Genomic DNA, 144,179 nt, shown 5'->3' with positions numbered 1-144,179 from the left:
AGGTTACATACACTACAATTCCTCCCCTTTTAGCTTAACAGTGTACACCCCAATTTAAACATTCCATGGATAACATATATACAACTTTCACACAAAACTGTTCAAAGATTCAGTCTCTGAGGAGGCCTCCTGATCCGGGCCGGATAACGCCTTTCAGGGGTCTCTGGTTCTCGTTGCTGGGGTGACTCATCCATTTGATCTCCTATGGATTGAACGTCATCATGTACGTTCGAGTCTGAGGTAGATGCTACAGGCTCAATAACTTCTTCAACTGGTGTCTCTGCCGTAGACATGGGGTCGACCCTTGTTCTCGATTCCACAAGTTGGTCAGCATGACGTTGTATTACGTTCTCTCCAACATCTACCGTGTACATCAAGGGTCCTTGTCGGGCACGAATTGTTCCGGATTGCCATTTATCATTCCTATAGTCCCTGGCCAACACTGGTTGTCCTATTTCGAAACTCCGAGTGGCCTTGTTATTTACGTGCTGGAGTTGCTTGTTTTCGACTTCCCTACGCACATTGGGTTTTAACAAATCCAACCGGGACCGCAACCTCCTGTTATAGAACATTATGGCAGGGCTTTGATTTGTCACTGCATGCGTGGCGTTTCGATATGCCATCAGGAAATTGTCCACCTTGTGTTGTAGTGGAATATGGTCTTCGCTCATGGCCTTTATCGCCTTTTTGAACGTTTGTACAAATCTCTCGGCCAACCCATTTGTAGCCGGATGATATGGGGCAGATGTATAGTGTTTCATCCCATTCTTTTTCATGAATTTCTGGAATTCTTCTGACACGAACTGTGGTCCGTTGTCTGAACATATTTGTTCCGGCAACCCATTCCTTGCAAATATGGTTCTTAGAACTGCGATTGTCTTTTCAGAGGTAGTGGTCGACATTTTAATCACTTCTGGCCATTTAGAATGTGCGTCTACTGCTATCAAAAACATGGAATCCATGAATGGACCTGCAAAGTCGATATGCACACGTTGCCATGGGGTTGAAGGCCATTCCCACGGATGCAGCGGTGCAATTGGAGGTGCGTTTTGAACTTTTTGGCACCCTGAGCAGCTTTTAGTCAGATCCTCTATTTCTTTGTCGATACCTGGCCACCACACATAAGCCCTAGCAAGGCTTTTCATCTTGAATCCCCCCAGATGACCTTCATGCAATTCCTTCAGAACTCTCTCCCTTAATTTAGGAGGAATAATCACCCTTGTTCCATACATCAATGTTCCTTGACAGACGGACAGCTGTTCTCGTCTGGCTGAGAATGCTGGTAACAGTGGGTCGCCATGTGCTGGCCATCCCTTCACTGTCAAATCGTAGACCCGAGACAGTGTCGGGTCGTATCGGGTCTCTCTCTCAATACCCGCATTGGTGACTGGTAAGCATTCGATGATGGTCGAGTGAAATATCTCGACAGGGTCAACTGCCGGTGCCTCTTCCGCTGTAGGTAGTGGCAGGTGCGACAGCCCATCAGCATTACCATGTTGCTTTGTACCTTTGAATTCGATATCATATTGATGTGCCCCTAGGAAAAGGGACCATCTCTGAAGTCTCTGCGCCATCATAACCGGAACACCCTTCTTAGGGTTAAAAATGGAAACCAACGGCTGGTGATCTGTCAGCAGCGTAAACTTTTGGCCTTGCAGGTAATGGTTAAATTTCTTAACTCCCCACACGAGGCTGAGAGCCTCCCTATCTATCTGAGCATAGTTGCGCTCTGCGGAGGTCAATGATCTGGATGCGAACGCGACTGGCCTTTTCAAGCCATTTGGAAACTTATGTGAGAGCACTGCCCCGATACCATATGGAGAAGCATCACAAGCTAAGCGAATAGGCAGCGTTGGGTTAAAGTGAGCCAACACTTCCTTAGAGGTGATCAGTGCCTTGCTTTTTTGAAAAGCCCGCTTACAATCATCGCTCCACTTCCATGGTATTCCCATTTGCAAAAGAGTGTTCAGCGGGTGTAACACCGTGGATAAATTTGGAAGAAACTTGTGGTAATAGTTAACCAACCCAAGGAACGACCTCAACTGGGATACATTTTCCGGAGCGGGAGCTTTCACAACAGCTTCGATCTTGTCAGGTGACTTATGGAGCCCCTCCTGGTCAATGACGTGGCCGCAGTACGAGATTCGCTTTTGAAAGAACTCACATTTCTGGCGATTAACTCTGAGCCCATATTCTTTCAATCTGGTGAGCACCTGCTCCAAATTCACGAGGTGATCCTTATCATCATCTCCTGTAATCAGAATGTCGTCCAGGTAGCATTGTGTGCCTGGAATTCCCTGCAATACCTGCTCCATGGCCCTTTGCCAAATCGCTGGAGCCGCTGCCACTCCAAAAACCAGTCTATTATACCGATATAAGCCCTTATGTGTGTTGATCGTGAGATACTGGCGTGACGCTTCATCAACTTCCATCTGTAGGTACGCCTGCGCCAGGTCTATCTTGGTGAAGTGTTTCCCGCCAGACAGCGAAGCGAAGATATCTTCAATCCGCGGAAGCGGATATTGCACCGTGTGAAGAACCGGATTAACAGTGATCTTGAAATCGCCACAGATGCGAACCTTCCCAGGTTCCCCCGGCTTGTTGCTCAACGAACGCTTCATGACAGGAACAATGTGTATGGCCCATTCACTCCAGTCCACCTTTGACAGTACTCCTGAACATTCTAGCCCTTCCAGCTCTGCTTCCACAGCAGGTCGTATCGCATAAGGTACCGGTCTGGCTTTGAAAAATTTTGGGTTTGCATGTTCTTCAACCTTGATGTTTGCCGTAATTCCTTTCAGTGTTCCCAGTCCCTGTTGGAACACCTCCTTAGCATCGTCCAATATTTTGGACAGTCGTTTAGGTTTGACGTCGTCCTCTTTACAGGAATCTACAGTCCACATTTATTCTCCGGATCCATTCCTGTCCCAGTAGTGGTGGACCTCCATCAGGTAACACGTACAAGTCCATTTCCTGACTTTCTTTACCATTGTAGACCACATTTACTTTTATCTTTCCGATGGGGTATACTATTTGCCCCGTGTATGTTTTCAATACAATCTCCGTATCCCTCAGGGGAATGTGCAAGAATAACCTTTTGTAATCTTGCTTATTCATGACCGTCAATGCCGATCCAGTGTCCAATTCCATCTTCACTTGGACTTCTGCTATCCGAAGCATGACCCAGATAGTTTGGTGGTCTGCTGTGTTACCCACATTATGTATTTTTAGACAACCCAGTTCCTTACTGCTGGAGTCTGAATCCATCTTCTGTTCATCCGAACTGTTCTCTGTCACCTTGTGTACTTTTTTGTACTTCTCCTGCGGCGACTTTTTGCTGCTGGTCTTCTTTCCTGACCGGCATACTCTCGCTATGTGACCAAGTTTGCCACATTGCCTGCATTCTTTATCTTTGAACCAGCACTGGTTCTGGTCATGCGTTGTCCTTCCACAACGATAGCACTTTACTGCGCCCAATGCCATTTCATTGGTGCTGAATTCCAATGGCCTTTGCTGTATCTCTGCAGTGCCTCGTGCTGCTGCCTCGTGCGATGCTGCAATGCTGAAAGCTTTGTCCAGCGTAAGATCCTTTTCCTCTAGCAGTCGCTTCTGGGTTCCTTCCCTTAGGAGCCCACACACAAACTTATCTCTCAGTGCGTCTGCTAGTCCTGTACCGAACTGACAGTACTTTGATAACTTGCGCAGTTCGATTAAGAATTCAGCGTTGCTTTCCTCTTTAAGTTGAATTCATTGTAGAATTTAAATCGTTCCGCTATCAGCAGCGGCGTGGGGTTTAAATGCTCTTGCAGGATAGTAACAATATCCGCGAAACTCTTTCCTACTGGTTTATCTGGTGTTACAAGGTTCCTTAATAACCTGTACGTCTTCGCACCCATCGAGTTTAATAGGGTTAGTGCTTTCTTATTCTCCGGTACCTCATTCGTTGTACAGTAAACTTCGACGCGTTCCACATAAGTGGCCCAATCTTCCACATCGCTATCAAAAGCAGTGATGTTACCCATTTTTGGCATCCTTGTTGAGTTTCCTTTCCTTCGGATATGATTATTATTTTATTTTGTTTTTTTCAAAAAGGCGGCTTCCTGCGCTTGGCGGCTTTTCCCGCGCTTGTCTTCTTCCCCCGCCGACTCAAAATGGCGATTACCGCGCTGTTGCCATTCTTGCCTCCCAGCAGTCCTTTATTTTCCCCTACGCTGCTGCTCTTGTTCCCCGCCGCTCCCGCCGTCCTTGTGGACATAAACGCTTTTCTGGCTGCTGCGCGTCTCTGCCCCAATTGCAGTCTGGCCCCTGACACCGGCTGCGGTCATGTTCTCCGCCCTTTTCGTCGTTTCCCTCCCCTTCTCTTACTGACAACTCGGCTGACTTCCCCCCCGTGCCGCTCGATCGGCTTACCCGCCACTGTCGTCGCAGGGATGTTCACTGATGTTTGACTTTGTGGCCAGAAACCAACCCGGGTTCCCGATTGCCTCCCGTGCTATGCAGTGCCCAGCAGGATGTTGAGGGTGGATGTCCTTGATCGACGCCCGTTTCAGAGGCGAAGCTTCCTTTGATGCAACTGCCGCTAGGTAAGATCAGACTCGTCGCTACTGTTGAGTCTGTGTTTCCAAATGTAGTTATGCTGAATAACTGGACACAGACTACAGAAATAATTAAACAGGTCTTTAGTAATTGAGGGTCAGGGCTGAACTGGAATACACTTTGCTCCACAGGGTTTATATACCGGTGTGGTCACCACCGGTACTACAATGTACAGGAGCCATCAAAAAGTAGTCCATCACCTTAAGGTATCCTCTTAAGGTGGTACAGGTTACATACACTACACTTTCCAAGCTGAAAAGCCCTAGTCTTTCTTCATAACTCAGACTGCTGACACCAGTGATAAGCTTCACGCCTCTTTAAAATCTGAGACACTTATTCCATATCTTTCAGTGAATAGTGCAATGTGATCACTATAAACCTGTATTTGTGTCGGGTTTATTGAGGGACATTGCATGAATAGCCAACTGGCGCTTTCTCAACAAAATGGCTACCAACTGGCAATTAAAGCTTCCAATCGGCAACCGCATCTCTGCAGTCTGAACTGAATTTATAGCCAGATTCCAGAGGTCCCAGAGGTGGTCGTCGTCTTCTTTCGTATGGTAGTAGCAAAGCAAATCAAATGTCAATATCTAAGTCGGACATCCAGGCCAAAGCTTCCGGTGTAACAGCATGGATATCTTGTAGGCTGCCTGTGAATTTCCTCGAGTGCAATGCTCAATGATGTGCTCCAGAGTCTGATCAGGAGCTCCACAGTCGCATGATGGGGATGCTTTAATCTTCCATCTATGGAGAGGGTGGCAGCATCTACCATGACCGGTTCTGAGGCAGTTGATGGTTGTCCACTGTTTGCGAGGAAGGTTTGATCCTTCAGGCTGTACTGTGGGGTCCTCTCTGAGGAATCCATCCCGTATATCGCAGTTCTTCCAAGTATTTCCCAGAGTTGAAAATACAATGTGACAGTCCACTGTGCCATTCCAATCCCAGGCTGGGTTTTCCTTAACCCAACCGTTCATAGACTTTGGTGACTTTTTTTTAATAAGGATGTTATGGGAGATGGTCCTGTTCCTGAGCCTGGGCACATTGGATCACCTGGGCACAGTGCGGACAGGAAAATCAGGCGGGGTGCCTTGCGGACTTACGATGCACCCCATCTGATTTTCGTACATGTGTTGTACCCAGATGATCCACTAAAAACGGAGCAGGCACAGGAAAATCTGCCTCACTGAATCCAAAACTTGGCTGATGCAATGTGAGATCCTCAGTTGGTTTCAGTTTTACTGTCCTGTGCCTAATTTTTAACTGTCAGCTACTTTCAGTAAATTATCGTAAAAGAAAAATAGAAATATGACTGTCCCCAAGGGTTCGTGGCTGCGGTCTCCAGCCGTTGGTGTTACCTCCTGCCCGCTGGGGCCAGCGTCCATTTGGCCGGCTGTCAGGTGGGAGACTGAGTTACAAGATGTTCCTGCTGTTAAGATCAACAGGACCCCCCATGTCTTGCCAGGCTCTTCGCACATTTTTGGCCTCACCCGCACTCTCCCACCTCCCCACAAATATTGGGGCTAAAGAGTGGGGTACATGGTTGGCACTCTGATTGATGGGATGTGACAAGTGGTGTTCCCAGGGATCTGTTTTGAGGCCTCAACATTTCACTACATTTATTAATACCTTGGATGAAGGAATAGAGAGTTGTCTATCCAACTTTGCAGATGACAGCAAATTAGGAGGGCCAGTAAGTAGTTCAGATGGAAACAGGAAGTTGCAGAGAAATTTTATAAAATATTTGTTCCTGGGATGTGGGCGTCGCTGGCAAGCCCAGCATTTATTGCCCATCCCTAACTGCCCTTGAGAAGGTGGTGGTGAGCCGCCTTCTTGAACCGCTGCAGTCCGTGTGATGAAGGTACTCCCACAGTGCTGTTAGGGAGGGAGTTCCAGGATTTTGACCCAGCGATGATGAAGGAACGGCGATATACTTCCAAGTCAGGATGGTGTGTGACTTGGAGGGGAACTTGGAGGTGGTGGTGTTCCCATGCGCCTGCTGCCCTTGTCCTTCTAGGTGGTAGAGGTCGCGGGTTTGGGAGGTGCTGCCGAAGAAGCCTTGGTGAGTTGCTGCAGTGTATCTTGTAGATGGGACACACTGCAGCCACGGTACGCTGGTGGTGGAGGGAGTGAATGTTTAAGGTGGTGGATGGGGTGCCAAAGAGATTAAGTGAGTGGGGAAAACTATGGCAGATGGAATTTAATGTGGGCAACTGTGAGATCATCCATTTTGAGCCTAAGAAAGGGAAATCAGAGCAGTTTCTAAATGGTGAAAAACTGGGAACTGTAGGGAAGCAAAGAAATTTGAGAGTCCACGTACACAAATTATTTTAAGCTAGTACACGGGTCCAAAAAGCAATCCAAAAGTCTAATGGAATGTTGGCCTTTATCACACGGGGGCTGGAATACAAAGGGGAGGAAGTGAGGCTTCAGTTGTACAAAGCCTTGGTCAAACCCCAACTGGACACTGCGTTCAATTTTGGGCACTGCGCCTCAGGAAGGATGTATTGGTCTTGGAGGGGGTGCTGCGTAGACTCACCATAATGATACCGGGTCTTAGAGGGTTAACTTATGAGGACAGGTTGCATAAACTTGAGGAGGGAGAGAGAGGGGGGAGAGAGAGGGAGGAGAGAGAGAGGGAATCGGAGGGGACAAGAGAGAGAGAGGGAATTGGCAGGGTTGAGAGAGAGGGCATTGGAGGGGGAGAGAATGGGAGTAGGGTGGGAGAGAGAGGAGGAGGATAGAGAGAGGGGAGAGGGTGAGAGGGAATTGGAGGGAGGAGAGAGACCGAATTGGAGGGAGAGAGGGGGAATTGGAGGGGGGAGAGGGGGAATTGGAGGGGGAGAGAGAGGGAATCTGAGGGGGAGAGAGGGAATCAGAGGGCGAGAGAGAGAGAGGGGGAACTGGAGGGGGAGAGAGGGAATTGGAGGGGGGAGAGTGAGAAGGAATTGGAGGGGGAGAGAGAGTGAATCTGAGTGGGAGAGAGGGAATTGGAGGGGGAGAGTGAGAGAGGGAATCGGAGGAAGGGAGAGAGGGAATTGGAGGGGGAGAGAGGAGGGAGTGGGGGGAGAGAAAGAGGAGTGAGAGAGGGAATCGGAGGAAGGAGAGAGGAGGGAATTGGAGGGCGAGAGAGGGAATTGGAGGGAGAGAGAGGTGCTCAATTATTTGCATTTTTTCCAAGGTTGGGAGGAATTGCTGAATTTTGTAGAAGTCTCCAATTATGGGCAACACTGGATAAAATTCACCTGGTCACCTGACCATGTGGAGCTCCAGGAATTCCACGGCCAAATTCCAGCCTGTGGAGGAATGTGTGATTGTTCTCCACTGAAAGCTGAGAATGAAGGGAACAGCGTAACCTTTCCTGAGTGGGCCAGTGAGATATTGCAACATCTCCCTACCTGTGGACCAAATCGGCTCCCAACATTTTCAGTAACTCTGGTGCTTTTTTTATTAATAAACACAAAGTTTCCGCTTGCTGTCCCTCCCAAGGTGGGTCTTGTCCACAAGAGGTGAGGAGTCCGGAACCTGTAGGTTGGGGAAATTGTGGGACTGTTTTGTTGGGGCTTCACTTTAACACCAGTATTATACGCACAACACTCCCAACTGTGAATTCTAAGCGTTTGATTAAAAACGCAGAAAGCGGTGACGGAACGGAGTTGTTGGGAATTTGAGACTCGCTGGTCAGGCTCTGTGGGAGCGACTCTGCTGCTGGGATTCGAGAATACCGCAATCACTGGATCGACAATATTCAAATTTGAGCCTTTTACAAATTGGGCAATAATGTTTTTCAAATTATATGTAACAGGATCATGTGTGTGGAGCACTACACCCAGATATCCCCAGAATGCTTGTCTGTACAATCAGATGGAGATATCCTGTGATGAAGGTGCTGGCAGGAGGTGTCGTTTCACCAGCTGTGGGGTTTTTGTGAATCCCCCCACTCCATGTACACTGGTCCAATCTCACGCCGTGGATTGGCAGAAAATCCTGACAATTGTTTTGTAAATGGGATTCTCTAACTGGTGAGTCAGATGCCCAATAACACACCTTCATTTTTTAATTTCAAATTTTGAAGCAAAGATCCAGTTTGCATGGGATTCTCAGCCTATATATTGTGGACTGTGAATGTGCTGTAACAATATCAAGCTCATCATTCACAATTTAAAAAACTCATCTAGCACTTTCAGGATTAAGTGAGAATCGAGAGAGCAGAACGATTGAGCTCGTGATCAGGGGAAAAAGTTAACACTAGCAATTTTTTTTAATAGCGTTGGTCTATTTTCCCCCAGGCTAATGTTTTTTGAATGATTTGAGACTGGCTTTAAATGAATCGGGGGAAGGGGATATTGCAGCTTCTGTGTGCGTGTGTTGGGTAAACAGGAGCTCATCACCCGCCCTGCTCTTTAGCCCCAATCTCCTGCTTATTCCAAGATTATAACATTGTTTGAGGAGCTGTAACCAGCTCCAGCTGTTGTACCGCACGGAACTGAGCACCACAGCTGGAGGTTTGAAGAGAGCCGAGTGGAGACCTGTGACTTGGTAAAGGGACCGAGAACTGGTTTCAACTTAAGGCGCTGGGCACTTAAACACCATCGCTGGTGAATCATTTCTTCACCACAGGAGAAAAAAACTAATGAGATCATGTCAGCCTGGCCACTGTGAATGGAGCCCGATTTCATTTGTGTTGCTTTGTGGGGAAGGGATGAAATAAAGCGAACACTTTTAGGTATACATTTTTGATTCAAAGAATCCCAGTGTTGCAGTGTAACTCTCGCACTTCCTTAATGTGATTCCCCCCTGATCCCATGCTGGCTCGATGTTTTATTCCGAAGGCCATTGCACATAGAATCATGCAGCACATTCGGCCCATTGTGCCTGGGCCGGCTCTCTGAAAGAGATCTCCAGTTAGTCCCACTCCCCTGGTCTTTCCCCAAAACCCTGCACATTTGTTTCATTTTTAAAGTATTTATTCAATTCCCTTTTGAAAGTTACTATTGAATCTGCTTCCGTTACTGTAGTGTATGTACCCGTCTACCTTTAAGAGAACTATTGTATGTAACCGTCCACCTTTAAGAGAACTACTTTAGGTGTTGCACTACTTTGTTGGCTTCTGTATACTGTAATACCGACGGTGACCACACCGGTATATAAGTGCTGTGTCAGGATTTATTGGGCAGATTCGCCCTGACCTTCGACTAGTAAAGTCCTGTTTTAAGTTACTCTGGTAGTCTGTGTATTAATTAACTAAACAACCCACAGACTTTACAGTGGCGACGAGTCCGATCGTACCCTGCGGCAACAATACTTCCGAAGCAGTTAACGAGCGTCGAGAAGAGGCAACCGCCCTCGTCATTCTGCTGGGAGAAAACTCGAGTCTGCAGAGCTGGAAAGGAGGAAGAAATCAGAGACAAAGACTTCCATCAGCAACAGGCACTGACTGTCCCTTCTGCCATGGTGAGGAGTGAGCCGATCAGCACGAGAAGCAAGCCGGCCATGGTGACTGTGAGTAAGGGAAAAGTAAAAAGAATAACCGGAGGATAAGGGCGGTGCACTCGACCACGGTCGAGGGGGAAAGGAGCCGGACAGAAGTCGGGCCCAGAGGCGCTGAGACTGGGGCAGCGTGGAGCAAGGAAGCCGCGGTACAGACAGGCTGGGGACGCAACGGCATCGTGAGACAGCTAGACCGCGACCGGCGGAAAAGGCCGGGCAGCGACCGAAGCCACGAAGCGCTGCGACCGGGAGCGTAGGCGCGGGAAGATATAAAAACTCAGCCGCAGCCAGGGAGGGAAGCACCGGACTGCGAGAGGGCTGGGAGGCGCGATTGGGAGCCGAGCGAGCAGGAGAGGCAGAGCCGACCAAGGGAGACTGAGTGAGAGCCAGTCCAGCGGCTGAAACTGTTCGCCGTCAACGGGGTGTACCCAGCGCCGGTAGAGCCGAGCGAGCGGGAGAGAGACAGAGCCCGAGCAAGGGGAACTGAGCGAGAGCCAGCCCAGCGGCTGAAACTGTTCGCCGTCAACGGGGTGTACCCAGCGCCGGTTGCCCTGCCGAGAAAAGGGAAAGCACTGAAGCCGACGCGCAGGCTGTGAACCTGAAAGCCAGCGGCCGTCGCCCGTGGGGAAAGTGTACCCCTCCCGCCAGGGGAAGAAACGCGGGAAGCCGCCATTAGGCGGAGAAGAAGACAGAAGCGGGGAACCGCCATTGAAGTGGGTGGGGAGAGAAGATAAGCGCGGGAAACCGCCATTTTCGCGGGAACCGCCATCTTGAAGGAAAAAAAAAAGAAAATTTAAAGAAATAATCCGTGGTGTTATCAGGAAGAGAGGAAGATGCCTAAGCGTGGTAACATCAACAATTTTAATTCCGAGGTAGAAGACTGGGCCACGTATGTGGAACGCATTGAGATCTATGGTGAGGCCAATAAAATAGAAGAAGATGACAAAGCTATAACCTTGCTAAACTCGATGGGCGCGAAGACATACGGGCTCTTGAAGCATCTACTAGCACCAGCTAAACTGGCGGATCAGACTTTCGATGATATTGTTGCTGTCCTGAAGGATCATTTTAACCCCGCACAACTGATGTTAGTGGAACGATCCAAATTTTACGCGAGAACGCAACGGAAAGAGGAAAGCAACGCGGAGTACCTGATTGAACTGCGTAGGCTAGCGAAACACTGTCAGTTTAGGGAAAATCTGGCAGAGGCACTCAGAGACAAATTCATGTGTGGAATGTCGAAGGAAGAAACACAAAAACGACTGCTCGAAGAGAACGATCTTACACTTGATAAGGCTGTCCTTATTGCTGCATCGAACGAAGCCGCAGCGAAAGGAACAGTGGAAATGCAGCTAAAGGCAGCGGCACTCAGTGTGCAGCAAATTACTTCGGGTACAACGAAATGCTATCGTTGTGGGAAGACAACACATGACCAGAACCAATGCTGGTTTAAAAACCAGGAATGTAGGAAATGTGGCAAGCTCGGTCACATAGCTAAGGTATGCCGGTCAGGAAAGAAGACCAACAATAATGAGTCACCACAAAAGAGGTACAGGAAGGTACATGAGGTGATTAGGAAGAGTCCAGATGAACAGAATTCGGACTCAGACTCCAACAGCAAGGCACTGGGTAGTCTGAGGAGTCATAATGTGAGTAAAGAAGCTGACCGACAAGCTATCTGGATCACACTACAGATTGCAAAAGTCCAAGTGAAAATGGAAGTGGACACCGGATCGGCATTGACGGTCATGAATAAGCATGATTATAAAAAGTTATTCAAGCATATTCCCCTACGGGATACGGAACTAGTATTGCAGACATACACGGGGCACAAAGTATACCCCATCGGAAAGATAGAAGTCAAGGTGAGATACAAGGACAAAGATCACCAAAGGATGGACCTGTATGTGTTGCCTGAGGGAGGTCCACCACTTCTGGGACGGGAGTGGATCAGGAAAATAAAGATAGACTGGCATTCACTAAACACCATGACGGTAGATTCCGGAAAGGAAGATGTCAAACCTGAACGGTTGTCCAGAATATTGGACGAAGCTAAAGAGGTATTCCAGCAAGGACTGGGAACACTGCAAGGAATTAAAGCAAAGGTTAAGATTGCAGAACATGCAAGCCCAAAATTTTTCAAAGCCAGATCGGTACCTTACGCGATACGACCTGCTGTGGAGGCAGAACTGGAAGAACTCATTGCCACAGAGGGCAGTGTACGCCAGCTCATTAAATATATTTAAGAGGGAATTAGATATATTTCTACGGGCAAAAGGGGTTAAGGGTTACGGAGAGAAGGCGGGGACGGGATACTGAATTAAAGGATCAGCCATGATCTCATCGAATGGCGGAGCAGGCACGAAGGGCCGAATGGCCTACTCCTGCTCCTATCTTCTATGTATCTATGTAACTTGAATGATCAGGGGTACTGTCAAAAGTGGACTGGAGTGAGTGGGCCACGCCCATTGTTCCCATCATGAAGTCTTCACCAAGTAACAAGCCAGGGGGACCGGGGAAGGTCCGCATCTGCGGAGACTTCAAGATCACAGTGAATCCGATGCTTCACACGGTACAATACCCGCTTCCGCGGATTGAAGACATCTTTGCTTCGTTGGCTGGAGGGAAACACTTCACCAAGATAGACCTGGCACAGGCATACTTACAAATGGAAGTCGAGGAAGAGTCGCGTCAGTACCTCACCATCAACACACACAGAGGCTTGTATCGTTATAATAGACTGGTTTTTGGGGTAGCTTTGGCTCCAGCAATTTGGCAGAGGGCCATGGAGCAGGTATTACAAGGAATTCCAAGCACGCAGTGTTACTTAGACGATATCCTGATTACGGGACAAGACGAGGAAGAACACCTCACAAATTTGAAACTGGTGCTCACTAGGTTGAAGGAATATGGCCTTCGAGTTAATCGCAAGAAATGTGAGTTCTTCCAAAAACGGATCTCGTACTGCGGTCATGTCATTGACCGAGAGGGGCTGCACAAGTCACCTGACAAGATAGAAGCTGTCGTGAAGGCCCCCGCTCCGGAAAATGTATCACAGTTAAGATCATTCTTGGGGTTGATTAATTATTATCACAAGTTTCTGCCGAATCTATCCACGGTGCTGCATCCGCTGAATGCTCTGTTGCGGAAAGAAGTACCATGGAAGTGGAGTGAGGAATGTAAAAAGGCCTTTCGCAGAAGCAAGGCGTTGATTACCTCTGAAGAAGTGTTGGCTCATTTCAACCCAACGTTACCTCTTCGTCTAGCTTGTGATGCTTCCCCCTATGGAATTGGAGCAGTACTTTCACACAAGTTACCAAATGGCTCGGAAAGGCCAGTGGCATTCGCGTCCCGATCATTGACCTCCGCGGAGCGAAATTATGCTCAAATAGATAGGGAGGCCCTCAGCCTTGTGTGGGGCGTAAAGAAATTCAATCATTACCTGCAGGGCAAGAAGTTCACATTACTGACAGACCACCAGCCGTTGGTGTCCATATTCAACCCTAACAAGGCCGTTTCCACCATGACAGCGCAAAGGTTACAGAGGTGGTCCGTGTTACTTGGGGCACACCAATATGACATCGAATACAAAAGGTCCAAACAGCATGGAAATGCTGATGGGTTATCGCGCTTGCCATTGCCGATAGTAGAAGAAGCGACTACAGTGGACCCGGTAGAGATGTTCCACTCATCCATAGTGGAATGTCTACCAGTAACAAATTCGATGATCGAAAACGAAACAAGAAATGACCCGACTCTCTCACGAGTCTATGATTTAATGGTGGAGGGATGGCCAGCACAGGGCGAACCAACGCTGCCAGCATTTTCGCAGAGAAAAGAACAGCTGTCAGTGTGTCGAGGAACCCTGATGTGTGGATCTAGAGTGGTGATTCCACCCAAACTTCAACAGAAGGTGTTAAAGGAGCTGCACGAGGGACATCTGGGTGGAGTGAAAATGAAGAACCTAGCAAGAGCGTTTGTGGTGGCCAGGCATTGATGGGGACATTGAAGAAATCACTAAGAGCTGTCTAGGATGCCAGAAGGTCCAAAACGCGCCACCACAGGCTCCTCTGCATCCATGGGAGTGGCCCTCATCTCCTTGGCAAAGGGTACACATCAACTTTGCTGGTCCATTTATGGACTCAATGTTTCTAATAGCGGTGGATGCACACTCCAAGTGGCCGGAGGTAATAAAGATGCCCACCACCACCACGGAAAAAACCATCACAGTGTTAAGGACCATGTTTGCTAGGAATGGGCTGCCGGAACAGATCTCTTCTGATAATGGACCGCAATTTGTGTCCGAAGAATTCAAGAAATTCTTAGAGCAATGGGGTTAAGCACTACACGTCAGCCCCATACCATCCCGCCTCCAATGGATTGGCTGAAAGGTTTGTCCAGACCTTCAAGAAGGCCATAAAGGCCATGGGTAATGAAGCCATTAACTTACAACATAAGGTGGATAGCTTCTTGTTGGCGTACAGGAATGCAACACATGCGGTCACAAATCAAACTCCCGCCATGATGTTTTTTAATAGACGACTAAGATGCCGGCTGGATTTGCTTAAGCCAAACGTCAGAAGGGACGTAGAGAACCGGCAATTCCAGGGCATGAATGAAAGGCCAACTAGATCTTTTCAGATAGGTCAACAAGTTTTGGCCCGGGACTACCGTACCGAGAAATGGCAGCCTGGAACTATTGGAAAAAGGCTAGGGCCGTTGATGTATACGGTGGACATTGGGGACAGTATAATAAGGCGCCATGTTGACCAGATCATAGGGTCAGCCACAAATGGCCAACCTACTCCACCACCTTACACGGTTAATGTTGAGACAGAGATACCCAGAACACCTACCTCCGATCTGGTAATACTGGAATCAGATGAACCTGACACTGTCCTTCAAGCCGAATCGACCTTGCCAGAAGCACCTACTACCCCGTCGGGAGTTACGACACCACCGAGGCGTTATCCGGACAGAGTCCGGAAACCTCCAGAGAGACTGAACCTGTGAACTGTCTTGCATAAAGTTGTATATATGTTATAATGTATGTTTAATGGGGAATCAGTGTTGTAAGCTAAAAAGGGAGGATTGTAGTGTATGTACCCGTCTACCTTTAAGAGAACTATTGTATGTAACCGTCCACCTTTAAGAGAACTACTTTAGGTGTTGCACTACTTTGTTGGCTTCTGTATACTGTAATACCGACGGTGACCACACCGGTATATAAGTGCTGTGTCAGGATTTATTGGGCAGATTCGCCCTGACCTTCGAATAGTAAAGTCCTGTTTTAAGTTACTCTGGTAGTCTGTGTATTAATTAACTAAACAACCCACAGACTTTACAGTTACCTTTTCAGGCAGTGCATTCTAGATCTTAACAACCCGCAGCGTAAAAAATAATTCTTCTCATTGTCCCCCTGGCTTTTCAACCAATTATTTTGAATCAGTGTCCTCTGGTTACCAACTCTCCTGCCGGGGGAAACAGTTTCTTCCTGTCTACTCGAGGAAAACCCTCCATAACTTTGAACACCTTTATTAAATTTCCCCTTAACATTCTCTGCTCCAAGGAGAACAATACCAGCTTATCTTCTATGTTTCTATATTATCTTCTATGTTTCTATATTTCTTAAGGCTAAAGGGATCAAGGGATGTGGGGAGAAGGCAGGGACAGGCTACTGAATATGGATGATCATCCATGATCACATTGAATGACGGAGCAGGCTCGAGGGGCTGAATGGCCTACTCCTGCTCCTATCTTCTATGTTTCTAGTCACTCCAGATAACTGAAATCCCTCATCCCTGGCACCATTCTGATAAAGCTCCTCTTGTTGATCACTCTGTGTGTGAAGATGATCTGACATCAGTCCTACGTTTGCCTTTAACTAGTCTGAACCTGCGTCCTGTTTCTACTCTTGCATTTTTAATTTAAAGCGATTTTTCAGATTTACCTTTTTTATGTTGTTAACTTTCTTTTATCGCTCTATAACATCACCTCTTAGACACCTCCTTTCCAAGCTGAAAAGCCCCAGTCTTTCTTCATAACTCAGACTGCTGACACCAGTGATAAGCTTCACGCCTCTTTAAAATCTGAGACACTTATTCCATATCTTTCAGTGAATAGTGCAATGTGATCACTATAAACCTGTGTTTGTGTCGGGTTTATTGAGGGACATTGCATGAATAGCCAACTGGCGCTTTCTCAACAAAATGGCTACCAACTGGCAATTAAAGCTTCCAATCGGCAACCGCATCTCTGCAGCCTGAGCTGAATTTATAGCCAGATTCCAGAGGTCCCAGAGGTGGTCGTCGTCTTCTTTCATATGGTAGTAGTGATATACCTATCAATTCAGTTCATGAAAAGCGACGAGTTAAGTTAGTAACTATAGGTTTTTATTGGCTAAATAACAGAGCCCACCCTCGTGGGTGATCGGATCCAACAAGGAGGAATACCAGCCAGTCGACCACCTTTATACCTGGGCAAGCAGGCGGAGCCATGGGCGGAGTCAGCTGTGGTCAGCCCAGGTATAACAGCGTGACAAGAGGTGACCTTGTGTAGTGATACAACAGTGTAAACAGTGATAACCATAGTGTAACGATAGTGAACGATAAAAGTGGTTTACCACAAGTAGCAAAGCAAATCAAATGTCAATATCTAAGTCGGACATCCAGGCCAAAGCTTCCAGTGTAACAGCATGGATATCTTGTAGGCTGCCTGCGAATTTCCTCGAGGGCAATGCTCAATGATGTGCTCCAGAGTCGCATGATGGGGATGCTTTAATCTTCCATCTATGGAGAAGGTGGCAGCATCTAGCATGACCGGTTCTGAGGCAGTTGATGGTTGTCCACTGTTTGCGAGGAAGGTTTGATCCTTCAGGCAGTACTGTGGGGTCCTCTATAAGGAACCCATCCCATATGTCGCAGTTCTTCCAAGTATTTACCAGAGTTGAAAATACAATGTGACAGTCCACTGTGCCATTCCAATCCCAGCATGGGTTTTCCTTAACCCAACCGTTCATAGACTTTGGTGACTTTTTTTTAATAAGGATGTTATGGGAGATGGTCCTGTTCCTGAGCCTGGGCACATTGGATCACCTGGGCACAGTGCGGACAGGAAAATCAGGCGGGGCGCCTTGCGGACTTACGATGCACCCCATCTGATTTTCGTACATGTGTTGTACCCAGATGATCCACTAAAAACGGAGCAGGCACAGGAAAATCTGCCTCATTGAATCCAAAACTTGGCTGATGCAATGTGAGATCCTCAGTTGGTTTCACTTTTACTGTCCTGTGCCTAATTTTTAACTGTCAGCTACTTTCAGTAAATTATTGTAAAAGAAATATAGAAATATGACTGTCCCCAAGGGTTCGTGGCTGCGGTCTCCAGTTGCTGGTGTTACCTCCTGCCCGCTGGGGCCAGCGTCCATTTGGCCGGCTGTCGGGTGTGAGACTGAGTTACAAGATGTTCCTGCTGTTAAGATCAACAGGACCCCCGTGTCTTGCCGGGCTCTTCGCACATTTTTGGCCTCACCCGCACTCTCCCACCTCCCCACAAATATTGGGGCTAAAGAGTGGGGATACATGGTTGGCACTCTGATTGATGGGATGTGACAAGTGGTGTTCCCAGGGATCTGTTTTGAGGCCTCAACATTTCACTACATTTATTAATGCCTTGGATGAAGGAATAGAGAGTTGTCTATCCAACTTTGCAGATGACAGTAAATTAGGAGGGCCAGTAAGTAGTTCAGATGGAAACAGGAAGTTGCAGAGAATTTTTTTTAAATATTTGTTCCTGGGATGTGGATGTCGCTGGCAAAGCCAGCATTTATTGCCCATCCCTAACTGCTCTTGAGAAGGTGGTGGTGAGCCGCCTTTTTGAACCGCTGCAGTCCGTGTGGTGAGGGCACTCCCACAGTGCTGTTAGGGAGGGAGTTCCAGGATTTTGACCCAGCGATGATGAAGGAACGGCAATATACTTCCAAGTCAGGATGGTGTGTGACTTGGAGGGGAACTTGGAGGTGGTGGTGTTCCCATGCACCTGCTGCCCTTGTCCTTCTAGGTGGTAGAGGTCGCGGGCTTGGGAGGTGCTGCCGAAGAAGCCTTGGTGAGTTGGTGCAGTGTATCTTGTAGATGGGACACACTGCAGCCACGGTACGCCGATGGTGGAGGGAGTGAATGTTTAAGGTGGTGGATGGGGTGCCAAAGAGATTAAGTGAGTGGGGAAAACTATGGCAGATGGAATTTAATGTGGGCAACTGTGGGATCATCCATTTTGAGCCGAAGAAAGGGAAAGCAGAGCAGTTTCTAAATGGTGAAAAACTGGGAACTGTAGGGAAGCAAAGAAATTTGAGAGTCCACGTACACAAATTATTTAAAGCTAGTACACGGGTACAAAAAAGCAATCCAAAAGTCTAATGGAATGTTGGCCTTTATCACACGGGGGCTGGAATACAAAGGGGTGGAAGTGAGGCTTCAGTTGTACAAAGCCTTGGTCAAACCCCAACTGGACACTGCGTTCAATTTTGGGCACTGCGGCTCAGGAAGGATGTATTGGTCTTGGAGGGGGTGCTGCGTAGACTCACCATAATGATACCGGGTCTTAGAGGGTTAACTTATGAGGACAGGTTGCATAAACTTGAGGAGGGAGAGAGAGGGGGGTGAGAGAGGGAGGAGAGAGAGAGGGAATCAGAGGGGGAGTAGAGAGGGAATCAGAGGGGGAGTAGAGAGGGAATCGGAGGGGACAAGAGAGAGAGAGGGAATTGGAGGGGACAAGAGGGAGAGAGGGAATTGGCAGGGTTGCGAGAGAGGGAATTGGAGGGGGAGAGAATGGGAGTAGGGTGGGAGAGAGAGATGAGGAGGATAGAGAGAGGGTGAGAGGGAATCGGAGGGAGGAGAGAGGGGGAATTGGAGGGGGGAGAGAGGGGGAATTGGAGGGGGGAGAGAGGGGGAATTGGAGCAGGGAGAGAGGGAATTGGAGGGGGAGAGAGGGAATTGGAGGGGGGAGGGAGAGAGGGAATTGGAGGGGGAGGGAGAGAGGGAATTGGAGGGGGGAGGAGAGAGGGAATTGGAGGGGGAGGGAGAGAGGGAATTGGAGGGGGGAGGAGAGAGGGAATTGGAGGGGGAGGGAGAGAGGGAATTGGAGGGGGGAGGAGAGAGGGAATTGGAGGGGGGAGGAGAGAGGGAATTGGAGGAAGGGAGAGGGGGAATTGGAGGAAGGGAGAGAGGAGGGAGAGAGAGGTGCTCAATTATTTGCATTTTTTCCAAGGTTGGGAGGAGTTGCTGAATTTTGTAGAAGTCTCCAATTATGGGCAACATTGGATAAAATTCACCTGGTCACCTGACCATGTGGAGCTCCAGGAATTCCACGGCCAAATTCCAGCCTGTGGAGGAATGTGTGATTGTTCTCCACTGAAAGCTGAGAATGAAGGGAACAGCGTAACCTTTCCTGAGTGGGCCAGTGAGATATTGCAACATCTCCCTACCTGTGGACCAAATCGGCTCCGAACATTTTCAGGAACTCTGGTGCTTTTTTTAATTAATAAACACAAAGTTTCCGCTTGCTGTCCCTCCCAAGGTGGGTCTTGTCCACAAGAGGTGGGGAGTCCGGAACCTGTAGGTTGGGGAAGTTGTGGGACTGTTTTGTTGGGGCTTCACTTTAACACCAGTATTATACGCTCAACACTCCCAACTGTGAATTCTGAGCGTTTGATTAAAAACGCAGAAAGCGGTGACGGAGCGGAGTTGTTGGGAATTTGAGACTCGCTGGTCAGGCTCTGTGGGAGCGACTCTGCTGCTGGGATTCGAGAATACCGCAATCACTGGATCGACGATATTCAAATTTGAGCCTTTTACAAATTGGGCAATAATGTTTTTCAAATTATATGTAACAGGATCATGTGTGTGGAGCACTACACCCAGATATCCCCAGAATGCTTGTCTGTACAATCAGATGGAGATATCCTGTGATGAAGGTGCTGGCAGGAGGTGTCCTTTCACCAGCTGTGGGGTTTTTGGGATTCCCCCCACTCCATGTACACTGGTCCAATCTCACGCCGTGGATTGGCAGAAAATCCTGACAATTGTTTTGTAAATGGAATTCTCTAACTGGTGAGTCAGATGCCCAATAACACATCTTCATTTTTTAATTTGAAATTTTGAAGCAAAGATCCAGTTTGCATGGGATTCTCAGCCTATATATTGTGGACTGTGAATGTGCTGCAACAATATCAAGCTCATCATTCACAATTTAAAAAACTCATCTAGCACTTTCAGGATTAAGTGAGAATCGAGAGAGCAGAAGGATTGAGCTCGTGATCAGGGGAAAAACCTAACACTAGCAATATTTTTTAATAACGTTGGTCTATTTTCCCCCAGGCTAATGTTTTTTTGAATGATTTAAGACTGGCTTTAAATGAATCGGGGGAAGGGGATATTGCAGCTTCTGTGTGCGTGTGTTGGGTACACAGGAGCTCATCACCCGCCCTGCTCTTTAGCCCCAATCTCCTGCTTATTCCAAGATTATAACATTGTCTGAGGAGCTGCAACCAGCTCCAGCTGTTGTACCGCACGGAACTGAGCACCACAGCTGGAGGTTTGAAGAGAGCCGAGCGGAGACCTGTGACTTGGTAAAGGGACCGAGAACTGGTTTCAACTTAAGGCGCCGGGCACTTAAACACCATCGCTGGTGAATCATTTCTTCAACACAGTAGAAAAAAACGAATTAGCTCATTTCAGCCTGGCCACTGTAAATGGAGCCCGATTTCATTTGTGTTGCTTTGTGGGGAAGGGATGAAATAAAGCGAACACTTTTAGGTACACATTTTTGATTCAAAGAATCCCAGTGTTGCAGTGTAACTCTCGCACTTCCTTAATGTGATTCCCCCCTGATCCCATGCTGGCTCGATGTTTCATTCCGAAGGCCATTCCACATAGAATCATGCAGCACATTCGGCCCATCGTGCCTGGGCCGGCTCTCTGAAAGAGATCTCCAGTTAGTCCCACTCCCCTGGTCTTTCCCCAACGCCCTGCACATTTGTTACCTTTTAAAGTATTTATTCAGTTCCCTTTTGAAAGTTACTATTGAATCTGCTTCCGTTACCTTTTCAGGCAGTGCATTCCAGATCTTAACAACCCGCAGCGTAAAAAATAATTCTCCTCACTGTCACCCTGGCTTTTCAACCAATTATTTTGAATCTGTGTCCTCTGGTTGCCAACCCTCCTGCCGGGGGAAACAGTTTCTTCCTGTCTACTCTAGGAAAACCCTCCATAACTTTGAACACCTTTATTAAATCTCCCCTTAACATTCTCTGCTCTAAGGAGAACAATACCAGCTTATCTTCTATGTTTCTATATTTCGTAAGGATCAAGGGATCAAGGGATGTGGGGAGAAGACAGGGACAGGGTACTGAATTTGGATGATCAGCCATGATCACATTGAATGGTGGAGCAGGCTCGAGGGGCCGAATGGCCTACTCCTGCTCCTATCTTCTATGTTTCTTCTATGTTTCTAGTCACTCCAGGTAACTGAAGTCCCTCATCCCTGGCACCATTCTGATAAAGCTCCTCTTGTTGATCACTCTGTGTGTGAAGATGATCTGACATCAGTCCTACATTTGCCTTTAACTAGTCTGAACCTGTGTCCTGTCGTCCTACTATTGCTTTTTAAATTTAAAGCGATTTTTCAGATTTACCTTTTTTATATTGTTAACTATCTTTTATCGCTCTATAACATCACCTCTTAGACACCTCCTTTCCAAACTGAAAGTCTTTCTTCATAACTCAGACTGCTGACACCAGTGATAAGCTTCACGCCTCTTTAAAATCTGAGACACTTATTCCATATCTTTCAGTGAATAGTGCAATGTGATCACTATAAACCTGTGTTTGTGTCGGGTTTATTGAGGGACATTGCATGAATAGCCAACTGGCGCTTTCTCAACAAAATGGCTACCAATTGGCAATTAAAGCTTCCAATCGGCAACCGCATCTCTGCAGCCTGAGCTGAATTTATAGCCAGATTCCAGAGGTCCCAGAGGTGGTGGTCGTCTTCTTTCGTATGGTACACCTCCCTGCAAATATTGGGGCTAAAGAGTGGGGATACAGGGTTGGCTCTCTGATTGATGGGATGTGACAAGTGGTGTTCCCAGGGATCTGTTTTGAGGCTTCAACATTTCACTAAATGTATTAATGCCTTGGATGAAGGAATAGAGAGTTGTCTATCCAACTTTGCAGATGACAGTAACTTAGAAGGGCCAGTAAGTAGGTCAGATGGAAACAGGAAGTTGCAGAGAAATTTTTTAAAATATTTGTTCCTGGGACGTGGGCGTTGCTGGCAAGGCCAGCATTTATTGCCCATCCCTAACTGCCCTTGAGAAGGTGGTGGTGAGCTACCTTCTTGAACCACTGCAGTCCGTGTGTTGAAGGTACTCCGAGTTCCAGGATTTTGACCCAACGATGATGAAGGAACAGCGATATATTTCCAAGTCAGGATAGTGAGTGACTTGGAGGGGAACTTGGAGGTGGTGGTGTTCCCATGCACCTGATGCCCTTGTCCTTCTAGGTGGAAGAGGTCGCGGGTTTGGGAGGTGCTGCCGAAGAAGCCTTGGTGAGTTGCTGCAGTGCATCTTATAGATGGTACACACTGCATCCACGGTACGTCGGTGGTGGAGGGAGTGAATGTTTAAGGTGGTGGATGGGGTGCCAAAGAGATTAAGTGAGTGGGGAAAACTATGGCAGATGGAATTTAATGTGGGCAACTGTGAGATCATCCATTTTGAGCCTAAGAAAGGTAAATCAGAGCAGTTTCTAAATGGTGAGAAACTGGGAACTGTAGGGAAGCAAAGAAATTTGAGAGTCCAAATGCACAAATTATTTAAAGCTAGTACACAGGTACAAAAAAGCAATCCAAAAGTCTAATGGAATGTTGGCCTTTATCACACGGGGGCTGGAATACAAAGGGGAGGAAGTGAGGCTTCAGTTGTACAAAGCCTTGGTCAAACCCCAACTGGACACTGCGTTCAATTTTGGGCACTACGGCTCAGGAAGGATGTATTGGTCTTGGAGGGGGTGCTGCGTAGACTCACCATAATGATACCGGGTCTTAGAGGGTTAACTTATGAGGACAGGTTGTATAAACTTCACTTGTATTGCCTTGAATATAGAAGATTGAGGGGGTGATCTGATCAAGGTGTTTAGAATGTTCAAAGGATTTGACAGGGTAGATACAGAGAAACTATTTCCTCTGGTGGGGAAATCAAGAACGAGGGGACATAATCTTAAAATTAGAGCTAGGCTGTTCAGGAGGGAAATCAGGAAGGGCATTTTCCACACAAAGCTTTGTAGAAATCTGGAATTCTCTCCCCCTAAAGGCTGCAGATACTGGGACAATGAAAAAATTCAACTGGATTAGTCAGCCATGCTGGTTCTACCTGATCAGCTCGAATGCTCAGTCACTCTATCACTAATGACAGATGCTAGTAGCATTCCTGCAACTGATGGTAACCTGACAGGCCTGTATTTACCTGGTTTCTCTCTCCCACCCTCCTTAAATAACGGAGTGACATTAGAAATTTTCCAGTCAAACAGCACAATTCCTGAATCAAGAGAGCTTTGAAATTTTATAACTAACGCCTCTGCCACGTCCTCACCTACTTTTAATACGCTGGGGTGGAAACCATCAGTCCTGCAGATTTTTGGGGGTGGAAATTGGATAATGGAGATCCGAGTGCCTCATTCACATTGTATCCTGAATCAGGTACACTGAGTTTCTTCCCGATTCTCTGACCTGCACAGCTCTTGAACAAAATGAGCCCAATTATGCCCATTCAGGTAAACCATGAACTTTCAAGACTGAGAAAGATAGATTTTTGTTGGGTAAGGGTATCAAGAGGTATGGAGCTAGGGCGGGTAAATGGAGTTGAGCTGTAAGTCAACCCTGATCTAATTGAATGGCGAGCAGGCTTGAGGGGCTGAATGGCCGACTCCTGTTCCTATGAAAAATGAACTCAGTGCCGGGAATAGATCCTCAAAAAAATTAAACCAAATGTCTCTGCAATCCCCTGAACCACAGCAAAAACACACACAATTTGTTTTATAGATTTTACTTTTTTAATAAAGAGATAAGTGAAAACAGAGAAAGAGAAAGAAAAGAATAAAACTTATATAACAGCTTTTACAATCTCATGATGTGGAGATGCCGGTGTTGGACTGGGGTGGACAAATGTAAGAAGTCACACAACACCAGGTTATAGTCCAACAGCTTTATTTGAAATCACAAGCTTTCGGAGCGTTGCTCCTTGTCAGGTGAAGTGGAGAGAAGCATACACCTCATTGTTCTTTGATGTAATATTTTCCTGACTGACCTGTTTGGACACCATTCACACCTTTGATTGCTGTGATTATCTCTCTGCCGAGGTGTGATAAAGGGCAGTTAGAAAGATTACCTGTAATCATCTGGCAGTGTTCTCTGACTATATATGCTGTGCCTGTATGCTTCTCTTCACTTCACCTGATGAAGGAGCAGCGCTCCGAAAGCTTGTGATTTCAAATAAAGCTGTTGGACTATAACCTGGTGTTGTGTGACTTCTTACATTTGTTCACAATCTCAGGATGTGCCAAAGAAATTCCCCTTACAATATCCCACCTGTTCTTCTGTATCATTGTCCAGAGCAGCTGAACGTAGGCAGATCACATTAGAAAGTGTTGACTCTGAGGGGTAGCTACCTCTTGATATGATTTCCAAAATCCCACACCACTGACGGAGTTTCACGCCCAGCAAGCAGCTTATCCAAAAATCCCAATAGATAACTAGCTGACTTCAAGGCAGAAAGCAGAGAGTAGGGATAGAGGGCAGCTATTCACAGGGGCAGAAGGTGGGGAGTGGTGTTCCACAAGGATCAGTGCTGGGACCACTGTTGTTCACAATTTATATTAATGATTTAGACTCTGGAATCAAAAACACAAATTCTAAATTTGCGGATGACACCAAATTGTGGGGGGATAGTCAATACTGAGGAGGATGGCAACAAATTACAAGGAGGACATTAAGAAACTTGAAGAATGGGCATATAATTAGCAAATGAATTTCAACACTCATAAATATGAGGTATTACATTTTAGTAAGAAACATAGGGACATATTACTTGGAAAATACAAATCTAAGGTGGGGTAGAGGAGCAAAGGGATCTCGGGGTACAAATATACAAATCATGAAAGTATCAACACAGTTTAATAAGGCCGTAAAAAACGCAAACCAAACACTAGGGTTTATTTCTGGAGGGATAGAATTGAAAAGTAGAGAAGTTATGCTAAACTTGTATCGAACCGGAGGGGGGCACGGTGGCACAGTGGTTAGCACTGTTGCCTCACAGCGCCAGGGACCCGGGTTCGAATCCGGCCTCGGGCGACTGTCTGTGTGGAGTTTGCACATTCTCCCTGTGTCTGCGTGGGTTTCCTCCGGGTGCTCCGGTTTCCTCCCACAGTCCAAAGATGTGCAGGTTAGGTTGATTTGGCTATGATAAAGTGATCCTTAGTGTTAGGGGATTAAATACGGGGGGTTACGGGGATAGGGTGGGATATGTGTCGGTGCAGGCTCGATGGGCCGAAATGGCCTCTATCTGCACTGTAGATTCTGTGATTCTGTGATTCTGTGACTGCGTACATTTCTGGTCGCCATATTATAAAAAGGATATAGAGGCACTGGAGAGGGTGCAGAGAAGATTTACAAGGATGATACCAGAAATGCGAGGGTATACATATCAGGAAAGGATGAACAGGCTGGGTCTTTATTCTCTTGAAAAAAGAAGGCTGAGGTGTGACCTAATAGAGGTCTTTAAAATGATGAAAGGTTTTGATAGAGTGGATACAGAGAGAATGGCCCAGAAATTCGGGTCTCCATGGGTGAGTACGCGCTGGGTACTCACCCGTAGGCCCAACGGAAGTGCCGGTTTCGTGCATGCACTGCGCATGTGCGGGAAACCGGAACTTCCGTTCCCTTAAAGGAAAGGGTTCAGGGGTCGAACGCGTGCGCCGGAGAGGCAGCGCGTGCGCATGGTACTTGCATTTTTTTTGCAGCTTTCTCCAGGAGGGTAAGTCTCCAGGAGTTACACATGTAAAAAGCAGGCACAAGGCCTGCTTTTAACAAGGTAAGTGGTGAATTAATTAAAATTAAAACATTTTTTCCACAGGTTTATTATTTTTAAATACTTTAAAGAAAGGTAAGTTTATTTTTAGCCCCATTAGAAAATGTAATTAATTTTTTCAAAAATTTAAATTATTGTTTAAAAGTTATTTTATGTAATTTATAGTTATATTAAAAATGTGATTTAAAAAAAAATTTATTTGAAGTTTTAATGATGTTTTGGGGCTTATAGTATTTGTAGTTTTGACAGCTCTTCCTGTCAATTTTATGAATGGGCATTTCCCTGCTACCATTGGCGCTCCATGGCCCACGTGATCCCAGGGGACGCATCGAACTAACTGCGTCCCTGGGATATGCAAGCACTGCGCGCTGGCAGTTGGAGGAGGCCCAGGATCGGAATCCCACGCGGGCCCACAGCTCAACGGCCGGCGCGCTAGGTAAGTGCAGGTCAGGGGCTTGCACCCGCGGGAAGCCTCCGACCCGAATTTCTGGGCCAATGTTTCCACTTGTGGGGAAGAGCATAACTAGAGGCCATCAGTATAGGATAGTCACCAATAGGGAATTCAGGAGTAACTTCTTTACCCAGAGAGTGGTGAGAATGTGGAACTCGCTACCACAGGGAGTGGTTGAGGCGAATAGTATAGATGCATTTAAGGGGAGGCTGGACAAGCATATGAGGGAGAAGGGAACAGAGGGTTATGCTGATAGATTTAGATGAGGAAAGACAGGAGGAGGCTCGAGTTTGCACATTCTCCCCGTGTTTGCGTGGGTTTTCTCCGGGTGCTCCGGTTTCCTCCCACAGTCCAAAGATGTGCGGGTTAGGTTGATTGGCTATGATAAATTGACCCTTAGTGTTAGGGGGATTAAATACGTGGGGTTACAGGGATAGGGTGGGATATGTGTTGGTGTAGGGGTTACGGGGATCGGGTGGGATATGTGTCGGTGCAGGCTCGATGGGCCGAAATGGCCTCTATCTGCACTGTGGGGTTTCTGTGATTCTGTGAGTGGAGCATAAATGCCAGCATAGACTGGTTGGGCCGAATGGCCTGTTTCTGTGCCGTATATTCGATGGCAGCACGGTGGCATAGTGGTTAGCACTGTTGCCTCACAGCGCCAGAGACCTGGGTTCGAATCCGGCCTCGGGCGACTGTCTGTGTGGAGTTTGCACATTCTCCCCGTGTTTGCGTGGGTTTTCTCCGGGTGCTCCGGTTTCCTCCCACAGTCCAAAGATGTGCGGGTTAGGTTGATTGGCTATGATAAATTGACCCTTAGTGTTAGGGGGATTAAATACGTGGGGTTACAGGGATAGGGTGGGATATGTGTTGGTGTAGGGGTTACGGGGATCGGGTGGGATATGTGTCGGTGCAGGCTCGATGGGCCGAAATGGCCTCTATCTGCACTGTGGGGTTTCTGTGATTCTGTGATTTCTGTGATAATCCTGAGAACCATTGGCTGTTTTTCCCGGGGTCTTTTCAGGCGGGATTGCTCCAACAGGAGGCAATCTTCTGAGTTTATAGTGCAACTACAGGGTAGGTTGCTTGTGTTTACTTGTGCAGTTGAAAAAAGTGCTTTGTATTTTGTGCGCTGTAGTGCACTTGTGCAATCTAAATAAGAACCCCATTTGAAAAAGTATTTCGTAGTGCAAAATAGAGTGTGAGTTAGTGTGCATGTGAATGCTGTGTGTATAAAAACTTGTGAGTGTGTGGGAATAATTTTAATCTAACTCGCTGGGCAGGAAACCCATGGGATAGGGTGGAACGCCCGTCCAATTGTCTGAATTATTCTTTATAGTGTTGTGCAAGACTGCGAGCATCGCATCATTTGAAATGAATGTAAAAGTCAACACATTTCATCGTTCATCAAAAGACAAATGATACAGAAGACAGCATACTTGGAATCAATGGTATTTACAGGGAAGAGCTTTACTTCTAAGGGAATCCTAAGTCCATGAGCTGCATAGATTCTGGTGTTGGCCAGAGGTAGATTCAATTCTTGCTGATCCAGATGTTTGGAGATCAGATCAGTTGTTCTATGTAGTCATTTTCACACCTATCATACTTTTCAAAGCTGATCTCTGGTGACATTTCACAGAGCATAGTGTCTGGAAAGTATGGCGGTCAGTAGCGTTAGGACATGAAGCCATGATCGATCTCAAAGAGGGCCATGGATTGTTCCTGAAAGACAGGGTGGATTGGAATTATTAGACATCATGCCTGGGAAATTCCTCGGAGCTGCTCCCAGTCTGCCTTTCTAACTTGGTCGGATATTCTGCGCAAACCCAGTTTACTCACTTAATCTAATCCTTTAATCAGTTAACTTGCTTATCCTAACTCGCACCAAGTCCCGTTCACCCATCACCCCTGTGCTCACTGACCTCCATTGGCTCCCGGTCCAGCACTGCCTCCAATTTAAAATTCTCATCCTCTGAGGCGAGGCCATGGAGGGATTTGAACATGAGGATGACAATTGCAAAGGGATATAGACAGGTTAATTGAGTGAGCAATAAGGTATAATGTGGGGAAATGTGAGGTTATTCACTTTGGTAGGAAGAATAGGAAAACAGAATATTTTTTAAATGGTGAGAAACTTTCAAATGTTGGTGTTCAGAGAGATTTAGGTGTCCTCATACAGGAAACTCAGAGTTAGCATGAGGTACAGCAAGCAATTAGGAAGGCAAATGACATGTTGGCCTTTATTGCTAGAGGGTTGGAGTATAAGAGTAAGGAAGTCTTGCTACAATTGTACAGGGCCTTGGTGAGACCACACCTGGAGTACTGTGCACAGTTTTGGTCTCCTTATCTAAGGAAGGATATACTTGCCTTGGAGGCGGTGCAGCGAAGGTTCACTAGATTGATTCCTGGGATGAGAGGGTTGAGAAGAGATTGAGTAGATTGGGCCTATACTCTCTGGAGTTTAGAAGAATGGGAGATGATCTCATTGAAACATATAAGACTCTGAGGGGGATTGACAGGGTAGATGCTGAGAGGTTGTTTCCCCTGGCTGGAGTGTCTAGAACTAGGGGGCATAGACTCAGCATAAAGGGTTGGCCATTTAGGACTGAGATGAGGAGGAATTTTTTCACTCGGGTTGTAAATCTTTGGAATTCTCTGCCCCAAAGGGCTGTAGATGTTCAGTCGTTGAGTATATTCAAGGCTGAGATGGATAGATTTTTGGACTCTAGAGGAATCAAGAGATATAGAGATTGGGCGGGAAAGTGGAGTTGAGGTCAAAGATCAGCCATGATCTGATTGAATGGCAGAGCAGGCTCGAGGGGCTGTATGGCCTACTCCTGCTCCTAATTCTTATGTTCTTGTGTTCTTATGTTCCCTATCTCTGTAACATCCTCCAGCCCTCTGTGATCTCTGCGTTCCTCCAATTCTAGCCTATTGTGCATCCCTGACTTGCTTTACGACACCATTGGCGGCTGTGCCTTCAGCTGCCTGGGCCCTAAGCTCTGGAATTCCCTTCCTAAACCTCTCCACCACTCTCTCCTCAAAACCTACCTCTTTGGTCACCTGTCTTAATGTCTCCTTCTTTAGCTCAGTATCAATTTTTGTCTGATTAAACTCCTATGAAGGGCCTTGAGATATTTTACTACGTTAAAGGCGCTTGTAGAATTGCAAATTGTTGTTAAAAAGGGTTTCTGACACACTTCCGGTGAAGTTAGGGTGACGGAGCGGGAGTAGCTCCGAGGAATTTCCATGGTTCTGATTTTGAAAGCGATGTCGTTAATAATTAGTAACTCACCAAACGCGACGGTTGCGTTGCTCCAAATAATTCAGAGACCTTGGAAGGAAAACAGCAGATATTAGGAACACGTCCTAAAACATACACATCTATATATATAAAGCGGCTCTTCTGTCTGTCTGTCCGCCTGGTCTCTATACGTTTGGAAGTTACAGAGCGTACCGACGCGCGCGTCGCCTCAAAAGAAAGCTTGCGATTCCGGACCGGTCATAGGCGTATTTACGTTTCGGCCGGACAAAAATCCCGCCCGCGGTATCCCAAAAACCTTCAGCGTTCCGCTCATTAGCATCTCATTAGCGACCGTGTGACGTCGAGGTCTTCCTACAGTTGAGTGTCGAGTGACTCGACGATTGACCAATCCTACACTTCGGTGACCTGACCGGTCGACCAATCGGTGCGTGTGTGGGCGGGCCTTATCCTTCTGAACCGAGGTGAGTGGCCGCCATCTTGATTTTCCACGATTTTTTCCCCCACACTTTCTGTGTGTTAGGGAACTAAGGTAAATATTTCAATTATGTGTTAGGCAATTAATTAACAATTTATTTGAGTTTTATATTGTGTTTAGCAACCCCCCCCCCTCCTCCTCCTCACCCTCGCGCAGGGGGGACTCGGGGCCTGAAGCTGAAAAAATTTCTCTCTCTCTTTCTTCCCTCTCTCTCTCTCCTTCTCCTCTTCCCTCTCTCTCCTTCTCCTCTTCCCTCTCTCTCCTTCTCCTCTTCCCTCTCTGTCTCTCTCTACTTCCCCCTCTCAGGTGTCGCGGACGGAGCGCGGGTGCGCCGCCCGAAGTTTCCCGCTCGCTAACGGCCTTGCCGGCTCCCGCGGGCCGCTCGCACTGACCGCGCATGCGCCGCCCGCCCGCACGCAGCGGCCGTCCATCAGCCGCACGATACGCGGGGGACCTCAGCAACGGCACCGGACCTCAGGCGCTAGGCAGGGGGAGGGGCCGGAGAGAGGGACAGAGGGGAGCGGGGGAGGGAGAGAGGGGAGGGGAGGGAGAGAGGGGAGGGGAGGGATAGGATAGGGAGAGGACATGACAGGGAGAGGGGGGACACACAGGGGCAGGGAGACCAAACGCCCCAAAATTGCCCTCGCGCCCCAAAATTGCCCTCGCAACGCGGGGCTCCCCAGCTAGTACAATATAAATGAGGAACTGGGTTTTCAGAAGCATAAGCAAAGGTCAACCGATAGATAAAGGACCAAGAATTCATGTTGATTTTAGGCTTGACAATGATGTCAGTGTTGAGTATTGGAACAACTTCCTTTTTGTCAAACACAAGTTCTGCCAGATTAGTTTGTGAAGTTGCTCCTACTTTGACTCAACAATATGCCACAGCTCAAATGTCAGAAGATCACCCACTCTACATATTACTTAGGCCCTGATCTTTACGGGGAGGCGCGGAGGGAGCGGAGGCGCGTGTTTGAGTGGGGGGGGGGGGAACCCGGAATTAGAAACATAGAAGATAGGAGCAGGAGTAGGCAATTCGGCCCCTCGAGCCTGCTCTGCTATTCAATGAGATCATGGCTGATCATCCAAACTCAGTACCCTGTCCCTGCCTTCTCCCCATATCCCTTGATCCCTTTAGCCTTAATATATCTAACTCCTTCTTGAATATATTTAATGAATTGGCCTCAACTGCCTTCTGTGGTAGAGAATTCCACAGGTTCACCACTCTCTGGGTGAAGAAATTCCTCCTCATCTCTGTCCTAAATGGCTTACCCCTTATCCTTAGACTGTGACCCCTGGTTGTGGACTCCCCCAGAATTGCCAGGAACACGGAGGTCCTGCCATTATCAGTGCATGTTGGAAAACCCTGGGTGGCGTGTCTGTAATCTTCCAGTTTTGCTCCAATGGTAGCCAAGGTCGCTCGCTACCAGCACATGCTCCCAAAATTTAGAGCCTAACTATCCAAGGAAGCTGATTGTAAGAGCACAATTTCACCCCTCCCTCACTAGTTTTCCTCTGCCCATTTTTCTCACCTCCCCTTAAGACATTGACTCCTTGCGGGGGTATGGTTCCACGGCCACCAAGTGGTCTGTGGTACCTCACCCAAGTGGCCATTCTTCATAAGGTGTTTGGCCATGGCTCATTGGTCACACTCTTGTCTCTGAGTCAGAAGTTTGTTGTTTCAAGTCCCACTCCAGAGACGTGAACAAAAAGATCAAGGCTGACCCTTCAGTGCCGTACTGAGGGAGAGCTGCACTGTCAGGTGGACCTAAAAGGTCCCACGGCTCCATTTCGAAGAAAATCAGGGGAGTTTTTCCCCGGTGTCCTGGCCAATATTTATCCCTCAACTGACATCCCTAAAGCAGATTAACTGGTCATTGTCACGTTGATGTTCTTGGGTTCCTGGTATTTGCAAATTGGCTGCCTCATTTTCTAAGTTGCAACAGTGACTACATTTCAAAAGTACTTAATTGGCAGTAAAGCGCCTTGGGATGAGTTTGGGGAAAGGTGCGATATAAATGCAAGTCTGTCTTTTCTTGGCATGCAACGAGTTAAGAAGGAAGGCTTAAAAAATTGGGGCTTTTTTTCACTGGAATAAAGAAGGCTGAGCGGATTGCCAAGATTTCTGAAAGTTTTTCAGAGGCCAGGTGGTGAACGACGGTTACTGCTGGCCCGTTAATCAGTAACAAGGAGGTACAGACTCAGGACTATCTCTGCAACAGGGAAAGGGCAATTAGAAGAACTTTTTTCACACACAGATGTATTAGAATTTGGATGATTTACCACAAGTGGCTATTGAGGCAGAGACTTTTGGATCTATTAAAGCGGAATTGGATAAGTATTTTCAAATGAATAATATGAATAGTGACAGGGAAAGGGCAGGGGAATGGGATTAAATTAACTAGCTTCATAATATTGAACTTCGGGTCTCCACGGGTGAGTACGCACGGGGTACTCACCCGTAGGCCCAATGGAAGTGCCGGTTTCCTGCATGCACTGCGCATGCGCGGGAAACCGGCACTTCCGTTCCCCTGAAAGCAGGGGTTAAGAGGTCGAACGCGTGCGCGGGGGAGGCTGCGCTTGCGCATCGAACTTACGTTTTTTTTTACAGCTATTCCTGGGAGGGTAAGTCTGCAGGAGTTAGACATTTAAAAAGTAGGCGTAAGGCCTGCTTTTTACAAGGTAAGTGGTGAATTAATTAAAATTAAAACATTTTTTCCACAGGTTTATTATTTTTAAATACTTTAAAGAAAGGTAAGTTTATTTTTAGCCCCGTTAGAAAATAAAATTATTTTCTTTCAAAAATGTAAATTATTGTTTAAAATAGTTATTTCATGTAATTTATAGTTTATTTAAAAAATGTGATTTAAAAAAAAAATTATTTGAAGATTTAGTGATGTTTTGGGGCCCGTAGTATTTCTAAGTTTTTACAGCTCTTCCTGTCAAACTTATGAATGGGCATTTCCCTGCTCCGATTGGCTCTCCACGGCCCACGTGATTCCAGAGGACGCTTCGAACTAACTGCGCCCCTGGGATATGCAAGCACTGTGCGCTGGCAGTTGGAGCAGGCCCAGGATTGCAATTCCACATGGGCCCACAGCACAACGGCCGGCGCGCAAGGTAAGTGCAGGTCGGGGGCTTACACCCACGGGAAGCCCCCGACCCGAATTTCTCAGCCAATACTTTGTTATCTAGGGACCGAGCCATGTTCTAGCACCTTGTGGTAGTGTGTTCAAGCAACTCCCAGCAGTGCCTTGCCCAAGGCCATCCTGAATCCTTTCATCATCTTATAAACCTCATTAGATCACTCAATCTTCTATACTCGAGGGAATAGAAGCCTAGTCTCGTCTGCAACCTGACCTCATAATTTAAATCTTTTAGCTCCAGTTTTATTTCCTGGCCTCCTCTCCCTTGACTGCTGCAGCACTGAGATCACGACCTCAACAGCCCAGGGGACTAATGCTGCCGCCTCTGGTGTGGTGCCTTTTATTGGTGCCCAGCATTCTGCTTCCCCTTTACTGTGACTCTAAAATATGTTATTTTCCTAAATTCACAGACGGCTGTGTTTTTCTCTACCAATTTTTGCTCTTACCCCTCCCGTCCTGAAGGTACCAGCGCACGTTAATGTACAGGTCCATAGAGGGGGACAGCAGCCCTCTGCTATCTCAAAGTGATCACTATTCAGTGAGCACTGTAAGTTAGAGACAGTGGGAAGGGGGAAGAAAACTGCTTAGTAACGACTTCATTATCTTTCCCACATCATGCTCTGACACTTATGTCTTGCAACTTCTCTTGGCAATTAGTTATTCAATTTATAATGTGTGGGCAATATACTTTGCACTTTTTTGAAGTGTAGTCACGGTTGTGATATAGGAAACATGGCAGCCAATTTGCACACAGCAAGGTGGCACAGACAGCAAAGTGATAGTGACCAGACCTTCGGTTTTTAGGTGTTGGTTGAGGGATAAATATTGGCCCGGACATCATTGAGATCTCCCCTGCTCTTCTTCAAAATAGTGCCATGGGATCTCTTATGTCCGCCTGAGAGAGCAGATGGGGCCCGTGTCTCATCCAAATTGACAGCACCTCCAAAATTGCAGCACTCCCTCAGTAATGTAGATAATATATAATGGGCCAGAACTTCAGGTCCCCACGGGTGAGTACGCGCTGGGTACTCACGCGTAGGCCCAACGAAAGTGCCGGTTTCGTGCATGCACTGCGCATGCGCGGGAAACTGGAACTTCCGTTCCCTTAAAGGAAGGGGTTCACAGGTCGAACGCGTGCGCCGGAGAGGCAGCGTGTACGCCTGGAATTTCCGTTTTTTTTGCAGGTTTCTCTGGGAGGGTAAGTCTCCAGTCGCAAGGCCTGCTTTTAACAAGGTAAGTGGTGAATTAAGTTAAATTAAAACATTTTTTCCACAGGTTTATTATTTTTAAATACTTTAAAGAAAGGTAAGTTTATTTTTAGCCCCATTAGAAACTGTAATTAATTTTTTCAAAAATTTAAATTATTGTTTAAAATAGTTATTTTATGTAATTTATAGTTATTTTAAAAATGTGATGTTTTTAAAAAATTTATTTGAAGTTTTAGTGATGTTTTGGGGCTGAATTGTATTCATAGATTTGACAGCTCTTCCTGTCAAATCTATGAGTACAGATTCCCTGCTACCATTGACTCTCCGTGGCCCATGTGATCCCAGGGGACGCTTCGAACTAACTGCGTCCCTGGGATATGCAAGCACTGTGCACCAGCAGCTGGAGGAGGCCCAGGATCGGAATCCCACGCGGGTCCACAGCACAATGGCCGGCGCGCAAGGTAAGTGTAGGTCGGAGGCCTGCACCCACGGGAAGCCTCCGACCCAAATTTCTGGGCCAACATTTTTTATTCATTCACGAGATGTGGGCATCTCTGGCAAGGCCAGCATTGATTTCCCACCCCTAACTGCCCTTGTGAAGGTGGTAGTGAGCCACCACCTTGAACCACTGCAGTCCGTAGCAGTTTTATTTAACTGCTGAGCCATTTCAGAGGGTAGTTAAGAGTCAACCACATTGCTATGGGTGTGGAGTCACATATAGGCCTGGACAAGGTAAGGACATTAGTGAACCAGTTTCTCTGGGTTTTTAACAACAATCCGGCAGCTTCATGGTCCCCATTACTGATATTAGCTTTTTATTCCAGATTTATTTAATTGAATTTAAATTCCCCAACTGCCGTGGTGGGATTTGAACTCATATCTCCGGATTATTAGTCCAGGCCTCTGTATTAGTAGTCCAGGATTTTCCAGGGGGTCAGCGGTGGTGGGTCAGGTGGGAAAGTGTTTTTGTTCCCCTGCGGGTCGGGACCCCGCTGTGAACCCGCCGCCACACGCCTTTACCAAATGTCGGGTCTGTCAGCGCTGAGCAGACCCGACACGCAGCGACGGGTTCACAGTGGGGGACCCAATTCAGGTAATTTGTGGCTTGTTGAGAGCTATTTAAGAATGAATTTCAGCTCATCTTCTGCATTTGACAGCTCGCCCTCGGGGTCCACGCTGGTCACGCACCATGTCGGTCAAGCTGAGGCGGGAGTTCAGTGACCGTTGAATCAGCTGTTCAGTTGACAGCTTCAAATGTACAGTAAAAGCTCCCACCTTACAGAGATATCTTCCCTCAGCCACAAACTCTTCCTCACTGCATTTCCACAACAGATTCACCATGCTGCAAGTCTTTACAAAAGTCTCCATCCAGTCTGACCTCATTATCTCTCTCACCATTGACAGATCACTTCTGTCATCTCTACTTCACCTGCCATCTATTCCATCAACTTGGGTGCCCTTTATACTCTCTCACCTTGGTCCTCAGAATCCCACCATGATCAGCAGCACCAGGCACACCAACAGCACCAGCAACAACACCAACCTTCTCCACAATCACCTGATGCTGCACAGGACAGAGGGCATCAACACCCGAGCACATTGCTGCCCGGGAGGCCAGGGATGGCCTCACCATGGTCAGATTTACTTCACTTGATGCCACATGCTGCACCAGGTTGGCACCACCCCACACCAACACCATAAAGCATCCCTACAATGTCCAAGCCATTCCTTTCACACTCATCACCATTGCAGGGGGTACCGTTATGTCTCACCATTCACTGCAAGTCACTAAGCCACTTCCAAAGTTGCACACGAATCTGTCCAAGAACGCAAAGTGTTGAAAATAAAGGTTTCAATGTTTGACACCACATTAACCGAAACTTTACATGAACATTGCATAAAACACCCAAGTGCCTACCCTTGTGTGTTGTTAGTTGGTATGATTGCAGTAGGTTCGCAAGCGTCCCTGGGATCACGTGGGCCAGGCCAGCCAATCGGAGAAGGGAATCCCCCTTCATACTTTTGACAGATAGACCTGTCAAATATATGAATGGAGATCACCCCAAAAACACACTAAAACATTAAATAAATGTTTTAAAAACCTTCACATTTTTCAAATGAGTTAAAATTACATTAAATTAAATATTTTAAACAAAAATTTAATTTTTTGAAAAAAATAATTAAAGGTTTTTACGGGGCTAAAAATAAACTTACCTTTTTAAAAAGTATTTTAAAATTATAAATGAGTGAAAAGAAATTTTAAAAACTTTTTTCAACTCTTATGCTGTTAAAAGCAGGCCTTACACTTTTACCAGGCGTAAGATTTCTAAGGGTTTTCTGCGGGCGGAGGTTCTGCTGAAAGTGGAACTCCCCCCCGCCCCCCCCACAGAGGCCCTTCTCCAGGGCAGGTGGAGGATCTGTCAGGAGCATTCTTGACAGATCGGAAATGCCGGTTTTCAGCGCATGCGTTTGGCCTGCCTGAAACCGGCATTTCCGATGTCCCTACGGGTGTGCGCACAGCTCCCACCCGTAGGCATCGGTAAAATACGGGCCGATGTGAGAGAATGTTGCATAGATTTTGTGCAACTGTGAAGGCTAATGTTTGCTTCAGTTATATTCAGTAATATTTTACAGTCATTTGGAAAGGCATCTGAAGAAAGCAGAATGACGGCATAATTTACTGGGTTTTTGCTGTTCTGTATTGCTTTCGTTTTAAGATATTGCTGAATTAAATTAGAGTTATTGAGGTTAGTTCACCTATTAAATTGTGAAAACCAGACTTTTATTGTGGCCATGGAGGGAGTGAAGCAAAGATTCACCAGGCTGATACCTGGGATGGCAGGAATGACGTATGAGGAGAGATTGGGTCGATTGGGCTTATACTCGCTGGAGTTTAGAAGAATGAGAGGGGATCTCATTGAAACTTATAAAATTTTAACAGGACTAGACAGACTAGATGCAGGAAGGATGTTCCCGATGGCTGGGGAGTCCAGAACCAGGGGTCACAGTCTAAGGATAAGGGTTAAGCCATTTAGGACAGAGATGAGGAGGAATTTCTTCACCCAGAGAGTGGTGAACCTGTGGAATTCTCTACCACAGAAGGCAGTGGAGGCCAATACATTAAATATATTCAAGAGGGAGTTAGATATATTTCTTAAGGCTAAAGGGATCAAGGGATATGGGGAGAAGGCAGGGACCGGGTGCTGAATTTGGATGATCAGCCATGATCTCATTGAATGGCGGAGCAGGCTCGAGGGGCCGAATGGCCTACTCCTGCTCCTATCTTCTATGTTTCTATGATTCTATGGTGAAATTCTGGTTATTGTAAATTATTTGAACAATCCCTAGTTATGACATGAGATTATCACATAAAAAAGTGAATGTTAAGTGTAACTGATGTGACTGGAGTTCTGCTAAGTTTCAGATCTAAGAAGACTAATTCCAAAAGTACATGTTGGTTGTACTAGAAAGCGATGGGTGCTCGTAAACTGACAGCACCCGTTGATCTTGTGCGTCATTGTGGTTGGAAGAAATAAATTACTGAAGAAAAACCCCGTAATTAAAGGACATCATGCCATCTCTACAGCATCAGTCTGGTGTCATTTTGTGGTTGGACTGTACTAACTACCTAAGAGTTAATAAAATGAGGGGTTTTGGGCACCTCTTAAATAAATGATCAATGATTTTACAAAATTTGGGGTTTAATCTGAATTGTAGGTACAAGGCCAGAAGAACCTACTCTTTTTTTAAAATGAGATGAACAAACTTAAATACTGTCTTCCCTGACAGGAATGTGTTTAGGATTAACAGTGATGTCACTAATTATTTCTGCTTGTTTTGACAGATTTTCAGTCCCTAAGGATGCAAAACAATTGGTAAAAATGTTGTGCCTTCACAGCTCAAGTTTGGAAATTGGAAGTCAGAGGACTGGTAATTGTAAGCACTTCAGTCGCTGCTGTAAAACCAACAAGCCTGGGCATCATTTGTTTCTGAAATTGAAATTGATCAGATACATTGATATGAGTTACTGTGCAAGCACTCGAGAATGGAAAATTTACTTGAAGTTAACGGGATCATCAATTTAAAAAGAAACACATAAGGATGCAGTCCAGGTAGTTCCTGCCCAATATCAAGGAAGAAAGTTTTTTTTGGGGAAATAAAATTGAACATTGGCAAGTCCTGTCATTCCAGCAATACCATTTCAAGTTTGAGCTCATTCCTGGGAGACTGTTGTGTTCCAAGTACCCAAAATCACACATCTTGCAGACGGGACTGCTCTCTAGAATTGGGATATTATTGAAAAGATAAAATGGACTCGGGCAGAATATAGCGGCATATTTTGAAAATAACGAGGTCCAAGAAGAGTTTAAATAAGATAAACAAAAATGTGTTGATAAATTAGACCAAGTTGGGAATTTTTAATCTGTGTTTTAAGGGGTGATGATAATATTGTATTGGATAGTAAAGTTCCTCCAGGGCTCACGAATGAGATGAAATGGTAATATAATGAGATGCGTAAAATTGGATGAGAGGAAGTGATTGGGCATATAAGATAGAAACAGGAAATTTACACCACCAAATTGGGTCGAAGGTCATTGGCCTTGGTGATTATGGGTGAATTTCTGGAACCCAAACCAAAGGGGTTAGAGAAAGATGTGTGAGTGCACCCATGAGTAACATAAATCACCCGGGCATGATTCACCAAAAGATATCAATCTGGTATCAATGTAGAATCTGGTGTAAGCCAGGAAAGTGTAGTTAAGAATATTTCATTGATAGCTTTCACTTGGGGATGTTTGTGTCTTTGCCTATACTGAACAGTGGGAAAAAAAATGCATTTGACAGACCGGCCACTACCCGAGACATCGGACCATGCAGGGGGGAAATAAGCAAAGACTGCCCCCCCGAGCCTTTGATAAGATAGCCCGAAAGAACAGGAATGGCTTGTATCTGATATCACGTGTGCGCAAATGTGGCAGGTTGTGTGTGAGGCACCTAGCATGTGGAATACATGATGAAGATGCACTGAAGAACAGGTCTCAGACATGCTCAGTCATGCTAACAACACCACTACAAGAAATGGTTAATGTGGCTCAGGAAAGTGAGAAAATCTTTTAATGAAGGTACTGACAAATGCTCCATAGAGAAGCCGACTTTTTAATGAAACAATCAGGATAGGGATAAACACAGTGGGTGCCCCGTTAACGCCCTAAGAGGGCACTAACGGGGCGCAAAGCAACTAGCTCCCGGGCCTGGCGCCGCCTACGCCTCCTGCGAAATTCAGCAGGAGGTTAGCGGCAGCGCTCATCGTTAGCACCCCATGGAGCTGCACCGCCGGCGATGATGTCATCGCCATGCACAGTGTCCCACTCACACCCCAGCCGTGATCTTCAGGAGCGCCCCCTCACTTACCGCCGGACGCTATGTCCAACGGGATCAGGGGGGCCTACCTGCGGCTGAGGAGGCGCTATTTAAAGGCAAGGTGCGGGGCGGCCATTTTTGTTGCTGGCTGCCTGCCAGCACCTGCCTCCGCTCCCGTACCTGGTCCCCATACCCGCCCCCCGTGGAGTGCCGGCTGCGCTCCATGAGCCCGGCACTTCTCGAGTGCTGGGCTCTTTTGCCGACACTCCCGATCCCCGGGGGCCCAGCTGGGCTTCGGGTCACGCTGCGCAAGGCCCCTCCCCTTTAAGAAGGGAAGGAAAGCCTGCAATACCACGGCGTGACGTGCCGCGATATTACCTCGCAGTGCTCCAGGAGGGTAGTGGGGTGCTTCCAGTAGCATCCCGCTACCCTCTTGGGGCGCTACCACTCAATTTCCGTCATGGGGGCATTGCTTTTTCTGGGGCGCTAGCACCCCGGCGAAGTCGCTACTCAATTTTTAGCCCAGTGTAACTACCAGAGGGATGGAAATTCAATTAGAGTAAGATGTAACATTGGAAATTACAATTCAGGGTGAACCCCCAAAATTTATATTAAAATTATCCACGACATGTATAAGAGTAAATTAAAACTGGAGGATATTTTAAGTCCAGAAGATGACACTTTGATATATGGGAGTACTTGGGGAGAAATAGGCATTAAGGCTTTGGATGTCATTCAATGTGTCATCAACAACAACTTGCATTTATATAGCGCCTTTAACGTAGCAAAATGTCCCAGGGCGCGTCACAGGAGCGTTATCAGAAAAAAAAAATTATAATATTTTTGATAGCATGTTATGTAAAACAAATAGGGAGAGCTTTGTGTGACAGACTAGATCGAGATAGATACATGATGCTGATGAAGTGTTTCGTGGCAGTCTTATATATACAGACTGTCGGGGGTGGGGATTGTCGGAAACTGTCCCCTCAAGTTTGAGAACTGTATTGTGTGAATCCCCCGGTAATTCATATTATCGTAAGCGTAATCTTAACTATACCTGTAATTATTATTAATAATATTTATCATTATATGCTTAATTCTTATGAAAACCAATAAACCCTTTGGAATCTTGTGGAATAACTTACAAATTTATAAGGACTGAGATGAGGAGAAATTTCTTCACTCAGAGGGTGGTGAACCTGTGGAATTCTCTACCACAGAAGGCTGTGGAGGCCAAGTCACTGAATATATTTAAGAAGGAGGTAGATAGATTTCTAGACACAAACGGCATCAAGGGGCATGGGGAGAGAGCGGGAATATGGTATTGAGGTAGAGGATCAGCCATGATCATATTGAATGGCGGAGCAGGCTCGAAGGGCCGAATGGCCGACTCCTGCTCCTATTTTTCTGTGTTTCTATAAGTAGAAACAATTACAACAGTGACTACACTTCAAAAATATTTCATTGGCTATAAAGCGCTTTAGGATGCCTTGAGCTCATGAGAGGCGCTTTATAAAGGCAAGTCTTATTATTTGCAGTCCAGGCAGAGACCCCAGATGTTTTGTTGCCACCCAAGTGCTTTGGCAAAGGACATTTTAGAAAGACTGGACAAGATTATGGAAGGAGAGGGAGAGTGGCTTCTCGTCGTGCATCGTTTGGGAAGCAACTATATAGGAAAGGAAAGGCCCAAAGTCCAGCAAGAGGAGTTCAGGAACAGATTGAGGAGAAAGACTTCAAGGGTGCCAATCTCTGGATTGCTCCCCAAGCCACGCACTAGAGCATGGGAGGATCGGGAAGATTAGAGAACTCAATGCTTCACGATAGGGGTGGTGTCAGGAAGGGGGTTTCCGATTTATGGGCCATTGTTACCAGTTCTGGGAAAGACAGAAACTGAACCACAACTGTGTGCTTCATCTGAACAGGAAAGGAGCTAATGTACTCGCAAAAATGATAAATAGGGAAGTGAAGAGTCATTTAAACTAGGGGAAAATAAAAGCAATCATCATAGTGGTTAGCACTGTTGCATCACAGCGCCAGGAACCCGGGTTCGAATCCGGCCTCGGGCGACTGTCTGTGTGGAGTTTGCACATTCTCCCCGTGTTTGCGTGGGCTTCCTCCGGGTGCTCCGGTTTCCTCCCACAGTCCAAAGATGTGCGGGTTAGTTTGATTGGCCATGATAAATTGACCCTTAGTGTTAGGGGGATTAAATACGTGGGGTTACGGGGATAGGGTGGGATATGTGTTGGTGTAGGGGTTACGGGGATCGGGTGGGATATGTGTCGGTGCAGGCTCGATGGGCCGAAATGGCCTCTATCTGCACTGTGGGGTTTCTGTGATTTCTGTGAATGCAAGTACAGAAAGCAGAAATAGATGAGATTGATGTACAAAACAAAAAGAATTGAACAAAAGAGATATGTAAGACAATTCGAATTTGACAAACCAAAAATGGTTGCAATGTAATCCTTTTACTGTATTCAACCAAGTCTTAAAAACATAGAAAAATAGGAGCAGGAATAGGCCATTCAGCCCTTCGAGCCTGCTCCGCCATTCAATATGATCATGGCTGATCCTCTAACTCAATACCATATTCCCGCTCACTCCCCATACCCCTTGATTCCTTTTGTGTCTAGAAATCTATCTATCTCCTTCTTAAATATATTCAGTGACTTGGCCTCCACAGCCTTCTGTGGTAGAGAATTCCACTGGTTCACCACCCTCTGAGAATAAATTTTCCTCATCTCAGTCCTAAAAGTCCTACCCCGTATCCTGAGACTGTGACCCCTCGTTCTAGACCCCCCAGCCAGGGGAAACATCCTCCCTGCATCCAGTCTGTCTAGCCCTGTCAGAATTTTATATGTTTCAATGCGATCCCCTCTCATTCTTCTAAACTCTAGTGAATACAGGCCTAGTCGACCCAATCTCTCCTCATACGACAGCCCTGCCATCCCAGGAATCAGTCTGGTGAACCTTCGCTGCCTTCCCTCTATGGCAAGTATATCCTTTCTTAGGTAAGGAGACCAAAACTGCACACAGTACTCCAGGTGTGGTCTCAACAAGGCCCTGTATAACTGTAGTAAGACATCTTTGCTCCTGTACTCAAATCCTCTTGTAATGAAGGCCAACATACCATTTGCCTTCCTAAATGCTGCTACACCTGCATGTTTGCTTTCAGTGACTGGTGTACAAGGACACCCAGGTCCCTTTGTACATCAACATTTCCCAATCTATCACCATTTAAATAATACTCTGCCTTTCTGTTTTTCCTCCGAAATAGATAACTTCACATTTATCCAAGTCTTTGACACACGCAATGTCTTTGAGCAGTAGACATACAGAGAAATAAACGCAATTACCCTGTTTTTCCCTGGGTAGAAACATAGCCTTCGTCGATCCTTTTAATCTTGACTCTACAAAATGCTAAGGAAAACTCAAGGGCCTAGAAATTCACTTGCGCCCCGTTTGGCTCGCCAGGGTGCCGGAAGTACCGCCTCGGAAGGAGTCGCGAATGCCCGCCAGAAATTCAGTTTCAGCGCCCCAGACGGAAGCGCAGCGCTACTTGAGGCGCCCCGCATCCCTCTTGGGGCACTGCAACTGAAAATCGCAGCGCAACGTGCCACAGCGCCACACTCTGCGGCACGGCTTGCTGCGGTACTGCAGGCCTTCCTCCCCTTCTTAAAGGGGAGGGGCCTGCTGCAGCGCGATCGCGAGTGCCGGCAAAAGAGCCCGGCACCGAGGAGAAGTGCCGGACTCTTGGGACACAGCCAGCACAACGCTGGGGGGGGGGGGGCTCAGGAGGCCGGGGACGGCGGCGCGGGGAGGTGCTGGCAGGCTGCCAGCAAAAAAAATGGCCGCCCCGCACCTCCGCGCCTCTACCGCCGCAGGTAGGCCCCCCTGAACCGGTCACAAATTGTGACCGGCGTTAAAGCAGGGGGCGCTACCAAATTTCGTGATCGGGGCGCTGCGCACACCGATGATGTCATCGGTGGCGGCACAGCGCTAACGGCTAGTGCCGCCATTAGCGTCCCGCTAAATTTAGCGGGAGGCGTGGCCAGTGGTGCAAAACCCACTAAGTGCCCTCTTTGGGTGCTAACGGGTGGCGCAGCCCACTGAATTTCTAGGCCAAGATCTTTATGGTTTACTTCTCTCACACACTGTTCTAGATGATTTCTTATGGCATGACAAATTTTAATGTGAACAAGACCCTCAGAAATGAGCTAGTTCCTTCCAAACATCAGGGGGACAGAAATTCTGTATTGGCCCGTTTGGGGCACGATTATCGGCCGGGCGCAAAGTTTAGCGCCTGGCGCTAATTATTGCCTCCAACTGCAAACTTGGCTTCTATCGCCCCTGGAGGTGATTGGAACACTAAATCAGGCACTACACACCTGTCTTAAGGCGCTAACGCCGAGGAGCGAGGCGCTAACTCAGAGCATGTGATGTCAGTCAGCAATGGCACACAGACACACTGGCGCCGGCCAGTTCTTAAAGGGGAGGGTCGATCTTGCTCTCCATCCACACCCTGCTCATTACAGCCTTGAATCTCAGCCTGGAGAGACCTGTACATCAAATCTGTTGGAAAGAACAATGGAGAGGCCCAGGGAAAGAGCTCAGAGTGCAGCCCCCATAGTCTCTTCTAAATCGATGCAAGGAAGATCAAATAAAAAAGAACCTGCAAAGTGCTGCTCAGTGCCCAAAACTCCTCAACACAGCTTTGAATCTCTCCTGCAGTCTCTCGCACTCACTCAGAATGCATGGTGAAAATATTTTGCAGACAAAAAAAGACCAGAAGCGATCGCCTTTAAATAGCGCTCCCCCAGTCCCTTCCTGACTGCAAAACGCTCCCCTCAACCTGTCATTGCTAGCGGCAGGCGGTAAGGCAGGGGGCGCCACTCAATATCCGGTCTGGGGCGCTACCGGGGCGTTGCACATTCGACTGATGTCACGATCTGCAGGCGCGGGGGATCGTGGCGGTAGTGTTTAGCGCTGCCGCAAAATGTCAAGTCAATTTGGTGAGCGGCGCAAACATCGCCGCGCCCGGGCGCTAGTTGCTTTGCGCCACATTAGCGCCCTCTTAAGGCGCTAACGGGAGGCGCAAACCAACCGAATTTTTCCCCCAGGTACCATCCTGGTCTATGGCCATTTCCTATCTGAAAACTCTCTTGGCTATCTCGTTTCACAATGCAGCTACAAAAATAAGTCAACAGGCATGAATCACACATGCTGTAGCTCAGCAGAAGCTAAACAGCAGAGTCAGCTAAATTGTACTCTGCCACATTAATCCCTAAAGCATCTAGGAATGAACAACTTTAACGCTTCCATTCTTTCTAGCTACAGTACAAATCCACAAGCCATTTATAAGTAAAAAGAAAACAGAAACCTTAATCATTTGAGATTAAACCAAATCCTAATCCTGCTAATGTATACACAATTAGGGTATCTTACAGATCGCATGCAGAACAAACAAAGAGAGCAGAGGAGGAAAATCAAATTGATCAGTTGTAAGTAGGGACAAGTCTGAAATAAAGGAATAAGGTGTTAGCTTGAAACGAAATCCAAGAGAAAGAGGGGTAGTGTCAAATATGAGGATAAAAAAGATATTTGCCCGTATTTCCCGATCCCTACGGGTGTGTACGGGCTGTGTACACACCTGTAGGGACATCGGAAATGCTGGTTTCAGGCATGCCAAGAATGCTCCTGACAGATCGGACGCATGCCCTGGAGAAGGGCCTCTGCGGGGGGGAGAGTTCTGCTTTCTGCACAACCTCCGCCCGCTGAAAACCCTTAGAAATCTTACGCCTGGTAAAAGCAGCGTAAGGCCTGCTTTTACCAGTATAAGAGTTGAAAAAAAATATTTTTTTCTCTCATTTATAATTTTAAAATACTTTATTTTTAGCCCCGTAAAAAACTTTAATTATTTTTTTCAAAAAATTAAATATTTGTTTAAAATATTTAATTTATTGTAATTTTAACTTTTTTTAAAACGAGATGGTTTTTAAAAATGTATTTAATGTTTTACTGTGTTTTTGGGATCTCCATTTATATATCTGACAGGTCTATCTGTCAAAAGTATAAAGGGAGATTCCCTTCTCCTGGCCTGGTCCACGTGATCCCAGGGACTCTTGCGAACCGCCTGCGCCTCTGGGATACGTGCGCCTTGCGCATTTCGACTATGGAGAGGCCCAGGAGCAGAAATGTCCGGACCTCGGGAGCCCTCAGGTAAGGGTGTAGATTTTTCGATAGGAGGCCTCCGCACGCAGGAAGCCTCCTATCGGAAATTACGGGCCAAAGTGTATGTATTGCAATGTTCAGAGTGTGGGGAAATAAACTGGCAAATTAGAAGCAATCACTTTGCTGAAGTGTCTCTCTAGATTTTATGACAAGTAGGTCTTCAACCCACAACCTTCTGGCTCACAGGCTAGAGTGTTCCCTCTGAGTCACAGCTGACACTCGCATTAGCCACTGGAACTGGTGTGCACAATGCAGCTAGTTACTACTTTTAGACTCCCCTGTGACAGGTAAACAGTTATCTCGCTCTGGATGTTCAGTTAGCCCACTTTGCCCGACAGTGCCTTTTGTAAATGGGTCGGAGCGCCGTTCCCCACCAGTTACCTCATGGCACTTTGGAGAAGTCTCACAAAGTGACCAGAAGTGAAGTCCTCGTCCTGATCAATGTGACGGCACAGTTGGACCAGCCTGAAAGAAACAGAAAAAATACACATTATACTCATAACCACGGGCATGAGCTGTGTGTGAGGGAATATATGTAGAAAATAATTAAGTGGGAACAATTGAGGATCGCGGCAACACACTAAAGAATCTATTTAAAGAATCGAGTTATTCAACATTGCAGACTTACAATCGGTGTGGACCTTAACTTAGAAACATCATTTGGTACATTGAGAAAAGAGGAGCCTAGGTGAAGAGCCAAGGCCCAAGAGCAGGGTTGAAGAATGCAGGAGAGGATTTGAGCTAATTTAACAAGTAATCATTAAGTGATACCAAGCTTGGCTTTAAAATACTGTGGACTGTAGGAGGAAGGGCGGGGAGGAATTCTACAGTGTTGTGGATAGATGCAGAGGACATGGGTTACAAGTGACAGACTACATCAGATCACCAATGAAACTAGGGCGCTTCCTCTGCCACTGTCTCATTGGTTGTTATATTTACACAAAATAAGTTTTAACTTTAATTGAATTATGTAGAATTTACAGGCTATTTCGCCCAATTGGTCTATGCCGGTTGTTTATGCCCCACACAAGCCTATTCCCACCCTACTTCATCTAACTTCATTAGCATATCCTTCTATTCCTTTCTTCCTCATCTACTTATCTAGCTGCCCCTTAAATGCAACTATGCTACTCACCTCAACTACTCCCTGTTCCACATTCTAAATACTCTCTGAAAAGAAAGAAAGACTTGCATTTCTATAGCGCCTTTCAGGACCTCAGCGCTTTACAGCCAATGAAGCACTTTTGAAGTGTAGTCACTGTTGTACTGTATGTAAAGAAGTTTCTCCTGAATTCTTTATTGGATTTATTACTGACTATCTTATATTTATGACCTCGAGTTTTGGTCTCCCCCACAAGTGGAAACAGCCTCTCTACGTCTACTCTATCAAACCCCTTCATAACTTTAAAGACTTCTATCTGGTCACCCATCAGCCTTCTCTTCTCACAAGAAAGGAACCCCAGCCTGTTCAGTCTTTCCTGATACAGGTAGACTATCCTTTATCCGAAAACCTCGGGACCAGCCGTGTTTCGGTTTTCGGAAAATTTCGGAAGGTATTTTATAAGACTGGGAAATTTGTCGGGGGTGGGTCGGCGGGGGTCAGGGTCGGCGGGGGGGTCCGCGCAGGGGTCGGCGGGGGTCCGCGGGGGGGTTGGCGGGAGTCGGCGGGGGTCCGCGGGGGGGGTCGGCGGGAGTCGGGGTCTGCGGGGGGGTCGGCGGGGGTCCGCGGGGGGGGTCGGCGTCGGCGGGGGTCCGCGGGGGGTCGTCGGCGGGGGTCGGGGTCGTGCGCACGACTTACGCTGACCCTCTGCTCAGCGTAAGTCGTGCGCCACTCTGGTCATGTCGTGCGCACGACTTACGCTGAACGAAAAAACCTTCGGTTTTTAGAGGGTTTCGGTTTTCGGAAGTTCGGATAAAAGGTAGTCTACCTGTAGTTATAACCTTTCAGTTCTGGTATCATCCTTGTAAATCTTTTTTGCACCTTCCCCAGTTCCTATACATTTTGTAATCTGGAGACCAGAGCTGCTCACAGTGTGGTTCCGTACAAGTTTAACATAACTTCTCTGCTTTTCAATTCTATCCCTATAGAAATGAACCCCAGTGCTTTGTTTGCATTTGTTATGGCCTCATAGACCTTGCTACTTTTAATGGCCCAGAAATTCGGGTCTCCACGGGTGAGTACGCACGGGGTACTCACCCGTAGGCCCAATGGAAGTGCCGGTTTCCTGCATGCACTGCGCGTGCGCGGGAAACCGGCACTTCCGTTCCCCTGAACAAAGAGGTTCAGAAGTCGAACGCGTGCGCAGGAGAGGCTGCGCGTGTGCATCGAACTTCGTTTTTTTTACTGGTTTTCCCGGGAGGGTAAGTCTCCAGAAGTTAGACATATAAAAAGCAGGCATAGGGCCTGCTTCTAACAAGGTAAGTGGTGAATTAATTAAAATTAAAACATTTTTTCCACAGGTTTATTATTTTTAAATACTTTAAAGCAAGGTAAGTTTATTTTTAGCCCCGTTAGAAAATAAAATTATTTTTTTCAAAAATTTAAATTATTGTTTAAAATAGTTATTTCATGTAATTTATAGTTTATTTAAAAAATGTGATTTAAAAAAATTTTTATTTGAAGATTTAGTGCTGTTTTGGGGCCGTACTATTTATAACTTTTGACAGGTCTTCCTGTCAATCTTATGAATGGAGCATTCCCTGCTCCAATTGGCTCTCCATGGCCCACATGATCCCAGGGGACGCATCGAACTAACTGCGCCCCTGGGATACGCAAGCACTGCGCTCCGGCAGCTGGACCAGGCCCCGGATCGGAATTCCACGGGGGCCCACAGCACAACGACCGGCGCGCAAGGTAAGTGCAGGTCGGGGGCTTGCACCCGCGGGAAGCCCCCGACCCGAATTTCTGGGCCAATGATTTGTGAATCTGTGCCCCTAGATCCCTCTGCTACTCTACCCCTTTCAGTCTCTTATTTTCCAAGGAGTATGTGGCCTTCTTATTCCTCCAAGCAAAATGCACTACCTCACACTTATCTATATTGAAATTAATTTGCCAATTACACACCCATTCTGCAAGTTTATTAACATCTTTTATTCTGTTGCAGTCTTCCTCAATGTTAACACTCAATCTGGTGTCAGAGCATTCCCATTTCAGTGGTAAGCTGTTTCAGTAAAGCAGTCTTGGAATCCGTGTATGCATTGGGTAAAAAGGCTTAAACTCCTTTCACTCTCAGTTTACATAAAGTTTCTTAAATTGTTTTAATTTCCTCCTCTGCTCTTCAAGTCTTAGACAAAGTTATCTCTTGGCTGAAGTGGATGGGGAGAGAGAGGGACTGCAAGAAAGAACATAAGAACATGAGAAATAGGAGCAGGAATAGGCCACTTGGCCCCTTGCGCCTGCTCCGCCATTCAATAACATCATGGCTGATCTTGGGCTCAAAGCCACTTCCCTGCCGATAACCCCATAACCCTTCACTCCCTTATCTTGCAAAAATCTGTCTATCTCCTCCTTAAATGTATTTAATGACCCAGCCTCCACGGCTCTCTGGGGCAGAGAATTCCACAGATTTACGACCCTCTGAGAGAAGAAATTCCTCCTCATCTCAGTTCTAAAAGGGCGACCATTTATTCTGAAACTATGCCCCCGAGTTCTAGATTTCCCCACGAGGGGAAACATCCTCTCTGCATCTACCTTGTCGAGCCCCCTCAGTATCTTATATGTTTCAATAAGATCCCCTCTCATTCTTCTAAATTCCAATGAATATAAGCCCAACCTGCTCAACCTTTCTTAATAAGTCAACCCCCTCTTCTCAGGAATCAACCGTGTGAATTGTCTCTGAACTGCCTCCAATGCAAGTATATCCCTCCTTAAATAAGGAGACCAAAACCAGTCTTCAACCAGTTTAGAGGTTTGAGCCTGGCTGTACTCCAAATCTGTTGGGAGTTGCAAAAGTCCTGCCTGTCTTCTGAACTTGGCCCATTACTGAATGATAGTCTGGGATAAAATACCATGCCCTGGCAGCCTTGTTATGGGAAGGCCACAAAGTTCATCTGACACGGAGGTGAGGCGAGGACGCAAAGTGATTGAACTGACAACAAAAATTAATTATTCATATGGCCTAGTTAACCACTGACTAATCTCAAGAAGTGAACACTGAAAATGTAAAATGATATTAAAAAAATTCCAATATAGTGATTACCTTTTGAGCTATTAAAATGTCATCATCATATTACAGTAAGAGAGAAACTCACAAACCAGCCTCACATACCTTTACTGGAATGAGTCAGAAGGGAGTACAAATGCACAGCAGGTTTTTTTTTTGCATGAGTACATAGTCAACCGAATGTGACAAATATGAGAAACATACCTAATGGATTGAATCAGCAGAAACGTGCTGCTCTCGATGTGATTATCATCGGCGTCCCCCAACTCCTTATCCTGGTGGTTGGGTATCCTATTTAAAAACAGATGGAAGTTAAACATTTTAGTTGAGTCTTTGCCCACTGTGAATGGTCAGCTTTTCAGAACAGAGAGTAAGGAGGGTGAGGTCGGGTACAGACTGAAGAACCTGTCTCCCCGTGGCCACCCCCTGCCCCCTCAATATAACTGACCCCTGACCTCAGCTGTGCTGTTGTAAGATGCCAGTGAGCTGAAGCCACCACCTCCAAATACAGCTCAAAAGGCGGGTGGGGAGGCTGAGGGCAAGATTGTCCCTATCCTAAATTTTCTTCTCTCCTTTGCTCAAGACTCTGATTCTGGAATATTTTTGTACAGGTGCTGGCTGCACTCAAATATCTTGCCCAAGTGGTCATTCTTCAGGCATGAGGCTGGACATTGAGTGTAAGCAAGCTGTCTGCCGTGAGTGCCGCAACCAGGTACAGTCATGTTCTCATCCAGCGTCCATAAGCATGCACTTTCCAGCAAGGGCCACTTGTTATGAAGAGAGCGAGGAGGGAGGTGTGTTGCAATTTTTTTGCACAGAGGGTTGCTGGATCCACAGGCAGTTTTTCAGTCGGCAACCATTGCATCTTTTAACATAGAAACATAGAAGATAGGAGCAGGAGTAGGCCATTCGGCCCCTCGAGCCTGCTCCGCCATTCAATGAGATCATGGCTGATCATCCAAACTCAGTACCCTGTCCCTGCCTTCTCCCCATATCCCTTGATCCCTTTAGCCTTAAGGGAAAACTGGATACAGTGAATATCTGAAGCAAAGTAAGATACAGGGCCTTAAGAAGAGAGTGGGACGATGGGTTTAAATTGGTCGAGCAAAATGCCGGCACAGAGACAATGGGCCAAATGGCCTCCTTCTGTGCTGTACACCTTTAATGTTCGATAGACAATGTTTAGGAAGAGAACCTGAGCTTATTTTTCCCTTTCCAAGTCTCCAAACACTGAAGCCAAATGTGATGTTGTGGCAGAGCCACTAAAGGACTCAGATCGTTTGTATATAATTTCCTTTAACAGCATGTTATCTACAGCCCGAGTCTGTATCTTTATTTATACTGTTTACTTGTACAGAGCGTGATTACTTTAACAGCGCGGGTAAACGCGATGACGTCACGCCGTTCATCACGTGATCCCCCACTGGTGGGAAGAACGTGATGACGTCATGATGTCAACCACGGGATCGCCCGGGCAGTCCTCGTGGAGCCTCCAAACTGAATAGACCTACACTCGATGTTCTCCTGCAGTTACTTGTTTAAACCTGTTAGTTTCCATTAAACTTCGTTTTGTTTAATCGCCTGAGTGGACCTCAGTCTTTGGATAGGAACTAGACATTCCTACAATGTATCTACTACACCCTTTGCCAAGACTATCTAACTGGACACAGACCAGGGGTTGAATCTGGGATCTTGCGGGCTGGATGTCATACTGTGCAACTCAATTACTCACTAAGCTATCGGTGAAGCAGCGGGGGAGGGAGAACTGTTGCCAGGCAGTTGTCTGCTTTCTCAAGAGCACTTCAGATTGACTCAGTCAAAGAGGCCTATGAATAGATTATCCCACCTACCCTCTCCACTGTAATTGATATGTTGCTTTGAGAAGGAGAGATTTTATTAAGAGGATCACAGTAGTAAATTATTAAAGAAAGACTTGCATTTTGATAGCGCCTTTCACAACCTCAGGACATCCCAAAGCACTTTACAGCCAATTAAGTATTTTTGACATGTAGTCACTGGTGTAATGTAGGAAACACAGCAGCCAATTTGCACACAGCAAGATCCCACAAACAGCAAAGAGATAAATGACCAGATAATTTGTTTTAGGTATTGGTTGAGGGATAAATATTGACCAGGACTCCAGCGGAAACTCCTCTGCCACAGTTTAACGCACCATCCGAAAGACAGCACCTCCAACAGTGCAGCACTCCCTCAGTACTGCCCCTCCGACAGTGCAGCATTCCCGCAGTACTGCCCCTCCGACAGTGCAGCATTCCCTCAGTACTGCCCCTCCGACGGTGCAGCATTCCCTCAGTACTGCCCCTCCGACGGTGCAGCATTCCCTCAGTACTGCCCCTCCGACGGTGCAGCATTCCCGCAGTACTGCCCCTCCGACGGTGCAGCATTCCCGCAGTACTGCACTGAAGTGCCAACCTGGATTATGCGCTTAAGTCTCTGGAGTGGGATTCAAACCCACAACTTTTTGACTCAGAGGCAGGAGTGTTACCCACTGAGCTAAAGCTGACACTCTATTAGCCCTTCACACCCTATATTACACCAGTGAGACTAAAGTGAGGAGGTTGGTGTGGGATCTGGTAGGTGAGTTAAACCTACTTCATATACAGTTCTTTACTCCAAGCCTATTTGAAACATTGGAGGAATCATATCTGTGTCGGAATGACCCTGTTGGAATGAGACAGGGGCTTTCCAGTAGTGACTCATCTTTTTGACGTCAGGCACATCATTACATGTGCATGTGGGGTCCACAGTGCAGCAATGTTAAGAAGCATTACCTTCAGGAAGAAATGTTTGGTAAATCCTTTGCTGACTGGGGAGGGAGAAGAGTCCTTCACCATTTGTAATGGAGAGTGATGTCAATGCAACTGGGCACAACTTATGTCGCGCTAGATGTTTGTAAAGACATTGGGGTTGAATTTCCACGGGGGTTCTCTCGATCGACTGCCGTAACTTTAGTGGAAGATTCGCGGAACCCCGGGGCCAGTGGACATTTCTCTGGGGTTCCATACATCTTCCGCCAGATTTCCAACAGACGATCGGAAGAACCCACGCAAATATTCAACGGCATTCTCTTGAAGACAGGGCCCCTTTATCCCTTAAGAAGCTTCCTTTGGCCCATCGAGTATTATGTACATTTTGTGTGAGGACCAGGTATTAGAATAGGTTCCTTTTACTGGAATACACAGTTAATGAGTGACTAATCCAGCTATGCTGAAGGCAGTTTGTATCTGTCACCTTTACACATTGGCCTGATTTTTTGAGTTCAGTATGTGCTGCCTCGGCGAAGCTTCACCCACCAACACGCTTAAAGAAAAATTGTAGGCGCGCTGCGTGCAACTCCGCAGATTACGCAGCCGGTGAGCAAGGCTATCTGCTGGCAGCCACTGCTTCACAAATCAACCCAACCGTTGTGTACACACAAGTCAATAGACAGTGTTGAGCAGCACAGTGTATTGTGAATTCTCAGGTTGTAGACATTGCTTTCATTTGTACACAGCCATTACATCTTCTCCCACCCCCATACTGCAGTACTCTTCCCGAACACCCAAGGCTGTTCCAGCACACCGTACCATGCTCCCCAAAGAGTGAGCTCCTAACCCCAACAACACAGCAGTCATCAAGACAGACTCAGCGATATATTTCCAAGTCAGGCTGGTGTGTGGCTTGGAGGGGAACATGCAGATGGTGGCATTTCCTTGCACCTGCTGCCCTTGTCCTTCTAGGTGGTAGAGATCACGGGTTTGGGAGGTGCTGTCGAAGAAGCCTTGGTGAGTTGCTGCAGTGCATCTTGTAGATGGTACACACTGCAGTCACAGTACGCCGGTGGTGGAGGGAGTGAATGTTTAAGATGGTGGATGGGGTGCCAATCAAGTGGGCTGCTTTGTCCTGGATGGTGTCGAGCTTCTTGAGTGTTGTTGAAGCTGCACTCATCCAGGCAAGTGGAGAGTATTCCATCACACTCCTGACTTGTGCCTTGTAGATGGTGGAGGGGATTTGGGGAGTCAGGAGGTGAGACACTCGCTGCAGAATACCTAGCCTTTGACCTGCTCATAGCCACATTATTTATAACCCCCAGGATGTTGATGGTGAGGGATTTGGCAATGGTAATGACATTGAATGTCAAGGGGAGGTGATTAAGCTCTCTCTTGTTGGAGATGGTCATTGCCTGGCACTTGTAGCACGAATGTTACTTGCCACCTATCAGTCCAAGCCTGAATGTTGTCCAGGTCTTGCTGCATGCGGGCACGGACTGCTTCATTATCTGAGGAGTTGCGAATGGAACTGAACACTGCGCAATCATCAGCAAAGATCCCCACTTCTGACCTTATGATGGAGGGAAGTTCATTGATGAAGCAGCTGAAGATGGTTGACACTGCCCTGAGGAACTCCTGCAGCAATTCCCTGGGGCTGTGATGATTGGCCTGCAACACCCACAACCATCTTCCTTTGTGCTAGGTATGATTCCAGCCAGTGGAGAGTTTCCCCCTTGATTCCCATTGACTTCAATGTGACTATGGCTCCTTGATGCCACACTCAATTAAATGCTGCCTTGATGTTCAGTGCAGTTACTCTCACCTCACCTCTGGATTTCAGCTCTTTTGTCCATGTTTGGACCAAGTGCTCTAATGAGATCTGGAACTGTCTCTTGCATACATCTGATTGAAATCCGCTCTTGGGAGGGGTAACTCGCATGACTGCACAGGGGGGCACAGCGAAGTGTAGAAATACGGTTGTCATAGGGATTCAATATTTAGGGGGATAGACTGATGTTTCTGCAACCGCTGGTGTGAATCTCGCATCGGGTGTTGCTTCCCTGGTGCCAGGGTAAAGGCTATCAGTTGGGGGGGGCAGAAAATTGTGCTGGGGGAAGGGGAACAGCCAGGAGTCGTGGCCCATGTTGGGAGGTTAACTAGTGCTGTGGGGAGGGTTTAAACCAATTTGGCAGGAGGAGGGGAACCAGACTGAAGCATCAGAGAGGAGAACCAAAGTGCACAATCCTCTGCTTCAAACTGCAAAAGATTGCAGTCCTGCTCTTTAGTGGTTTTATTTTCCACACTTGGAACCTCCCATGGCTCAAGGGTCAGTAACTCAAAGGGATCATCATAATCCATAGCACATTGCAGTTCCACTCCAACATCTCATGCCGGCCCATCATCCCCCAACTGCAGCACACCGAACAAAGGGGGATTTTCTGTGCACACTGTGTAGAAAATTGATAAATTCAGTCCTTATGGATGTGGTTACAACTTCACGACATGTGCCCTAACTGGAAATCTTGGCTCCAGTTTCTACAGGGCGGGATGTTTGCAATGGCTGTGTTAAAGAAAGAAGGAAGAAAGAACTTGTATTTATACAGCGCCTTTCACGACTTCAAGATGTCCCAAAGCGCTTTACAGCCAATGAAGTACATTTGAAGTGTAGTCACTGTTGTAATGTAGGAAATGCAGCAGCCAATTTGTGCACAGCAAACTCCCACAAACAGCAAAGTGATAATCGCCAGATAATCTGTTATTGATGTTGGTTGACGTATAAATATTGGCCAGGACACCGGAAATGATTCACCATCTCTGCTTCAAAATAGTGCCGTGGGATCTTGTATGTCCACCTGAGAGAGTGGACGGGGCCTCTTTTTAACATCTCATCCATAAGACGGCACCTCAGACAGTGCAGCACTCTACCCAGTACTGCACTGAGGTGTCAGCCTGGATTACGTGCTCAAATCTCTGGAGTGAGATTTAAACCCACAGGGGGTGAAATTGGGTGCCTTTGTGCCTCCCGTTAGCACCCCCAGGGGGCGCTAACGGGGTGCAAATGGCTTTGCGACCGGGCACGGCGCTGATATCGACTCCCGCCATATTCGGCTGGAGTTTTGCAGCTGTGCTACGGCATTGCGCCCCGATCTCCTTCACCGGGAGATCGTGATGTCATCACCATGTGCATCGCCCCGGACCCAAAATTGTCTTCCGCCCCCTGCAGCAGCGCCAGGCGAAAACACCGACAGCTGCAGGAGACGGGCATCGGGGGGCCAGCCGCTTTGGGGGCGATGATTAAAGGCGAGGTGGCCGAGGTTTTTTCGCGAGTTTCTGCCTGCGATCGATCAGCCCGGCACTCTGCTTGAGTGATGGGCTGATCGCGCAGGATCGCGGCTGCCTTGGTGGTCCAGGTAGGTACTTTTTAAATTGCAGAGCCTGCAGCGATGGCCCTTCCCTTTAAGGGAGGGAAGGAGCCTTTGAACGTGGCAGCGCTGCACGGCTCAGTGTGCAGCACTGCTGAAGTCTCCGCCCTGCTCTCCGACGTTAACGCCCTAAGAAGGGCTTCACTTCCCTCTTGGGGTGCTAAAACTCAATTTCGCGGTCGAGCGCTGGCTGCTAAAGTTTGCGCCCAGATGATGTTAGCGCCTCAAAATGGTCGATACCAAATTTTGCCCCCACAAGCTTCTGATTCAGAGACAAGAGTACTACCGCTGATCCAAGGCTAATGTCTGTGGTCTGTGTGTCCAGATACAGGGAATTGAGGATACCATCATCCACGATTCAAGCAGAGTGATTGGAAAGCAGCCAGGGATAGTTTTAATCACCACCAGATTATCATACTTACTCACGAGCAACACGGAGGCAGTTGACAAATAGTTGAATGTTTCTTTGGATACTAGGCACTGTCGGATCCCTGCAGTTAATAAGAAGATTAATTTAAGAAAGAACAGCAAAACATACTTTAAACATAACATGGTTAAAAATCATTAAAATCTTTGATGTCCAGCTCATTTTGGTACAAACTGTGTAAATTTATTTTACAGATGCCAGAACTGACTGGAATTCGAGCTTCACTGAAGCAGCCATTTTGTTTAGGCCTCAGCTCATGTCCTGCAATACCAGGACAGACTCTAATATTACAGTAATAAAAATACTCATATCAGCAATAGCTTTATTCCGGTTTACTATTAACCTTATACAAGCAGAATAAACTAAAAAAAAAACAATTCAAATAATTCAAACACCTTACTGCCCCCTCTGGCTTCAGTTACCCATCTTCTTTCCTCTAGTTTGATTATTTTAAGTTTATTTTTCTTCGATTTGAACTCTTCCCCATTACAACATTTTGATACCTTTCCCCTAGTCTTTTAACATTTGAATTTGAATGATATGGGCCCTGTCTCCAGGATGTTTGGACCCCCAGAATCATCAGAAAATTCTTAGATGAAGTGCTTAAGTCATATAAGAACAGGGGAAGGTATTAAACAGTATTAACAATAATATCTACGGATCTATCTTAATTATCTTTCATATATCTATCAATTGATCTATCATCTATTACTCTTTCTATTATCTACCCATCAATTATCAATCTATCTAGCTATTGATCTAGCTGTGATCTATCATCTATCTATTACAATATATATATAAAATATCATCGAATCATAGAATCTTACCACACAGAAGGAGGCCATTCGGCCCGTCGTGCCTGTGCCGGCTCTTTGAAAGAGCTGTCAAGTTTAGTCTCACACCCCCGCTCTTTCCCCATAACCCTACAAATTAATCCATGTACAGTTGCCTTTTGAAAGTTCCTATGGAATCTGATTCCACCACCCTTTCAGGCAGCGTGTTCCAGATCATAACAACCCTCTGTGTGAAAGAGGGTCTACAGTTTCCCCTCTAGTTCTTTTGCCAATTATTTTAAATCTATGACCTCTGGTTACTACCCACTTGCCAGAGGAAACAGTTTCTCCCCATCTACTCTATCAAAACCCCTCATAATTTTGAACACCTCTATGAGGTCTCCCCTTAACCTTCTCTGCTCTAAGGAGAACAATCCCAGCTTCTCCAGTCTCTCCACATAACCGAAGTCCCTCATCCCTGGCACCATTCTAGTAAATCTCCTCTGCACCCTCTCCAAGGCCTTGACATCCTTCCCAAAATGCAGTGCCCAGAATTGTACACAATACTCCAGCTGAGGCCTAACCTGTGATTTGTAAAGGTTTCTTCCTTTTTAGTATTCAATGCTCCTATTTACAAAGCCAAGTATCCCATTTCTTAACCACCTTAACAACTTGCTCTGCCAGCTTCAAAGATTTGCTAATATGCACCCCAAGTCCCTCTCCTCTTGCATCCCCTCAAATTAGTACCATTTAGTTTTACTGCCTCTCCATGTTGTTCCTCCCAATGTGCATCACTTCACACTTATCTGCATTAAACTGCATCTGTCGTGTGTCTGCCCATTTCACCAGCCTGTCTGTCTATGTCCTCCTGAAGTCTGCTACTATCCTGTTCACTATGTTGCCAAGTTTTGTATCACTTGCAAACATCGAAATTGTACTTCCTATACCCAAGTCCATGTCAACAAGAAAAGCAGTGGTCCTAACACCGACCCCTGGGGGACCCCACTGCATACTTCTCTCCAGTCAAAAATAAATCCATTTACCACTATTCTCTGCCTTTTATCCTTAACCAATTACATCCCCAAGTTACCACTATCTCTTTAATACCATGTGCTTCTATTTTCTGAATAAGTCTGTTATGTGGTACTTTATCAAATGCCTTTTGAAGGTCTATATATACAACATGTACTGCACTACCTTCATCAGCCCTCTCTGTTGCTTCATCAAAGAACTCAATCAGGTTAATCAGACATGATTTGCCTTGGACTACAAGAGTAAGGAAGTCTTACTATTGTACGGGGCTTTGGTGAGACCACACCTGGAGTACTCTGCACGGTTCTGGTCTCCTTATCTAAGGAAGGACATACAAGCCTTAGAGGTGGTGCAATGAAGGTTCACTAGATGGATCCCTGGGATGAGAGGGCTGTCCTATGAGGAGAGAGTGAGTAGATTGGGCCTATACACTCTGGAGTTTAGAAGAATGAGAGGTGATCGCATTGAAACATACAGGATTCTGAGGGGGATTTACAGGGTAGATGCTGAGAGGTTGTTTCCCCTGGCTGGAGTGTCTAGAACTAGGGGGCATAGTCTCAAGATAAGGGGTCGGCCATTTAAGACTGAGATGAGGAAGAATTTCTTCACTCAGGGGGTTGTGAATCTTTGGAATTCTGTACCCCAGAGGGCTGTGGATGCTGAGTCGTTGAGTATATTCAAGGCTGAGATACATAGATTTTTGGACGCTAGGGAATCAAGGGATATGGGGATCGGGCAGGAAAGCGTAGTTGAGGTCGAAGATTAGCTATGATCTTATTGAATGGCGGAGCAGGCTCGAGGGGGCGTATGGCCTACTTCTGCTTCTAATTCTTATGTTCTTATCTTAACAAATCCATGCTGGCTGTCCCTTATTAACCCATGCTTCTCCAAGTGAGAATTAATTTATCTACCCATCACGATCTATCTATCTATAAAAAAATTGTGATTATTTTCATTTTCTAATGAACATTTGTTAGTTATAAAAATATTGGAGACGGAATAAAAAGGCTGATCGTCCAGTATCTTCCACTCGAGCAACTAGGAGCCTGTTTGCTGTCCAATTGGTGTGGGAAGGTGTTGTGCGGAGAGGATGGGCGAGTCGGGCGACCAATGGCGCGAGCGTGGGGGCGGGACGGTTGGAGGCAGGAGGTCATGTGATGAAACCTCCAGTAATACATCCAACCAGAGGTGGCGACCCTAGGTGAAGATAGATTGCTCTTGGCTATAGTGACAAATTAAAAGGCCTTTACTTACTGGGTGGAATTGCCAGTTGCACTGGGATTTAGCAAACAACCTTGTTCTTGCACGGGATTCCTGTGAAACAGATAAAATCAAATTGTAGTAAAAGAGGGTCACAAACCAGGAACTAGGCCGAGGCCTACTCTGCAAATATTGACGGTAACATCCGGAAATACCAACCAACTGAGCTTGACCCACCTCTTCACACCCTCTCCACAAAATAAGAGAGATTTTGTTAGTGAGGAAGCAAGTTTGATCAATCTCAAACTAAAAAAGGATTTGTTCGCCTTTTTGTCAGGCTTCTTTTATTCATTCATGGGATATGGGCGTCGCTGGAGAAGGTGGTGAGCCGCCTTCTTGAACCGCTGCAGTCCGTGAGGTGAAGGTACTCCCACAGTGCTGTTAGGGAGGGAGTTCCAGGATTTTGACCCAGCGACGATGAAGGAACAGCGATATACTTCCAAGTCAGGATGGTGTGTGACTTGGAGGGGAACTTTCAGGTGGTGGTGTTCCCATGCGCCTGCTGCCCTTGTCCTTCTAAGTGGTAGAGGTCGCGGGTTTGGGAAGTGCTGCCGAAGAAGCCTTGGCGAGTTGGTGCAGTGCATCTTGTAGATGGTACACACTGCAGCCACAGTACACCGATGGTGGAGGGAGTGAACGTTTAATGTACGCATTCAATTGTGGGAACAGCGCAATGGTAGTTTTAATCAGAACAAGAAGCTTTTAAAGGGGCCCTTTTGTCACTTGGTATCTATATGTTCCCTCCTCTACAGGTGCTGTTTGTGGGAGCTTGCTGTGCGCAAATTGGCTGCCGCGTTTCCTACATTACACCAGTGACTACACTCCAAAAGGTGCTTCGCTGGCTTTAAAGCGCTTTGGGACGTCCAGAGGTCGTGAAAGGCGCTATAGAAATGTAAGTCTTTCTTTCTGACAACGCAGTAAATACTGCTTTTGACATCAGTTCCGTCTCTCAGATGGTGTTGATCTAATTTCATTTACCAATACTTCATAAAAAATTGAAAAGCGCAGTGTTCAATCTAAACCTCTGCATTTTTCTTGAAATCTTATTGATTCAATAATAACAGTGGCAAGGTACCTTTCACAAGAATCCTCTTCAAAGCCCTTACCCTAGGAGGAGAGAGGAAAATTATTACCAAATAACTTTTATCATTTCCCTAACCGCTTTTGGAGAGCTGATTGCTGACAAGTTGCCATGGCAGTACACAAATGGAAAGTAGCTTTACTTCTTCCATGTGATTTCCTGGACTGGTTTCGGGCGCCTGAGGGGGTCCCCTTATTGGTCCTGAGGAGGGAATATTAACCCCGAAAAATGGGTGGGTTGGGTTGGCGTGGAAGTTAAAGTGTTAAAAATCTGAATCCCGACCCCAACCCGCCCACTTCTGGTTTCAACAGAGGCGGGTCACTCATTTAAATATTATAATGAGATTGGTGTGCCTCAGATTTAACCGGGTGGGGGTGGGCGGGGGGGAGGCGGGGGGAGGAAGTGTCTCGTCATAAAGCCCCAGCCATCATGAGTGTGGTACATTACACCAGTGACTCCACTTCAAAAGTACTTCATTGGCTGTAAAGCGCTTTGAGATGTCCGGTGGTCATGAAAGGCGCTATAGAAATGCAAGTCTTTCTTTCTTTTTACAGGCTTGCTGGAGCAGCTGGTCAATTCCTGCTCAACAAATTTGTAAGTTCGTAAGCTCGGCCGTAAGTATTCTTGTATTCGCGAGCAAAACCCAAACACCAAAAAGTGGGCAAATTCTCTCTTAAACCAGGTAAGCAGCCAGTCCTCCGGGGCCTTTTCCATCTCCCGAGGCATGTTCAAAACACAGAGGGTGCGTCAAATTTATTCCAAAATAATTCTGTAATATGTTTCGGTTTAAAGGACTCTAATTCAATATTGTAACAGATCATTAAACTCCAGCAAGTCTGAGCCTGGTGACAGGCTGCACACTGACAGCATGGAACCTGTTGCAATGTGAAATTTCAGGATGGATCAGATGTAGAGAGATTGCTGGAATATGGGAATGTTAATGCTGGTAAGACAAGGGGTAGCATCATAGTAATGGATGTATCTGGTATTCCCGAATCTATATATATATAAATAAGTATGTCTCTCTGTCTGTCTCTCTGTCTCTCTGTCTGTTTCTCTGTCCGGCTATACAATCAAAAGTTATAGAGCATACCTACACATATGTTATATCAAAAGAAAGCTTATCATTAGGGGACTCTCGTAGGTGTATTTACTTTTTCGTCACACAAAAATTGTTAGGACAGTATACAAAATTTTTAGGACAGTATACAAAAAAGGTTCAAAAATCCTACCTGTCATTAGCGTTGACTGACGTGCTGCTTGACCAATCCTACAGTTCACTCACCTGATGGTTGACCAATCAGTGCGTCACGGGCGGGTCCTAATCCTCCAGTCTCCCTAAACTTCGCCGCCATTTTTTCCATCCCCACAGTGACAGCAGCACCAAAAGAAACCCCCACATTGCGGCTCCCGATCCTGCTCCCACCCCGCCGGAGCGGCAGGTAAGTTGGGTTCACTCGGGCCGTGCCTCCCAACCGCTCGGCCCAACACACACAGCGGTCGGGGGAGCGGCAGCGGCCGGCCGTCAGCCGCGCGATCCGCGGGGGAGCTCAGCTCGGGTCCATCTCGGCCCGACAGCCCAGCCGTGCCTCAACCGCTAGGCCCCGCATGGCTGCTATCACAACGGCACCGGGCCTCAGGCGCTAGGCAGGGAGAGGGGAGGGAGGGGGAGGGGAGGGAGGGAGAGGACAGCACAGGGAGACGAGGAGAGGGAGAGAGAGGGGGGACAGACAGGGGCAGGGAGACCGCGTGGCCCAAAATTGCCCTGGCAACGCCGGGCACCCCTGCTAGTACTTTATATACTTGCAGATTTTAGACTATTGGCGATGGAAAAGGTTCAGAGCAGGGTCACAAGATTAATTCCCCAGTCTAAAACAGTTAGGCTCAAAGAGAAGGACTTAGGGGTGATTTGATTGAGATTTATAAGCTGATGAAGGGATTCGATTGTGTTTGAGTCAACTGAATAGGTTAGGGAGGACCAGCGGTCACAATCTCAAGTTATATCAGGCCAGATCTCAGTTAGATGTCTGGAGCTGGTTCTTTCCCCAGAGAATACTGGACCCCTGGAACAGGCTGCCGGCTTGTACAGCGAACGCTGATTCACTGAATTCCTTCAAGCGAGAGCTGGACCTGTTTCTGGCTGGGGCGGAGATCGCCTCATACAGAAGGTAGATACTGTATGATATTAATCAGGGCCACAGGGATCTCCTAGACTAGTGTTGATTGCCTAAGGGGCCTGGGTTTTGACCTGGTCTCTCACCTCACAGAGGAGATTACATGTGTCCGGGTGGGGAGTGCCTGTTTCACGATGCACAAGGCATCACGTTTGTATAGGACAGGTTGGATGGGCCAATGGGTCTTTTCCTGTCTTGTCATTTTTCATTTGTTTGTAAAAATAAGAGTGGTTTGGATTCCCACAATGTTTAAAACTCATTAAAGTGAGTTTGCTTCAAACAATTCTAACTTGCACAAACACACTTTCTTTGCTCATATTTCTCATTTCCTGAAGGCTCCTACTAGGAACATTTCTGCAGGCGGTGGGCACACTCTAGCATCTTGGCCAAGTGGAACTGTTCATGTGCGAACCTTGACTGTGAGCATTCCTGGTCATAGCCGGGTTAAAGTGCAAGGCAGCAGAACAAAGAGTGGCATTGCATCGTGAGTGATGGAGGGACAAGATGAAGGGGGCGACTACCCTGCTCAGAGTGCCCCCTTGGTGACTGGAGATATGGTGGCATTGGGAGAAGCCTAAAATGCAGAACATCTGCAACTTAAGCTGAGAAATTGTGGGTTTATTTCATTCATTTTCAGGACTGGCACGGCCGGCATTTATTTCCCATCCCTAATTGCCCAGGTTTGGTACAATTGAGTGGTTTGCTGGGCCACCTCAGAGGGCAATTAAGAGCCAACCACGTTGGTGTGGGACTGGAGTCACATATAGGCCAGACCGGGCAAGGAGAGGACGACAGGGTTCCTTCCCTAAAGCGCATTTGTGAGCCAGTTGGGTTTTTACGGCAATCCAACAGTTTCACAGTCACTTTTATTGACACCAGCTTTTTATCTCCAGATTGTTTAGTTTTATGCATCTGGACAACTTGTCCAGTGACACAACCACTGCAGTAGCGTACCGTGGGTAAGGGAGAGTGATAACAAGTGCCAAAGAAATAGTAAAAACAGGAACAGCCCAGCGAGGAGAAGTATGAATAATTTAAAACAAGTGAAAGGTACTTAAAAAAAAATGCACTACCAATAAAATGATCTAACAATCCTTTGCCTGGGGAAAAGAAAGCCGGTATATCATTTTCCTTATGATGACACACTTAAGTTACACAATGACATTTTGCAACACAAATTTGTCTGAACCGGATGAGTAAGGGTTTGTAGAACACATTTTCATGAAGATATCTGTGAGTGAGATGATGGTCTTACCACGTCGGCTATTGGCCTTTCCATCTTGGTTCACTTTCTGATAGCCTACAAAAGAGAAACACACCAAGTCATTCAACCAGGGCTTAAAATTAAGCACACCAGGCAACAGGAGTAATAGAGGAGGGACGACAGGCTTAATGAACAACAAACCTGTGCACTCTGTACCGTATACACATTGATGGCTAAGGGACAGGCTTTGGAAATAACCACCATGATAAATAAGCCTCCTGCAGAGAGCAAGCGGCAGAGTCGCTAGGCGGTGCTGGAACGCAGTATCTGTGTTTGGGCCTAGGGCTGGCTTTGGGCCTGATATTGGAGATACCCACCCAGTAAGTCACATGTCCCACATACACAACTGCACCCATTTTGTGATCAAGTTGACTGGTTTTGCGCAGATGCTCGTTTATTTCGTAATGCCTGGACTCCACACGCAAGCTCTTGCCCCATCAGGGTTTGGATAAGGCAACAAGGCCTAGAAATTCGGTGGGCTGCGCCACCAGTTAGTGCCTAAAGAGGGCACTCAGTGGCTTTAGCGCCACTGGCGACGCCTCCCGCAAAATTTAGCGGGGCGCTAATGGCGGCGTTAGCCTGTAGCGCTGTGCCGCCACCGATGACGTCATCGGTGTGCGCAACACCCCGCTACCGCCCCGAACGCAATATTGGGTCGCGCCCCCCCCGTAGCGCCGGTCGCAAATCGCGACCGGTTCAGGGGGGCCTACCTGTGGCGGTAGTGGCGCAAATTAAAGGGGTGGTACGGGGCGGCCATTTTTTACGGTGGCCGCCTGCCAGCACCTCCTCGCGCCGCCCCCTCCTGATCACCCCCCTGGGCAGTGCCGATTGTGTCCCGAGAGCCCGGCCCCTCTCCTCGGAGCCGGGCTCTTTTGCCGGCACTCGTGATCAGAGATCGCGCTGGTGCAGGCCCCTCCCCTTTAAGAAGGGGAGGAAGGCCTGCAGTACCGCAGCGCGCCGTGCTGCGGCACGTTGCGCTGCGATATTCAGTTTCAGCGCCCCAAGAGGGACGCAGGGTGCCTCGAGCAGCACCCTGCTTCCGTTTGGGACGCTCAAACTGAATATCCCGCTGGCGCTCCCGGCTCCTTCCGGGGCGGGACTTTCGGCGCCCAGGCGAGCTTGGCGCCCCATTTTTAGGCCCAAGTGTCAACCCTAAATTGGGTCGACCACCCTCTGACCTGTCAGAAATGGGCTTCTCTGTTGGTCAATCTAAGCCCATTTCACGCAGGGCACTGTGAGAGTGGGGCAACAGGCTGGAATCTAATCAAGTGGTTCGGTAGATGTAATAAAGCTTAAGAGATTTTGAATTAGACGGTGCACTGAAATTACTGTGCGGTATCTGTTATTTGTTAGACTTGCTGTTGAGTGTCAGCTGTGGCACAGTGGGAGCACGCTCACCTCGGAGTCAGAATGTCGTGGATTTGAGCCACACTCCAGAGATTTGAGCACATAATCAAGACTAACACTCCAGTGCAGTACTGAGGGAGTGCTGCACTGTTGGAGGTGCCGTCTTTCGAATGAGACATTAAACCGAGTCCCCGGCAGCTATGTTCGGTGGACGTTAAATGTCCCATAGCACTATTTTGAAGAAGAGCAGGGGAGTTTGGAACATAGGAACAGGAACAGAGAATTAGATCATGGCTGGTCTGTATCTTAACTCCATCTACCCGCTTTGGTTCCGTAACCCTTAATACCCTTGTCTAACAAAAATCCATCAATCTCAGTTTTGAAATTTTCAAATGACCCCCAGCCTCACATTTTTGAGGGAGAGAGTTGTAGATTTCCACTACCCATTATGTGAAGAAATACTTACTGACATCACCCCTGAACGGCCTATCTCTAATTTTAAGGTTATGCCCCCTTGTTCTGGACTCCCCACCAGAGGAAATAGTTTCTCCGTATCTACCCTATCAATTCCTTTAATCTTCTTTAACACCTCAATTCATCTTCTATAATCGAGGGAATACAAGCCTAGTCTGTGCAATCTGTCCTCATAATTTAACTCTCTTAGCCCCGGTATCATTCTGGTGAACCTGCGCTGCTCCCCCTCCACGGCCAACACACCCCTCCTAAGGTGCGGGGCCCAGAACTGAGCGCAGTGTCCAGATGGGGCCTGACCAGAGACAGAGCTTTACACAACTTCTGCTCACCCCTTGCCCCTCCCCTATCCAGTGATCACACTCTCATTTTTGTTAACTGTCTCTTATGTGGAACTTTATCGAATTCCTTCTGGAAGTCCATATAAATAACATCCATAGACCCGGCCTTATTCTACCACGTTAGCCACCTCCTCAAAAAGTTCAACTAGGTTCGTTAGACATGACTCCAAGCTGGCTCTCTCTGATCAGTTAATGTTTGTTCAAATGCTCAGTCACTCTGTCCCTAATAACTACCCCACAACAGGCGTTAGACTAAGAGGCCTATCATTTCCTAGTTTATCTCTCCTACCCATCTTAAATAATGGAGTGACATTGGCAATTTTCCAATCCAAGGGGCCAATCAAGCGAGTTTTGGAAGGTCATGACTAAAGCATCTATAATTTCCTCACCGACTTATTTTACAACCCTGGGTTGGAAACCATCAGGTCCTGGAGATTTTTCTATCATTAGTCTCAGTATTTTTTCACTGTTATCATTTCTTTACTTAAATTAAATCTAATAAGTTCCTCCCCTCGATTTATTTTTTAGTTTTCCTCGTATCTCTGGTACTTTATCCTCATCCTCTACTGTGAAGATCAATACAAAGTAAGTATTTAGCAGCTCTTTCATTTCCTGATTTTCAATTACAATATCACCTGCGTCTGCCTTTAAGGGGCCCACATTACTCTTAGCCACCCTCTTTCTCTTAATGTACCTGTAAAAACCTTTTGTTTTGTCCCTTGCAAGTTTTTTCTCAAATTCCCTTTTTGCAGCTTTTACCACTTTCTCTGTATCCCTTCGCTGTTCTTTATATCTCTCCAAGTCCGTGGGATCCCTGCTGTTGTTTGCCTTCGTATAAGCCCTTTCTTTCAGTTTTGCACTATATCTCACTTCTCTTGTTGACCCAGGTTGATTGATTACACAAGTAGAGCTCTTTATGTACAGGTCTTGTTTTCTCTCAAATACTTGCTTGAACCCGTCCCACTGTTCATCTGTAGTTTTATCCATTAATAGTTCTGCCCAGTCTACTGTGGCCAATTTCATGCCTCATCCCTCCAAAGTCCGCCTTACCTAAACTTAAAACCTTAGTTTGTGACTCTCTCTTCTCCCTCTCAAACCTAATATCGAATTCTATCCTCTTATGGTCACTGTTAGCTCAGTGTTCCCTCACCGTTCGATTGTTGGCTAATTCAATAATAATATAATAATAATAATAATAATAATCAACTTTATTGTCATTGTTAGTGCACAAGTGCAGTACAACGAAATGTAGGCTTGCGGCTCCCGAGAGTGTACATTTAGATTAAGACATTTAAACATTCAACATACATTTGGCTTGTAATACATTAACATAAACATAACCATAATAAAGTGCATTGGCAGATGTGCAGGCTTTAGAGTTTATTTGTGGAGTTCAGTAGGATGACAGCCCTGGGAAAGAAGCTGTTCCTAAATCTGGTCGTATGGGTGCGAATGCATCTGTAGCGTCTCCCAGATGGCAGGAGGGCGAACAGACTGTGGCTGGAGTGGGTAGGGTCTTTGATGATGGTCAGTGACCTCCGTAAACAGCGTTTCTGGTATATGTGCTCTATGGTCGGTAGCCGGGTGCCGGTAATGTGTTGGGCAGTTTTGACTACCCGCTGCAGGGCTTTCCGGTCATAGTAGCTACAGCTGCCATACCATACTGTGATACAGTTCGTCAGGATGCTCTCTATTGAGGCCCATTACTCATTACTAAATCTAAAACCGCCTGTTCTCTTGTTGGTTGAAGAACATAGGGGGGAAAATTGGGTGGCGCTAATTTCAGAGCCCCGAAAAAGTTAGCGCCCCTCTGCCGGAAATTCAGTAGTAGCACCCCAAGCAGGAGGCGGGGCGTTACTGGAAGTGCCCCACCTCCTTCTTGGGGTGCTACAACTATATATCGCGGTGCGACGTGCAACAGCGCCACGCGTGTCTGCACGTAGCGCCGCGTCACTGCAGGCCTCCCTCCCCTGATTAAAGGGGAGGGGCCCAGCACTGCACGCACCGAGGCCCTGATGGACCACCAGGCAGCGGGGTGCCGTGAAAACAGCCCGGCACTCAAGAGAAGCGCCGGGCTGAGCGATCGCGGCCGGCACCCCGAAGAAAAGGGAAAGGGGGCAGGTGCTGGCAGTCAACCAAAATAAAAATGGCCGCCCGGCACCTGCCTTTTAAGTGGCGCCGCCGCCACTGCAAAAACGCCCCATGACCCTGTCGCACATATCGTCTGGCAATAGGTCAGGGGGCGCAAGGGAAGTTTGCAGTGGGGGCGTGAGCAGGGCACTGTGCACGTCGATGATGTCATCGCTGGCGGTACAGCGCTGCGAGGTGCTACCGGCTACCGCCACCACTAACTTCCCGCCAAAATTCGCGGGAGGCGTTGGTGGTGCCGCTCCCAGGCGCTAGGAGATTTGCGCGCCCGTTACCCCCCCCCCCCGGGGCGCTAACGAGAGGCGCAAATCAACCCAATTTTCCCCTCATATTGTTTCCGAAAACTGTCCCGAAGACACTCAAGAAATTGCCTGCCTTTGGGTGTTTGGCTTCGCCCAGTCTGTGTGAAAATTAACGTCAAACAATCTTTTCATCTTTATGTTTATGCATTCCGTTACCTCTTCACTGCTATTAGGTGGTCTGTAGACAACTCCCACCAGAGTCTTACATTCGTTTCTGCTCCTCGGTCCCACCCTTACTGTTGTGTATGTCCCTTTAAGGGAATAACTGGTCTCAGACTGCAGTACCGGCAGTGACCATCCCTGTATAAAAGGCCCTAGCAGGCTTCTGTAGTTTCAGTTTCCAGATTGTCTCCATTCAGTAAAGACTTGTTAAACCAACTCCTGCAGTCCGTGTCTCCATTAACACACGGATTTAATACTTACTGATATCCCCTCTTTCTAATGCTGTAATACTGTCAATATTGCTGCTCCTCTTCCTGTTCCAATTTCCCTGTCCTTTCTAAAGACCTTATAACCTGGAATATTTATCTGAAGTAACAACAGAAAAAGCTGGAAAAACTCAGCAGGCCAGGCAACATCCGTGGAGAGAGAAACAGAGTTAACGTTTCAGGTCGAAACCCTTCGTCAGAACTGAGAAAAAAGCAGGAAATGAAACAGATTAAAAAGCAAGTTGGGGGCTGGGAAATGGGGGAGGGGATGAAAGAACAAAAGGGAAGGTTTGTGAGAAGTAAAGAGACATTAAGAGATATTCAAGGTGAGACGAGATGGTAATAGGACAGATTAAGAAACAAAAGACGGCTCGAGATGAAGTGTGAAATGCGCTGGCAGAGTGAGAGACAGCTGCCATGTGGGAGAGAAAAAAAAAGAAAAGGCACAAACCAAAAGTGTGGATAAAAAATATATAAATATGATAGGGGCCGAGGTTATGATCTGAAATTGTTGAACTCGATATTGAGTCCGGAAGACTGTAAAGTGCCTAATCGGAAGATGAGGTGCTGTTCCTCGAGCTTACGCTGAGCTTCAGTGGAACAATGCAAGAGGCCGAGGACGGTGAGGTCTGAGTGGGAGTGGAGCGGTGAATTAAAATGACAGGCGACCGGAAGCTCGGGGTCACCCTTACGGACTGAACGGAGGTGTTGCGCAAAGCGGTCACCCAATCTGCGTTTGGTCTCCCCAATGTAGAGGAGACCACAGCGTGAGCAGTGAGCAGAATATTTATCTCCCTGTTTGTAGCCAGGTCTCAGTGATGGCCACTACATTATAACCTTTAAGGTGGATTAGCGCTTCGAATGCACTTGTTTTATTCTTTATGCTATGTGCATTTGTGTACTGAACTCTTATTTAGACAACAGACCCCACCCTGATGCTGTTTCTCTCACTCTTTATAAACATCACACTTCTTTTTTTCATCACTTCTGTTGTATTTTTGTTATTATTTCCTTATATTATTATTTTTTTCTGAACCTAAAGTATTTATATTATCTTAAACACGAATTATTTGATCTGGATTTTGCTCTCATCTTTCGTTCTTTGTTCTGAGCTGAGCGCGATTGTTAGTTGCCAACTCATGACAGATGATACTTGGCTAGCTTTAAAATAATTTGAAAGGCTCACAGAATGTTGGGCTTGATCTCAAGAGGGCTGGAGTACAAAGGGGTGGAAGTTATGTTACAGCTGTTCAGAGCTCTGGTTAGACCCCATCTGAAGTAAAAAGAAAGACTTGCATTTCTATAGCGCCTTTCATGACCACCAGACATCTCAAAGCATTTTACAGCCAATGAGGTATAGTCACTGTTGTAATGTGGCAGCCAATTTGCGCACAGCAAGCTCCCACAAACAGCAATGTGACAATGACCAGATAATCTGTTTTTGTTATGTGGATTGAGGGATAGATATTGGCCAGGACACCGGGGATAACTCCCCTGCTCGTCTTCGAAATAGTGCCATGGGATCTTTTATGTCCACCTGAGAGAACAGACGGGGCCGCAGTTTAATATCTCATCCGAAAAACAGCACCTCCGACAGTGCAGCACTCCCTTAGAGTGTCAGCCTAACTTTATGTGCTCAAGGCCCTGGAGTGGGACTTGAACCCACAACCTTCTGATTCAGAGGTGAGTGTGCTGCCCACTGAGCCACTGCTGGGCTGAGCATTGCGTTCAGTTCTGGCCACCACACTGGAAGGATATGTTGGCCTTGGTGGGGGTGCAGCGTAGATTCACCAGAATGTTAACGGGGCTAAAAAGGTTAAATCATGAGGACAGGTTGCATACACTAGGCTTGTATTTCCTAGAATATAGAAAATTAATCTAATTGAGGTGTTTAAGATGATTAAAGGATTGGATAGGGTAGATAGAGAGAAACTATTTCCTCTGGTGGGAGAGCCCAGAACAACTTTAAAATTAGAGTCAGGCCCTTTAGGGGTGAGGTCAGGAAGGGTAGTGGAAATCTGCAACTTTCTTTCTCAAAAATCTGTTGAGGCTGGGTTGGCGGGGGATGGGGGCGGAGGGGGTCAATTGAAAATTTCAAAACTGAGATTGGTAGATTTTTGTTAGGCAGGGGTATTCAGGGTTACGGAACCAAAGTGGGTAGATGGAGTTAAGGTACAGATTATTCATGATCTAATTGAATGGCAGAACAGGCTCGAGGGGCTGACTGGCCTCCTCCTGTTCCTATGTTCCTCTGTAACTAGCTGTAGTTACCTGTAAGGGCAGTCAGTAAATGCATTGGGTGTCTCATAAACATTGACTGGGATCTGAGGCCTGGAAATTCCCGACTCCCCAATGTAGTGGAGTAGGTTCAGTGGAGTGGGACTAATGCGCGCTGTAATCAGAGGAGTCTGACCACGTCAGAACTCTCAGGGTCAGCTAATTTAAATTATTCTGAGGGCACACGGACAAAAGTCCTGGCAGTAGGGGGCCAGGTACACTGTGGAGGGGGTGGGGGGGTGGACAATTGAGGAAGGGGATGGAGCAGGGGCATAACTCCCGTATTTAAAGGGCTGCATGATACCGGGGCTAAAAGGGTTAAATTATGCACAAAGCTGTGCCTGTAGTCTTAAACAAGCTGCACAGTTAGGAAATGGAAAGCTTTGTGGTTGATAATATGGGGGTTTGATATTTGCGGCACGCATTGCTACATCGATGCAATCCTAGAGAATCAGGCAATTCTGGGAAATGATATGGTCGATATATAAATAATCTGAACCTCTCAATTGGATTCCAGCCTGTAACTCTCTCCTGGATATCCGTCCTACATCATATATAAACCATGCAAATGCCTTGTTTAGGCTGCAGACTCACAGATATCCATTATTATTCAGTAAATAAATTAGCTGAACCTCTCAATTCGATTACAATGACAATTTAAAACATTTCTTATTTTCCCTGCTCGCTAAAAATAGAAGTAAAAGAAATAGGTCAAGGTTTGCCGGATTTGGTAAGAGTTGCTTTGATGAGGTTGATCTAATTTTGGTCTCGCTTACCAATACCTGCAGCTATTTCCCCACCAACGTATAGTTTCTCTTCAAAGTTACCGTTGTTCTCGGTGAACCATGTTACGTAAAATGCGGGAAACTCCTTCCCAAAATGTTATATGTTGTATCATAAAATACTGACCACATCTGATGAAACTGTGGCGACCTTGAGGACAGGGCACAAGACGTTTCGTAAAGTCCAGCTCTGGGCTCCTTACAAAAAATTTTTTTGCAGTGTGTTGACGCCTTACCTCCGAATGAAACACTTCTGATTAAGGTGTTTGAGTCACACTTTTTTTTGTGTGTCACGAGAATTGAGTCATGCTTTTGGGTGGCCAACTATAATGCAAACATAACTTTAATTTGGCCGACACAATCTGATCAGCATCTTAAGTACTCAGTGGAGTATTCTTCCACAGGTTTGAAAATAAAAAGCAGGTCAGCAATTAAATAATAGTTTAGATTCATCTTTCGATCACTCAAGGTGTATTATAGCCCATCAAGGGTGATAATTTCCCAAGGGTACAAGGTACAAGGGCAGCACGGTGGCACAGTGGTTAGCACTGTTGCCTCACAGCGCCAGGGACCTGGGTTCGAATCCGGCCTCGGGTGACTGTCTGTGTGGAGTTTGCACATTCTCCCCGTGTTTGCGTGGGTTTTCTCCGGGTGCTCCGGTTTCCTCCCACAGTCCAAAGATGTGCGGGTTAGGTTGATTGGCTATGATAAATTGACCCTTAGTGTTAGTGGGGTTACGGGGATAGGGTGGGACATGTGTTGGTGTAGGGGTTGCGGGGAATTGGGTGGGATATGTGTCGGTGCAGGCTCGATGGGCCGAAATGGCCTCTATCTGCACTGTGGGGATTCTGTGATTTGCCTATTTTGAAGGCGGCATGTAGAGCGGGAAGGCATTGAAACAGTTGGTGGTGTGATTCAACCCTCTGCTGTTTCGCAACAGGTTAAGGCTGAGTAATCTCTTGACTATGAGCAGCCTGTTCTCCTTGGCTACAATCAATTTGATTATTTTAAAAATCATTTTTGGAGTAAGTACTACAAGAACATATTACACGTTAGACTTGCAAAAGTTACAGGGGATTTCCAGGCATCCTTTTGCCAGCTATTTTAAAGTTCCCTTGTAGTCACACTTAGGGAATGGGTGTTCAAATCCAGGTCAAAGCAGTCTGCTTGATCAGCAGCCCATCCACCACCTTAAACATCCATTCCCTCCACCACTGTTGCACCGTGGCTGCAGTGTGTACTATCTACAGGATTCACTGCAGCAACTCACTAAGGCTTCTTCAGCAGCACCTCCTAAACCCCCGATCACCACCAATTAGAAGGACAGGGCCAGCAGGCGCACGGGAACACCATCACCTTCCAAGTTCCCCTCCAAGTCACACACCATCCTGACTTGGAAATATATCGCCGATCCGTCATCATCGCTGGGTTAAAATCCTGGAACTCCGTCCCTCACAGCGCTGTGGGAGTACCTTCACCACACAGACTGCAGCAGTTCATGTCATGACTGCACCCTAGGCTCTGAAAATATTCAGTGGCCATTGTATATTGTGGATCTGTGGCTCTTAGAAAGTAGGATGATGTGCTTGGTAAGGAGAGAAGGGTTGTGTGTTGCAATAGTGAATGTATTACAGCTGTAATACATTTTAGTTAGCTTTAGGAATAAAGGAAATATTGGTTAAAAATTAAGATATAAATGTAAAGTAGATTAAATACTGGAGAGAAATGATATGGAAATTGAAATTACACAGAATTACGTAAGATATATGGCACAGAAACAGGCCATTCGGCCCAACCAGTCCATGCCAGTGTTTATGCTCCACTCGAGCCGCCTCCCGTCTTTCCTCATCTAACTCTATCACCATAACCCTCTATTCCCTTCTCCCTCATATGCTTGTCCAGCCTCCCCTTAAATGCATCCATACTATTCACTTCAACCACTCCCTGTGGCAGCAAGTTCCACATTCTCCCACTCTCTGGGTAAAGAAGTTTCTTTTGAATTCCCTATTGGATTTCTTGGTGACTATCTTATATTGATGGCCTCTAGTTATGCTCTTCCCCACAAGTGGAAACATTCTCTCTCTATCCACTCTATCAAAACATTTCATAATTTTAAGACCTCTATTAGGTCACCCCTCAGCCTTCTTTTTTCAAGAGAAAAGAGACCCAGCCTGTTCATCCTTTCCTGATATGTATACTCTCGCATTTCTGGTATCATCCTTGTAAATCTTCTCTGCACCCTCTCCGTTGCCTCTATATCCTTTTTATAATATGGCGACCAGAACTGTATGCAGTTCTCCAACTCCAACTCGCTACCACAGGGCGCAGTTGAGGTGAATGGCATAGATGCATTTAAGGGACAGCTAGATAAGCACATGAGGGAGAAAGGAATAGAAGGATATGCTGATGGGGTGAGATGAAAAAAAAAGACTTACATTTCTATAGCGCCTTTCACGACCACCGGACGTCTCAAAGCGCTTTACAGCCAATGAAGTACTTTTGGAGTGTAGTCACTGTTGTAATCTAAAGTCAGGTGGGAGTAAGCGCATGTGGAGCATAAACACCAGCATGGGCCTGTTGGGCCGAATGGCCTGTTTCTGTGCTGTAGACTCGATGTCATTCAATGTAAAATGCATGTGGTTCTCGAGGAACGCAATTGTTGTGACCAGAGGCCCAGGTGTGTCCCAAGTGAGACAGACACCCTTGTGCTCCCTAAAAGCTGCACTGCCTAAAAACACCACCTGCCATAAATCTATCAATCGGGTAAAGAGTCAAAGGGTAACACTTTTGAGGCGAGGTTTAATTTACTGTAAATAGTCTGTGAAATCCACATTTAATATGAAACATGGGATTGCAAAAAGGATTTTCAGGTTGTTACAGGTTAACTGGAAAATGTGAGTAAGCTTTTGACAGACGTATCAAACTCACTGATCTCATTTAACGTGCTTAACCGCAGGTGAAAAATGTGAACCATTCAATGAGCAATTAGAATATGTTATACTTAAGGTTAACCAATCCATTGTACAAACATTAGCGTTGGCTCTGTGCTCCCGCTCCGTGCTCACACTCTGGCCTCTACAATCCAAAGGTTGTGGGTTCAAGCGCCACTTTGGCGACTTGAGGACATGATGCAGGTTAACATTGCAGAGAAGCACTGAGGGAGTGCTGCACTGTCAGAGGTGCCGTCTTTTGAATGCAACATTAAACTTGAGGCCCTGTCTGCGCTCTCAGATGGATGTAAAAGATCCCGTGGCACTCCTTGAAGAGGTGCAGGGGAGTTTTCCCCGGTGTCCTGGCCAATATTTATCTCTGAACCACAGATTACCTGGTCATGTATCTCATCGCTGTTTGTGGGACCTTGCTGTGCACAAATTAGCTTCTGTGCTTCCTACATTGACTACAGTGACTACACTTCAAAAATGCTGGGGGCCATTGTGAAAAGCACAATATAAATTCAATTTCTTGTCTTAACTAAATAACCTGATAATGAATTATAAGAATTTTTAAATAGTAAGCAGGATTCCAGCAGTAGAAAGTCTGTTTATTTACAGAAGTTCTGTAACATGAAATTTTGGCACCTACACACTAAACCATTATGACTGCACATTCTGTGACCCCTGATGGAGCCTGTTGTGTATGTACCTTTAAGAGAAGAACTGATTCTATACTGCAGTACCGGCAGTGACCACCCCTGTATATAAAGCCATAGCAGGCTTCTGTACATCAGTCTTACATTACCCTCTGTTCAGTAAATACCTGTTATTATTGTTCTCCTGCAGTCCGTGTATTATTTATACTCGGACACTACATTGGCGACGAACAGGTTCGAACTCGCCTGCAGTACTGCATCACCTCACGCGGATCTTTCCCTGAGAAGAAGCTTCACAGAATCACAGAAACCCCACAGTGCAGATAGAGGCCATTTCGGCCCATCGAGCCTGCACCGACACATATCCCACCCGATCCCCGTAACCCCTACACCAACACATATCCCACCCTATCCCCGTAACCCCACGTATTTAATCCCCCTAACACTAAGGGTCAATTTATCATAGCCAATCAACCTAACCCGCACATCTTTGGACTGTGGGAGGAAACCGGAGCACCCGGAGGAAACCCACGCAAACACGGGGAGAATGTGCAAACTCCACACAGACAGTCACCCGAGGCCGGATTCGAACCCGGGTCCCTGGCGCTGTGAGGCAACAGTGCTAACCACTATGCCACCAAGCTTCTTGGAGGTCGAAGTCAGAACAACGGGCGTCGACCGCGGGCAACCGCCCAAGGATCCATCGGAGTTCGGAGAGTTGCAGGAGAGGCTGTGGAGAGCTGGGCTTGGCTCCCCAGTCAAGGTGTTCCAGCAAATCGTGCTGGTAGCAGGTAGTGCGTTGACCCTTCCGGACTGCGGTGGGCTCGAGCTCGATCGAGCGGCTCTGCAAAGGGGCCGTGCAGCGTCGTCGGGAGGAAAAGAGAGAGACAGAGGGTGGAGCGCACAGGGCGCGGTCGGTGCTCAAGAACCGGGCAGCGTGGCGAAAATAAAACAAGGGGAACGAAAAGTGAGACGCGCCGAAGCCGCGGGTCGCCGCCATTATCCTGCAGAACGCTAGGAGCAGCATGGCAGCAAGGGGAAGAAGGAAAAGCGCGGGAGGCACCATTTTATTCCATTGGGGAAGAAGAAAAAGCGCGGGAGGTGCCATTTTAAATCACCCAAGATGCCGAAAAGTGGCAGTATCACTGCTTTCGACAACGAGGTAGAAGACTGGACCACGTATGTGGAAAGAATTGAAGTGTACTGCAAGGCAAATGAGGTGGCCGATGGAAAGAAGGCGTCGGTATTATTAAATTTGATGGGCGCGAGAACGTACGGCCTATTGCGGAATTTAATTACCCCAGCTAAACCAATGGAGAAAAGTTTTGAGGAGATTGTTAATATCTTACAGGAACACCTAAACCCTACACCGCTGCTGATAACAGAAAGATTCAAGTTCCATAAAAGAAGCCAGCACAAAGATGAGAGCAATGCTGACTATCTTACGGAACTATGCAAGTTATCGAAGCACTGCCAGTTCAGAGTAGGACTGGCAGACACCTTACGGGATAAGTTTGTCTGTGTGCTCCAGAGTGAAGGAACCCAGAAATGACTACTTTCGGAAAAGGACCTGACGCTAGAACAGGCTTTCAGCGTGGCAGTATCCTACGAAGCAGCAGCACGGGGAGCTGCGGAAATACAACAGAAACCACAGGAATACAGCACTAACGAAATGGCGTATGGAGCAGAAAAGTGCTATCGCTGCGGCAGAACAACACATGACCAGAAGGACTGCTGGTTTAAGGACAAAGTATGCAGGCAATGTGGGAAAATGGGACACATAGCAAGAGTCTGCAGGTCGGGAAAGAAAACCAACACTACAAGAACTACTAAGGAAAAGTACAAGAAAGTAAAGAAATTGACAGACAGTAGTTCGGAAGATCAGGAGAGTGATAAGGACTCCGGGAGCAGGAGACTAAGTTGTCTAAATTTACACAATGTGATCGCAAAGGAGGATCACCGAACCATTTGGGTCACCCTCATGATAGCAGGGTCCCCAGTAAAGATGGAATTGGACACAGGATCAGCCCTAACTGTCATGAATCGACGAGACTATGAGTGGCTATTCTCACACATACCCTTGAAGGACACGTCCATTGTATTGAAGACATACACGGGGCAAAAAGTCTACCCCAGAGGAAAAATAAGGGTGCCAGTTGAATACAACGGCAAGGAAACACAGAAACTGTATCTATATATACTACCAGATGGAGGACCACCATTATTGGGATGTAAATGGATCCGAAAAATACAATTGGATTGGCATTCCATTCAGGCGCTAACTGTGACTGATAAAAAGGATGATGACGTCACACCTGGACGACTGTCAAAGATTCTAACTGACGCGAAAGAGGTGTTCCAACAAGGACTTGGGACTCTAAAAGGAGTAACGGCAACGATAGAGCAGACCTGGAGAGTCTGGAGCGTTCGGGTGTGCTGTCCAAGGTGGACTGGAGCGAGTGGGCCACACCCATCATTCCTGTAATGAAGAAATCATTGAGCAGCACGCCTGGGGAATCGAAGAAGGTTCGCATCTGTGGGGACTTCAAGGTAACTGTGAACCCAGTCCTGCACACAGTACAATATCCACTTCCATGGATAGAAGATATTTTTGCCTCACTATCTGGAGGGAAACGCTTTACAAAGATTGATCTGGCCCAAGCGTATCTACAAATGGAGGTGGAAGAAGCATCTAGGAAATACCTCACGATAAACACTCACAAAGGCCTTTACCAGTACAATTGACTGGTATTCGGGGTAGCATCAGCCCCGGCTATTTGGCAGAGGGCGATGGAACAAGTCCTGCAAGGGATCCCGGGGACCCAGTGTTATTTGGACGACATCCTGGTTACGGGCGAAAATGACAGTGAACACCTTGCCAACCTGGAGCAGGTGCTCACGAGATTACAGGAATATGGGCTACGAGCCAACCGCCCCAAATGCGAGTTCTTCAGGAGACAAATCTCGTATTGTGGCCACATGATTGATGAGGGAGGGTTGCATAAGTCGCCGGACAAGATTGAGGCTGTAGTCAAGGCTCCAGCACCGGAAAATGTGTCGCAACTGAGGTCGTTCCTCGGGTTGGTGAACTACTACCATAAGTTCTTGCCGAATTTATCTACAATTCTGCACCCACTGAACGCCCTACTGCAAACTGGAGTAACATGGAAATGGAGTGATGAGTGTAAGCATGCCTTTCAGAAATGTAAATGCCTAATCACTTCAAAAGAAGTATTGGCCCACTACAATCCAACACTACCGATTCGGTTAGCATGTGATGCGTCTCCCTATGGCATCGGAGCGGTGCTGTCACACAAATTCCTTGACGGTTCAGAGAGGCCAATAGCCTTTGCGTCGCGCTCGTTAACCTCAGCCGAGCGTAACTACGCCCAGATTGACAGGGAGACCCTCAGCCTGGAGTGGGGGGTGAAGAAGTTCAATCACTATCTGCACGGGCAGAAATTCACCCTACTGACTGATCATCAGCCCCGGTCTCCATTTTTAACCCAAAGAAGGGCGTTCCGGTGATGACGGCGCAACGGCTGCAAAGATGGTCACTTTTTCTAGGGGCACATCAGTACGACATAGAGTACAAGGGTACGAAACAGCATGGAAATGCTGATGGGCTGTCGCGCCTACCGTTGCCTACGGTAGAGGAAGCACCTGCAGTGGACCCTGTTGAGATATTCCATGCGACCATAATCGAATGTCTACCTGTTACAAACTCAAGTATAGAGAAGGAAACCCGAAATGACCCGACACTCTCTCGGGTCTATGATTTGACGGTGAAGGGATGGCCAGCACATGGCGACTCACTGTTGCCAGCATTCTCGCCAAGGAGAGAACAGCTGTCAGTGTGCCGGGGGACCTTGATGTGTGGATCCCGAGTGGTAATTCCACCCAAGTTGAGAGATAGAGTGCTCAATGAGCTTCATGAGGGTCATCTGGGAGGGGTAAAAATGAAGAGCCTAGCCAGGGCGTTTGTGTGGTGGCCGGGAATCGATAAAGAAATCGAGGATATGACCAAGAGATGCACAGGATGCCAGAAGGTCCAAAACGCTCCACCACAGGCCCCGCTACATCCATGGGAGTGGCCCTCATCTCCATGGCAACGGGTACACATTGATTTTGCTGGTCCATTTATGGACTCAATGTTCCTAATCGCTGTGGACGCCCATTCGAAATGGCCAGAGGTCATCAAAATGTCCTCCACTACCACGGAGAAAACTATTGCAGTCCTACGGACCATCTTCGCCAGGAATGGCTTGCCAGAACAGATTTACTCCGACAATGGGCCACAGTTTGTGTCCGAGGATTTCCGGAGGTTTCTGAGGAATAATGGGGTGAAACATTACACATCTACCCCATATCATCCAGCCACAATTGGATTGGCTGAGAGGTTAGTTCAGACCTTTAAAAAGGCCATAAAGGCAATGTATAATGACGACATACCACTACAACACAAGATGGATAATTTCTTGTTTGCTTACCGGAATGCGACACATGCAGTCACCAACCAAGCTCCAGCCGTAATGTTCTTCAACCAAAGGCTAAGATGTCACCTGGATTTGCTCAAACCAAACATAAGACGAGATGTTGAGGATAAGCAATTCCAGCACATAAATGAGAAGCCAACCAGGAGCTTCAAGATAGGGCAACCAGTCTTGGCCCGCGACTACCGAACAGAAAAATGGCAGCCAGGAACGATATGCACACAGCAGGGACCACTAATGTACACAGTTGACGTTGGAGAGAGCATCGTGAGACGCCATGCTGACCAGATTCTAGAGTCACAGGAACAAGCCAAACCCATACCACGAGCAGGTGCACCTGGTAATCAACCCGAAGTACAGATTGCGTCTACCTCAGAAGCAGTGGTATTGGAAGCTGACGAACCAACCAATGACAATGAGCCAGAATCAACTCCGCCGCAAGAACAGGATACTCGAGAAAGGCGCTATCCAGTCAGGATCAGGAAGCCTCCTCAAAGACTGAACTTATAAATGATTATTTCAGTTGATGTATATAGTACAGAGAAAATTGTAATTGTAATTAGTTATTATTTAGTTGTTAAATGAATGTTATGTACTGTTTATCTAAAAGGGGAGGAATTGTTGTGTATGTACCTTTAAGAGAAGAACTGATTCTATACTGCAGTACTGGCAGTGACCACCCCTGTATATAAAGCCATAGCAGGCTTCTGTACGTCAGTCTTACGTTACCCTCTGTTCAGTAAATACCTGTTATTATTGTTCTCCTGCAGTCCGTGTATTATTTATACTCGGACACTACAGAGCCCATTAGTCAGAACAATACTGTACAGTATATGAGCAACTTGAAAATTGTCGTGCGGTGAGTGCGGCGTGCTTGACAGGAACAGGTGACTTTGGACCTCTAGTTTCCAAAGCTCGCCACCACTGCGAGTTTCCCTCGCCTCATGTCTAGTTGTAGACTAATTGCTCGAGATTGATTGCTATAATTAGTCGACAACTCCATTATCGTCGTAGCATGCGGCTGCCAGGATGGAAGAAGGTGAATTAGATGGACCTTGCTCTTTTTTCATCCAGCACTTCTTACGTACCTAACAAAGGCATTCAACCAGCAGGAAGAAAAGAGAGAGAGAGATAGATTGAATGATCAAGGGAGAGATGGAGAGAGAGAGAGAGAGAGAAACTGATAGAGAGACAGAGACAAAGAACAAGAGACAGAGAGAGACAGTGACAGAGACAATGCAAAAGAAGAGCACTGGAGACAGAGATGAGTGAAACAAGTGCACCAGATAGAGAGTAAATGAGATTACAGTCATTTAAAAAATATATATAATTAAAATACTTTGTTAAGTCTAACAATAAAATCTACACAATTTACCGAAACCTTTTCAGGATGCTGAACAGATCTTAATAAATAAAGTCACATGGAAACATAGTACAGGCTGTGCGGGAGAAAGTGACAGAGAGAATGAGAGACAGGGAGAGAGAGCTACAAACCTTTTGCGAGCACTGTATTCTCACTGGAGGCCTCAAACTTGCATTTAACTTTGATGTGCAGAAGACATTTAAGCCGGGCGCTCATGTGTAGAACAGCTTTATGGGGCAACCTTGGAGCAACATGGGAGTTTAATTTGACCAATACCATCCTCTCAGAGGGGACCACCCTCAAAAGGAAATGGGGTGACAGCACTGTAGTGACTTTTCTCCAACCCACTCAATGCAGTTCCTCTCTGGAAGTGCAGGAGCACTGAGTTTACCGAATTTCGTATGAGCTGTGGCTCAGTGGGCAGCACACTCGCTTCTGAATCAGAAGGTTGTGCGTTCAAGTCCCCTTCCAGGGACTTGAGCACATAAACCCGGGCTGACACTCCCAGTGCAGTGCTGAGGGAGTGCTGCACTGTCAGAGGTGCCGTCTTTCGGATTAAACGTTAAACCGAGGCCCCATCTGCTCTCTCAAGAGGACGTAAAAGATCACATGGCACTATTTCGAAGAAGAGCAGGGAAAATAGATTAAAGGGTAAGACGATACATGATCAGTGCTGTACATTTAAGGAGTTATTTTACAACTTCCAAAAAATATATATTCCACCGAGAAGAAAAGGGTGTAAAAGAAAAGACAGCCATCCGTGGCTAAGTAAAGAAATTAAGGATAGTATTCGACTAAAAACAAGGGCATATAAGGTAGCCAAATCTAGTGGGAGGATAGAGGATTGGGAAAACTTTAAAAGACAGCAAAAAATAACTAAAAGATTGATTAAGAAAGGGAAGATAGATTATGAAAGTAAATTAGCAAAAAATATAAAAACAGATAGTAAGAGTTTTTATAGTTATATAAAAAGAAAAAGGGTGGCTAAAGTAAATGTTGGTCCCTTAGAGGATGAGACCGGGAAATTAATGGTGGGAAATATGGAGATGGCAAAAACACTGAATGAATATTTTGTATCAGTCTTTACAGTAGAAGACACTAAGAATATCCCAACACTGGACAAACAGGGGGCTATGGGGGGGGAGGAGCTAAACACGATCAAAATCACTAAGGAAGTGGTACTCGGTAAAATAATGGGACTCAAGGCGGATAAATCACCTGGACCTGATGGCTTACATCCTAGGGTCTAGAGGGAAGTGGCGGTAGGGATTGTGGATGCATTGGTAATCATTTTCCAAAACTCCCTGGACTCAGCAAAGGTCCCGGCAGACTGGAAAACTGCTAATGTAACACCCTTATTTAAAAAGGGCAGTAGACAGAAGGCTGGAAACTATAGACTGGTTAGCCTAACATCTGTGGTAGGTAAAATTTTGGAGTCCATTATTAAGGAGACAGTAACAGGACATTTGGATAATCATAATTTAATAGGACAAAGTCAGCATGGTTTTATGAAGGGGAAGTCATGTTTGACAAATTTGCTGGAGTTCTTTGAGGAAGTAACATATAGGGTGGATAAAGGGGAACCAGTGGACGTAGTGTATTTAGACTTCCAAAAGGCATTTGACAAGGTGCCACACAAAAGATTATTGCGTAAGATAAAAAATCACGGGATTGGGGGTAATATTCTGGCATGGATAGAGGATTGGCTATCTAACAGAAGGCAGAGAGTTGGGATAAATGGTTCATTCTCAGACTGGCAATCAGTAACTAGTGGTGTTCCGCAGGGGTCAGTGCTGGGTCCCCAACTCTTTACAATCTATATTAATGATTTGGAGGAGGGGACCGAGTGTAACATATCAAAGTTTGCAGATGATACTAAGATGGGAGGGAAAGTAGTGAGCGAGGAGGACATAAAAAACCTGCAAGGGGACATAGACAGGCTAAGTAAGTGGGCAGAGATTTGGCAGATGGAATACAATACTGGAAAGTGTGAGGTTATGCACTTTGGCAGGAAAAATCGTAGAGCAAGTTATCTTAATGGCAAGAAACTGGAAAGTACTGAAGTACAAAGGGATCTGGGGGTCCTGGTGCACGAAACTCAACAGGTTAGTATGCAGGTGCAGCAAGTGATTAAGAAGGCCAATGGAATGTTGGCTTTCATTGCTGGGGGATAGAATATAAAAATAGGGAGGCATTGCTTCAGTTGTACAAGGTATTGGTGAGACCGCACCTGGAATACTGCATACAGTTTTGGTGTCCATACTTAAGAAAAGACATACTTGCTCTCGAGTCAGTACAAAGAAGGTTCACTCGGTTAATCCCGGGGATGAGGGGATGGACATATGAGGAGAGGTTGAGTAGATTGGGACTCTACCCATTGGAGTTCAGAAGAATGAGAGGCGATCTTATTGAAACATATAAGATTGTGAAGGGGTTGGATCGGGTGGATGCGGGGAGGATGTTCCCGATGATGGGTGAAACTAGAACTAGGGGGCATAGTCTTAGAATAAGGGGCTGCTCTTTCAAAACTGAGATGAGGAGGAACTACTTCACTCAGAGGGTGGTAGGTCCATGGAATATGCTGCCCCAAAAAGCTGTAGAAGCTACATCATTACATAAATTTAAAACAGAAATAGACAGTTTCCTAGAAGTAAAGGGAATTAAGGGTTACGGGGAGCAGGCAGGAATTTGGACATGAGTCTAGGTTCGGATCGGACATGGCCCTGTGGGTAGCGGAGTGGGCCCAGGGGCCGTGTAGCCTGATCCTGCTCCTATTTCGTGTGTCTAATTCTGTTAGATTCAGGAGATGGTTCTGTGATAGTAGATTGGCGGTTAGGATCAGACCAACCATGATCTTATTGAATGGCGGAGCAGGCTCGAGGGGCCGATTGGCCTACTCCTGCTCCTATTTCTTATGTTCTTATGTTATCCCTGGTGTCCTGGCCAATATTTATCCCTCAACCAACATAACAAAAACAGGTTATCTGGTCATTATCACATTGCTGTTTGTGGGAGCTTGCTGTGTGCAAATTGGTTGCCGTGTTTCCCACATTACAACAGCGACTACACTTCAAAAGTACTTCATTGGCTGTAAAGCACTTTGAGACATCCGGTGGTCATGAAAGGCGCTATATAAATGCAAGTTTTTCTTTCTTTAAATCCCACGCTGATTTTTGCCAATTACAAATGGACACCAGATGAAAAACGTTACTCATCTGTGTTGTTTGTAGTTAGGAGCAACTTTAACGGGTTTCCCTTTAATTCACCAGGAGCTGTAAGCAGATAGTTTTTACAGAGTTGATTGAAGGAGTAATCTGCCTCTGTGGTAGGTGTAATAATTAGGGTGGGAACACTTGAGCTTTGAATGGGTTTCCTAATCTGTAAATTGTGATGAGCCTGTGCTATTTCATAGAATGGCTGTTGTGACGTTAGCCACGCTGGTGCCACCTTGTGTCGCTGTAAATGTTTACATTAAAAGGCCCCCTCCCCCACCTTCTTTCTTTGCAAACATCGCTCGTGAGCCCAAAGGCATTTCCTGTCAGTGCTGCTCTCTTTCTAGGGATGATTTTCGAGGGGAGAGTGTCGGGAAGCAGGAGAAAGCTAACGGGAACTGTCTCCCCGGAAATTGAGAATTTTTTTTCCTTAAAAGCAAGAATACAGCAACGTCTATATATTGCACCTGGAACAATCTAAGGCACTGAGTTATGCTCCAGTTAGTTAAATAATTCACAGATTCAATCTGGTCACACCTCAGCTAGTGAAGGCCACGTGCCACACATTGGAATAAGCATCAACATCTCTGAAAGTAGCACGAAGAAGCCCCATCCCAGGCACTAATGTATCTGCAAAGATATTTTCCATCAGTTACCAGTTATGGAGCCCTCTGCTTATCTAAAGGGAGCCCTTGGAATGGTTCCTGAAGCATCCCTTTGGATAAAGGAGGGCTCCTCATTAACCACATTTCCCCATACCTGCTACACAGGAGATTGGGATTTGTGTGTCTAACTCACTGTTCATATGTTACAAAGGGAAGAGAAATTAGCTCAAGGCATTGCGAGAATAGAGTGAAGCCATGAAGTAATGCACAATCATTTTGTCTACAGATGGTGTAAGCCCCTGGGACTGGCAACAGTTTGGGTCGGGAGAGAGAGGTTCACTCTCTTGCCGATTGCAATGTGCCCGAGGCTGTGAACTGCTTTCAACAAAAGCTGCACACCCAATTCCTCCAAAACCTCCCTTATCATGCACCATCAAAAACAACCTCCAACTTCAAACAAGTAACGCAACTTTCTGAAATTCCCTTGAGCTGGCAAGACAGCAGCTGATGTTCCTGACATCTTGCAACCTATGTTACTGTATAGAAAGATATAAAATGCCTTGTGTTGCCAGAATGAGCTGGATGAGCTGGAGAGGCCAATTTGTATCTTGGTACTGGGTGGAAGATTAGGTCAATGCTGGCGACTTATCCACAAATACCCACTTCAACTTTTTAAAATCGGTGTTCCTTCTTTTGTATGACCGAGGTGCATGCCCACGCATTTGCAAAACCACAGTAAAAAAAATACTTACAGTGAAGACAAGTCCTGCACCTTCCACAGACGCAAGTCAAGAGAACCTGCCAAAGCACAGGCTGTTAAGCAGAAGTTCCTCATGGGCGGATCCGCTCAAGATGTCACTCATCTCAGACGTCCACTTAACTCCACTGTTCTATTCACCTGACTGTCTGGAGGGGGTGGCAATGCAAATAACGGCATGAGTGATAACCAAGAGGGGTTTCCCCGCATTACCTCAGCCATCCAGCTGATGTTTGCTCAGGTCCTTCCTCTCGGGGATCAAACAAGTCTGACCAAGCTCAGCAGCACCGTCCTACCCCTTCCTTTTTATTGGCAGGGGATGAAGCGCGTGGAACGCAACGCCTCGTGCTGCAGACCAACCCTCGCTGGGGGAGGGGTTGCTGCCTTTGGCCTCAGAAGAAGATCATCCAGGATGCCCGTAGCTGACCAGGATACGTTGCTGGAAAGTGAGGGCGCATCGAACTTGAGGAGAGGGGTGGGCTTGTCCCTGATGTTTTGCATGATAAAATAGCCTGCTGGCACTTATTACCTACACTCACGTGCAAAGAATGGCCATTTGGGCAAGGTACCAGAGGACTGCCTGTGGCAGTGTACCCCTGTAACTGGGGTGGGGGATAAGGAAAGCTCCCGTTCACCAGCTTTGAGCGGCACAAAAACTAACAGTATTTTTTCAATGCATATTTATCACTCTACTACGTCCATGAACTTTGTATTGATTATTGGTGGTAGTGTTGCGGAGACTGGTGCTGGGGTGTGTTGTTCTGATCTGATTGTACTGTGGAAGGGGTCCTGGTCTGTGGTAGTACACTGAAGGTCAGGGTTTGGGAGCACTGGGAATGGGGATAATGGGATGTGGGATCAGAGAAAACGAAATAAAGAACAAACTTGCATTTATATAAGACCTTTTTTTTAATTCATTGATGGGATGTGGGCGTCGCTGGCTAGGCCTGCATTTAGTGCCCATCCCTAATTGCCCTTGAGAAGATGGTGGTGAGCCGCCGCCTTGAACCGCTGCAGTCCATATGGTGTAGGTACACCCACACAATGCTGTTAGGAAGGGAGTTCCAGGATTTTGGCCCAGCGATAGTGAAGGAACGGCGATACAGGTCCAAGTCAGGATGGTGTGTGGCTTGGAGGGGAACTTGTAGGTGGTGATGTTCCCATGCGTCTGCTGCCCTTGTCCTTCTAAGTGGTAGAGGTCGCGGGTTTGGAAGGTGCTGTTGAAGGAGCTTTGGCGAGTTGCTGCAGTGCATCTTGTAGATGGTACACACTGCAGCCACAGTGCGCCGGTGGTGGAGGCAGTGAATGTTGAAGGTGGTGGATGGAGTGCCAATCAAGTGGGCTGCTTTATCCTGAATGGTGTCGAGCTTCTTGAGTGTTGTTGGAGCTGCACTCATCCAGGCAAGTGGAGAGTATTCCATCACACTCCTGACTTGTGCCTTGTAGATGGTGGAAAGGCTTTGGGGAGTCAGGAGGTGAGACACTCGCCGCAGAATTCCCAGCCTCTGGCCTGCTCTTGTAGCCACAGTATTTATATGGCTGGTCCAGTTCAGTTTCTGATCAATGGTAACCCCCAGGATGTTGATAGTGGGGGATTCAGCGATGGTAATGCCATTGAATGTCAAGGGGAGATGGTCAGAGTCTCGCTTGTTGGAGATGGTCATTGCCTGGCACTTGTGTGGTGCAAATGTTACTTGCCACTTGTCAGCCCAAGTCTGAATGTTGTCCAGGTCTTGCTGCATATGGACACGGACTGCGTCAGTATCTGACGAGTCTCGAATGGTGCTGAACAGTGTGCAATCATCAGCGAACATCCCCACTTCTGACCTTATGATGGAGGGAAGGTCATTGATGAAACAGCTGAAGATGGTTGGGCCTAGGACACTGCCCTGAGGAACTCCTGCAGTGATGTCACGTGATTGAGATGAATGACCTCCAACAACCACAGCCAACTTCCTTTGTGCTAGGTATGATTCCAACCAATTGAGTTTTCCCCTTGATTCCCATTGACTTCAGTCCCAAAGCACTTCACAGCCAATGAAGTACTTTTGAAGCATGGTCCCTGCTGTACCGTAGGGAAATGCAGCAGCCAGTTTGCGCACAGCAAGCTCCCCCAAACAGCAGTGAGATGATGACCAGATAATCTGTTGTAATGATGTCGGTTGTGGATCCTTCCTGTGCAAGAAATTGGCTGTATAACGGGCGGCCGATCCGATATTGCCCGTTTTACAACCCCCTCCAAGAGTTGAAATTACCCCCCTCCCTCTTTCTAAAGCTTACCCCCTCTTTCTAAAGCTTAGGAGGCCTTCAATCTCCCCCAATTGAAATTATCCCAGTGAAAGCCAGGGATTGGTTCTCCTGGATCACGGTGACCCTTGGACCTGTGCTCCCGCTCGAGCGCAGGATTGCTGAGTTAACCCCTTAATGTTTGATAATATCAAATTTAAGAAAGGGTCACTACCGTGTTAAAAGTAAAATTATTTACCTAGTTTTGAACAGGAAAAATTCAAGAGGCAGAGTTTCCACTTTGGGCGCAATAGGCAAAACCGGCACATCTTGCGCACAAAACGTTTGCTCATTTGCATATCGGCAAATGCAAAATCTGCCATGAACCAATCAGGCAGCGTTTTAAAATGTAATTGCTGTTATTTTTTTTAAATTTTGCTTTAAAAAATATTCCTTGATATAGTTAAGAGCGGTAACTTGATGCAGGTTGATTGATACAGTTGGAAATGGGTTTATCACAAAAAATAAGCCTTATTAATCAGAGTGTCTCGTCCACCACCTGTAAGTAACCCAATGTTAAATTACGGGAAATTACTTTTAAAAAAATGCAGAACCATTTCCTAGTTATATTGGGGTACAGCAGTCAGTTTCTTAGTAAATTAAAGAAAAAAATTATATTCAAAAGCTTTTAAAACATTCCTATTGGCATCCTTGCGCCCAAAAGAAACAGTTTGATTTTTCGAGCCTCCTCGTAGGCCGGCAAGTGAGCGCAATTAGCGGAAACTCCCAATGGTCAGTAATTCACCCTGGGGGCGTGGCCAGTTTTTGTGGGCGGGGCCAGCTTCTAGCTTGATGTTTTTTAAACCAGCGCAAAGGATCGCGGAAACTTGAGTTGCGCCGAACGAAATTTATGCTTAAAATTCCGCCATCTTTCGCGCTGGTTACGCTGATTTTGGCCGAATTGCGTTGCGCAAACCAACGCTACCGAGCGGAAACTCCGGGCCGTAATATTAAATACAAGCGTGAAACATGTAATCAATGATAACTAAACAGTGGTCGTAAAATCATTTCATTATTTAACTTCACACGATAGTACAGATTCGAGGTAAATAGTAATTTAGTAACTTAACTATTTGACTGAGAATGTAGTAAAAATGACTTGCATAATATTTTGGAATTGTGCATCAGCAAGTATCAGAGAAGTCTACGAGCATTCAGATAGTAAAACCCTCTGTATTTATCTGCTTTTTGGGGAATTTAAATTGAGTTAATTAAATAAAAATCTGGACTACAAATTTAGCATCAGTAATGGTAACCATGAAACTACCTAATGTCACTAATGTCCAGACCCACAGCAATGTGGTTGACTCTTAACTGCCCTAGCAAGCCAACCAGTCCACTCAGTTCTACCAAACAGAAAACAATATAGGCCCAGGAATTCGGGTCCCGATGCGTGAGTACACACGGGGTACTCACCCGTAGGCCCAATGGAAGTGCCGGTTTCGTACATGCACTGCGCACGCGCGGGAAACCGGAACTTCCGTTCCCCTGAAAGAAGGGGTTGACAGGTGGAACGCGTGCGCCGGAGAGGCAGCGCGTGCGCATCGAACTTGCGTTTTTTTTCCAGGTTTCTCCGGGGGGGTAAGTCTCCAGCAGTTACACTTTAAAAAAGCAGGCACAAGGCCTGCTTTTAACAAGGTAAGTGGTGAATTGATTAAAATTAAAACATTTTTCCACAGGTTTATTATTTTTAAATACTTTAAAGAAAGGTAAGTTTATTTTTAACCCCGTTAGAAAATGTAATTCATTTTTTTTTTAATTTAAATTATTGTTTAAAATAGTTATTTCATGTAATTTATAGTTATTTTAAAAATGTGATTTTTTTAAAAGATGTATTTGAAGTTTTAGTGATTTTTGGGGCTTATAGTATTTATAGGTTTGACAGCTCTTCCTGTCAAACTTATGAATGAAGCATTCCCTGCTACCATTGGCTCCCCATGGCCCACGTGATCCCAGGGGACGCATCGAACTAACTGCGCCCCTGGGATACGCAAGCACTGCGCGCCGGCAGTTGGAGGAGGCCCAGGATTGGAATCCCACGCTGGCCCACAGCTCAACGGCCGGCGCGGTAGGTAAGTGCAGGTCGGGGGCTTGCACCCGCGGGAAGCCCCCGATCCGAATTTCTGGGCCATAAAGCATAAAACTGGCCATAGGGACTGCAGTGGTTCAAGAGGGCAGCTCACCTTCTCGAGGACAATTAGGGATGGGCAATAAATGCTGGCCTTGCCAGCGACGCCCACATCCCAGGAACGAATAAAAAACAAAACATCACTTAGTTTTGGCATCCGTCTTGTGAATATTGTTTGTATTTTGTTTGCCCACAGAGCAGAAAATATATAAATGTGTGACTGCTTCCACATGGTCGCAGACACAAAGTTTTGAATAAATAATGCAGACAGAAAGAATTTACATTTCACCTCAGGGAGTCCCAATTTACAGCCAATACTCTATTGTAATGTAGGATATGTAGTTGCTAATTTGGGCGTAGCACACAGCGTGCCTCAATCACAGATCCATTCATTCCCGTATTACAGCAGTTCATCTGGAAGTGGGACCTTTCCACCCAGAAAAGGGACATTCTGCAGTTACTATAAATAGATACACAAAGCTACAGTTTTGCAGCAACTAGAGAAGTCTGCAAGCAATTAGGAAGTAAAACCCTCTGTATGTATCTGTTTTTTTGGTGAACCAATAGATGTTTCTCAAAAGAGCTTTACACTGTGTGGTTACTTTCCGCCTTCGGACCCTGCAGGGATACCCGTACATCAAGGATCCTCCCAGATGGTGTGCGCTGGCGACATACTTCTTCCGCCAGCTGCACAGCCTCAATTCTGACACGCAGCTCTTGTTTGTAAAACCATGGGGTACCTGTGCCTCCTTGCGGGAGCTGCCTGTCTTCTACTAGGAACTGCTCAGGATCATGGTCATGGAACATGGTCGTCTGCAGACGGAGTTCTCCCCCGCCAGGAATGGCGGCTGTCCTGCGGGAGCCGCTGCTCAGGAATCCGCACCTCCACGAATGCGGGTTCATGTGGCTGGCGGAGGACAGAGCTGTGCCTGGCAAGGTGACCAGAGTCATCGACCTACTCGATGGCAGAGGAACGGGTTGGATGGCGCCGGTAGAGCTGGTGCAGCGCCTGTCCTGGGCCAACGCCCGGCTTGCGGCCAAAGCCATTGAGTCACTGAAAGTGGCACTGGGACCTAACTCCACTAGGTGTATCGAGGAGGCTCAAGCTCGTGGGGTGATCCCGTCTGAACTGAGCCCCGTTCAGACGGAATTCCTCATCGGCGCCCAGCCCCGAAACCCCTCTCGGGAGCCGGAGCCTCACAACTTGAGCCATCTCCAGGAAATCCCTTCCGTGCTTTTTCATTCTGCACGGAGGGGTTTCCTGTACGGGCTGCTCCTGCACACTCTCCACTTTGTCATCCTCGTCTGCCGTCCGGACACATCTTGCCGTCCGGCGGAGGCGGGGGTCCCCAATGGAGGGCTCTCTACGCGGGAGTCTCTCTATTGGGGACTTGGCCTAGAGGCTGTTGCACGGAGCAGTCCCGTACAATAAGGTTTTAAGTAGGTTCACGGACTCCCAGGCCGCCTGCCTTTTCTGCGGCCTGGAGGAGTCCGTGTTCCGCGTTTATATTGGGTTGAGAGGTTGCAGCCCCTCTTCCACTATTTGAAGGGGCTGCTCCTCGATTTTTGGCTGCACTTCAGTCCCACGCTCCTGATCTGTGATCGCCCGGTGTGGAGGGGAGCAGGCAGATCGGAGGACCTCCTCGTGGGACTGCTCCTGGGCCTGGCCAAGGTGGCCATCAACGGGTCCGGGCAGCGGGCGGCCGAGGGGATCGTTCAGCCCGACTGCCTGCCTCTCTTCCGTGGCCACGTTCATGCCCGGGTGGCCCTGGAGATGGAGCAGGCGGTGTCCGCCGGCACGCTCGAGGCCTTCCGCGACTGGTGGGCACTGCAGGGACTGGAGTGCATCATCACCCCCGGCAACCAAATTTCAATTTAAGTTGTGGTGTGGAGATGCCGGAGTTGGACTGGGGTGGACAAATGTAAGAAGTCACACAACACCAGGTTATAGTCCAACAGCTTTATTTGAAATCACAAGCTTTCGGAGCGCTGCTCCTTCGTCAGGTGAAGTGGAGAAATGCATAAAGACACAGCTTATATAGTCAGAGAATCATGTCAGATGTTTACAGGTAATCTTTCTAACTGCCATTTATCACACCTCGGCAGAGAGATAATCACAGCAATCAAAGGTGTGAATGGTGTCCAAACAGGTCAGTCAGGAAAACATTACATCAAAGAACAATGAGGTGGGGTCACAAGGGGTCAAATATTGCAGATGCTGGGGTCTGTATGAAAAACAAAAAAACAGACGAAAAACATTTTTTTTGCTGGAAATCACAGCAGGTCTGGCCGCATCTGTGTAGAGAGAACAGGCCAATGTCGACTCGAGTCTGGATGACCCTGCGTCAGGTGGGGTTACATGTAGCGTGACATGAACCCAAGATCTCGGTTGAGGCCGTCCTCATGGGTGCGGAACTTGGCTATCAGTTTCTGCTCGACGATTTTGCGTTGTCGTGTGTCTCGAAGGCCGCCTTGGAGAATGCTTACCCGAAGATCGGAGGCTGAATGTCCTTGACTGCTGAAGTGTTCCCCGACTGGGAGGGAACACTCCTGCCTGGTGATTGTTGCGCGGTGTCCGTTCATCCATTGTCGCAGTGTCTGCATGGTCTCGCCGATGTACCATGCTCCAAGAAGATCGCGCATATCGACACAGACATCAAGTTTCTACAGAGATGCAAGAAAGCAGACAAGATCCCGAAAGGACTACAGATCACGAACCCACTCAAGTCGACCTACAACACAGACTACGCTGAGAGACTCTGCCGTCGTACCTCTCGCACACTCCTCAACCATCTCGTACACCAGCTCTACAGCAGACGCCGCAACCTCGAAACCGAGATGGAGTCCATGTTCTCAGCCTGTGCTCAGGACACAGCAGACCAGCTACGAGACACCGCCAAACAAACAAGGCAACGGAACTACGCTACCTACATGCACACCAAGAACAGGAAGCTTGAGAAACTCGGCATCACCAGCAGCAGCAACCAAGCCTCCCCCGGTACCACGGTTGAAACCACAGGGAAATCCATCGTCAACCTGTCTGACCACACCCTTCAACCAGACGAAATTGAAGTTCTCAGCCGAGGGCTCAATTTCTGCCCCACTACCAAAATGGACCCCATCGGTCTCGCGGCAGACACAGAAGAATTCATCAGGAGAATGAGGCTCCGGGAATTCTTCCACAAATCCCAAGATGTCAGCAGTGAACCCAATGAGACAATCAATGATCCGGAACAGCAGACAGAGGGATCCGCAGTGCAGCAACCGAAGAAGAAAGAGTCAAATTGGACCCCTCCGGAGGGTCGCTGCCCTAAGCTTGACATGTATGCTCAAGCTGTCAGGAGATGCATCAACGCCAGATTCATCAGCCGCACTCACAAGACAGTCCAGAATGTCACCCGAGAACAACGCAATGCCATCCACGCTCTCAAGACCAACCGCAACATCGTCATCAAACCAGCAGACAAAGGAGGCACCATTGTCATACAGAACAGAACGGACTATTGCAAAGAAGTATACCGACAACTGGACAACCAGGAACACTACAGACAGTTACCCGCAGATCCGGCCAAAGAACACACCCGCCAACTCAACAGACTGATCAAGACCTTCGATCCAGACCTTCAAAGCATCCTACATGCTCTCATCCCACGTACTCCCCGCGTGGGAGACTTCTACATCCTCCCAAAGATACACAAAGCCAACACACCCGGACGTCCTATCGCATCAGGCAACGGAACCCTGTGTGAGAACCTCTCTGGATATGTCAAGGGCATCCTGAAACCCATCGTACAGGGAACCCTCAGCTTCTGTCGCGACACTACAGACTTCTTACAGAAACTCAGCACCCACGGACCAGTTGAACCAGGAACACTCCTCGCCACGATGGACGTCTCGGCACTCTACACCAGTATCCCCCACGATGACGGCATCGCTGCGACAGCCTCAGTATTCAACACCAACAACAGCCAATCTCCAGATGCCATCCTACAACTCATCCGCTTTATCCTTGACCACAATGTCTTCACCTTCGACAACCAGTTCTTTACCCAAACACACGGAACAGCCATGGGGACCAAATTCACACCCCAATATGCAAACATCTTCATGCACAAGTTCGAGCAAGACTTCTTTGCTGCACAGGATCTCCAACCAACGCTATACACCAGATACATCGACGACATTTTCTTCCTATGGACCCACGGCAAAGAATCACTGAAAAGACTACACGATAACATCAACAAGTTCCATCCCACCATTAAACTCACCATGGACTACTTCTCAGAATCGGTTTCATTCCTGGACACACGAATCTCCATCAAAGACGGACACCTCAGCACTTCACTCTACCGCAAGCCCACGGACAACCTCACGATGCTTCACTTCTCCAGCTTCCACTCCAACCACGTTAAAGAAGCCATCCCCTATGGACAAGCCCTGCGAATACACAGGATCTGCTCAGACGAGGAGGAACGCGATGGACACCTACAGACACTGAAAGACGCCCTTGTAAGAACGGGATATGACGCTCGACTCGTCGATCGACAGTTCCGACGGGCCACAGCGAAAAATCGCATAGACCTCCTCAGTAGACAAACACGGGACACAACCAACAGAGTACCCTTCGTCATCCAGTACTTCCCCGGAGCAGAGAAACTACGCCATGTTCTTCGCAGCCTTCAACATGTCATTGATGATGACGAACACCTCGCTAAGGCCATCCCCATGCCTCCACTACTCGCTTTCAAACAGCCGCCTAACCTCAAACAGACCATCGTTCGCAGCAAATTACCCAGCTTTCAGGAGAACAGCGACCACGACACCACACAACCCTGCCACAGCAACCTCTGCAAGACATGCCAGATCATCAACACAGATGCCATCATCACACGTGAGGACACCACCCACCAGGTACATGGTACATACTCATGTGACTCGGCCAACGTTGTCTACCTCATACGTTGCAGGAAAGGATGCCCCGGAGCATGGTACATCGGCGAGACCATGCAGACACTGCGACAACGGATGAACGGACACCGCGCAACAATCACCAGGCAGGAGTGTTCCCTCCCAGTCGGGGAACACTTCAGCAGTCAAGGACATTCAGCCTCCGATCTTCGGGTAAGCATTCTCCAAGGCGGCCTTCGAGACACACGACAACGCAAAATCGTCGAGCAGAAACTGATAGCCAAGTTCCGCACCCATGAGGACGGCCTCAACCGAGATCTTGGGTTCATGTCACACTACATGTAACCCCACCTGACGCAGGGTCATCCAGACTCGAGTCGACATTGGCCTGTTCTCTCTACACAGATGCAGCCGGACCTGCTGTGATTTCCAGCAAAAAAAATGTTTTTTGTCTGTTTTTTTGTTTTTCATACAGACCCCAGCATCTGCAATATTTGACCCCTTGTGACCCCACCTCATTGTTCTTTGATGTAATGTTTTCCTGACTGACCTGTTTGGACACCATTCACACCTTTGATTGCTGTGATTATCTCTCTGCCGAGGTGTGATAAATGGCAGTTGGAAACATTACCTGTAAACATCTGACATGATTCTCCAACTATATAAGCTGTGTCTTTATGCATTTCTCCACTTCACCTGACGAAGGAGCAGCGCTCCGAAAGCTTGTGATTTCAAATAAAGCTGTTGGACTATAACCTGGTGTTGTGTGACTTCTTACAATTTAAGTTGTTAAGTTTCCTTTAATTTTTTTTGTTAAGTTAGTTTTATTTGTTTTTGTTTTCACCAAAAGAGTACACTGTGGTTAAAACAAAGGCCACAGAATCACAAGGTAATGTCAAATGAGGACGGCTATTGTGCCCATTTTAACTCATCCATCCAGATCGCCCCTAAATAAACTCCCCGCCTTGCATCGTCCAATTGATTCTTAAATGATTCCAGGGTCTTTCCTCCACTACCCTACCTGGGAGCCCTAGTGCGCGGAGATGTGAGTCCTGGTCTTTGAACACTGGGTTGACATCCAGCGGGATACACCGCCTTCAGTGTGCCAGTGCAGCCTTCGGTCGCCTGAGGAAGAGAGTGTTTGAAGACCAGGACCTCAAACCCGGCACTAAGCTCATGGTCTACAGAGCAGCAGTGATACCCACCCTGCTGTATGCCTCAGAGACATGGACCATGTACAGCAGGCACCTCAAAGCACTGGAGAGGTACCACCAATGCTGCATCTGCAAGATCCTGCAAATCCATTGGCAGGATAGGCGCACCAACGTCAGTGTTCTTGCTCAGGCCAACAGCCCCAGCATCGAAGCTCTGACCACGTTCAATCAGCTCCGATGGACGGGTCACATTGTCCGCATGCCTGATACGTGACTCCCAAAACAAACGCTCTACTCGGAGCTCTGGCACGGCAAGAGAGCCCCAGGTGGGCAGAGGAAATGCTTCAAGGACACCCTCAAAGTCTCCTTGAAAAAGTGTAACATCCCCACCGACACCTGGGAATCCCTGGCCCAAGGCCGCACAAAGTGAAGGAGAAGCATCTGGGAAGGTGCCGAACACCTCGAGTCTCTTCGCCGGGAACAAGCAGAAGCCAAGCGCAAGGAGCGCACGTCAACCCAAGCACCCCACCCACCCGCCCCTTCAACCACCGTCTGCCCCACCTGTGACAGAGACTGTAGGTCCTGCATTGGACTCATCAGTCACCTGCGAACTCATTTTTAATGTGGAAGCAAGTCATCCTCGGTTCCGAGGGACTGCCTAAGAGAAGAGAGAGAGAGAGAGTGTCCGATAGTCGGTCTCTGTGGTGGGGAGTTGTGAGTCAGGCCAACGACCTGGCCATGTAAAAAGAGTGCTCGTTGCGGAAACAACTCTGAGCACGACCTGCTGGATGTAAGAGGCAGGGGAAGGAACAGGTTGCCTCATGTGCCACTAGACATGGAAGAGAAAGAAGGAGACTATCTGGGAGCCCAGTCTATGTGGGGGGAAAAACTTCCTGATATCAATTCTAAATGTGTTATTTAGTAGTTTAAACCTAATTTTGCAATTTAATTTAAAGTAATTTTCTGGATTTATGTGTTCCATGCTACAGGAAACTTTCGTTTAACCGGAGGTTAAATGTCCGGAAAGCTCTATCTACCGGCAAAATTCAGGAGCCGTTTCCTATAAGTTTTTTTTACTTCTCGTTGCTTTTTTTTTCCAGTCAGGCTCTGCAAGGTCTAGCTGAAGCTGTTGCTTAGCTACAGAGACGCTTTTAAGCTGTGGCCGACTGTTTTGAAGCTGTTGCTAAGCAACAGGGTTTGTTGATTCACACGGAGCTCAAAAGCTCTGTATGTTTTAACATTAGCGCTGGTTTCTACGGCAGTTTTGATGGTACGGCACCAGCTCGGTCCCGTCAGTGCCGGATACCAGAAATGTTCCTGTATTTACTATCTTGTATACCTCTATGAGGTTACCTCTCAGATGCCCTGCCCAATTACATATTTTGCCATTCTGTAATTTCAGAGCCTCCACTTCCAGCTCCACTGCTGCTCGTAGTTTGGTGTCATCTGCAATGGGCTTCAGTGTCCAAGGCGTTCATGTGGTTTAGAAACAGTCGTGGTTCCAACATTATTCCCTGAGTGCTAACGACCAGGGTGCCTCAGTCCTTGTTTCTAATAATTCTGCGGTGATTTTGTTCACGTGAGTCATCATAGGCCGCGTTAATTATACAGTCACATGGAGCAGCAGCCCCAGGGACGTACAGAGAGTTTACACCACAGAAACAGGTCATTTGACCCAACAGGTCTATGCTGGAGTTTGTGCTCGACACAATCCTGCTCCCACCTTACTTCAGCATAACCTTCTATTCCTTTCTCCCTCAACCACTCCCTGTGGTAGCAAGTTCCACATTCTCGCCACTCTCTGGGTAAAGACATTTCTCCTGAATTCATTACTGGATTTATTAGTGACTATCTTATATTTATGGCCCCTAGTTTTGATCTCCCCAACAAGTGGAAACATCTTCTCTATGTCTACCCTCTCAGAATAGTGCCGTGGGATCTTTAACATCCACCTGAGAGGCCAGAGAGGGTCTCAGTTTCACAATTCATCCGAAAGACAGCACTTGCAACAGTGCAGCATTCCCACAGTACTGCATTGGGAGTGACAGTCTGCATTTTGTGCTTATATTTCTGGAGTGCGACTGTGAACCCACAACTTTCCAACTGAGAGTGTTACCACAGAGCCAAGACTGAAAGTTGGTGCGAATAGAGCAATTGGGCCTCAGTTTACCGTCTCATCCGAAAGATGAAAATGCAAATTATTTTCCGTCCTCTGGCCCACTCTGCAGTGATCGAGCCATCTGTAGTGGTAAATCTAATTCTTGTTAATAGAAACAGGTTGCAACTTGTTTTTCTGTACAGAAATGAAAGTAAATGGTTGTTAAAGTTGCAAGCTGGCCTGTGTCTGAATTTTACCGCGATTGGTTCAGGGCTGACAATGCAATGTCACTGTGACAGCTCGGAGGAGAACTTAGCAGTGAACGTTTATGTGGTAGGTAATTAACAAGTGGGTGCGAACTGTAGTGTATGTAACCGTTCCACCTTTAAGAGAACTATTTTAAGAGTTGCACTACTTTATCTTGGCTGCTGTATACTGTAATACCGGTGGTGACCACACCAGTATATAAGTGCTGTGTAAGGATTTATTGGGCAGTTCCGCCCTGACCTTCGACTAGTAAAGACCTGTTAAAGTTTACTCTTGTGGTCTGTGTAGTAATTCTCATTATAACACACAGACTTAACAGTGGCGACGAGTACGATCTTACCCTGCGGCAGAGATACATCCAAGGCAGTTTAACGGGCGTCGAGAAGAGGCATCCGCCCTGAGAGAAGACTCGAGTCTGCAGAGCGAAGGAAGAATTCTGACACGAAGCCTTCCATCAGCAACAGGCAGTGATCATCCCTTCTATCACGGTGGTGGGTAAGCCAATCAGCGACGAGCAGCAAGTCAGCCACGTTGGCTGTGAAATAGGGGAGGGAAGAACGGAGGAGATAAGGGCGGAGAACTCGACCACGGCCGGGGGGAAAAGAGCCGGACAGAAGTCGGGGCCAGAGGCGCTGAGACTGGGGCAGCGTAAGGCACGGAAGCCGCGGTGAATACAAACGCAGCCGGTGTGAGAGACCGGGCTGCAAGCGGGCTGGGAGACGCAACAGCGTCGAGAGAGAGCTCGACCGCGACCGGTGAAAAAGGCCGGGCAGCTACCGAGGCCGCGAGGCGCAGCGACCGGGTCAGCGTAAGGCACGGTAGAAAATAAAAAAAACGCGGAGACCTCAGCCGCAGCCGGGGGGAAAGGACCGGACTACAAGAGGGGCTGGGAGGCATGATTTGAAAACCGCTGGGGAGGGCAAACGCAGCAATACGGCAATCGCCATTACAGCCAGCGGGGGAGAAAGGCAAACGCGGGAAGCCGCCATTTTAGTAGGCGGGGAAGAAGACAAGCGCGGGAGCAAACGCGGGAAGCCGCCATTTTAGTAGGCGGGGAAGAAGACAAGCGCGGGAAACCGCCATTTTGAAAAAAAAAGTTAAAGAAAAATTTCTTGTTGTTTCTCAAGAAGATTGCGAGGATGCCTAAGCGTGGTAACATCAATGATTTCGATCCCGATGTTGAAGATTGGGCCACGTATGTAGAACGCATAGAGATATATTGTAAGGCAAATAAAATATCAAATGAAGATAAAGCATTAACCTTACTAAACTCAATGGGTGCGAAGACATACGGGCTATTGAAGCATCTTCTATCACCAGCTAAACCGGCGGATCAGACTTTCGCTAATATTGTTGCTGTCCTGAAGGATCATTTGAACCCCACACCGCTGATGTTAGCGGAACGATTTAAATTTTATGCGAGAACGCAACTGAAAGAGGAAAGCAACGCGGAGTACTTAATTGAACTGCGTAAGCTAGCGAAATACTGTCAGTTTGGGGAAGGACTGACAGAGGCACTGAGAGACAAATTCGTGTGCGGATTGTCGAAAGAAGGAACACAAAAGCGGCTACTTGAAGAGAATGATCTTACACTTGATAAGGCTGTCTCTATTGCAGCATCGCACGAAGCCGCAGCGAGAGGCACTGCGGAAATGCAGCTGAAGGCAGCGGTACTCAGCGTAGATCAAATGGCTTTGGGTACAACGAAATGTTATCGTTGTGGGAAGACAACACATGATCAGAACCAATGCTGGTTTAAAAACCAGGAATGTAGAAAATGTGGCAAGCTTGGTCACATAGCTAAAGTATGCCGGTCAGGAAAGAAGACCAGCAACAAAAAGTCACCGCAGGAAAAGTGCAGCAAGGTACACAAGGTGGCTGAGAAGAGTTCGGATGAACAGAATTCGGATTCAGACTCCAACAGCAAGGAACTGGGTAGTCTGAGAATTCACAATGTGAGTAAGGAAGCTGACCGACAAACTATCTGGGTCACCCTGCAGATAGCAGGAGTCCAAGTGAAGATGGAATTGGACACCGGATCGGCGTTGACGGTCATGAATAAGCAAGATTACAAAAGGTTATTCACACATATTCCCCTACAGGATACGGAGATAGTATTAAAGACATACACGGGGCAAAGAGTATACCCCATCGGAAGGATAAAAGTCAAGGTGGTACACAAGGGCAAAGAACACCAAGGAATGGACATATATGTACTACCTGAGGGAGGTCCACCACTTCTGGGACGGGAGTGGATCAGGAAAATAAATATGGACTGGCACCCCCTAAAAGCAATAACGGGAGATTCCGGAAAAAGAAAAGATGTCAAACCTGCACGATTGTCCAGAATATTGGATGAGGGCATATGCAGCAGTGACAGTGACAAAGCAGAGAGTGAGAACTCGGTGAAGACAATCAGCTCAGACCCTGGAACTGATGATGGTAAGACCAGCCCATGTGCAAAAGACAAGTCTAAAATGGACTTGCAGACTAATGATGGAAAAACGAAGGAGTGTATAAATGCTTCAGGAGAGAACAAAGTATCAGAACAGAATTCCACTGAACAACAACAACATAGTTTGACAGAGAATTCTGAGTCTGTCCAGTCTACAGACATGCACATTTCTGAGGAACACCGGGCTCGAACTCAACTCAATTTCAAACTACAACAGCAATTAGAACAAATGATTCGCCGTTTTGAGCAAGAGATGAATGCAAAGAAAAAGTTCTTTGACACAGAGTGGGAGAATCTGGAAAGACAGCAGAAGCAGCTGATTGAGAAAATGGAACAGGAACACACAAACCGTCTGCGCGATGAGGCCAAACGAATCAAAGCTGAGCAAGAAAGGGAATATGTCAAATTCATCGATCAGTTGAAAGCTAAGAAGAAAGAGCACCCTTTGTGAGCAGTGTCAGCAGTAATAAGCCACTCAGGGAATTGGTGGCAGAGGCAAACACTGAAGATGCTGCAGAGATCAAGGTTGTTGCTGAAAGCGCTACTTCCAGAGCTTTGCTTCGAATTAAAGAATTGCCAGTTAAAATTGTGAAACCCTTAAGAGAGAAGATTGGCATGGAGAAACATTGTGTCATTTTCAAATGCAAGGTTTCCAGGCCAAATGCTGCTGTCAAGTGGTATTACAAAGACAAAGAGATTCATCCCAGTAATAAATATGAGATTGTGAGTGAAGATGTGTACCGGAAGCTCGTTATTAATAATGTCGCTTTTGAAGATGAAGGCAACTACATGTGCGATGCCATAGATGACCAAAGCCCAGCAAAGTTATATGTAGAAGAGCAATCAATTGCCATCATTAAACCCATATGTGATGTGGAAGTGACAGAGCCAAGTGACGCCATTCTTGAGTGTGAGCTTTCAGTTGCTGACGTGAAGCCTCCAAAATGGATACTAAATGGTGAAATTCTTCATGCTTCTGAAGATGTGGACATTGAGCATTGTGGCACTATTCATCGTCTCACTCTGAAAAAAAACAATTTGTAAGATGACCGGCTTGCTGCAGTTTACTGCAGGGAAATCAAAATCTAAGGCGAGGCTGACTATTAAAGAGCCTCCGTCAAAGGTAGTCAAAGAACTACAGAACATTACAGTGGAAGAGAAGCATTCTGCTACTTTGAGCTGTGAGTTTACACCTACTCCCAAGATGGTCAGATGGTACAAAGACCAGAGCTTAATCGAATCTTCTGACCGATACAAATTTAAACAAAATAAGAATGTGATAGAACTTACCATTACAAATCTCATACCCAAAGACTCTGGTGAATATAGCTGCAAATCAAGTAATGCACAGACCACAGCCACACTCACAGTTGAAGCTCCAAAAATAGAAATAATAAAACATTTGGAGGACGTAGATACTGAGGAGGACAGCAATCTAGTGTATTCATGTGAGTTGTCCCATGATGATGAAGATGATGACTCATCTGAACCATTATCACCCCTACCAGGTCACGCACGTGGTCCCTCCGAACTGAGCCAAATCAGTCTGGACGCAGAAAAACTTCCCAAGGTACTCGAGCCTTTAGAAGTCAACAATGCTGGTTCTGAAGTTACGAAAATTCAAGCTGTTAAGTCCAGTGAAGGACTATTAGATAAGTCACCCCAGCAACGAGAACCTACTACACCACCGAAAACTACTACACCACCGAGGCGTTATCCGGACCGAGTCAGGAGGCGCAGGAGGCGCCGCCTCAGAGACTGAATCTGTGAACTGTTTTTACATGAAGTTGTGTATATATGTTATGATGTTATGTTTAATGGGAAATATATACTGTTAAGCTAAAAAGGGAGGATTGTAGTGTATGTAACCGTTCCACCTTTAAGAGAACCGTTCCACCTTTAAGAGAACTATTTTAAGAGTTGCACTACTTTATCTTGGCTGCTGTATACTGTATACCACACCGGTATATAAGTGCTGTGTAATGATTTATTGGGCAGTTCCGCCCTGACCTTCGACTAGTAAAGATCTGTTAAAGTTTACTCTTGTGGTCTGTGTAGTAATTCTCATTATAACACACAGACTTAACACGAACCATGATTGTTATCTAAAGAGCCAGTACAAGTAAGGAAATGTGGGCTTTAGTTACACGAGAAAGTGAAAAATCACAAGTGAGTGAACACAGGCAACTAGGATATTCTACACTGTCCTGTTTTGCTGATTGTTCCGCACCATTCATTTACTTTAATTCGCCTGCTTGTGCTTTGCACCGCCAAACAGAATGTATAAGGATCAGAAAGACACTGGGCTAGATTTTCAGTTGCTTGCGCCAGCAGTTAGCGCCTTAAGAGAAGTGATTTTCGGGCGCTATGCGTGTAGCGCCCGGGCGCAGCGCAGTTTGCGCCCCGCCCCAAATTAAGTTGCCCATTAGCGCCGGCGCAAAGTTTAGCGGCCGCCCGGATGCGCGCGCAGAAAATGACGTCACATCCTCGTGCAACGCCCTTTGGCCGCCCCGACTCCAAACTTCAGTCGGACCGCCCCATTGTGCGGCTGGCGTCCAGAGCGTTTGTAAAATGGAACGCAACACACCCTGGGGAGCGCAAATTAAAGGCCACTCCTCCTGCACTATAACAGGCAGTCTGCATGTGTTGTGTGGAAGGATCCAGTGTGTTGTTGTGAACGGTGTATTTATGTTTCCGTCCTCCTCCTCCTCCTCCTCCTCCTCCTCCTCCTGCTGTTTTGTCCCCCAGACTCTGCCTTTGAAAAAAACACATGCACCCTTCCCCTTTAAGAGCTCACTGGCACCAGAGTGTCTGCCGTGCGCTGCGCCCGAGCTCGGGCGCTGCGCTCTGCACCGCCGGCTTAGCGCCTAGAGATAGTAGTGGAACGCCTCTTTTAGCGCTCCACCAACCTCTTAGGGCGAAGCCACTGAATTTCCGGCAATGGGGCGCTACTTTGGGGCGGGCGCTAAGGTTAGCGCCCCAAAACTGTCTATACTGAAAATCTAGCCCACTGAGTTTTCCTTGAAAAGTAGCCTCTGCAGGCTGCGATGGCAGTGCAAGGCAAACTGCAGCAACACGCTCGGGTCGTGACCCACCACCACCCCCACCCCGCCGATAAAATAATTAAAGAAATATTTAAAAATCAAATCAATGAATTATCTGCACCGAACTCCTAATTCATAGGAGCTGGAGGGTAGGACGTTCCTCAGGTGTGACAGCCAGATTTCAGGCAGGATCGGGACATCTGGAAGAGGGAAAATCGGTTGAAATCCTGCCCCACTGGGAATCCGGCAGTTTTATCTGCTGGTACATTCGGGACCATTAGATTGGGAAGAGCCTCATTTTAATGTATATTTGGGGCAGGCCCCTACAGTCTCTTGTCTATTTGGCCAACAGTGTGACTGACTTGACTTATTTTAAATGGGCTTTCAGGGTTTCTAGGCCATGGTGTAGACACCCAGGAAGGATACAGCAATATGAAGATTATTTTGTTTAACCATTTTAATGTATATGTTTTTCCTCTTGAAATTGTGCAAATTCAAGCAAGTTATTCCCCCCCCCCCCAAGCCACGCTACTGACACCAATGGGACTCGGTCATCCTGGGGTGAATGAAACTGCTTCAGATGTGCTGAATTCGGTGAAATGATCTCTGAGTTGGTTGCTGCAGATTTGTAGCTTATGGACTTTCCCCACCGTGTCATCTCGTGTCATCACTGTTGGCCTCTGTGACCCAGGCTGTCGAAAAGGCCTGCATCTGTGGCTTGATGGTTTTTTTACCCAGCTTGGAGGAAGTAACATAAACCATCAGCTGAGAAAACTGAGAGAGCAAGAGAGAGAGAGAGAGAGAGAAGGCTGATACTGAAGACAGAGAGAAAGAGATGGGTGGCAGTTTGGTGTGAAAGGGAGATGAAGCAAGTATGTGCACACACATGTACAAACAGGCAACATATAACACGCACGTGCATACACACATGCACATGCAGACAGAATAAATGCGCGTGCACACACAAACACGTAGCGTGCACACACACACACAAACGCACGCACATCTACGCGTACACACATAAACAAACACACATACATGTGCACACACACAAATGCATCTAACACACACACACACACATACACACACATACGTGAGGCATGCCAGAAGCGAAGAAAAAGAAGCAAGTTGTATCAGTACCTTGCCAATGCTGGGGCAATGTTAGGAGCGGCATTTACAAACATCAAAGAGTATAGGAGAAATTAAATGGGATTTAGGTTTGTGTTTGGGGTTTGATGTTTCATTTGACTCGTTATCCTACATAAGGCAACTCAATAAAAAAAATCCAGGCACAGCTCAGCCACCACAAAGCATGCAATGCAATATTAGTAGAAGTATCATTTAACTCTTAGCTATCTTTAAGAAAAGGAAAAGGACACAATGATATTCTACTACAGGAAACTCTCGTTTAAATGGCACCTAAATATCCGGAATTCTCTATTAACCGGCAAAATTCTCACTCCGAAAACAACACCTCAATAACCGGCAATGTTGCCGAGTCCGAGTCCGAGTCTCCCGTGGTGGCCGAGTTAGTCAGTGGGGGTAGTTCTCCAAACTACCACTACTCGGCTTCTTGGCGCTGTCAGAAGTCGGAACACCTCAATACCCCTGTAAGAGGAGTCTGACTCTCCCGTGCTGCCGGTAGTCTCTTCTGATCCGCCATTTTACAGGGGTACTGTGTGTCTCCCACGCTGCTGGTAGTCATTGCATTGCATTACCCTCAACTGGCAGTACTGTACTTAATCAAGCATCTTCCACCATCCATTTAACACAACATTCTGTAGGTGAATACCCAATTACTGTATACGGCACATTTCATGATTTTTTTAATTTTTCTTTGTTAAAAATAGCCTTGGTAGATAACCCTCTCCGTCATCCAGCAAGGGCTGCTGGCAGGAAACCACAACAACGTCCCAAGGCGCTGCACAGGAGTATTTTAAGACAACAAATTTGACACCTGAAATAACATTACCGAGCCACATAAAGATAACTTAGGGCAGGTGGCCAAAAGCTTGGTCAAAGAGGTAGGTTTTAAGGAGCGTCTTAAAGGAGGAAAGAGAGGCGGAGAGCTTTAGGCAAGGAATTCCGGAGCTTAGGGCCTTGGCAGCTGAAGGCACGGCCACCAAAGGTTGAGCGATTATAATCAGGGATGCTCAAGAGGGCAGAATTAGAGGAGTGCAGATTAGACTAGGTGCATGATACTCAACTCTGAGGGACCCAGCCTTTATTAGGTAAATGCAGTAACATTTGCAGACGTCATGTGGTCAGATCAGGTCATCTGATCAGGTGCCATGTCACATGATCGAACCTACAGGAATGCCCCCAAGCAGAATTGGCAAACCTATTCTAAAAGCCTGGAGATTGTAGGAGGAAGGGAAGAAGTTCCATAATTTAGAATTCCTGGAATTCAATGAATTAGAATAGTAGGTGGTGTGATGAGTCTTGATTTCAACGCAATGCGTATTAGAGAGCATGTGGGATGCTATATTTGCAGCTGAACAGGAACAAGAAAAGTCATAATAATATTGATAAAACAGACAAATTAGGCTGCAACAGACAGAGAGCTGCAATATGAATTCGATCTAAGCTAACACAAGTAGCCACTGTGAAGTGGTGACCACAGAGTTAATTTTATAATGGGTCAAAGGGAACAATATTTAAGTTACATTTCAAAACAAAGCATCAGCTGCAAAGTTATTTAATTATTGTGGTTGCTCACTGGAATTTTCAAATTTTTTTCAAAAAAGGAACTAGGTTGAAATAACCATTCCTTTCATAATAAACTGAATATCTCAGTTTAATGTTAATGGTAACAGGAAGCAGGCTGCCTCGATTCAATCCAGAAACGTGAAGCATTGCTTCATTCAGAATGGGTTACCATCACCCTTACAATCAGATAAACCCAGGCCAAGGGCTAAGTGTTTATGGGAGAATTTATTACCAGAGAATAATAGAAATTTCTACTCCTATACATCCAACTTTGCTGCTTTTAGTTTGAGGGCTAAAATGTCGAAATCCTCTCCTGTGCAACGGGCCAGCCAATGAAATTGGAGCAGTGTGCATTCTCTAAACCAGCTGTGACTGACAATTAGGAGACACTTAGGGCAGCTTTCAACTTCGGCGGGGTGTGTAAAACTGGCGGTATTGGATTGGCCGCTCGATACGTGCCACGCCCGTAATACACCCGCCTGTTACACACACCGCCCGTTATACACCCCGCCCGTTATACACCCAGCCCATTGTACGGCATGCCTGTTATAAACCCACCTGTTATACAGCCCACCCGTTATACACCCGCCCGTTACACACCCCGCCCGTTATACACCCGCCCGTTATACACCCCGCCCGTTATACACCCGCCCATTATGCACCCGACTGTTATACACCCGCCCGTTATACACCCGCCCATTACACACCTGCCCATTATACACCTGCCCGTTATGCACCCGCCCGTTATACACCCCGCCCATTATGCACCCGCCTGTTATACACCCGCCTGTTATACACCCGCCCGTTATACACCCGCCCATTACACACCTGCCCATTACACACCTGCCCATTATACACCTGCCCGTTATGCACCCGCCCGTTATACACCCGCCTGTTATACAGCCGCCCGTTATACACCCGCCCATTATGCACCCGCCTGTTATAGACCCGCCCGTTATACACCCGCCCATTATGCACCCGCCTGTTATACACCTGCCCGTTATACACCCGCCCGTTATACACCTGCCCGTTATACACCCGCCCATTATGCACCCGCCTGTTATAGACCCGCCCGTTATACACCTGCCCGTTATGCACCCGCCCGTTATACACCTGCCCGTTATACACCCGCCCATTACACACCTGCCCATTATACACCTGCCCGTTATGCACCCGACTATTATACACCCGCTTGTTATACACCCACCCGTTATACACCCGCCCGTTATACACCCCGCACGTTATACACCCGCCCGTTACACACCCGCCCGTTATACACCTGCCCATTATGCACCCGACTGTTATACACCCGCCCGTTATACAGCCGCCCGTTATACACCCGCCCATTATGCACCCGCCTGTTATAGACCCGCCCGTTATACACCTGCCCGTTATACACCCGCCCGTTATACACCCGCCCATTATGCACCCGCCTGTTATAGACCCGCCCGTTATACACCTGCCCGTTATACACCCGCCCATTACACACCTGCCCATTATACACCTGCCCGTTATGCACCCGACTATTATACACCCGCTTGTTATACACCCACCCGTTATACACCCGCCCGTTATACACCCCGCACGTTATACACCCACCCGTTACACACCCGCCCGTTATACACCTGCCCATTATGCACCCGACTGTTATACACCCGCCCATTATACACGCACCCGCTATACAATCCGCCCGTTATACAGCTGCCTGTTATACACCCGCCCGTTATACGGCCCGCCCATTATACGCCCCGAACGTTATACACCCGCCCATTATAGACCTGCCCGTTATAGACCCGCCTGTTGTACACCCGCCCGTTATACACCCGCCCGTTACACACCCGCCCGTTACACACCCGCCCGTTATACACCCGCCCGTTACACACCCGCCCGTTACACACCCGCCCGTTATACACCCGCCCGTTACACACCCGCCCCTCATACACCCCGCCCATTATACACACGCCCATTATGCACCCGCCCATTACACACCCGCCCCTTATACACCCGCCCGTATACACCCGCCCATTATACACCCCGCCCGATATACACCCGCCCGTTATACACCCGCCTGGTACACAGCCCGCCCGTTATACACCCGCCCGTTATACACCCGCCCGTTACACACCTGCCTGTTACACACCTGCCCGTTATGCACCCGACTGTTATACACCCGCCCATTATACACGCACCAGTTATACAATCCGCCCGTTATACGCCCTGCCCGTTATACACCCGCCCGTTATAGACCTCCCCGTTATACACCCGCCCGTTATACACCCTGCCCGTTATACACCCGCCCGTTATAGACCTCCCCATTATACACCCGCCCGTTATACACCCTGCCCGTTAAACACCCCGCCCGTTACGCACCCGCCCGTTATGCACCCGACTGTTATACACCCGCCCGTTATGACCCGCCCATTATACAACCCGCCCGTTATACACCCGCCCGTTATGCACCCGCCTGTTAAACACCCACCCGTTATACACCCGCCCGTTATACACCTGCCCGTTATACACCCCGCCCGTTACGCACCCGCCCGTTATGCACCCGACTGTTATACACCCGCCCGTTATACACCCTGCCCTTTATACACCCGCCCATTACACACCTGCCCGTTATACACCTGCCCGTTATAGACCCGCCCGTTATACACCCACCTGTTAGACAACCACCTGTTAAACACCCCGCCCATTATACACCCTGCCCGTTATACAACTGCCCGTTATACACCCGCCTGTTATGTACTCTCTGTTATACAGCCACCCGTTATACACCCGCCCATTATACACCCGCCCGTTATACACCCGCCCGTTATACCCCCGCCTGTTATACACCCGCCCGTTATACCCCCGCCTGTTATACACCCGCCCGTTATACACCCCGCCCGTTATACACCCGCCCGTTATACACCCGCCCGTTATACACCCCGCCCGTTATACACCCACCCGTTATACACCTGCCCGTTATGCACCCGCCTGTTAAACACCCCGCCCATTATACACCCCGCCCGTTATACACCCGCCCGTTATACACCCACCCGTTATACACCCGCCCGTTATACACCCCGCCCGTTATACACTCCCGCCCGTTATACACCCGCCCGTTATACACCCACCCGTTATACACCCCGCCCGTTATACACCCGCCCGTTATACACCCGCCCGTTATACACCCGCCTGTTATACACCCGCCCGTTATACACCCGCCCGTTATACACCCTGCCCGTTATACACCCACCCGTTATACACCCCGCCTGTTATACACCCGCCCGTTATACACCCGCCCGTTATACACCCCGCCCGTTATACACCCGCCCGTTATACACCTGCCCGTTATGCACCCGCCTGTTAAACACCCCGCCCATTATACACCCCGCCCGTTATACACCCGCCCGTTATACACCCCGCCCGTTATACACTCCCGCCCGTTATACACCCGCCCGTTATACACCCGCCCGTTATACACCCACCCGTTATACACCCCGCCCGTTATACACACCCGCCCGTTATACACCCGCCCGTTACACACCCCGCCCATTATACACCCCACCCATTATACACCTGCCCGTTATGTCATGCTGCAGTCCGAACCGGGAGGGCAGCTACAGCTCCCATGACTAGTAGCAAGTGGTCTGACCAGAAGTCACAAGCAAGGCCTTCTCCACTTGCAGCGCCACTCCCGGTCACCTGACCAACTTTAAACCACTCTGGAAAGCACCAAACACTTCCACAAACTTCCACAGAAATGAATCATCAACTAACCTGAGAGTGGTTGGTGAGCTCTTTAAATAGCGCTGGTTCAGCTGAGCATGTGTAAGACAGGGTGTTAGCTCCGTGTGAGAACAAAAGTGGCAGCGCTGGCGTCAAATCCCCATTGCATGCTGATTGACGTCACTATCTGCCTACTATACATACTTCTGGCGCTCACTCCTAATGCCTGCCATGCCGCCCTCATCAAAATGGCGTCCGGTGCGGCCCGCACCAGAAGTGTGCGCGCACGACACCAACGCCATTTTCGACACAAACCGACACCCGTAGTGCCGAAAAATCAGGAGCTACGCAGCCAAATTTCTAGCCCTAGAACTTTTACACAGAAATTTGTTAGAATGTAGAACTTCTTCCTGCAACAGGCGATTGTAGTGGCTGGGAGGACATTGGAGAAGAAAGTGATAATGATGGCACAACAGGGGAGAGAGCATGCACCAAGGTTCTCCGATGCAGCACTGGAGGCCTTGGTCCTGGAGGTCAAATCCAGGAGCGAGGTCCTCTTCCCACAGGGGGCCAGGAGGCCCTCTAGGCAACAGACCAGCCTGCAGTGGGAGCAGAGTGGCAATGTGGTCAATGCCAGCAGTGTAGCCCCGAGGACCTGGACTCAGTGCAGGAAGAAGCTTAATGACCTCACACGAGTGGTCAAGGTCAGTGAATTTATCTTCAAATGTCATATCCCAACATCTGCACCACTAGCCTCACACACTGTTCAATGAACCACACCCCCATCACTCACCTACCAACAATCTCTACCAAACACGACTCATACCTCACATTCATAGCTTCACCTCACCCGCACACACTTACCACTGCTGCAAGCCTCACACCCACATCTCACAGCTTGCACACACTGTCAGCTATTCAACTATGACAGCCACATCACCCAAACACATTACATCACACTCACTGAAACACTCACTTTCTTTGGCAGGAAAAGGTGGCGCATAACCGGCACCAGCAGACATTAACCGGCGGGGGACAGGCTCGCCTGCATTACCTCACCCTCTTGGTGGAGACAGTGCTGGCCATTCTTGGCAGGGGCATGACTGAGCCCGTGGCCTGCGGCGGGGCTGAAATCATATAAGATGCCGGTATCCTCATATGTTACCCTCCTTCTCACATCCGACTTCCCCACTCATCCCACAATCTCTTCTGATTTACAATCTGCACATTGTGTAAGCATGCACCTCTTGCTTTCCCCCTCCCCTCCCCTCACCACCCTTGTGCCTTTCTCATTTCAGACACCCAAGAAATCCAGCCTGCCCAGCCAGTGGGTCAACAAGAGGGAGAGGAGAGTGAAGAAGAAGAAGAAAGAAGAAAGAAGATTTCACACTCCCAGCCACCAGCTCAGATACTCTGCATACTTTAGAGGCTAGTGTTGTGTCCGAGAGTAATAAGACACAAGACGGCAGGGGAACGGTACAACAGGTATTTACTCAACGTGGCTCACTCTGGAACTGAACTGTACAGATTACTACTCAGTGCTATATACAGGTGTGGTTACTGCCGGTACTGCAGTATACATGAGCTGTAAAAAGTAGTTCCCCCCTTAAAGGTATATACATTACAATTCCTCCCCTTTTAGATTAACAGTACTATAACACTCATTTAACAATTAAATATCAAACTAATTACAATTAACACTTTTAACATACAATGTTAGCTGAAAATAGTCCATTTATATATTCAGTCTTTGGGGAGGCTTCCTGATCCTTTCTGGATAGCGCCTTTCCCGAGTGTCTCGCTCTTGGTGCGGAGGCGATTCTGGCACCCTGTCGTCGGTTGGGTCATCAGCTTCCGATGCTACTGTTTCTGGGGTAGATGCGACCTGTACGTCGGGTTCCTCACCAGGTACGTATGGGCGAGACATGGGGTTGACTTGTTCCTGTGACTCTAGGATCTGGTCAGCATGGCGTCTCACGATGTTCTCCCCAACGTCCACTGTGTACATTAGTGGGCCCTGCCGTGTGCATATCGTTCCTGGCTGCCATTTTTCTGTTCGGTAGTCGCGGGCCAAGACTGGTTGCCCTACATTGAAGCTCCTTGTTGGCTTCTCATGGATGTGCTGGAATTGCTTACTCTCAACATCTCTTCGTACGTTTGGTCTGAGCAAATCCAGGCGAGATCTTAACCTTCGGTTAAAGAACATCATGGCCGGGGCCTGGTTGGTGATTGCATGTGTCGCATTCCGGTAGGCGAACAGGAAATTGTCCACCTTATGCTGCAGCGGAATGTTGTCATTGTACATAGCCTTTATTGCCTTCTTAAAGGTATGTACGAACCTCTCAGCCAATCCATTTGTGGCTGGATGATACGGGGCAGATGTGTAATGCCTTACCTCATTCTTCTTCATAAACCTCCGGAACTCTTCGGACACAAACTGTGGTCCGTTATCAGAGCAAATCTGTTCTGGCAAGCCATTCCTGCCAAAAATGGTCCTTAGGACTGCAATAGTTTTCTCCGTGGTGGTGGAGGACATTTTGATTACCTCAGGCTATTTTGAGTGCGCATCCACGGCTATTAAAAACATTGAGTCCATGAATGGACCAGCAAAATCAATATGCACCCGTTGCCATGGAGATGAGGGCCACTCCCATGGGTGTAGAGGGGCATGTGGTGGTGCATTTTGGACTTTCTGGCATCCTGAGCAGCTCTTGGTCAGGTCCTCGGTTTTTTTATCGATTCCCGGCCACCACACATAAGCCCTGGCAAGGCTTTTCATTTTTACCCCTCCCAGATGACCCTCATGAAGCTCATTGAGCACTCTATCCCTTAACTTGGGTGGAATTACCACTCAGGATCCACACATCAAGGTCCCCCGGCACACTGACATCTGTTCTCTTCTTGTCGAGAATGCTGGCAACAGTGAGTCGCCATGTGCTGGCCATCCCTTCACCGTCAACTCATATACCCGAGACAGTGTCGGGTCATTTCGGGTCTCCTGTTCTATACGAGCGTTAGTTACCGGTAGGTACTCAACTATAGTCGAATGAAGTATTTTGACAGGATCCACTGCTGGTGCTTCCACGGCAGTAGGCAGTGGCAGGCGTGATAGCCCATCAGCATTTCCATGCTGTTTCATGCCCTTATATTCAATTTCATAGTGGTGCGCCCCTAGAAAGAGTGACCATCTTTGTAGTCGTTGTGCAGTCATCACCGGAACGCCCTTCTTCGGATTAAAGATGGAGACAAGAGGCTGGTGGTCAGTCAGCAAGGTGAATTTCTGCCCGTGCAGATAGCGATTGAACTTTTTCACTCCCCACACTAGGCTGAGGGCCTCCCTGTCAATCTGGGCGTAGTTACGCTCGGCTGAGGTTAGTGATCGTGACGCAAAGGCTATTGGCCTCTCTGAGCCGTCCGAGAATTTGTGCGACAGCACCGCTCCAATGCCGTAGGGTGACGCATCACACGCAAACCAAATTGGTAGTGCTGGGTTGAAATGGGCCAATACCTCTTTCGATGTGATTAGTGTTTTGCTCTTCTGGAAAGCTCGTTTACATTCGTCACTCCACTTCCATGGCACCCCAGTTTGCAGTAGGGTGTTCAGTGGGTGTAGTATTGTAGACAAATTTGGCAAGAACTTATGGTAGTAGTTTACCAGCCCGAGGAACGACCTCAGTTGTGACATGTTTTCCGGTGCTGGAGCCTTGACTACTGCCTCAATCTTTTCTGGGGACTTATGTAACCCCTCTTTATCGATAACGTGGCCACAATACGAGATCTGTTTTTTAAAAACTCGCATTTGGGGCGGTTAGCTCGGAGCCCATATTCCTTGAATCTAGTGAGCACCTGCTCCAGGTTGGCGAGGTGATCATTGTCATTTTCGCCCGTGACCAGGATGTCGTCCAAATAACACTGGGTCCCTGGGATCCCTTGCAGGACTTGTTCCATTGCCCTTTGCCAAATAGCCGGAGCTGATGCTACCCCAAATACCAGCCGGTTGTATTGGTAGAGACCTTTATGGGTGTTGATTGTGAGGTATTTTTTTGATGCTTCTTCTACCTCCATTTGCAGATACGCCTGGGCCAGATCAATCTTAGTGAAGCGTTTCCCTCTAGAAAGCGAGGCAAAAATATCTTCAATCCGTGGAAGTGGATATTGTACGGTGTGAAGGACTGGGTTCACTGTTACCTTAAAGTCCCCACCGATGCGAACCTTCCTTGGTTCCCCAGGCATGCTGCTCAATGACTTTTTCATCACAGGGAAGATGGGTGTAGCCCACTTGCTCCAGTCTACCTTGGACAGTACTCCTGAACGTTCCAAACTCTCCAGCTCTGCTTCGACAGCTGGGCGGATCGCATAAGGTACCGGTCTGGCCTTAAAAAATTTTGGGCTTGCGTTTTCTTCGATTTTAATTGTTGCTGTCATGCCTTTTAGTGTTCCGAGTCCTTGCTGGAACACTTCTTGTGCGTCGGTTAGGATCTTTGACAGTCGCCCAGGTGTGACGTCGTCATCCTTTTTGGCAGCCACAGTCAGTGCTTGTATGGAATGCCAATCCAGCTGTATTTTCCGGATCCATTCATGTCCCAGTAATGGTGGTCCTCCATCTTGCAATACATACAGGTCTAGTTTTGGTGTTTCCTTACCGTTATATATAACGGTCACCCTTATTTTTCCTTTGGGGTAACTTTTTGCCCCGTGTACGTCTTCAAAATAATTTTTGTGTCTCTCAAGGGTATGTGTGAGAATAGCCGCTCATAGTCCCGTCGGTTTATGACTGTTAGGGCTGATCCTGTGTCCAATTCCATTTTTACCTGGACTCCTGCTATCTTGAGAGTGACCCAAATGGTTCGGTGATCCTCCGTTTTGATCACATTATGTAGTTTCAGACAACTCAGCTCCCTGTTTTCGGAGTCGGTATCACTCTTTTGTTCATCTGAACTATTCTCCGTTGCCTTATGTACCTTCTTGTACTTTTCTTTTGGAGATTTCTTATTGCTGGTTTTCTTTCCCGACCTGCAGACTCGTGCTATGTGTCCTACTTTTCCACACTGTCTGCACACTTTGTCTTTGAACCAGCAATCATTGTGGTCGTGTGTTGTTCTGCTGCAGCGATAGCACTTCTCTGTTCTGTATGACATTTCGTTTGTGCCATATTCTTGCGGTCTCTGTTGTATCTCTGCAGCGCCCCGTACTGCTGCTTCATATGATACCGCAATGCTGAAAGCCTTGTCCAGCGTAAGGTCCTTTTCAGATAAAAGCCATTTCTGGGTTCCTTCACTTTGAAGCCCACACACAAACTTGTCCATTAAGGTATCTGCCAGTCCCGTTCCAAACTGGCAGTGTTTCGTTAGTTTGCGCAGTTCTGTTAAATATTCAGCATTGCTTTCATCCTTATGCTGGTTCCGTTTGTGAAACTTGAATCTTTCTGCTATCAGCAGCGGTGTAGGGTTTAAATGTTCCTGTAGTATCATCACTATGTCTCCAAAACTCTTCTCCACTGGCTTTGCTGGGGTTACTAGATTTCGTAATAAGCCATACGACTTTGCACCCATTAAATTTAACAATACCGGCGCTTTCTTATCATCTGACACCTCATTTGCCTTGCAGTATACCTCTATTCGTTCGACATATGTAGTCCAATCTTCGACTTCATTGTCAAATGCGGTGATACTGCCACTCTTCGGCATTTTGGGTGTGGTTTAAAATGGCTTAAAATGGCGTCTCCCGCGCTTTTCTTCCTCCCCCGCTGCTGCCAACGCCGCTCTCGGCGGTCCTCGTGGCAATGGCGGCGCCCTGTAGGTTTTGCGCGCTTCTCCTGCGCTGCTGCCAACGCCGCTCTCGGCGGTCCTCGTGGCAATGGCGGCGCCTCGCGGGTTTCTGCACGTCTCTCTCCCTCTCCTCGAGGCTGCTCGGCCCCTGAACACCGGTTGCGCCCTGTGCGCTCTACCCCCTCTCTCTCTCCCCCGTCTACGCTGCTCGGCCCTTTGCTGTGCCGCTCGGTCGGGCTCTAGCCCACCGCTGTCCGGGAAGGGTCTGCGCACTACCTGTTGCCAGCCCGTTTCGCTGGACCACCGTGACTGGAAAGCCAAGCCTGGCTCTCAACAGCCTCCCCCGCAATTCTCGAGTCTCTGCTGGATGACTGGGCGGTTGCCCGTGGTCGACGCCCGTGTCTCTGGCCTTGACCTCCAATCTACTGGTCTCCAGGAACGAATCCCTGGGAGGTGATGCAGAGTTGCAGGTAGGATCGAATTTGTCTCGTCGTCAATGTTGTGTCCGAGAGTAATAAGACACAAGACGGCAGGGGAACGGTATAACAGGTGTTTACTCTGGAACTGAACTATACAGATTCCTACTCAGTGCTATATACAGGTGTGGTTACTGCTGGTACTGCAGTACACATGAGCTGTAAAAAGTAGTTCCCCCCTTAAAGGTATATACATTACAGCTAAGTTAGACATGGGATCTGCACGTGGAGAAACACTAAGCACGAAGGGCCTGCAGCCAGAGTGCCAGCTCCCCTGAGGGTGTGGTCATACACGAGTTCTTCTGCACAGGACTCAGGTGGAGTCTTCGATAGGGCGGGGCGGCCTACAGAAGAAAGCTGACGGGTATCCACAATGAAATGTTTGGTGCATTGGCAGGTCTGCCAGAAAGCCTGAATACAACGTCAAGGAGCGTGGGGGAGTCCAGATCCAGCCTTGCACAGGGCTTTGGGCAGTGCTTGGAGCCCATCCTTTCCAATGTAGAAGGGCTGGGCAGATCCATTAATGCTCCTGTGGACCCGACCGTCATGCTGCGTCTGACGGCCGAAGTCTCAGCTTCCATTGCAGCACAAGCAGAAGCCACCCAACGTCTGAGTGGTGCAATGGAAGCTCCGACTGAAGTCATGCAAGCTCAGACTGCTGCCATCATGGCTGGGTTTAGCAGGGTTGAAATAGCCTTGCAGGGTGCCACAGCAGTCCAGCAGTCTGTACTCCATTAGACTACTAGGATTTCTGAGATGCTGCCTCTGGGGAGTAGCAATGGATCCACGGAGGCCGACCCTGGTGTCCTCTCAAAGGGTGACAGCATTCATCCTCCCACCACTGCCACTCTGCCAGTGCCCTTGATGTTGCCTGTCTGCCAGCCAGCCCAGACTGCTGCCGCCCATGACAAGCCTGCTAGGCCCAGAGCTCGATGTCGTCCTGCAAGGCCATCTGAAGTCTGAAAGTCAGCAGCCTTCCACCAGCCATGCCACAGCCATTGGCGTAGCACTGCATAAGAGCACTAGGATAGGCAAAGGCACATGCAAAACAACAACAACACAACTTGTATTTGTATAGCACCTTTAATGTAGTAAAAGCATCCCAAGGCGCGTCACAGGAGTGTCATAAAAAAACATTTGACACCGAGCCACATAAGGAGAAATTAGGGCAGATGACTAAAAGCTTGGTCAATGAGGTAGGTTTTAAGGAGCGTCTTAGATGAGGAGAGAGAGGTAGAGAGGCGGAGAGTTTTAGGCAGTGAATTCCAGAGCTTAGGGCCCAGGCAACAGAAGGCACGGCCACCAATAGTTGAGTGATTAAAATCAGGGATGCTCAAGAGACCAGAATTAGAAGAGTGCAGATATTTCGGGCGGCCACTATGGAATGCACAAGGGTGATTACTTGAGTTTTTGATGTAATATTGGCTGGATAGATGTATAGAGTTGGATTGGAATGTTTGCTTTGTGGTGGCTTTTATTTCAGCATTGTGGCCAAGAGGACGCTGCGATGGTCAGTAACAGAGGGAAGATAATGTGTGGGACTAATGATGAATGCAGAATTGGGGTTGCGTTCAATGGTATCGCAGGCGGATGGTTCGATCCCAGATATTCCAGCCAGAAAGGGGCTGTCTGGGTTGCCTCCTTCCTTCCACTTCCTCCTCTTCCATTTTCTCCTCTTCCTTCTTCTCCTCTTCCTCCTCCTGCTCTTCCTCCTGAGCTGGTGGCCGTATCCCTGGTGGCAAGGGCTGTGCCCTCATGGTGGCCAGGTTGTGGCGGATACAGCACAAATTGGGACACATGTTGTAGGGCTCTAGAGCAGTCCAGGCAGTGGAACCATTGCTTCAGCACCCCAATGGTCTGCTCGATGATTCGATGATGTCTCGTGTGGTAGCATGGCTCTCATTGTACGAATGCTAGCCACGTGTGGTTGGGTTGCGGAGCAGAGTCATGATCGCCCTTGTCACCCAGTAGTCATCCTCTAATTTATCTTGGTGGCTGAAAGACTGAGGAAAGTGCGGACTGGCACAGAATAAAAGCAACAGAAAATGCTGGAAAAACTCAGCAGGTCAGGCAACATCCGTGGAGAGAAATTTGAGTTGACGTTTCGGGTTGGACCCTTCTTCACATTTTGCTATCGTACAGAATAAAAGCATCCTGACTGCTGCCAGGATACTGGGCATTCACCATCAAGATGTGCTGAGCATGGTCGCACACCAACTGCACATTCAGTGAGTGGTAACCTTTACGGATGTGGTACATCTCAGCATTTCGATACAGTGCCTGCAAAGCCACGTGGGTGCAGTCAATGGCGCCCTGCACCATGGGGAAGCCCGCTATCCTGGCAAAGCCACGTGCACGCTCCGCCTGCTTCTCTCTGGTCAGAGAGAAGACAATGAAGTCCCCTCTCATGGCATAAAGAGCATCTGTCATCTCTCTTATACAGCAGTGGACGGCGAACTGGGAGATATTACAGATGTCACCTGTTCCAGCCTAGAAGGATCCCGGTGCAAAGAAATTCAGGGCCGCGGTCACCTTCACAGCCACTGGTAGTGCTGTCCTTGCCCTGGAGTGAGGCTGATGGTCTGGTTGCAAGAGGTGGCGGAGTGCTGTGAGCACATCCTTCGTAAAGCACAGACGCCTCACACACTGCTCCTGGCTCAGGCTGAGGTAAGAGAATTGCTCTCGGAGATCCTACGTGGGTAAGGCCTCCTGCTGAGAGCCCTTCTCCCCCTCCTCCTCACTCTGCGAGCAGCTTGTCCTCTTCTTCACTGCCTCTGCTCATGCTGCAGACCAAGGAGGATGACAACCAGAGCACCCATGACTGGGAGCAAGCGGTCTGACCAGAACCCTTGAAGTCAGAAGCAAGGCCTTCTCCACTTGCAGCACCACTCCCTGTCACCTCACCAACTCTAAACAACTCCAGAAAGCTCCAAACACGTTCACAAACTTACAGAATCAGTAGAAATCAAAAAAGCAAGTTACCTGAAAGTTGTTGATGATCCCTTTAAATAGCGTCGGTTGGGGGGGTGGTGGGGTCCTTCCTGCTGCTAACCGCATGTTCAGCCGTGCGAGGTTAACACAGGGCATTAGTTTCAGCGATGACGCTGTAAATGGCAGTGCTGGCGTCAAATCAGCGTTGATTGACATCGCGATCTGCCTACTTACCATACTTGCAGCGCACGCTCCTAATGGCCACCCTACCGCCCTCACCAGAAGTGCGCGCACGCTGCTCGGACGCCAGCTTTGACCCAATTCAGCACCCGTAGAGCCCAAACAACAGGCGCTATGCAGCCGAATTTTTAGCCCTAGAACTTTTATGTAGAGAGAGTTAGAATGTGGAACTCACTCAACCTGGAGTGCTTGAGGTGAGTAGCATAGATGCACTTAAGGGTAAGCTTGATAAGTACATGAGGGGGAAAGGAATAGAAGGATATGTTGATGGGGTGAGATGAAGAGGGGTGTGCGGACGCTTGTGTGGAGCATAAACTCTGGCATAGACCTGTTGAGCTGAATGGCCTGTTTCTGCGCTGTAATTGCTATGTAAGTTTGCTCTCTGATCTGTACCGCAGTGCAGTATAAATTTCCTTTTGGAAGATCTCACGAGCCCTGGGTGCCTGCTGCAATGGAGAAATAAATAAATAACAACAGGAAACGCTGGAGAAACTCAGCAGGTCAGGCAGCATCGGTGGAGAGAGAAACAGAGTTAACGTTTCAGGTCGATGACCTTTCGTCTGATGAAGGGTCATTGACCTGAAACGTTAACTCTGTTTCTCTCTCCATGGATGTTGCATGGCCTGCTGAGTTTTTCCAGCGTTTCCTGCTATTGTTTTGGATTTCCAGCATCTGCAGTATTTTGCTATCGAATAAATAAATAACATCTCGAACCACAGCCCCCGCCCCCTCCATCCCCCTACCCCCAACCCCCAACCCCGCTTCAAAAATCTGGTCAAATGTTCTTTGTCCCAAGTCTGTGGAGGTTCCATTACTTTTGTCCCTTCATCAAAGCCCTTATGAGCCCCCTGATGTTTAGAGGGATTAGATAGATAATCCGCCTGTTAAAACCTTGTCTCGACATCAAACATTATTTGTGAAGAGAGAAACAGAGTTAACGTTTCAGGCCATCCTTGGTTTCTTAACCTGTCCCATCACCATCTCCTTTTGCCTTGAATATCTCTTAACCTCTCCTGCCTTCCATCCTATCACAGACCTTCCCTTTTGTTATTTCATCCCCTCCCCCCTTTCCTAGCCCCTACACTTGCTTAAAAATCTGTTCCATCTCCAGCTTTTTTCCAGTTCTGACGAAAGGTCATCGACCTGAAACGTTAACTCTGTTTCTTTCTTCACAGATGCTGCCTGACCTACTGAGTATCTCCAGCATTTTCTGTTTTTATTTCAGATTTCCAGCATCTGCTGTATTTTCTTTTTGTATCAAACATTATTTCATTGCCAAGTGCTCGGCCTCTTGCTGGAATGTTTATTTTGCCCTGCTTGGATGTCCTGTTGCTGCTTGATTGGCGTCACCTTAAATCGAGAAATATAAGTAATAATGGAATCTGCACTCCTTGCTGCCTGCACAAAAAATATTTTACCTCCTCCAAGGCAGCCCAGCTCTTCATTCCTACCAGTTACACCCACAAAACATCCTGGCCACAGACCCGTTCTATTTAAGCCTGCGGGGAATGGTTTACCCTGCATCGGATCGCATCCCGATCCTGGAGAGAGCAGAGGCGCGGAGATTGCCCTCTGAGTCACACGGTCATAGTGGCCGGGAAATTCCGCCAAGTAAGCGGGGTTTCCTCACGCTGCAATGCAACTCAAAGCGGGAGTAGAACCGAAGCATTCTCCCGGCCGGTGAGTTCTAATGATATGACTGGGCTTCATATTGAAACCCAAAAGTAAGGGGGGGAAATTAAAACCGCTAAACTGCTGAAATATTTCCAGCTACATCTAAACATGACCTTGTAAATCTCCACCGGGATGGGACCCATGTCCTAGTGGAAAGGGTAAATAGAGAGGTGCCAAAGGCTTTAAACTAGTAAGATGGGGGGAGGAATCTACAAGAAATGAAATAAGCCTAAATATAAATGAAACAGGACAGACTAAACTACGGGAGGACATAAATGGCCAGGAGAGTTATAGATCAGACTAAACTATGGGAGGACATAAATGGCCAGGGAATAAATAGAGTTATAGATCAGGAGTGTAAAAAGATGGTTAAAATTAAAGTGAGAGGAACTGCTACTAAAAATGAGTTAAACTGTCTGTACAGCAGTGCACACTGTGTCCGTAATAAAACAGGGGAACTGGAGGCAATAATAAGTTGCAAGGAACCTATAGGGATTACTGAGACATGGCTAGAGAAAAATCAGGACTGGAAATTAAACATTGTAGGGTATAGTATATTTAGAAAAGATAGAGAGGGGAAAAGGGGAAGTGGAGTAGCTGTACTTATTTGAGATAACATAATGGCAGTAGAAAAAAAGTGATGCAGCTATCTGTAAGACAGAAATAGAATCCATGAGGATAGAAATAAAAGATAATAAAGGATCGATCACACTAATAGGGGTTGTCTATAGACCATCTAAATGAGAACTGAGTAAAAAAACATAGAATAATAATCATGGGGGATTTCAACTACCCCAAAATTAATTGACCAGAAGAGGTAGGTAAAGGTGATAAGGGAATGGAGTTCCTACAATGTGTACAGCACTCCTTTCTAACCCAATATGTAAGAAGCCCAACAAGGATCTGATAATGGGGAATGAACCAGAGCAGATAAGAGAAGTCAAAATAGGGGAACATCTTCACCCAGAGGGTTGTGGGGGTCTGGAACTCACTGCCTGAAAGGGTGGTCGAGGCAGGAACCCTAACCACATTAAAAAAGTACTTGGATGTGCACTTGGGATGCTGTAACCTGCAGGGCTACGGACCAAGAGCTGGGAAGTGGGATTAGGCTGGATAGCTTTTTGTCGGCCGGCGCGGACACGATGGGCCGAAATGGCCTCCTTCCGTGCTGTAACTTTCTATGATTCTATCTAGGCAATAGTGATCATAATATAATATGCTTTAAGATAATAATTGAGAAGGACATAAGCATGACAAAGACCAGGTTAATAGATTGGAGAAAAGTCAATTTTATGGGGCTGAGAATAGAACTTGGGAAAATTAAATGGACAACAATATTGGCAAACAATCAGTGGGAAACATTTAAAATGATGTTCAACAGATATCAGGAAAATATATTGCGCTAAAAACTAAACACTAATGAGGCACCATGGATGAGTAACGACATAAGGGCAATATTGAGGGTAAGAAAAGGGGCATACACTAAGTACATGAACAGCAGGGGAGAGCTTGAGAAGGGAGAAGAGAGGTCAAAAAAAATTAGCAAAACCAAGAGAAAATTCAATTATCAAGGAACATAACAAAATAGTAAAATATTCTATAGGCACGTAAATAAAAAAAGAAAGTCGGGATGGGAATAGGGCCACTAAGGGATGGACAGGATAAAATCACAGGCAGTGATAGAGAAATCGTAGAAATATTAAATAATTACTTTTCTTCCCTATTTACCAGGGAAACAGATCAGGTGGACATGACATCGGATGATAAGATTATAAATGAGATAACCGCATTTAAAATAAAAAAAGGAGAAATGTTAAATAAACTAATCAAACTCAAAGAGGATAAAACCCCTGGTCCGGATGGATTACATCCACGCATTTTAAAAGAATCTAGGGAAGAGATAGCAGAGGCATTACTACACATATTTAATAATTTGTTAGAAAAAGGTGTAGTGCCAGAGGACTGGCAGATAGCTAACGTAATACCGATATTTAAGAAGGGGGATAGAACATGTCCAGGGAATTATAGACCAGTCAGCTTAATATCGGTGGTAGGAAAAATAATAGAATCCCTACTAAAGGAGAAAATAGAAAAACATCTAGAAACCAAAAGTATAATAATGAATAGTCAGCATGGATTTCAAAGGGGAAAGTCTTGCTTGACCAACCTCATTGAAGTCTTAGAAGAGGTAACAGAGAGAGTAGACAAGGGTAATGCAGTAGATGTAATTTATCTAGATTTCCAAAAGGCCTTCAATACAGCCATAAAATCGACTAATTAATAAGGTGAGAGCATGCAGAGTCAGGGGACAAGTAGCAGAATGGATAGCTAGCTGGCTGCAAGACAGAAAGCAGAGAGTAGGGGTAAAGGGTAGCCAATCAGAGTGGCAGAAGGTGGAAAGTGGGGTCCCACAAGGATCAGTGCTGGGACCACTGATGTTCACAATTTATATTGATGATTTAGACTTTGGAATCAAAAACGCAATTTCTAAATTTGTGGATGACATAAAATTGAGGGGGGATGGTCAATACTGAGGAGGACTGCAACAAATTACTGGAAACTCTCGTTTAAACGGCAGCTATCCGGAATTCTCTATTAACCGGCAAAGTACTCGCTCTGAAAACAACACCTCAATAACCGGCAATGTGTCCGAGTCCGAGTCTCCCGCGGTGGCCGAGTTAGTCTCTGGGGGTAGTTCTCCAAACTGCCACTACTCGGCTTCTTGGCGTTGTCGGAAGTCGGAACACCTCAAAACCCCTGTAACAGGAGTCTGACTCTCCCGCGCTGCCGGTAGTCTCTTCTGATCCGCCATTTTACAGGGGTACTGTGTATCTCCCACGCTGCTGGTAGTCATTGCATTGCGGAAATCCCAAAAGTTGGTCCAAGCAAAAGGAAGAGAGTGGTGTTAACTTTAAAACAGAAAATCAACATATGCCAACGACTAGAAAGGGAAGAGAAGCATATCAACATTATGAATGAATTCAAAATCGGTTTGTCAACAATCTACGACATCAAATCGCAGAAGGATAAGCTGCTCAAGTTTTATTCAAGCTTGGAGACATCCAAGAGTGTAGAGAAACGGTGTACGCTTCATAAGCCTAAGCTTGAAGAGCTGGATACCGTGCTTTATGAGTGGTTTTCTCTTAAGCGTTCAGAGGGTGTTCCACTTTCCGGACCCATGCTAATCGAGAAAGCAAAGGATTTCTCTGTAAAGATGGAGCTCACTGACAAGTGTGCTTTCTCCGAGGGATGGCTAATGTGCTTCAAGTTACGGCACGGGATACAACGACTCAATATTTCCGGGGAGAAGAAATCAGCTGATCACGACGCCACAGAAGAATGCTGCGATTATTTAAATCAGATTGTGCAGCAACATGATTTGTCGCCAGCACAGCTATACAATGCCGATGAAACTGGCTTATTTTGGAGGTTTTTGCCACAATCAACGCTTGCTGGGGCTAGTGAGGCTAATGCTTCAGGTTACAAGAAAAATAAAGATCGTGTAACCGTACTAACGTGCGAACGCTGCTGGATCACACTGGGTTAAACTTCTTGTCATTGGGAAGTATAAAAATCCCCGTGCATTTAAAAATGTGAGGCACTTACCTGTTGAGTACAAAGATCAAAGAAATGCTTGGATGGATAAGGAAATCTTTTCAAATTGGTTCCATCATATTTTTGTTCCATCTGTGAGGGAACATTTCCGTAGAATAAGGAAACCTGAAGATAGCAAATGCATTTTATTGCTTGATAATTGTAGAGTCCATCCGCATGAATCTGAGTTAGTTTCTGGAAATATTTTCACCATTTATTTGCCACCAAATGTAACTTCTCTCATACAACCCATGGACCAGGGCGTTATCCAAAATCTCAAGTGCCATTACAAGAAAGATTTCCTACGTAAACTGATAAACCAAGATGACAATATTCACGCATTTCAGAAGGAATACAATCTTAAAGATGCCGGCCTAGAAATTGAGTTTTGGCTTAGCCAGGGCTTTAGCGCCGGAAGTTAGTGCCGGCGCTAAGTCCCCCTGCGCGCGCCAAAAATTCAGCAGGGCCGCGCCCAAACGGCTGCCGGCGCTACTGAAGGGTCTTTGCGGCGGTAAATCGGCGCTAACTGCCGTTTCGCGCCGCAATTCCGGTGCTGCGGCACCCGATGCGGTGCGGCAGGCTCGGGAAGTGCAGGCCTCCTCCTTCCCTTAAGGAGGAGCTGCCTGCACCCGATCGCGGCCCGCGAAAATCTTTTAAAAAATGAGCCCGGCACCTCGGACAAGTGCCGGGCTTGCTTCTGTTCCGGGGGGGGGGGGGGAAGTCCGGGGAGGGAGCTGCGGCCAGGCGGCCGGCGGGAAAGCGGCCGGCCGCCGCGGGGCCTTTAATGCGCCGGCGCAAAGACTCGTAAGACTCTGTTGCCAGAGTCTTAGTTGCGGCTGTCACGGGCGAGGCGGCCGCAACTGAATTTCGGTGCTGGGGCCCGTCGGCATGGCAACTGGGACGCTGCGCACACCGATGACGTCATCGGTGCCGGCGCAGCGCTACCGGTCTACCGCGGCGTAAGGGCCCCAGGCAATTTCGGCGCCGGCGCCAAATGCAGCGCTAGGCCCTCTAGCGCCGCAAAATCGGCGCTAAGGGCACTCAATTTCTAGGCCGCCATCTTTAATGCTGCATCTTCCTGGAACTTGGTGAAAGGTCACACTTTGAGACAAGCCTGGTGCAAATTGTGGCCTTCTGTAATGTTTGCTGAAGGTTCTTCTTCAGAGGAGGAATTTCATGGGTTCAATGTTCGTCCCAAGAGGAGTACAGTAATGGAAATGGCTGGCATGGTGAAAAATGTAGGCCCAGCAAACCCTCTACGTCACCTCAGTGAAAGTGATATTGAGCAGTGGGTTGATGCAAATAGAGAAGTTGCTGTTGTGCATATGCTAAGTGATGATGAAATAATTGAGAATGTTTTGAATCCAAAGAAAGAAAAGGAAAGTGAGATGGAAAGTGAAGAGGATGAGATTTCTGAAGAGAAGAAGATTTCTTGGGCTAAAGCTGCAGAAGGATTTGCTTCATTCCTCAGATTTGCTGAAAGGCATCCTTGCTACTCTGCCCAAGAAGTTATGCACCTCCATATTCTGCACTCCACCTTTCTACAAAAAAGGCAAGAGTCCACTAAGCAAGCAGACATCCAGGACATGTTTCGGAAAGCTTCCAAAAGAGTTGAAGCAGTGGAAGCGCCTGAAGAATCTGTTGAATTGCATGATCCTGATGACCCAGCTGACATGGATATTCCTGATGAACCAGCTGACTTGGAATAAGTGTAGTCAACTACAGTACTTTATACTGTACTGTACAGTCATTTATAAGTTTTGTTTTACTGTTAAGTAATTAAAGAGTTATGGATTACCCTCAACTGGCAGTCCTGTACTTAATCAAGCATCTTCCACCATCCATTTAACACAACATTCTGTAGGTGAGTACCCAATTACTGTATACTGCACATTTCTTTATTTTTTTATTTTTCTTTGTTAAAAATAGCCTTGGTAGATAACCCTTTCCGTCATCCGGAAATTTTGATCAACTGGCAACATGTCGGTCCCGCCGGTGCCGGATAAAAAAGAGTTTCCTGTACAAGAAGACATTAATAAACTTGCAGAATGGGCATATAATTGGCAAATGAATTTCAACATAGATAAGTGTGAGGTATTACAGTTCGGTAAGAAAAATAAGGTGGTCACATAATACTTGGAAAATAAGAATCTAAATGAGGTAGGAAAGCAAAGGGATCTCGGAGTAAAAATATACAAATCACTAAAAGTATCGACGCAGGTTAATAAGGCCATTAAAAAAGCAAACCAGGCACTAGGGTTTATTTCTAGAGGGATAGAATTGAAAAATAGAGAAGTTAGGCAAAACTTGTGTCGAACCCTGGCTATTCCACACTTGGAGTACTGCGTACAATTCTGGTCACCACATTATAAAAAGGATATAGAGTCACTGGAGAGGGTGCAAAAAAGATTTACAAGGATGATACCAGAAATGTAAGGTTATATTTATCAGGAAAGGATGAACAGGCTGAGTTTCTTTTCTCTTGAAAAAAGAGAAGGCTGAGGGGTGACCTAATAGAGGTCTTTAAAATTATGAAAGGTTTTGATAGAGTGGATACAGAGAGAATGTTTCCACTTGTGGGGAAGGGCAAAACTAGAGGCCATCAATATAAGATAGTCACCAAAAAATCAAATCGGGAATTCAGAAGAAACTTCTTTACCCAGAGAGTGGTGAGAATGTGGAACTCGCTACCACAGGGAGTGGTTGACTAGTATAGATGCATTTAAGGGGAGGCTAGAAAAGCATATGAGTTAGAAAGGAATAGGGAGTAATGCTGATAGAGTTAAATGAGGAAGGATGGCAAGGCTCGAGTGGAGCATAAATGCCAGCATGGACTGGTTGGGCCTGTTCCTGTGCCGTATATTCTATGTAATCCTATGTACACGAACATTAATTATGCAAAAATCCTGTTTCATGGTTTTAGTCGTGGATCAATGGTAGCATTCTTGCCTCTGAGTCAGAAGGCCGAGGGTTCAAGTTCCACTCCAGAGACGAGTGCAAAAATCTAGGCTGGCACTCCAGTGCAGTACTGAGGGAGTGCTGCACTGTCGGAGATGCCACCTTTCAGATGAGACATTAAACCGTGGTCATGTCTGCTCTCTCAGGTGAACGTAAACGATCCCATGGCACTCTTTGAAGAGGAGCAGGAGAGCTCTCCCCAGTGTCCTGGCCAATATTTAGCGCTCAATGACCATAAAAAAAGATTATCCGGTCATTACCTCACTGTTGTTTCTGGGAGCTTGCTATGCACAAATTGGCTGCCCTATGTTATAACAGTGACTACACTTCAAAAAGTACTTTCTTGGCTGTAAAGTGCTTTGGGACATCCTGAGGCTGTGAAAGGCGCTATATAAATACAAGTCTTTCTTTTTAGATGGGGCTGAACTTGGGAGATGAATCTCTAAAGGGCTCAGCAAAAATGGTTTGGGAACCTTTGTTCTAGACATCCAAATCCTAATGCGTGTGCCAGGCCTGTCCATCATCTATCAACAACAACTTGTAATTATATAGCGCCTTTAACATAGTAAAATGTCCCATGGTGCTTCACAGGAGCATTATCACATAAAGCGATATTAGAACAGGTGACCTAAAGCTTGATCAAAGAGGTAGGTTTTAAGGAGTGTCTTAAAGGAGGAGATAGAGAGAGGCAGAGTGGTTTAGGGAGGGAATTCCAGAGCTTTGGGCCTAGGCAGCTGAAGGCACGGCCGCCAGTGGTGGGGCAAAGGAAATCGGGGATGCTCAAGAGGCCAGAGTTAGAGGAGCGCAGAGATCTCGGAGAGTTGTAGGGGCTGAAGGAGGTTGGATAGAGAGGGACAAGGCTACTGTGGGATTTGAATGCAAGGATGCAAGTTTTAAATTTGAGTTCTGACGAAGGGTCACAGACTCTGTTTCTCTCTCCACGGATGCTGCCTGACCTGCTGAGTGTTTCCAGCACTTTCTGTTGTTATTTTAAATTTGAGGCGTTGTTGTACCGGGAGCCAATGTAGGCCAGCGAGCACAAGGGTGAACGGGATTTGAGTGCAAGTTAGGATACGTGCAGCAGTTTTGGATGAACTTAATAAAGGTCCTCATATGAAGGGCATTGACAATGAGCTATACGCCCCGTGAGTCTGACTCCCTCTCCTGAGTGCTCAGCAACAGGTCGGTGTATGCTGGGGGCGTACCTCCCTCCAACTCTTTCCCCTTTTGTTGCCGCAGTTCGGTCCTCAATCTCACACACAACCCAAGGAATCCTTTCTCTGGCCTATTCAACCCTTCCTAGCCTGTGAAAACTGAGGCCACCATTGGCCCGGCCGATGAATCATGAGCCAGAGATTGACCCTATGACCTTCCTGGTATGTCTACTTTATAGACGGTTTACTTCTAAACCACTGGGAAGTTGGAAATCAACTTTTCGTCATGGCTGCATTGTTCTAAGGGGACACCAAGTTTTCACAGTGCTCTGAATTGTACTATGTAAAGGACAAATGATTGTGAGAAGTGGTTTTAGAGCCTAGAAAGATTAGTAACAAGAGTAAGCCAGACAGCCCCTCGGGCCTGCTCCACCATTCATAGAAACATAGAAACATAGAAGATAGGAGCAGGAGTAGGCCATTCGGCCCCTCGAGCCTGCTCCGCCATTCGATGAGATCATGGCTGATCATCCAAACTCAGTACCCCGTACCTGCCTTCTCTCCATATCCCTTGATACCTTTAGCTCTAAGAAATATATCTAACTCCTTCTTGAATATATTTAATGAATTGGCCTCAACCGCCTTCTGTGGTAGAGAATTCCACAGGTTCACCACTCTCTGGGTGAAGAAATTCTTCCTCATCTCTGTCCTAAATGGCTTACCCCTTATCCTTAGACTGTGACCCCTGGTTCTGGACTCCCCGACCATTGGGAACATTCTACCTGCATCTAGTTTGTCCAGACTTGTCAGAATTTTATAGGTTTCGATGAGATCCCCTCTCATTCTTCTAAACTCCAGCGAGTATAATCCCAATCGACCCAATCTCTCCTCATACGTCATTCCTGCCATCCCAGGGATCAGCCTTGTGAATCTTCGCTGCACTCCCTCCATGGCAAGAACATCCTTCCTCAGATAAGGCGACCAAAACTGCACACAATACTCAAGGTGCGGTCTCACCAAGTACAACTGCAGCAAGACATCCTTGTTCCTGTACTCAAACCCTTTCGCTATGAAGGCCAACATACCATTTGCCTTCTTCACCGCCTGCTGCACCTGCATGCTTACCTTCAGTGACTGGTGCACAAGGACACCCAGGTCTCGTTGCACTTCCCCTTCTCCCAATCTATTGCCATTCAGATAATAGTCTGCCTTTCTGTTTTTGACACCAACGTGGATAACCTCGCATTTATCCACGTTATATTGCATCTGCCATGCTTCTGCCCATTCACCCAACCTGTCCAAATCATCCTGGAGTTTCTCGGTATCCTCCTTGCAGCACACACACCCACCCAGCTTTGTGTCGTCAGCAAACTTGGAGATATTACATCTAGTTCCCTTATCTAGATCATTAATGTATATTGTGAATAGCTGGGGTCCAAGGACCGATCCCTGCGGTACCCCACTAGTCACTGCCTGCCACTCGAAAAAAGACCCGTTAATTCCTACTCTCTGCTTTCTGTCCACCAACCAGTTCTCTATCCAAGTCAATACCTTGCCCCCAATCCCATGTGCCTTAACTTTACACGCTAATCTTTTATGTGGGACCTTATCGAAAGCCTTTTGAAAGTCCAAATACACCACATCTACTGGTTCTCCCTTATCTATTTTCCCAGTTACATCCTCAAAAAATTCCAGTAGGTTAGTCAATTAGATCATGGCTGATCTACACCTCTGATCATTATCACATTGCTGCTTGTGGGAGCTTGCTGTGCGCAAATTGGCTGCCACGTTTCCCACATTACAACAGTAACTACACTTCAAATAGTACTTCATTGGCTGTAAAGCACTTTGAGACGTCCGGTGGTCATTAAAGGTGCTATATAAATGCAAGTCTTTTCTTGTTTCATATCCCTTGATACTCTTAACTAATAAAAATCTATTGTTGTCAGTCTTGAAAGCTCCAATTTTCCCAAATTCCACAGCCTCTTGTGGGAGAGATTTCCAAATTTCCACTTCCCTTTTGCTTCTGAATGGCCTAGCTGTAATTTTAAGATTGTGGCCTCTTGTTCTGAATTCCCCAAGCAGAGGAAATAGTTTCTCCATATGTATCCCATCAACTCCTTTTAACATTTTAAACATCTCAATCAGATCACCCCTCAGTCTTCTAAATTCAGGGCAGTACAAGCCATGTGTATGCAACAATATTGGCCCTGAATCGCCGATCAGAGGCTTCCTGCAGGCGGATGCCTCTGATCGGAAAAAATCTACGAATTTACCTGCTGGTTCCGTAGCTCCTGAGGCTTGCGATCCTGGGCCTCTCCTGTTGGAAATGCGCAGAGGCCCAGGTATCCCAGGGGCGCGGTTCACAAGCACCCCCGGGATCACATGGGTCATGGGGAACCAAATGGAGGAAGGGAATCCCGCTTCACACTTTTGACAGGTCCGTACGCACAGAGCTGTCAAAAGTATGAATGAGGATCACATTTAAAAACACACTAAAACATTAAATAACTTTTTAAAAAACATTACATTTTTAAAATTAATTGAAATGCCATTTAATTACAGGAAACTTTGCGATATCCGGCACCGACGGGACCGAGCTGCTGCCGATCTATCAAAACTTCCGGATAGACCAGCGCTAATGTTGAAGGATACGGAGGTTTTCATCTCCGTATCTGACAACAAACACTGTTGCTTAGCAACAGCTTGTAAACACTCGGCCCGTACCTTGGAAGCGTCTCTGAAGCTGTTGCTAAGCTACAGAGACGCTTTCCAGAGCCTGACTGTTAAAAAAAAAATGCTAGGAGAAGAAAAAAAACCTAACCAAAACGGCTGCTGATTTCTGCCGTTAGATCGAGGTTTCCGTACATACAACCGCCGGATAAACCAAAGTTTCCTGTAAATATTTTCAACAAAAATGTAATTTTTTGAAAAAAAAATTTAATGTTTTTACGGGGCTAAAAATAAACGTACCTTTTTTGAAGAGTATTTTTAATTTATAAATGAGCTCTCAAATTTCAGTTTTCTATTTTTGTAAAACTCTTAAGCTGGTAAAAGCAGGCCCACTTTTACCAGGCGTAAGAGTTTGACGGTCATTCAGCGGGCGGAAGTTGTGCAAAAAGCGGAACTCTACGCCCGCAGAGGCCCTTCTCCCGGGCAGGCGGAGGATCTGTCAAGAGGATTCTTGACGGATCGCAAGTGCCGGTTTTCAGCGCATTCGCTTCACATGCCTGAAACCGGCACTCGCGCGGCCCCTACGGGTGCACCCTGTACACGCCCGTGGGAGTTCAAAAAATCCGGCCCATTACTTCGTCATAATTGAACTCTCCAAAAAATCCAGCCATTACTTCGTCATAATTGAACTCTCTAAGTCTAAAGGCGGAAGTCACACCCCCATCCACATCCATGGGGCTGTGGTGGAAAGGGTGGACAGCTTTAAGTTCCTCGGAGTCCACATCACGGAAGACCTCTCCTGGTCCCTCAATACCTCCTCTTTGGTAAAGAAGTCCCAGCAGCGCCTATATTTCCTAAGGAGGCTGAAAGGATGTAACCTGTCACCCCTGATCCTCTCTAACTTTTACCGCTGCACAATAGAGAGCATCCTGACAAACTGTATCACAGTGTGGTATGGCAGCTGTAGCTCCTATGATCGGAAAGCCCTGCAGCGGGTAGTCAAAACTGCCCAACGCATTACCGGCACCTGGCTACCGACCATAGAGAACACCTATCAGAAACGCTGTTTACGGAGGTCACTGACTATCATCAAAGACCCTACCCACCCCAGCCACAGTTTGTTCGCCCCCCTGCCATCTGGGAGATGCTACAGATGCATTCGCACCCGTACGACCAGATTTAGGAACAGCTTCTTTCCCAGGGCTGTCATCCTACTGAACTCTACAAATAAACTCTAAAGCCTGCACATCTGCCAATGCACTTTATTATGTTTATGTTTATGTTAATGTATTACAAGCCAAATGAATGTCGAATGTTAAATGTCTTAATCTAAATGTACACTCTCGGGAGCCGCAAGCCTACATTTCGTTGTACTGCACTTGGGCACTAACAATGACAATAAAGTTGATTATTATTATTATTATTATTCTGATTTACTGAGAAACAAATACTGGGCCATTTTCATTTTCTAGCATGTAGGTTCAATTGCAGCATCCATAAATAGAACATTTTTCCTAGTGAATCACAGTCATTTATTTATATTGCACCCAAACCTTACTGTAACTGAGAGAAAAAGCACGTGAAATTCTACATGAAGGAATTTGGGTTTCCTGGTTGTGGCCTGGTGGCTCATTGTTCTGCATCCAGTATGCCCAGCAGGCAACTAGATTCACAAACAGTCACAGCTTCAATTCTAGCACAAAATCTCCTTTTCTTGCAGTGTCTTCATTGCCGTCACAGATCACCCTTTGCAAATCACATAGAATCATTTGTGTTGGTAAAATGCCCCACGAAGACCCATGTTGTCTTTTTACTTGAGTAGTAATGAATTTAGTCATTAACTTCAGGCTCAATTCCTTTAATTCTTCAGTCAGCAGGCAAAGCACTTTACAAGCAAAGTAGACTGATCAGTTACCTGATTTTTGTTTTGTATTCTAAGCTAATTTCCCTTCAACCGCTCTGTCCCTTCCTGCTCCATGTTTCAACCGTTTGTGAAACAGGGTTCCGTGTTTTGAAAGTTTATTTTTTTTTTTTTTTAAACTGGCATATTTAAAAAATATATATTTCAAAAACTTCAATGAATTTCCCTCTGCAGCAGAGAAAGGGAAAAATCTGTTTTATTGCATTATTATTGTTATAATTAATCTGGGGAGGGAAGGCGTGAATAATCAGTCTCCTGACCGGCAACCACCCACCCCCTCAAATAAAAATAAGGAGGGGTGGGCACAGGCTGATTTTTCTTTTAGAGAGTCTAGCTGGCCAAAGGTAGGAGAAAGACAGGCGGCCGACAAAACCCGACAGGAGGAGGACTACAACAGGCAAAATGTTTTAAAATATTTAAAGATAAGCTTAAAAATGTACATAACTAAAATTCCAAATATTAAAACAAATGCGTCAAAAGAAACTCAACTTTAAAGCGTAACCTGCACAGAAACCAAGATGGCGGACTGTGACTCGGTGAAAATTTCCCAGAAACCCAGGGAGAAAAATTCGGTGGTGCCCCCTTTGGGGTGCTAACGTCGCCACGGCGCTAATTTTAACTCCCCGAAAAATTCAGTAGTAGCACCCCAAGCAGGAGGCGGGGCGCTACTGGAAAGCACTCCCCCCTCCTGCTTGGGGCGCGACCAGTGAATTTCACGGTGACACGTGCAACTGCGCCACACGCGGCTGCACGTGGTGCCACGTCATTGCAGGCCAGCGCCCCGCACACAGAGGTAAGAAGGAGCAGGTGCTGGCAGTCCGCCAAAAGAAAAATGGCCGCCTGGCACCTGCCCTTTCATTTGCACCGCCGCTGCTGCCAAAATGGCCCCTGAACTGGTCGGACATATCGCCTGGCGATGATGTCATTGCCAGCGGCGCAGCGCCGTGGGGCGCTACCGACTACCGCCGTCGCTAACCTCCCACTGAATTTCGCGAGACACCACTCCCGGGAGCCAAGGGCATTTGCGCCCCGTTAGGAAGTGCTAACGGGAGGTGCAAAGCAACCCAATTTTCCCCCTCCTCCAGAGCTTTTGACGAGGTCAAAACAGCAACATGGGTCTTAAGGTTTTAAACAGAGAACATTCGCAACTGGCTGATCAGTACATAAGATCTAAAAGAGGTTCAAGTTGGCAGTGACTCGTGACCAGAATTGATTTCTATGGTGTTGTTTCAGTGATTTAGCCCCGCCCTTTTCCTTCCTGCCTAAAGCCATTTCCAGGCTGTCACGAATGCTGAACAAAGCTAAATGTTTACAGCTATGGTGTGATAGAAATGGTGATGCCCAAATAAGGACACCACAGGAATTGTTGCGGTCAAGAGCATAGATTGCATTTAAGGGAAAGCTAGATAAGCACATGAGGGAGAAAGGAATAGAAGGTTAGATGAAGTAAGGTTGGAGGAGGCTCGTGTGGAGCATAAACATCAGTATAGACCTGTTGGGCCGAATGGCCTGTTTCTGTGCTGTAGACTTGATATATATACTGTAATAGCAAACTCAATATGTTACAGATGAAAATAAATTCATTGTAAGGACTTCAAAACAACATTACAGGGTCCAGTTACTTTTGTTGGGAATTTAACCCCAGATACATAAGCCCCTGAGCTTCCTGTGAGGTAATTTGCTAAACTGGGCGAGGAAAATTAGAGGGAAAAGTGTTAGCCCGTATATGGGCAGGACTATTTATAACATAAAGCAAATACAGGAAATGTGATGCTTGAGGTGTTTTCCTGTCTCGGTGGTGTAGCAATGTTTGTTGCTGGGAGGTCAGTGTTGCTAATGGCCTCGGGGAGGTAAATCTTAAAGGGGGAAACATTCGGTGTCGTCCCTTTTGAGGTGCTAACGTCGCCGGGGCTTAGCGCCCCTTCACCTGCAGTTCAGTTGTAGCGCCCCAAGCCGGCGGTGGGGCGCTACTGGATGAACTCCACCTCCTTGGGGCACTACAACTGAATATTGCGGCATTACGTGCAACCGCGCCACGCAGCACATTGTAGGCCTCCTCCCCCCGGCGGCGCTAATGAGAGGTGCAAATCAGCCCAACTTTTCCCCCCAAAAAAGTCAGCAGCATAACAGTAATGGCCAATTCTAAAATGTTTTGCGTTGTTCCTTGATACTGCAGCAAGGGACAATGGCAATTTCCCACTCCTTAAACAGCCCCTGACCCCTGGAGAGTGCTGCTGGCAAGGGGGTGAGCAAAAGGTGTGTAAAGCTCTGGTTAGAACGCATTTAGAATAATGCATTCAGTTCTGGGCACCACACCTCGGGAAGGATATATTGGCCTTGCAGGGGGTGCAGTGCAGATTCACCAGAATGATACCAAGGCTAAAAGGGTTACATTATGTGGACAGGTTGCATAAATTAGATTAGCCATGATCTAATTGAACGGCAGAACAAGTTCAAAGGGCTGAATGGTCTACTCCTGTTACTAAGGGCCGAATGGTCTACTCCTGTTACTAAGGGCCGAATGGTCTACTCCTGTTACTAAGGGCTAAATGGTCTACTCCTGTTACTAAGTCCTGTCCTTCAAAAGATCTGCTGCCATAACCTTGCACATGAACTCGAATCTGGACGCTCATCACGTCAAACAAACTGACTCACTATCACATCTGTTGCCAAGCACGTGATAGCCCAAAGCTAATGTCTGGGACTGGGGGGATAAGGGCGAGGCCATAACATTGACGTTCTGAGTGCTGAGTTCTGATAGTTAACCTGCCTTTTCTTATTTTACATACTAGATACCAATCAAACAGTGGTCTACTTTAAGGGGCTGCACCTTAATTTAGACCCCTACTCAGGAAACCCCTGCCACCCCGACACCCCCGCCCCGCCCCTTTCCCCCTCTCCTCCACCTACCTTAAGGGGCTGCACCTTAATTTAGACCCAAAAGGGATGACACCGAATGTTTCCCCCTTTAAGATTTGTTAAGTCTGTGTGTTCCAGTTATGGTTTATATGAATCACTGCACACAGACCACAAGAATAACTTTTAACAGGTCTTTACTAGTCGAAGGTCAGGGCTGAACTGCCCAATAAATCATTACACAGCACTTATATACCGGTGTGGTCACCACCGGTATTACAGTATACAGCAGCCAAGATAAAGTAGTGCATCTCCCAAAATAGTTCTCTTAAAGGTGGAACGGTTACATACACCACAATCCTCCCTTTTTAGCTTAACAGTATATATTCCCCATTAAACATAACTTCATGTAAAAACAGTTCACAGATTCAGTCTCTGAGGAGGCCTCCTGATCCGAGACGGATAACGCCTTTCAGGGGTCTCTGGTTCTCGTTGCTGGGGTGACTCATCTAGTTGATCCCCTATGGATAGGACATCATCATCATCATCATCAGGTATATTCACTTCTGAGGTAGATGCTTCAGGTTCACTAACTTCCTCCACGGTTGTCTCTGTCGTAACCATGGGCTCGACCCTTGTTCTCAATCCCACCAGTTGGTCAGCATGACGCCGTATTACATTTTCACCAACATCTACCGTGTACATCAGGGGTCCTTGTCTGGCCCGAATTGTTCCAGATTGCCATTTCTCGTTTTTATAGTCCCTGGCTAACACCGGTTGTCCTATATCAAAACTCCGAGTGGGCTTGTTATTGATATGCTGGAACTGTTTGTTTTCGACTTCCCTCTGCACATTTGGTTTTAACAAGTCCAACCTGGACCGCAACCTCCTGTTATAGAACATCATGGCAGGACTTTGGTTTGTTGTTGCATGGGTGGCGTTTCGATATGCCAGTAGGAAATTGTCCACCTTGTGTTGCAGTGGAATCTGATCTTCGCTCATGGCCTTTATTGCCTTTTTGAACGTCTGTATAAACCTCTCGGCCAGCCCATTTGTAGCTGGATGATATGGGGCAGAGGTATAATGTTTCACCCCATTCTTCTTCAGGAATTTCTGGAATTCCTCCGACACGAACTGTGGTCCGTTGTCTGAACATATTTGCTCTGGCAATCCATTTCTTGCAAATATCGTTCTTAGCACCGCGATCGTCTTCTCCGAGGTAGTGGTAGTCATTTTAATTACTTCTGGCCATTTAGAATGTGCGTCCACCGCAATTAAAAACATGGAATCCATGAATGGACCAGCAAAGTCAATATGTACATGTTGCCATGGGGTTGAAGGCCATTCCCATGGATGCAGCGGTGCAATTGGAGGTGCATTTTGGACCTTTTGGCACCCTGAGCAGCTTTTCGTCAGATCCTCTATCTGTTGGTCGATACCCGGCCACCACACATAAGCCCTAGCAAGGCTTTTCATCTTGACCCCCCCAGATGACCTTCATGTAGTTCTTTTAGAACTCTCTCTCTTAACTTAGGAGGGATAATCACCCTTGTTCCATACATCAATGTTCCCTGACAGATGGACAGCTGTTCTCGTCTTGCTGAGAATGCCGGTAACAGTGGATCACCATGGGCTGGCCATCCCTTTACTGTCAATTCGTAGACCCAGGACAGTGTCGGGTCATTCCTAGTCTCCCTTTCAATATTTGCATTGGTGACAGGTAAACATTCGATGATGGTCGAGTGAAATAACTCCACCGGGTCAACCGTCGGTGCCTCCTCCTCAGTAGGTAGTGGCAGGCGCGACAGCCCATCAGCATTACCATGCTGCTTTGTACCTTTGAATTCTATCTGATATTGATGTGCCCCTAGGAAAAGGGACCATCTCTGGAGCCTCTGTGCTGTCATCACCGAAACACCCTTCTTAGGGTTAAAAATGGATACCAACGGCTGGTGGTCTGTCAGCAGTGTAAACTTCTGTCCCTGCAGGTAATGATTAAACTTCTTTACTCCCCACACAAGGCTGAGAGCCTCCCTATCTATCTGAGCATAGTTGCGCTCAGCGGAGGTCAATGATCTGGATGCAAATGCGACTGGCCTTTCCAAGCCATTTGGCAACTTGTGTGAGAGTACTGCTCCAATACCATAAGGAGAAGCATCACAAGCTAAACGAATAGGTAGCGTTGGGTTGAAGTGAGCCAACACTTCCTCTGAGGTGATCAATGCCTTGCTTTTGCGAAAGGCCTTCTTACAGTCCTCGCTCCACTTCCATGGTACTTCTTTCTGCAAAAGAGCGTTCAGCGGGTGCAGCACCGTGGATAGATTTGGCAGAAACTTATGGTAATAGTTAATCAACCCTAGGAACGACCTCAACTGGGATACATTTTCCGGAGCGGGAGCCTTCACAACAGCTTCGATCTTGTCAGGTGACTTGTGCAGCCCCTCCTGGTCAATGACATGACCACAGTACGAGATCCGTTTCTGAAAGAACTCACATTTCTGGCGATTAACTCGAAGTCCATATTCCTTCAATCTGGTGAGCACCAGTTTCAAATTTGCAAGGTGTTCCTCATCGTCATCTCCTGTAATCAGGATATCATCCAAGTAACATTGAGTGCTTGGAATTCCCTGTAATACCTGCTCCATGGCCCTCTGCCAAATTGCTGGAGCCAAAGCCACTCCAAAAACCAGTCTATTATATCGATACAAGCCTCTGTGCGTGTTGATTGTGAGATACTGGCGCGACTCTTCCTCAACTTCCATCTGTAAGTACGCTTGCGCCAGGTCTATCTTGGTGAAGTGTTTCCCACCAGACAATGAAGCAAAGATATCCTCAATCCGCGGAAGCGGATATTGCACCGTGCGAAGCACCGGATTAACCGTGATCTTGAAGTCTCCACAGATGCGGACCTTCCCCGGTTCCCCTGGCTTGTTACTCGATGAACGCTTCATGACGGGAACAATGGGCGTGGCCCACTCACTCCAGTCCACCTTAGACAGTACTCCTGAACGTTCTAGCCCTTCCAGCTCAGCTTCCACAGCAGGTCGTATCGCATAAGGTACCGGTCTGGCTTTGAAAAATTTTGGGTTTGCATGTTCTGCAATCTTGATTTTTGCCTTAATTCCTCTCAGTGTTCCCAGTCCCTGTTGGAACACCTCTTTAGCCTCATCCAATATTCTGGACAATCGTTCAGGTTTGACATCTTTTTTTCTGGAACCTACCGTTATTGCTTTTAGGGAGTGCCAGTCCATATTTCTTTTCCTGATCCACTCCCATCCCAGAAGTGGTGGACCTCCCTCAGGTAGTACATATATGTCCATTCCTTGGTGTTCTTTGCCCTTGTGTACCACCTTGACTTTTATCTTTCCGATGGGGTATACTCTTTGCCCCGTGTATGTCTTTAATACTATCTCCGTATCCCAACCTTTTGTAATCTTGCTTATTCATGACCGTCAACGCAGATCCGGTGTCCAATTCCATCTTCACTTGGACTCCTGCTATCTGAAGTGTGACCCAGATAGTTTGTAGGTCAGCTTCCTTACTCACATTGTGAATTCTCAGACTACCCAGTTCCTTGCTGTTGGAGTCTGAATCCGAATTCTGTTCATCCGAACTCTTCTCAGCCACCTTATGTACCTTTCTGCACTTTTCCTGCGGTGACTTTTTGTTGCTGGTCTTCTTTCCTGACCGGCATACTTTAGCTATGTGACCAAGCTTGCCACATTTTCTACATTCCTGATTTTTAAACCAGCATTGGTTCTGATCGTGTGTTGTCTTTCCACAACGATAACATTTCGCTGTACCCAAAGCCATTTGATCTACGCTGAGTACCGCTGCCTTCAGCTGCATTTCCGCAGTGCCTCTCGCTGCGGCTTCGTGCGATGCTGCAATAGTGACAGCCTTATCAAGTGTAAGATCATTCTCTTCAAGCAGCTGCTTTTGTGTTCCTTCTTTCGACAATCCACACACGAATTTGTCTCTCAGTGCCTCTGTCAGTCTTTCCCCAAACTGATAGTATTTCGCTAGCTTACGCAGTTCAATTAAATACTCCGCGTTGCTTTCCTCTTTCAGTTGCGTTCTCGCATAAAATTTAAATCGTTCCGCTAACATCAGCAGTGTGGGGTTCAAATGATTTCTCAGGACAGCAACAATATTAGCGAAAGCCTGATCCGCCGGTTTAGCTGGTGACAGAAGATGCTTCAATAGCCCGTATGTCTTCGCACCCATTGAGTTTAGTAAGGTTAGTGCTTTATCTTCATCTGATATTTTATTTGCCCTACAATAAATCTCTATGCGCTCTACATACGTGGCCCAATCTTCAACATCGGGATCGAAATCATTGATGTTACCACGCTTAGGCATCCTCGCAATCTTCTTGAGAAACAAAAAGAAATTTTTCTTTTATTTTTTTTTCAAAATGGCGGTTTCCCGCGCTTGTCTTCTTCCCCCGTCTACGAAAATGGCGGCTTCCCGCGTTTGCCTTTCTCCCCCGCTGGCCGTAATGGCGATTGCCGTATTGCTGCGTTCGCCCTCCCCAGCGGTTCTCAAATCGTGCCTCCCAGCCCCTCTTGCAGTCCGGTCCTTTCCCCCGGCTGCGGCTGAGTTCTCCGCAGTTTTTTTATTTTCTCCCGCAGCTTACGCTGTCCCGGTCGCTGCGCCTCGCGGCCTCGGTAGCTGCCCGGCCTTTTTCACCGGTCGCGGTCGAGCTCTCTCTCGACGCTGTTGCGTCTCCCAGCCCGCTTGCAGCCCGGTCTTTTACACCGGCTGCGTTTGCATTCACCGCGGCTCCTGTGCCTTACGCTGCCCCAGTCTCAGCGCCTCTGGCCCCGACTTCTGTCCGGCTCTTTTCCCCGGCCATGGTCGAGTTCTCCGCCCTTATATCCTCCGTTTTTCCCTCCCCTACTTCACAGCCAACGTGGCCGACTTGCTGCTCGTCGCTGATTGGCTTACCCACCACCGTGATAGAAGGGATGATCACTGCCTGTTGCTGATGGAAGGCTTCGTGTCAGGATTCTTCCTTTGCTCTTCCAGCCCGCGTCTTTTCTCAGCAGGATGATGAGGGCGGATGCCTCCTCTCAACGCCCGTTAAACTGCCTTGAATGTATCTCTGCCGCAGGGTAAGATCGTACTCGTCGCCACTGTTAAGTCTGTGTGTTCCAGTTATGGTTTATATGAATCACTGCACACAGACCACAAGAATAACTTTTAACAGGTCTTTACTAGTCGAAGGTCAAGGCTGAACTGCCCAATAAATCATTACACAGCACTTATATACCGGTGTGGTCACCACCGGTATTACAGTATACAGCAGCCAAGATAAAGTAGTGCATCTCCCAAAATAGTTCTCTTAAAGGTGGAACGGTTACATACACCACAAGATTTACCTCCCTGAGGCCCTTAGTAACACTGAACTCCCAGCAACAAACATTGCTACACCACCAAGATAGGAAAACACCTCAAGCATCACATTTCCCTTATTTGCTATAATAGTCCTGTCCATATATCTCTTTGTAAAATCTCAAGACACGCTCATTCGAACCCTGTCAAAATGTTTGTTGTTTCCTTGTATTGAAAGCAAAGTCCATTGCACATCCCGATCATCAGAAAACAAAGCTAACATGTGTTCCGATGGGAGGACGAGTTGGAGAGCAAATCCGATGGATTCTGGTGCATTCCTCATTCCTGGGGAAGGGGTGAGACCTCCCTGGAATTTCCGAGGTCGCTTTTGCATTCTGGTTCTGCATTCTGGGAAGGTGGAGGAGAGGGGGAAAGGGACGGGGCGGGGGTGTGGGGGGGAGCAGGGGTTTCCTGAGCAGGGGTCTAAATTAAGGTGCAGCCCCTTAAAGTAGCCCTTACAGAAGAACATAAGAAATAGGAGCAGGAATAGGCCACTTGGCCCCTCGAGCCTGCTCCGCCATTCAATAAGATCATGGCTGATCTAGAGCTCAAAGCCACTTCCCCGCCCGCTCCCCATAACCCTTCACTCCCTTATCTTGCAAAAATCTGTCTATCTCCACCTTAAATGTATTTAATGACCCAGCCTCCACAGCTCTCTGGGGCAGAGAATTCCACAGATTTACGACCCTCTGAGAGAAGAAATTCCTCCTCATCTCAGTTCTAAAAGGGTGATCCTTTATTCTAAAACTGTGCCCCCGCGTTCTAGATTTCCCCACGAGGGGAAACATCCTCTCTGCATCTACCTTGTCGAGCCCCCTCAGTATCTTATATGTTTCAATAAGATCACCTCTCATTCTTCTAAATTCCAATGAGTTTAGGCCCAGCCTGCTCAACCTTTCCTCATAAGTCAATCCCCTCATCTCTAGAATTAACCGTG

General features: G+C 47.1%; 1 protein-coding gene across 1 annotated transcript; it reads right to left on the bottom strand.

The window, feature by feature from the left end:
* Positions 1 to 24,651: 24,651 nt before the first annotated feature.
* On the bottom strand, positions 24,652 to 87,082 carry LOC147100416 (uncharacterized). The gene is made up of 9 exons (XM_085968100.1): positions 86,833 to 87,082; positions 64,714 to 64,758; positions 61,279 to 61,310; positions 60,198 to 60,257; positions 57,134 to 57,202; positions 50,723 to 50,809; positions 46,737 to 46,820; positions 29,968 to 30,006; positions 24,652 to 28,394 (listed from the first exon to the last, which is right to left on the bottom strand). The coding sequence occupies exons 2-9, from the start codon at positions 64,735 to 64,737 to the stop codon at positions 28,250 to 28,252; spliced, it is 540 nt and encodes a 179-aa protein (XP_085824226.1). The 5' UTR covers positions 64,738 to 64,758; positions 86,833 to 87,082; the 3' UTR covers positions 24,652 to 28,249.
* Between the last annotated feature and the right edge of the window lie 57,097 nt (positions 87,083 to 144,179).

Source organism: Somniosus microcephalus, chromosome 26, assembly GCF_052327205.1.
Source record: "Somniosus microcephalus isolate GS21.2 chromosome 26, FLI_Smic_1.0, whole genome shotgun sequence".
Classification (NCBI taxonomy): domain Eukaryota; kingdom Metazoa; phylum Chordata; class Chondrichthyes; order Squaliformes; family Somniosidae; genus Somniosus; species Somniosus microcephalus.
This window is presented reverse-complemented; position numbering and strand designations above follow the sequence as displayed.

What these genes read in the sequence shown, in the direction of transcription:
- LOC147100416 (XM_085968100.1), bottom strand. Translation starts at nt 64,737, where the DNA reads ATGGAAAGGCCAATAGCCGACGTG. An exon ending in AAAGGCCAATAGCCGACGTG is followed by an intron (nt 61,311 to 64,713) that starts GTAAGACCATCA and finishes CTCTCCTCCTAG; the next exon opens with GGTAAGGGCTTTGAAGAGGA. An exon ending in CTTCTCCAAAGTGCCATGAG is followed by an intron (nt 30,007 to 46,736) that starts GTAACTGGTGGG and finishes TTTCCTTCCAAG; the next exon opens with GTCTCTGAATTATTTGGAGC.